Genomic DNA, 116,987 nt, shown 5'->3' on the forward strand with positions numbered 1-116,987 from the left:
GCATGGACGATGTTTACATTTGGAAAGCCTTGTTCCATTTGAGAATGCATCCAATGTGGCATCACAATCAATTAGGCGTGATGTGTTAATTCCATGACAGGACATATGTGATGTTACCTAAAACTAGTTAAACAACCAACATACATTGGTATCGGAATTGGTGGATATCGGAGTCGGAAATGGAGAGTTGGACAATATCAGTATATCGGCTATTATCAAAAAAGCCGATATCAGACATCCCTAAACAGAACAAACTAAAATGTGGATGGGCACTTTCTTTATTTGTATATTTGTGAATTCAAACAAGCATATATTACAGATTCTATTTGTCCTTTCTGTAGCTTCCATCTTTTATCTTCCAGTGATCAGAGGTTTTAAAAAAATACACTCCTTTGGTTTTTGACCGATGTTTGGACAAAACTATTTTCTTGTCACTTTGGGTTCTGAAAGCTGTGAAATTGTATATACTTTTAATCCCTGATGAATGATGTAAGAGCATAATTGTCAGAATATTTCTGAATGGTGGCTCTTTAGCCAGCAATTAGCGTATGCTCACAAGAGTGTTTTGTGCTTGATCGGAAACTATTTGAAAAATGGAATAATCATTTATCATTTTTTTGAATTATCTATCTATCTATTATTTATTATCTAGTCCATAAACTGTAGTTTTCCAGACCTTAAATTAGCAATGTTGCTTTCATTTTTGTGCTTTTATAGTACTTCACAGTGGATGTAAAACAGAAACTGTATGCCCACAATTTCGCATTTGATGGACTGAACTGTTGAATTTTTGTCACATTTTCTAAAAGACAAAGGTAAAATTTCATCGTGCAAGTTTCTAATTTTCTAAACATTTCTTGGGATGTTTTTCTGGAAGTAGCTGCAGTATAAAATTTGGATTTCTTATATAAACAAAGGCCATGTCCCGTTGGTACACTTCTAATCCATCGATTCATTTGTGACTAATTTGATCCAAGTGATCAGCAGGCCGGCCAAACATTTCTTGATAAAGCAAGAATGCTCTTCAACACAAAGTTTCAAGATCTAAATAAAACAGGGGTGAGCAAATGCCTGCATAATATCATTTTAATGTCAAGTTTAATGTCAATCAATTTAAAATATTTGTATTATCTCTAAGTTGTACATGAAAGTATTTCATCTTTTGAACAATCAAAAACAGATAGTTTTTGAGAGATTATATGTACAAATTTAAGCCTCAACGCAGAAACTAAATGCAACAAAAGTAATACATCTGCAAACACTGACCCACAAGTTAATGAACGTGCGATTCCTGAAACTAAATTCAGAACAGGTGTGATTTCCAGTTCGCCGAATAGCATGAAAATTGTTTTAAAATGACCTGTGAACGCTCAAACTTTCTCAGTTTTGAACCTGTCGACTGGGTATAGCTACATGCACATTCTCTGATGAGACGAGATCAAGATAACTATGCAATAAAAATGATATAAAGTATACTGCCAAACTCACACAAGAGTTTCTAAATAGGAGAAAAAAGTAAAAAAAAATAAAGAGAAGGAAAAAAAGCTACTAACTAAAATGTCTCTGAAGAATGACAGAACATCTCTGCAGAAATGTGTGCAAGACTGGAGTCTTCAAATGCTGAGGAGAATTGAGTTTGTCATCAAAAATAAAAGATTTAAATCTCAGTTATGACACGTGTATCGACTTTTGTTGCACTGAGGGGTTTGCATTTTTAAAATAGTAAACCAGAAGATCAAATAACCTACTGTCCAGTTTAGAAGTGATACAGGTATTGTCAGGGGACATGCCTGTGATATGCCTTTTATAGCAGAATTCAAGAAGAGGTGGCCAACACTGTTTTCTGAGGGTGAGGTAAATGCTGACTTCACTCGCATCACTACAGTCATCTTGTTGTCGACCTGTATGTCCCAACTGGATCACTACACGAGTCAACTAATGAGGGTGTTTAAGAAGACCAGAGGAACAGCAGGACGCAACATCAGCATGATCAAGGCGATACAGATCTCGGGAATGTACAGATGTGGAGAAAACAGTTTTAGGAGTCTGCACTGTCTGATATGAGGGAGCAGACTCAACAGATCTACCGGAGAATGTTGGTGTCGTAACCGAAGGAAGCTTTTCATCAGTTTCCAGTTCACAGCCCTGCAGACGCCCACGTAGCTCCTGCAGCCTTTCCTCCAGCTGCCTGTCACTCTCTAGCTCAATCTGCAGCTCAGTCACCTAAAACTCTTCCTCCTCCATCTCCACCTCATTCTTTCTCAGGTACTTCTCTAGCCTCAGGATCTCCTCTATCAGCTTTCCACATTGGGTTGTTTACATTGAAGTAAATTCGATCATTTACTTCCATTGGAGAAAAAAGGATATGTGTTGCTTTTAGTCAGTTAGTGACTAATCTCATATGAAAAACTGACAATTCATTGACTAATTGCCTAATCATTTTTAGTGATGCAGAAATCCGCCGGCATTAGGACCCAGAAACTCCAGCGGAAGAAGAAACCTCACGCCCATCATCATCATCATCACCACCACCATATGACCACCACCATCATCAGCCTCCTCAGCCTCCTCCGGGATCCACCGCTATGATGCTGCAGCTGCTGATCCCTCCATCTGTAATAATGTGTTTTAGTGTGATGGTCGGAGCTCAGTCGGAGGACAGACTGACAGAAAGAGCCTATGTGGTGCTGCAGAAGCAGAATTTAGGTGAGACTTCATGTGACTGATGTGAGGCCTGTCAGTGCAGGAAGTGATGCTGACATCAAGGCTCCTGTTTGGTGTTTCTACTGCAGTCTGGTGCTTTTTCTTTACCCTACAGAGACATTAACCTGCTGATTAAAACAGCAGAATGACCAGCAGTTGATCCATCATGTTGTTTATCTGCTGTCTGTCTGTCCGTTCAGTCACTCTGGGGAGTGTCCTGGCTGTGCTGCTGCTGCTCATGATCATCATGGCTGTCTGCGTCTACAAACCGCTGGCTCGTCGCTGAAACTGTCCCGAAACCGACACCCACAAATATGCCCCGGTGCAAAGAGCCGCCTGCACCGAGGAGCCGAGCCCCGGTACCGGAGCCTCCTGCTGGGGGAAGCATACCGAGGAGAGCTGATCTCTGCCACCTAGCTGCCAGGAAGCCTGCACAGTCTCTGTCAGCTGATTAATCTGTCATGAGCTCAGGTTATTTAAGAGATTTTGTTGTTTAAATGTTGTAGGGAAAAGCTTAAAGGTTCTGAAATACCGATCCAATCATGTGGAGGTGTTGTGTCAAAAAATGATTATCTGCCAAAAAAGAAAAAAAAAGCTGATTGCAATCTACTAAAGCAATTATACTCACGTCTCTCCGTAATTTTATCTTATATATGCGGTATACCAATCAGGTCAGTCCTTTTTACCAGTTAAAATGGCTGCAAAGTACCAGTTAAACTTACATAGTGCTAGACAATACTTTCCATTTCCCAAAAAGTGACTGCAGCACCTACATTGTGAGTGAAATGTTAGTGCATCAAAATGATCTGATCTCATTCAATATTTTCTTTATCAGTTAATCTGCTGGTTATTTTCTAGATTAATTCATCACTTCTTTGGTTTGTAAAATATCAGACAATGGGGGAAAATGTGATTTTGAGTTTACTACAGCTCACTAGAACTTCCCTCTAAGTGTATTTTTGTCCACAGACCAAAGAGATTCAGTTGACTTTAATGAAGAATTAAAAAAAAAAATAGAATGTTCCAATTTGATAAGCTGACATCTGAGAATTGTATTTTTCTCAAATAGTTGGTGATTCATTTAATTGTTGACAAACTGATCAATTATTAATTGCTGTTCTTGTATAATCTTAAATGTCAGGTCTGATTGTGCCTGACAGCAAAAAAAAAAAAAGTCTTTGGTCTCAATTATTCCTTTACAAGAAATGTTAAGGTTTCACAAGACAAACTTTTACTGTCACCACAGGAACAGTTGTTATGTTGTCACAGTTTGATCCAGGTAAAAGCAGCTGTAGATGTAAAACTGACTGGTAATCAGTTTTTGGCACAAAACAGTACTAATTATAATATTAAATGCCTGTACTCAGTACCCATCTCTACTCATGCTTAAATCAACAAACCATGACTGTTAATATGAGAACCATTTGTTTTCATTGAGTCTCTTGCTTGTCATACATATTTGAGCTGTAACAACTTATTGAGATTCTTAATAAATATTTGTTCTTGTATCTTATGTCATAATTTCAGTATTTCATTGTCATTGAAATTAATTGCATTTTGGATTTAAAATCTGCTTTCCTGGGATCTTTCTGAATGGAGTTTGCATGTTCTCTCTGTGCATGCGTGGCTTTTGTCCAGGTTCTCCGGCTTCCTCCCACAGTCCAAAAACATCCTGAAGTTAATTGGTAACTCTAAATTACCTGTAGGTGTGAATGTGAGTGATTGTTTGTCTCTACATGTAGCCCTGCTACAGACTTGCGTTCTGTCCAGGGTGTCTCCTGCCTTCACCCCAAGTCTGCTGGGATAGACTCCAGTCCCGCAGCGATCCTAATGAGAATGAAGTGGTGTAAAGATGATGGATGGAATTTAAAATCTGCCTCATTGTCACTACATACGGCAAAGCAACAAATTTGTTTGACCACTTAAATCAGCAGGGCGAGATCTGTATGAGGAGCAGGAGCAAAAAGCCTCCTCCCACAGTCCAAAGATCTGCTGATGTTAATTCTTTTCCTTTTGGCTTTTCCCTTCAGGGGTCGCCACAGCGAATCAATTGCCTCCATCTAACCCTGTCTGCTGCATCCTCTTCTCTCACACCAACTACCTTCATGTCCTCTTTAAGCACACCTGTTGAGGTTAATTGGTGATTCTAAATTGTCCACAGCTGTGGATATGAGTGTGTTTGGTTTGATTGTCTCTGTGTGTCCCCTGCCTTTGCCTTGAGTCGGTTGGGATAGACTCCAGCCCCCGTTACCCTACAGAGCATTCAGTGGAGTATAGAAAATCAATAGAAAGATAGTTAATGTTGTAGACAACTACTGCTGCCTATACGGAGGTTCCAAAAGTCTGTGCAGGTGTCTGGCAATGTATAGAGGGAAAAGTTAATATTTTTTAAGATCACACTCAGACTAGTTCCTTTTAAGAAAAACTCATCCATCACAGTACATTATAGAACAGCACGTAACAACGTCTCCTTTGTTGTATTTTTATAAATAAAGTACATGAGCCATGTATGTAATCCTCATGGAAATAAAGTGCTTTTATTTTAGACCATTTTGAAACTGACATATTCTCTTAAAATTTTATCATATTAAAAAAACAACAACTTTGCAGCCTGAACGGTGCCTTGCAAAGATTAAACAAAGCTAGCCTTTTCAAAGTTGACTCTTCAGCAGTTTGGCAACTTGGTCGTTACAACTAGTAGTTGTTCAGCTGAAGCTCCAGATGCAGCAACACAGAGACCTTTGATAAGTGGTTGGTTGTCAGTGAAATCAACTATAGTGGTTAATGCATGTTACTCAGCATCACCCTGGTACAGCTGAAAGCTCTTCAGCTTGTTTTTTTTTATTACAAAATTTTTAAAAATCTGTTCGGAAAGTTTAGTCAGAGTGGCACTACAGAACACTGTCACTGCGCCTCCACCCCACCAAGTGTTATCAGAGCAAAGCAATCCTTGGCACATGCTGAAGAAACTAAACCTATATACGGTGGGCATGCTTGATCTTAAAGTCTGTGCTGTCTTTTCTTCTGCTCAGAGGTCTTAAGTTGTCCGTGGCTACAAAAGGCAGACTGTCCTTACGAACTGGAATAATCTCTGCAACACTAGTTGTGTAGCTGCTTCTAAGCTGCATGACAGGTGGAAATCCACAGACACACTGGTCTCTGCTATTGCATGTTTGAACTGAGGTGAAGTTGCTCACTGACAGTTTACAAAAATAAGTCCTTTGTCACCACAAAATCAGAGGAGACGTTAAAAATCAGGTCAGGGAACTTAAAACCTCATCCTTACTGCAGCAAAGCTACATTACCATGCGGCTAATTTGAAGTTTCTCTCACAGCAACATGCTTCTGTTTACCCATCTGTAGAATGTACATTCACAAAGTACGGGAAAATGCCTTTACATATGAACACTTAATGAACCCAATTAAATTATTATTGGTACACTATAGGGTGATATGTATGAGTGGTACCATTTCGTACCAAAACATTTACCAGGTGACAATTTCAGAAAGTTTTACAGTTGATTAACAAATTATTTCCAAAGCAAACGGTGAATCTGTAAAGTTGGAACCCTGAGATTTCTGTCATTCAGTGAACCCATGATTCTCACCAAAGTGACTCTGGAAGATGACTTCACTGTGAAAACACTCAAACCTGAACTTCTAGCTTCACAGTGCCAGTTGCTCTCTGTTGTGCTAGGCTGTTTTCATTCTAGCTTACAAAAAATCAGAAGCAACAAGTACTGAGAAAATAAAAAACAACAGTTTTTTGGACTGCATGTGCTGCATTTGAGTGCCTACTATATAAAGTCACCTTCAGTAGTCAAACTTATTTACAGAACCTTAATTAAACTGATTCAGTCCCATTCTAGACAACAATACTATCAATCCTTGTAGGTTGCTGCTGCGATTCTGAATAGGAAAAGAAACTAAATAAATAAAAAGTAGAATCCCACCAAAATGATCTTAGTCAATGAATCAAGCTTGAAGATGGAGACACACTATGCCAAGATAGAAATATACAAAAGAGTATGCTCTTACCAAAAATACCATTTGGAAAATATTGGATACGGAGAGTTTGATATTGCCTGTGCAAGAATGATCTGCTACAGAAAGAAATCTGCGGTTGCATAGATGACTAGAGTGGTTTGGGGAAGGTAATTTGAGGTGTGGTGGTTGCTTCTGGATCTGGAAAAGTTGTATTAATAAGTATTCCCTCTTGTTCCCTTTACTTCTCGGTGAGCGACAACTGCAATATCCTCTCCAGCTCCTCTTCCTCTTGCTTCCTCATCCTCTCCTCCTCCTCTTGAACTCGTGCAGAGAGCTCCATGGCCAGGCGGAGCTCTGAGTCGGGGCTAGAGGCAGAGGGGGAGCTGGCAGGGCTGGAGGTGTCTCTGTATTCCACTAGCACCCCCTCTGGGATACTCCTAGAAGGACATTAAGGGGAGAAAATGAGATCCAGCTCTGCTCTGTCACTTTCACAAAGCATCCAAGTATTCCAAGAACTACCAAGTAGCAAGAAAACAGGAAACTGCTGTTTTTAATGCATTCAATTAAAGAGCTGCTCTGCAGACAACCTAAACCTGTCCCTACCTGTCACTCTGGCTACTTGGCAAAACATCAGTGAAGTCTGCATCCACATCATCCCAGCTCCCCTCCTACAGCCACACATGCAAGAGGAGCATTTACAGGATGCATTGGGAAAAAAAAATAAACATATGGGAAAATTACAGATTTGTGTGGAGGTGTTTGTTTGTGACGGAGCTGCATTAGGATTGTTCCGACCTGACTTGTGCCTCTGCGAGACTCCAGGAGACTCTGATGGATGGCGTACTGCAAGAGCTCCTCGTCGTTATTGGACATGGGCGTGTGACGGCTGCCCCCTCGGCGGTGGTAACTCACAGGCACCTCAAACACTGCGGGACACACCTGAAACAGAGGCAGTGCTGGGCGGAAAACAAAACACACAAGACAATCAGGTGAGAAATTACAGACGTACATTTAGTATTTTAAAACGCCGTGCAAACTGGCTGCGTTCTTACCCGCTGCTTCTTCATCGTCTCCTGAGGATGTCGGTGTGGCTGCTGCCGTTGTGGGCGCTTCCTCTTCGGTGCTGCATTTATTCACGTTGCCAAATGTAATCCTGGCATTCAGCACATGAAACAGGGGAATTTCTGCAGGAGAAGAACAGCACGAGATGTAAAATAGGCAAGATAAGGGGTCAAAGTGCTTCTACGCGTGGTCTATAAAAAACAAATCAAAGAAATGTCACACACCTATTTTAACAGGAAATCCAGGAGGAAACTTCAAGGTAACAAAGTCTCGCAGCCGTGCAAAATGGGAGCTGGTTCGAGCCATGAGGTCAATAATGGGGGTTACCTGCTCCACCAGCGACAGGGGATGTTCCTCGCTCATCCACAACGTACCTTTGAACCTGAGACAAGAAGACAGAAAATGTTGCAATTTCATCATACAGACAGCATAAAGCAAAAATAAGAAAGAAATGATGAGTGTAATAAACCCTAAAATGTGTCTTACTTCTGTGTTCGAATGCTCAGCTCGATGGGACGGCCGATGTCTCTGTTCCCAAGATCAAAGTCAGGATCAAAATACTCCTCTGGAGTGATTGCAGTGGGATTATTGGCAGTTGCATACTCAAGAGTAAGGTCCTATAAAATGAGGCAGTTGCATGAAATCAGTTGGTGGGTGAGATCAAAATGTATTATTCTTAAATAATTACTGAATGCACATTTTACCCCCTGTGCACTTATGTGCTGCTCCACAGTTCCTAGCAGAGACTCCAGGATGTTCCTTTCACCTTCAAACAAAAAAGTAACTTCAGTACTCCAATTCAGTTATAAGAAAATGTAGTTTAGTTATTATGTGTGAATGTTTTATACATAGAATGCATTAAGAATGTTATGCACTTACTTTTAATCCTGGCTTTCTCCTCGTCTGTGAGATGCTCCGTCCTAGTCCTGATTACCACATTTACATTGTTCACACTGAAAACCTGAGAAAACAATCCGAAACTAATGTCATATAAAATAATAAAAGATTATTTTCAGTGGTAATACACTTTGGATTTAACAGTATGAATGACTTATAAGTTCTGCAAACCTTTGCTTCAAATCCATTGACCATTTCTGTTTTGTCACTTCTCCAGCCCCAAATCCCAGACTTGTTCCTGTAAAAAGTGGTTGTATTTTATAGAACTTGCAGAGAACATCCATCAATCAGTTTGTAATAACTTCCACAACACAGAGAATAGAACAAACAACAATGTCAGTTGTCTATCAGGTAAAACTGTAACCTGTGTTTGAGGTAGTCATCCAGACACTGGGGTGATAATTCATTAACTCGAACCAGCTGCAAAGTGTGTGATTAACACACCAACTTAAAAGTGAGAACAGGCAGCCTGACAATCTTTAAATAAATGTGTTGGTGTAAATATTGGATTTTTGACAATTACATTATACTGTGATACTAGAAATGTCATCTATAGATCAGGGGAAATGATGAATTATAAGTCTAATAGAATTACACAGCAGCCTCACCCAGGAATGAAATTACATTAAAACAAGAATGAAAATGCCAACTCTTAATGGAAAACTGTCACTGCAAAGTTTGATCTTGGCTGATCAAAGGAAGTTAGATAAGTTTACGTTGTGAGGAAAAGGAGAACAAAAAAGATGAGCATCTTGCCTCTCAAAAGCAATATCCTTTGTGTCCAAGTAGGTGTTGACAATAGGAGTAGTCAACCTTTTGGCAACTTCCTGCTCAGCGGGCTGCATTGACTCTAATGTGACGTCCTCCATTTCTTGGGATATATTGAAGCGTTCAGTGTCCACGACTTCATCATCATGGTTCACCTCCATCAACTCTGCACATGAATCTGTCAAAATACAGGCAGGGGAACGCTTACAGTATTTTACAGAAACAGCACCACTCTTGTAAAGAACTCTGGATTTTTATTTTTCTGTGTGAGAGAGCTGAGACACACACCATCTCCTCTGAAGATGTAGCTTCTACGCCCTCTGATCCAGGTCATGTTTTCAAAGCCTAGAAGAGTGGCATCCACTCGCAGGCAAGCGCCACTTTTCCAAATGCGACAAACATCGCTTGGACAAACTCGGGACAGAAGAGGGACTGTGAGGCAACAGCAAATGAATGTCACACAGTGCAAAGAAATGTATCCAAATGAAACAAAAACAAATGCTACACCTACACAGACGCACAAGTATGCAGTTTTTCCTGTACGACCTGATGAAACATCTTGGCTGGAGAACATTTTGAGTTTTGTGAGTATATTTAAACACAAAAAACACATGCAAATGCCTTCCTCTTTTGTATTCAGCCTGTCCTACATGTTACCATGTACACAAACTCTGCTTTGCTTCCTCTATAGATTTACATCTATATACAAACAAACAAAAAACGTACTCCAACTGGTGAATTCCCACTTCATTTCCATGTAGAAGTCTGGAGACTGGAGATGAAAAAAAAGAATATAGTAATTACTTACTTTGGCTGTGAAGTGCCAGGGATTCCAGGCACATGTACGGATGATGACAAGACAACTGGGAGGTATATAAAGTAAAACCTCGCGGATTTTTGACAGCAGCTCAGGCACTCCTCCCAGAGCAGTGGAGGCTTTGAGGTAGTCTCTGCGTTGAAGTACTAACTGGACCATCTCTGGGTCTCCAGTGCTAACGGCCTCCTGCAGCACTACACAGACAGACAAGTATAAACAAACCACTAAACCTTTTAAGGAAACAGCATCTGTTCCCAAGGAGTAGCAATTATCCATTACAAAACCTCAACAATGACGGTAATAACCAAGGAAAGTGGAAGAGTTTTACTGCAATCGCAGGGGTGGATATGCACATTTACCAGAAGCCCCATTAAGAGCAGATGACGTGAAGGTTAAAGAGAGGAAAGGGGAAATGAAACAACCCATAAATTATCAAAAAGTCCTTTGGCAAAACAAAATGAAGGAAACATTTATGTTATTTAGCCAGTTTTAGAACTAACCTGTCCAATTCTTGGCATTTTCTTTTGTCACTTCAGCACCATGTCTCAGGAGGACTCTCACTGACTCTAGGTGGCCGAGAGACACAGCCAGGTGCACGGGTGTCCGGCCTCTGGGATCCACAGCCTCAATGTCATTCTGAAAAAATAAATACAGAACAGTGCGTTTGTGTTTTTAATGTGAACAGGTACCTGTTTAGAGAAAATGCTGCAGGGCCGAAATGATAACCAGTTATATGAGCAGAAGAGCATATTGTGGTGGCCCTGTAACTGAAGGCCGTCATATTATAACTCATACAGTTGTGGTTTTACACCTTCAATTTAGGTCTTGGCTGGTGATAAACTAAAGTATAAAAGTGCATGAGCATCATGTCTGCTCCTCATATGAGTCATGCACATACAGTAAATGTGTTATTGATCATCACTGCTGATCATAGTCAACACACACAAATAGCAATACTTCGATGCAAAACACACAACAAATCTATATATTTCAATTATTGCTATCACTCTATCAAATCTGTGCCATCATCTGTATTCAGAAAATGTACTGTGAGTGATCCAGTGAATTGGTCGGTAGCCTAAATTTAATCTGGAAACAAGCAGTGAATCTGTATTATAATAAATTCTTAAATTAACTTAATTTTTCAAACCTGTTGATCAATGAATAGCTAACTTTTGTCCTCTCACGTATTCAAACGTGATCTGTGTGACTACGGAGCATCTGTCAACACCACCGGCCTACTTTAACTGGCTACGGAGATCCAACTCCTGGCTTCATCAAGCTAGCAGGCATGAATGTGTACGTTAGCAGGATACTCGGCGTTTTTACCCACCTGTGGTAACGTTATCTGCTCTTCCAGTTTCCTGTAATCATTCTCCCACACTGCGGAATGCAAGGGGAACTTCTGTCTGATGTCTTCGCTAACGGTAGCCATGGACATCTTCCTCTCTGGAACCTCTCAGTGCAAAGTTAGCCAGCCTCTAATAATTATTATAGCCATGGGAAAAGCTGCGATAGCTGCACGCCAGTTCTGCTAACATGTACGACAAATACGACCCATGTCCTTAATATGTGACAGCAGCATCGAAATAATATCCAATCCGCTGACCAACTTTTCCCCAAGCCTTCCCTAAATAAAACTTTTGAACAAGGAAGTGCCAGGAGGAGTAACCAGCAACGACAGGGGTGTCCTACATAGAATCACACTCACAATCTAATTATTAACGTCTAATTAGAATTACTTGCCAACCGACTTTAAAACGTTGCTTAATTTATGCATAACTACAACGATAACCGTAACAAATACACGAAAAAGACATGTTTTTAGATAAAACCATTGCGTTTAGAGGAGAGAATAGTCAGTTCCAGTTTGGACGCAGCCATTCTACATGTCCGCATGGGGGTAGCAGAACGCTCGACCCAAGTAAAATCAAGAAATAATTAGATTTTCTGTCAAGCATGATTATGTATGTAATTTCTTATGACTGTAATGCAATTTTATCCCGTAATCATTGACGAAATAAACAGTGCTGGTAATAAATTTTACGTTTTGTCTTTAACGTCGAAATGGGATCTTCCCTGCTTCGAGGGACGTTGAAAATGTGAAATGGCATCGCCAGTGTTCTGCTGTGTAATACGTGAACCTAACGACTCACTGTAGCTTTAAACTGTATTGATATAAAAGAATATTAAATACGCGGTTATGGTTTACTCTGTCGACTCATCTCAATCGTGTTTGGTGCACTTTGCACCTCTGCGAAGGTTTTAGTGAACAAGTCCTCAAGGCGGGGTCACCGACACATTACAATTGATTGCATATTTTCTTGTTATTTTATTCAGAAATTAAAGATAGATATTGATGTGTAATGTGCATTTTTAAAGACTCTCGGTGAATGAAAATTCATCGGACCATTATTCGCTGCAAAACAGAGTAGATTTATACAGTTTCAAAAAAGTGAATATATCAAACTCACCTCCTGCTCTTGAGTAATTAAGTTTAGTTTCCTCAGCTAGGTCTGCCAGGTTGCGCACTGACCAAAGTTGCGGCAAATTTAACCAAAAATATTGCACCATATGGGGGAATTAATCTTAAATGAAATATACGAAGATAAAGAAAGAAATTCACTGAATCAATTTTACAGAGAGGCCTTATAACTGTTATTTTAACAAATTTATATCCTGACAGTCCAAACTGTGGGCGTAGTATCCCCAGTGCAGGTCACAGCGCAGCTGCCTGTAGTGCGGCTTTGAGTGCTGCTACCTATCAGAGGCTCAAATGGGCAGAGGCTAGTTAGCTTGTCAGGTGGGCGCTGGTAAGTCAGCTAACTTGCAGGAAAGCAGCATTGTACTCAGTCCTGTGAGGAAATGGTTGTAACGCAGACGGCAGCCAACACGAAGCGGCTAGCGACAGTCAAGTGAAGTAACGTAGCAGGTCGTTGCTCGGATTGTTTTTTAATTAGCTTGGTTTAGCTAACGCGGAAAGCGTCTGCACACAGTAATCAATGGTTAGCATAACGGACACAATACTGTGCTCATTTTAAAAGGCATTTCTTCCCCAGTAAAGGATGTCTAAACGCCTGCGGAACACTGAGGTGTGCGCAGATTGCAGTGTTCCAGGTAAGTAAATTCATCCCTGCAGTATGTCGCTGTTATTTACCCACTGACGTTTGCTTCTGCAATAGCCAAAGCTGGATTAAATAAGATTATCAGTGCTGCCACACGCTTCTTTCTTCTTTACAGCAAATTAGGCGTGCAGTTTGCTGTTGTTATGGCGGGGGAATTCGTTAACTTAAGAAGCAGCTGTTTGTTTGGGTTTTTCATTACACCGTTGCTTGGTTCAAATTACCAGCCAAGTGTGGGTGATATGTGCCAGTTACATTATTTTAAATTATATTTATTGCACAGTTTTTGTTTGAAGGTTTCTCACAGCATAAGTGGCATGTAGGCTTTTCCAGCAAATTTGAAATGTAATCATCCATTATGAAATGTAATCCGAGAACTGTAGGAATGTGCTCTATAAGCTCCCTGTTAAGTGTGAAGTACAGTTGGGATGACTGCATCATTCATAAAAAGTCAGTGGTCTCCTGGCAGGTTGTCCCATGTTGACAATGTGTGACTGAGCTGAACTAGTGCTAATGAGGAATGACTGCGTGTAGTGGCATGGCTCTCCCTCCACTGATTATTTTCAAAAGTTTGCTGTTGAAAAGTTATCACGCAGCATAAATGTTTACATCTTTAACCCACATCTTTTTGTTAGTTGGTCACAATTCACCACTTAAGATCCGACAGTATCCGCAAAGGTTTATTAGTCCAGATGAGATGACTAAATGTTACTTCTTTTATGTGACATCAGACGAATACCAGCATCTTTGAACAGAAATCTGTCTATTCATAATAGTCTTAGAAGAACAGAATAATGCGATTTTTGGCTTTTACAATCATTTGTGTCTGTGAAAGCCGGAATAAATGTTGCATTTGTGACTGAGACCCTTTCAAAAGTCCCATTTGTATAGCCATGACGTGATATTTTTCAGCAGGCACAGGAAGCAAAACAGGATGCTGAGTGAATTGGCCTCATACTCTCAATGCCGAATAGATTTTTCTTCTGGGGCGTCACTATGTATTGTAAATGTGACATACTGTGAAGATAAAAAACATGTATGTGCGTTTGTTTGTTTTTTTAGAAACTTCTATACTAGTATAGAAGACACTTGTACTGTTAACTTGTTTACTGTTCAGTGGAATTGAGATGAGCAAAAGTATGCCAAATATTACGAACCTTGTCTGTCGTCATGTCATTCAAATTAGTTAACCCTGAGGTCCCCACAGCAGCTGGCCTGGATTGCCCCACCATATGGCTGTTACCAGTTGTTGTGTGTGTGAATATTTTTAGACTTTCAAGATGTGGTCTTATATTTAGCAGCACTTGTTGAGGAAAGGGTAAAAGAGGCATGTCAGCACTAATGCTCAGGTCTAGTTGGGGAGCTGTTAGGAGGAAAACTGGGGACCATCAGCTAGAATCTGACCAGCAACCCCTGCAGCTGTTGCTCCTGCACCTCATTTGCGGTTAAGCCATTTACAGTCTTGAGTGTCTGTCCTGTCACGCTGCCAGTCACTCAATCTGCTGAACAACTCATCGGCTGTAGGAGGGCCGTATGTATTCGCAGTGTTTTTGATCTTGAGATGTTTACTGCCAGAAAGTCTCGGTGCAGATGGAAAACGGTACAACTCTGAGACATTCATAGCAGATGAAGTGTGCTGAATAGGTCAAGGTTAAGTAAACATATTTATTTTGGTCACAGAGTATACGCTAACTTGTAAGCGCTCTCCGTCTCTATTTCTAACACCTGAGTATGCAGCTCTATAATGCTCAGCTATAAAATTCTGTCTTTGTCTGGTGTTGCCTTTACAATGTTTTGAAAGAGGAAGCTGCTCTATTTGGAGGTGCTTCAACCTACAACTGCAAGTTTTCACTTCCTTTTTACACAATGTGTGTGGCTTCACCTAAACATGCACTCACTAAGTCCTTAAATGACAGTTATGGCTCCCCTCATTACTGCCCAGCAGGTTTTGTCTTTTTCCTTTTCGTCCTTTCTTTTGCTTGCATTGTGTTTGTCTGCATGACGTCTGAAACCCTCCTTGCAGCATGTTGTGATAATGAAGAGGTTTAACCATGAATAACTTTTATGTTGCAGTTAACAGTGTAATATGAGTTGTATTTGCTACAATAATGCTTTTACTGATCTTAGATGGTTATTTAGACTCAGTGGTTTCAAAGGAAAAGATGAAGATACAAACATAAAAGATACAAAATATCTCTTTTTGGATTCCTCAGTATTTTCCTGAAACAGTCGGACGCTAGATTTCAGCAGATGTTGCTCAAACAGGAGTACATTTTCAGCTGCTCATGAACACACGTTTAGCGTTCTAGTGAATATTTCTGACTGCAGGATGGTTGATGTGGATGTGACTCGCTGAAGTCTTTGTAATAAATTTTGGAATTGGTCGAGGTATGGATTTTATATCTTGAGTTTGGAGACGGTAACAAAAATGAAGAATATCACCAGCTGTAGCCTGTGAGCACCTACCAGTAGGAGTCGATTTGCAGCTCCATAAGTTGGACGTTCATGGCTCCAGTGTGGTGCTGAGGAAAAAGAAGGATGTTACGAGAAGCACATCCGTGATTTGAATGACTGTGAAGAATATGAAGGAAAAGAGAAATGACTGTCATACATTTTTAACTGCCTCCGCATAGACGACTGACAAAGACAGACAAGTCAGAGCAAATCAAACCCGAGAGCCACCAGATGAAATACTGTACTTTTATCTGATTCTTAACTTTAATCAGTTGACATTTATCAGATCATTCCAAGTGTCGTCTTTTTTTTTTCCTTAACTTTGTGGTTTTCTCTCCTCTCAGAACCTCGCTGGGCCTCGGTGAACAGGGGTGTGTTGATTTGTGATGAGTGCTGCAGTGTTCATCGAAGTCTGGGCAGACACAGCTCCCAAGTCCGCCACCTGACGCACACACCATGGCCTCCCACACAACTGCAGGTAAATACCCCCACACAGAAGTAATGTATATTTATGTTCACCTTTGCCATGCATCTGCAACTTTTGTGTGAAATTGTCGCCTTTTTTGTTGGGTACAGCCTAAACTGCCGCTCCTGAAATGCCTTGAGATCACATTATACTTGCAGACCATCTGAATTACTGCAGTTTTATATTCAGCAGGCCTGTATCTGTGCTCAAGATAAATGTTGACAAGAGCGGGCATCAGATCCGGCTGAGGTGTATTGATTTTGTTCAAAAATAGCCGTTCAGGAAGGGAATTGTTAACAGCCGGTCAGCATTCTGCCGCCTAAATCAATTATTTTGCTGAATGCTTTCTCATTTAACACAGATGGTGCAGACATTATACAGCAATGGTGCAAATTCAATATGGGAGCACTCCCTCCTGGACCCTGCGTCTGTGATGAGTGGAAAACGCAAGGCCAACCCTCAGGACAAACTCCAGTGAGTCATAAATGTTTGCAAATGATTGTGGAGGACTTTTTGTTTGCCAGATAAAGCTGTAATTGTGAAACCTCCAGTGTTGCTATGTGCTGCTTGCTCAATCACAGCCGCTCTCATGTCTGTGTTTCATGTTGCTGCAAAAGCCCAAACAAATCAGAGTTTATAAAAGCCAAATATCAAATGCTGGCGTTTGTCCATCGCATGCCTTGCCGGGAGGATGACAGCTCAACAGCCAAGGACTTGAGCAAGGTGAGGAGAAATGGCTGCTCACAGCGAAACATGTCTTTGCACAAAGCCTTGCTGTTATGCGTTATCTAATCACAGTTGTATGTCTTTGTTTTTTCCCCAGCAACTTCACTCAAGTGTACGCACCGGTAACCTCGAGACTTGTTTGAGGTTGCTGTCTCTGGGAGCACAAGCAAATTTTTTTCACCCTGTAAGACTCGGTATTTCAAGCCAACATTTCCATTTTTGCGTTTACTTTTCAGTTGATTTTTGCTCACAATGGTTTGTTGTCTTAATGCTTCCCCCAGGAAAAAGGAAACACTCCCTTGCATGTAGCTGCAAAGGCCGGACAAGTATCTCAGGCTGAACTATTAACTGTTTATGGGGCAGATCCTGGAGCCCCAGACAGCAACGGCAAAACTCCCGTTGACTATGCAAGGTAAGTCTCCACACATATTCTCAGTGACTTGTTTTGGTGCTTTTGGGAGCTTTAAGTTCTGTATTTTTCTATGTGTCTTTGTAGAGAAGCTGGCCAGCATGACCTGGCAGATAGGCTGGTGGAGATTCAGTATGAGCTGACTGATCGCCTGGCATTTTACTTGTGTGGGAGAAAACCAGGTATGGAATGGCACGACGGTAAAGAAACAGCTTGAGGTCACACAATATGTGCATTAAATTATATGTTTGTGTAGTGGAAAAGGGTAGGTAGTTTTCTGTGATTAGCCAGTTACCTGAAATCTGATGGAACATTTAAACTATGTGACAATAAAAACAAAAGCTCACTATTTAATTTTTCCTATGAATACTGCCTAACAATGCTTTTTTTTTTTTTAAGTTATATTTAATAGAAAATATGCTCATTTCCTGTAAGTATTAACAATGATTTTGGCACTTATCCACAACTGTTTTGTTGTTACTTTCAGATCATAAAAATGGTCAACATTTCATTGTTCCACAAATGGCTGACAGGTAAGAAAGAAGAAGCTGTAAGCCAGCATAGTGTACACTGATCAGCCACAACACAAACAGGAACTGCGTAATACTGTGTTGGTCCTACTCATACTGCCACAATAGCTTTTACCAATCAAGACATGAACTCACAGACCTCTGAAGGTGTCCTGTAATATCAGGCACCAAGATATTAGCAGGCAGGTTCTTAGGTCACTTCACTTGCGAGGTGCAACCTTCATGGATCAAACTTGATTTTCCAGCACATCCTATAGATGCTTGATCGGATCGAAATCTATCAAATTCGGAGGACAAGTCAATGACTTGGGTTGTTTGTTGTGTTCCTCAAGCCATTCGTGAACAATTTTTGCAGTGTGACGGGGAGATTTATCCAGCCAAGAGCGGTCACTATCATCAGGGAATAAGTGTTGCCGTGATGTGCTTGTTGTGCAACAATGTTTGGTAGATATTACATGTCAGAGTAACATCCACATGGATGCCAGCACCCAGCATTTCTCAGCTGAACATTTTCCAGAGCATCAGTCTACCTCTGCAAGCTTTCCTGTCTTTCCATAGTGCATTTTCACAGATAAACGAAATAAACACACCTGGCTTCCACAGGATGTAAAATAAGATGTGATGCATCAGAGAAGGCCACCCTCTTCAACTGGCCAGTTCATTCTGCAGCTATACAACCTCATACACAGCAAGCTGCACTGCATTATGTGCTCTGACACCAGAACCACCCTTTGTGCTGCAGTAGAGCTTCTTTCAGATCAGACCACGTGGGCCAGCCTTCATTCCCCGCATCACTGAGCCTGGGGCGCCCATAACCATGTCGCTGGTTGACTGGCTGTCCTTCCTTGCATCACTTTTATAGTTACTATACTATCTGCATACTGGTAACGCTCACAAGACCTGCTGTGGTCTTGATGCTCTTTGACTTAGTCATCATAATTTGGACCACATTAAAGCGACTCGGTTCTCCACCCTTGCCGATTTTTCAATGTTTGTAAGGCATCCACTTAAAGAAGACACTGGCCACTTGCTGCATAATATGTTTAACACCTTTGCAGGTGACATTGTAACAAGGTAATCAATGCTAATCCCTTTACAAGTCAGTGGTTTTAATGTTATGGCTGATCAGTGTATATCGACTGTTTGTAAATGTGTAAAGTGACTTAGACTCAGCCTACAAAGAGTGCAGTGAAGCAGTTATCTCTGGTTGTAGTTTTGCTCTGAGGCCTGTTCTGACATGCTGTTGAGCTCGCTGTACTATCTATTATCTTTGTTGGAGCACACAGACCCAGTGCAGTAGTTGACATACCCAAGAACTCTGTAATTGCAGCAAATAATTAAAATGATATTCCAGACAACTGTAACTTTTAGCTCTATATACAGATGAGTAGAAAAGCACTGAACAGTCACTGTGCTTTGTCACTTTAAATCATACATGCGATCTCTTTTAATGCTGTCTATTGATGGACCAGGAACGTGTAAGTATTATTTAGAGTATCCATTGTGTTGACTTGCAGTATCAATTCATCATCATTATATGTTCATGAAAGTTGTTTTTTTCTGTTTGTAGCAGTTTAGATTTATCAGAACTGGCAAAAGCAGCAAAGAAGAAACTGCAGTCTGTAAGTATTTTTGTAGTGCTTCATATTTCCAGATTCTGAGCTCTTGCTTCTCTTCTTGCTAAGTGTGATATCATCATTTTCATGCAGCTCAGTAATCATTTATTTGAGGAGCTGGCTATGGATGTGTACGATGAAGTGGACAGACGGGAGACGGATGCAGGTAAAGTGAAGTTAAGCAGTAAAAGCTGTTCTGTCGTGTATCCAGAGAAGACATCTGTAGCGGATTGTCCTTCCTCTTTGAGGCCTCCACTGGTGTCGCAGCAGCACTCGCACTTTTAAACACCTCTGATCTCATTATTTGCAGTGTGGTTGGCTACACAGAATCACAGCACTCTGGTGACAGAGACAACTGTGGTTCCTTTCCTTCCTGTGAATCCAGAGTATTCATCAACGCGAAACCAGGCAAGTCAGCTGCAAACACGTAGTTGCTGTTATTATTTTAACATTACATTGAATACTGCTGATACAGCGCTGTTTTTCATATTTAGGGACGACAGAAACTTGCAAGATTTAATGCACATGAATTTGCTACTCTGGTGATCGACATATTGAGCGACGCAAAGCGCAGACAACAAGGGAATTTAATGGCCAGCCACAAAGGTCAGTATCTTAGTGTTTCATTATTCCAAAATCCTCCTAAAACGTAAGTGGAGTGTGGATATACACTGTTCCGTTCTGCTCCCCTTCATTCTAGACAATGTTGAACTCATCCTGAAGAACGTGGGTGTCAGACATTGTAGTGATAGCCAGGACAACGACCAGCCTGACTACGATAGCGTAGCGTCCGATGAGGATACAGATCAAGAGCTTCCCTCAAGCAAAGGGGATAGGACCAAGGTATTCTGACATAATCTTCACAAATTCCTAAAATCTCTCTTTTGGTTCTCTTCACCTTTTTTTTTTTTGTCTTTTTGACTCCTGTCACCAACAGAGCCTGGACTCTGACCTCTCAGATGGCCCTATTACTATGCAAGAATACATGGATGTGAAAAACGCACTCTCTGTGTCCGAAGCCAAGATCCAGCAGCTCATGAAAGCCAACAGCAACCTGAGTGATGAGCTGAGGCTGATGCAGAAAAAGGTATCCACCGCGCTCCACCAATAAGATCACTAACACCGGGGGCCGGACTGGGAGGGGAGGTTGAGGGGGTGGGAGGGGGGAGGCACAGCGGTCAGCAGAGCTCTTCTCCTGGCCGGTGTGATCGCTTTGTGGCGAGGAGGCCCAGCCTGAGGGTTGCGATGAGGGCCGAGCTACCTCAATAGGCTGCTTCAGGATGAGGCTGCCGTGACGCCCTGCTGGTCCACCTTTTGTTTTGGCCAGCATGTTCCATTTCAAAGCTTGTAAAGTTGAGATTTTTGATATGTTGGTTTGTTTTTTGTGTTGTTTTTAAAAGAAAAAAAAATGCACCCTCGCACCATTTCATAACAAAAAGTTTCACCCTTTTTTTTTTTTTTTTTTTGTAATTTATGAATTTGACTTAAAGCAGTCGTCTAATGTTACTAACAAGCATGTTTTAGGAGAAAGCATGATGTTACTGTGAGCGGTTTTTAATTCCTTTATGATGCATATTGACTAACTGGAATTGTATGTGTGTGCCTTGCTTCATCACGTATACTGTGTTTACTGCATAGAATGTTTTTGGATGATTTACAGCTGTTGTTTTGATAACATCTGTTGTGGAGTCATTGTTTTGCGTATTTACTAAGTGGTTACATTTCATAGGAGTTTCACAGAAAGCCCACGCCTCAGCTTGGAATACTGTTACTGTGATAAACTGAACTGCTGATTTCTAGATGTGACATGTTATGTTTGAGACAAATGTATGTAATACACTTTGACTTAGCAGTTTTTATCTTGCTAAACCCAAACTATTGAGGAAGTTACAGTCTTTGATCAAAAATGTTCTTTTGTTAACATGAACCCCTGACGGTGAAGTTACAGTTTTGTTTTCTTATGTTTACAGTGCTTTAATTTGACTGTTTAGAAGGTAGATGATTTAACCCTGTAGTTATTACTTGTGAACCTTGCTTGCACTCAAGGTTATTCTTTCACTGTTGTATACAGTGTGTTAGCTTACAGTTAAACAGATGATCAACAAAGACCACATTCTGACAGATGCGGTAGAGAAAACAAGCAGGACACACGGCTTGTCATTACGTATTTTGTAGATTTCAAAGGCCAGATGTTTTCCATATTGTCAATACAGCAATTTTAAATATCAGTTCAGAAATGAATCAGTCTTCAAATTTAATTCCACTCAGAGGTTAGCAACCAAACCCCATTACATTCCCACTTTTACTGACCAGCGCACAAAGTCTCTCATTTTCTGTGTATTGAATGCAAGTAATTGCGTTCATTTAATTCTTGAATGCCTGTTTTCAGAATTCTTGAGTCAGTCTGTCTGTACTGTAGCGACATCTTTCACTTGATCTGCAGCTGTTACTTCCCTGTGCAACAGTCTTTTGCTTGCTTATCACTTGCTTTGCGTTTTTAGACCAAGAAAAACTGCTCTCTAAAGCAAAATTCAGGTTATTCCGGTGATGCCAGGTTGTTCAAATGAGACCTTATTTGAGTGTCTCTGACCACTGGATTTTGTCATCAAGAGAATTTACTCTGGAGCTGTTTCAGTAACAATGAAGGATGTTTACGTTTGTGGATTTGGTAGAAAAACAGATTTTTCTTATAGAAAATGTACTGGGTTACAATTTTCTATAAGTGCAGTCATGCTAAGCTAATATGTCTCTGAAGCTTTAGCAAGCACTCTGTTCATAACCACGAGCTTCTCTGAAATTCATTGTTGCGAAGCAGCTTCAGGTTTTGTATATTTGTGGCAGAAAAAGATAGGTTTTCAAATTGCATGATATGATATCCACAGAGTTATTATTCCTGCCAAATTAAAACCGTGGCAGAGTTAAGTGATTTATCATGCTGACAGTAGCAGACTATCAACGTCTAAATATTTAGAGACACAATGGGATAAAAGCTGAAATGGTTTGCTGTAAAAATAGATCAGAACAGGAAACAAAGCTTGCTTTGCTGAGAGCTCCTCTTAGTGTATTGCTGACCGTCTCTTCCAGCTTCACTCTCTGCAAAGCGAGAACTCGTCTCTCAGGCGGCAGGTCACAACCAATATCTATCAGATCCCCAGCGGTACAGACTACCCCGACCCCTCCAGCCCCTCAGCCCTGAAACGCCGGCAGTCTGCGCGGGCCAGTCGGCCCATGTCTATGTATGAGACCGGCTCAGGCCTGAAGCCCTATCTCCCTAAAGGGGAAACTCCCTACCCAGAGGAGGGTATCCCCACCCTGCAACCCTTCCCACCTCATGTAAGTAAGACCTGTTCCCTGCTCTCCTTTGCTATTTCCTCTCCACTGCCCTCTTTCCATGACTCTTCCTCATGTCTTCATCCTGTCTGCAAACATTTCCCTCTGCCTTTTTTGCTTTTTTTTTGTTTCTCATTTGCCATTGGTTATTTATTGCCGCATCAAAGAATAAGTCATCATAAAGCACAATGCCTTGCATATAACACAGACAGTCACAACTCATTTTGACCAATTCAGAAACATCCACATTTGCATGTATCTGTGGTCTACGGGAGTGCTGCTTCTTTGTTAGACGAAACTTAGTTGTACGAGCAAAGGGATGCTGTTGTTTTGATAAACTTTAAAGGTTTGTACTGTGTTTTATGTTGATGAAGCATTAAAACTACCATACAAATACTCTGTGTTTTTGTAGTGCATGATGAATTCACACACTCACTTTAACTTCTCATCTGTTTGGACTCTGTTTGATTCACATGAGACATTTATGGAAGTACATTTGAACCTATGAATCCTATCTTTCTAGTACTTCTCTCTTAGCAAACCAGCTGCCAGCCTCACATGTTTTGTTACACTGATCAGAAATAAAATAGTTTAAAGGTCAGGAAGTAACTGTAGGAGGATGATCTGTAAAAACAACTAATCGCCTTTGAATTGTCTACTGAATATTCTTAAAGAGCAGAATTTTTAAAACCTGAATCTATCACTCATGGTCACAGAAACCGTTTCCATCAACTCCATTCTCATCATACAGCTTCTGATTGAGCTCCACCTGGTTTGAAGAAACGCTGGACGTGGAATCTCCATTCAGCTTTTTATTTAGCCTGTATAAACGCTTCTCTGTTAATTTCAGAAACCTGTGTGCTTAAAATGTGATTTGAACCCTGTCTTTAGACGGAAAGGGGCGCTTTTGTGACCACCTCTTCATCCCTCCCCTCATTTCCATCCACCCTGTCTTGGTCGAAGGACGACAGTGCTCAAAAGGTTAAGTACATCCTCACTCGGTCCACATCTCGTGGGACTCGGCAAACCTCCTCGGAGCCCGTTTCTACCTGTTCCTCCTCCCTCACCTTCCTCTGCTCTCATCTGCCTCGCTGCATGAGCCGTCCCTCCACTGGCTGCCCTCACCATCAAATACCTTCCTTCATCAGCATCATCCCCATTGCGCCGCTAAACAAATGGAATTGTGTGGTTTTGTAAAGGCAAAACCTCTGCCTGACTGCTGAACGTTGAGCAGAAAGTTGTGCTTGTGATGCAGCAGCTGTTAATTATGTCTTTCAGTGCAGCAGAATCTGTGATGTTGAAAACGTTTGGTTGTCCAAGGTTTGTTAATGGTATTTGACTTTAGAAAAAAACAACTTGTATGTAAACACAAAGGAGGCAAATCATTAAATGTATATTCTAGACAGTTTTATTTGTTTCGTTTCGAATACTCTTCGCATCAAGAGGTTCTTTTCACCTCATCTCTAACAAACCTTTGGCTGTTTTTGCACAGTGAGCTTCGATCAGCTTCCTCTCACCTCTGCAACACCTAGATACAGTAGTGATCCAGGAGTGGTTTGCAGCCTGAAAGGATTGATCATCTGTTGAGATGGAACAGAGATTTATCTCTATGTGTGAGCTAATCACATTTCCTAAGGCAAGCCTGGTTGTGCTACGTTGCATTTTGTGCAGCATGCAAGAAGAGGACTTTATTTGGATTCTTGGGCGTAGATCAGCGGGGTATGAAGATGTTGTGCTATAGGCCTGTGTGCACTTGTTTGTCTTTGCTTCCTGTTATTAAATATAGCTATGAGTCAGATGTTGAATCTGCATAAAGTTACAATGAAGCTGATCTTGTGTGAAGATCCTATTGTGTGTAAGATTTAGTTTTGCTTGTGAACTCATCTGAACCCAGACTCGCCATTCAGAAATTATGACCCTCTGGGGTTCTCTTCAGTCTGGAGCATGACTAATGCTTGCGTCATGCTGTCATGATGTTATGTTTCTGGACATTTGTTGCTGATTCTTAGCATTGGCTCTTTGTTTGACACTTTTAAGTGTCACACATGAGTTCACTCTTAGTTCAGGAGCAAAAATAAATGTCACACTCAAGTTAACATTAATCAAACAGACTGGTGATCATTTTCATTTGAATGAAAGCAGATAAGGGTTGTTTTTAAGCAGGTGAGTAATATGCCATGCTGATCTAAATACACAATCTGCATAACATGTTTTACTAATCCTGTGTCGAATTCTTTAAATTGACTGTGCTCTCGCTTCACAGCTTTACTGGCTTGTTCTGCATCACTTTTACTTGTTTATATTCCACTTTGACATTGTACCGTTTCATGTTGGCACACAGAGAGGACTGCATTTGCTAGACAAGTTTTTTTTAGTGATTCATTTGATGTGAAGTATTGAAACTGGGACTTCACCGCAGCTGTTTCTGGTTTGTATCGTCAATAGCATCATCTTACACAGTATGAGTTTAGTTTTTTTGTCATTCCTCTTCCTTCCAGGCCTCAAAGTTTGAGAAGCAAAGCAGCATGCCAGAAAGTGACTATGACAACACGTTCAATGACTCTGAAATGGATGATTCAGGGTAAGTGCATCACCCAGTCCAACAGTTTATACGAACAGAAGAGTGAAGGTCGAAACTGTTTTCTGACTCATCGTTAAGAGGTTTTCAAGTACAGTTAAATTGTTGAACACTTTAAACAGGGGTTTTGGCAGAAAGGCTGATTTCTTTTGATTTTTGTCTCTGCAGTTTTTCCAGGAGAGGGAGGCTGAGGAGTAGCGGCTGGCTGGGAGAAGGCAGCTCCATCCCTGAGCTGGATGACCTGGAGATGGAGTCAGACCCAACACTTCCCAGCACCGAGGACGTCATCCGCAAAACCGAGCAGATCACCAAGAACATCCAAGAGCTGCTGCGAGCTGCTCAGGAGAACAAGCATGACAGGTCAGCACAAAGAAAGAAAGGGAAAAGAAAGAATCTGAACGTTTGCGCTCATTTCCTTGCTTCCATTTTAAACCCTAAGTTCTTTTTATTTTTATCAACGTTCTGTCACAATTAGTTGTGTTTATGTTCTGTCATTTCCCCTTTTTTTGGGCTATTTTCACTCTTTCCCCTCATTCTGTTTCCATTGTGTCTTCACTGTCATGTTGTTTTGGTGTCCCATCCATCACTCCTGTGATCAGACCATGTGAGCGTGAAGGTATCCGTCGGCTCAGGCACAGCCTGGGATGTTTCAGCACTCTGGTGCCCTGGGCTGAGAAGGCTCCCTCTCCCCTTCAGCCCCTCAGCCTCCGGTCCCCTGACCCCACCTCCTGGTACTCTGGCTTCTGTCCCTGCCTCCCAGGCACAGTTTTATTTTCCTCTGCCTGACACAGTTTCTTCTTCTGTCTCTCCTGCTAACACGCCATCTCTTTTTCTGTGATGTGCAACTGCATGAATGAATGTTTTAAAACTTCCCTTCATTCAAGGTTTTCTCTCTTCAAGCACAGACTTTGAGTTCACTTTAGTTAGTTAGAGAAGGTAAGTTTTATCTATGCAGTGACTTCCTTACACAGCTGACAGTGTGTTTGTTTCGTCTGTGTAGCCATAATTATTAAATCTAAAATTGTTTCATAAAATTAATGTGCCTTGTGGTTACGATGCTAAAAATGTCTGTTAAATAGCATGTTTTTTTTTATTTTTATTTTTTTATTGATGTTAACCTGCAGTGGAAGATGATGTTGCATGGTGTGCTTTGGAAAAAAAATAAATGGTACCTTACTCTGTAAATTCACTTGCTAGTGATAGCTATTGGTTTATATACAGTTATTTCAAATACATTGGAAATAATAAATTGCTTAACTATTTTGTAGTTGCATAATTATTATATTTGTATAATTTATAATTGTGAGATTTGTGTGAATTTGACATTAATACAAATCCTGTCTCCTCACAGCTTCATACCCTGCTCAGAAAGAATACATGTGGCTGTGACAGAAATGGCTGCTCTCTTTCCCAAGGTATGAAAGTCCAGAATTATTTTGCCTGAAGAGAATGAATAAATCGGACAGCTATTTACTGTGATGTTTTTGAGCTATTGCAAACACAAATACCAAAGTTTCAAAATAAGCAGCGATATTTTCACTTGTGCCAGTTGCTGATATATTACTTAGTTTTATCCACCAATAAAAATGCAACAACTAGATCATGCATACTTGTATTATTGTATGTTAAATATATACATTTACTCTTAAGTGTTTAAAAAGAAAAGAGAGTATGATTGGTAAATTAAAGAATGTTTCAGTGAGGTTCATACCGAGTCTAGCAGAGGTCGATGTGCTTGTAAATGATGTGCACTAAACTGTACAAACATTTAAACAGACCCTTTCCATTGGTGTTAAGATATTTTAACCTTCCTCTGCAGAAGCCTCGCTCAGAGACTGTTAGAGGCTCTCTGCGCCTGTTGACCTCCAGTGCTTGCCGGCTTCAGGGTGAGTGCCGGAAGGCGGTGCCTTCAGAGGGCGGCCCGGGACCGGACATGCAGCTGGTCACCCAGCAGGTCATCCAATGCGCTTATGACATTGCCAAGGCAGCCAAGCAGCTTGTTACCATCACCACAAAGGAGAATACCAACTAAGAGCACTTACAGGGCTGTAAAAAGCCTTCAGCATCTCAGTTTTGTTTTTATATATATTTTTAATATTTTGTTTTGTATTTGTGGTATATGCATGCATCGTTTTTAATTTATGAATAAGCATTGACAATATTTAAAGCTGACTTTGGGTGAAGAGACAAGGGGAAAGTCTTTACTTGGGTATATCCAGCTATTATAGGAGCACAATTTCTCTCTAACTTCCAGCATGCAGGCTGGGGAATGTCCTGTTTGCAGATTACTCTTTAATAATGAGAGTAAACTCGCTCTTAAATTACAAAATACTTTAAAAAATCCTAATGCCACTACTTTGTATTGAGAGAAGGAATGAAGCACAGTACAGAAAATCCAAATGATGATACCGGTTAATGCGATCAGTCCAAAGCCACACATGGATGCTGAAAAGCCATAAATGTGTCATGAAATCATCGTCATTGAATGCTATTATAAACACTTGTAGCTAAAGGAGCTTCCTCTCACTTATTGCACTGTGTCAACATCCTCATACCATAAAGTTTAATATTTAAAAACAAACTGACCATTTAGTTAACTTCCATGAAATGTTGGGAACGTTGTTTATGCACATTTTGTAGCTCTGCAATGCTAATGTTTGTTGCATTGATAAAACTATTTATATGGTCTGTCCGCTGTCCAAGTGTAATCCAGTCTGCACTGCACTTATTGCAGCTATTTATGTATGCCCATTTGTCAAGTCAATGAATGCAAGTAACAGTTGTTCAGGGGCCAAGTTATAGTCTTCACCAGCACCGAAATGTTGCTGCATTAAGTTATAATGATTTGGTGTGTTTCTAACAGGCTCCACGTTGCACCGTATACTACAGTCTTGTGCGCCATTTCCCTGTTGGTGATGTTGAGATATTTAGAGCTAATAGCCACACTGTATGTGTGTCCATGTGTTTTGGTCTCTGTTCCATTGCTGCTAGTTTTGTATTTAATGTGCAACATATGGGACAGAACTCTAGACGTCTCCTGTCTTACTGTGCAACCCAATGTTCATCCTCATCCAGTGTTTCAGAATTCTTTTTGAAATCTGATCAAAGTTATGTCCCTCTCTGTGCTTAAATGGGGTGCAGGGATGTACGTGATGCAGCCGTTAAGCTGCACTTCGGAAAAATAATTATTTTCTAAATAAACGTAATTTATAATTATAGCCTTTTGTGGTTACTTTTTGTTGCATTAATACAATGTACACAATTAATTTGATTGTAATGTTTTTTTAAAAAAAAAGTCTACAAATTCAGAATAGAAAATACAAACTTCTTGAACAGGTCAAAAAGTGCAAAAAAATCCATCAGTTTTTCTATAAACATGCAAGAAGCCAACTTTAAATTAGCATCATGGCCTGCATATACTACATGAATGTTTTATACTTCCAAAGGCACTGAAAAGGTTCAGCTGTTCAAAATCCATTTTAAAACAGTCAACAACATGCACATATGTTTTAAAAAGCTACTGATTGATGCAGTTGTTCCTGTTCTCCATGCTGACTGTGACACATTTCTTCACAACACAACTCCAGTGTAAGAGATGGGGACAAAATTCACAATTCTTCATCTGTCCAAACATGTATTTTAAACTGTAAAGATAATATGTGGCTTCAGGAGTCTGAGTTTGTCATATACAGTGAGCAGGTCAAGTTCACTTGTCTTACTGTCCCTTCACTGTGGGTCACTAAAAATGCTGCCCAGGAGAACAATCAGGAGAGAAAACAGCGCTTGACTTGGTGAGCTTTGAAATGCTGAGGACGGTGAATTCTTCCCTCCATCTGTCACATTGGCATCATGTCAGGAAGCACATATTCATGGCCAGTATTGATAGGAGGAGCAGTTACACTGATAAAATGGCTGTTATGATTTAGAAAAGAGCATGTGAATATTGTTTTCTGAACCTATTCTTTAAAGCTAATTACATACAGAAAAATCTACATCTCACAATATAGTTGGACTTCAGTCTGGCAGGTTGCTCACGTCCAGGCTGATCGCGGTCTGCTGTGTATCTGAAAGGGACAATTGCAGGAATATTTTCACATTAAAGAACATTTCCGAAACTGGAACTTGAACATGTAAAATCAGTCACCAATAGTCTCCATCTTTTACCTTCTCCTGGTACCCTTTCTTGGCCATCTTCTGCATTTCAAGCCTTAGCTCCTCTTCTTGGATACGCTGGGCCTCCCTCTGCTCCTCCTCCTCCTGCTCCATCCTGCACAGCTCCTCCCACTGCTCCTGGTGTTGCTGCTCCACCTGCATGACGTACACAAACTAATTCAGGTCTGTTCTATTTTTAAAAGCATTTAGTCTCATGCTGTGAGTTCAAATGCCTGACAAAAACAACATGCTTTGAAAACACAAACTACTGCAATTTGTCCAACCTGTGCGCTTATCTCCTGCATCCTAGCTGTCCGACGGACCCCTTCTTCCTCCTTCTCCCGACGCCTGATCTCCCTCTCCAGCTCCAGCTCCTGGATCAGCTCTTCTCGTCTCTTCAGTGACTCCTCCTGAGCCTCGCGGTTCTTCTGCATCTTCAGCTCCAGCTGTTGCTGTCTTTCCACCAGCACCTTTCCAAGGAAGAGGCAGGATTTTTAAAAATTCAGCAATCAAATCACTTAAATTTTACTCAAGACATTTGAAACACATTTACCTCACGCATGAGTCGTTCTCTGGCTTTCCTCTCTTTCTCCCACTGAGCTTCTCGTTTCTCCCACACACGCTGAGCTTCTTCTCTAAAGCAGGAGGAATACATTGGTTTGTGTTTGAGGAGAAGCAGAAGTCTCTTCCTGCATTATTGAATCTGGCCGCTCACCTGTGTAGGATGTCAAACTCAGCCTCCCTCTCCCGCTCCAACTGAAGCTGTTCTTCGATTACACGTTTCATCCAGGCAGCATCAGCGATAGCTCTTTCTCTTCGAGCGGTTTCCATCCTCCTGTCATCCTGCTCTCCTTCAAGCAAGGCTGCCAGGATCTTACGATCGGCCTCCTGGTGGACACACAAGGTTTCAAGGAGAAGGTCAGAATCAAAAAAGATGGATGAAACCTGAAAAAATACTCTGCAGTATCTGCAGGTGACATAGATTTACCAGTTCCTCCTGCACTTGCTGGGCTCTCCTCTTCAGCTGAGCTCGATATTGTCGGATCAAGAAATGTCTGGCGAAACATAAATCCAGTAAGCCCCATATTTTACCTGAATCATGTATCACAACATTTGTGATCCGTTATTAGAACAAAGAGCTTCCCTTACCCCATCTCAGACTTCTTTCTCCTATCCTCCACTTTCTGCCTCTCGTCCTCGATCTTCTCCAGCTCCCACTGCTTGATCAGCAGAGTCTCTTGCTCCTTTTTTAGACGAGTGGCCTGACAGAAAATAAAACATAAATACACTTTAAAAACACATCTGCAAAACTAACCTTACACAGCCGAGATATTGCTGAAGTTCTGAATACCTCTTCCTCTCTCAGCTTCAGTTCTTCCATCTGGTGGCGAAGCTCCTCTGCTCTCTCACGCTCCTCTGCTTTCTTTTTCTCCTCTGCTTGCTTCATCCTCTCCAAAACCTCTTTTCGGGTCCTCTCGTACTCATTTTCAAAGCGTCTCCTCTCCGCCTGTTCTACCACCTCTTTCTGCATGTTTGACAAGATGGGTCACTTACAGTAGGTGTCAAAACTTTCTCAATTATGTACCATGTTGGGAATTAACCAGCTTGCAGATTTGATACTGTGCTCACAGTATACATGAGCAGTGTTTAATTAAAAATGGACTTGTTGCATAAATAATTGGTCATGTAAAAGGATAATGATAAGTTTAACGGCTTGTGGGTCTTAGGTGTCACCACTGGCTCGTGAGAGGTGATACTTCACTGGAGTGATGGGCAGTTTTTTAACAATTTAGTCTGAAAGAATATGAGTATCATCACAAAGGACATACAGGTCAGAAACACAGTTATTAAAACACTAAAGAACGGAACTTGACGAGTTTTGTCCGACAGCTGAAATTATTGTCGTACCTCTTTCTTCTCAGATATCTGCTCCTGCCATTGGCCGACAACATGATCTTTATGTAACGCTGATTCGACCTGCAGACAGATTAAAAGACTGAGTTGTGACATCGCCGACACAGAGATACTGATGAACCTTACCCTTGGTGGAAGGGATACCAGAACATTTTATTCACTTGAGTCAACACTGGACTCAGGTTTACAGAAAGTCATGGAATATCTGCATCACAAGCCTTATAGGTTTCCAGATCAAATGGACTTCTGGACAAAAAAAAAAGTGTCTGTTTTCTCTGCCTGCTGGGCTCTTCAGACATACGGGATGGTCACATGATTCCTGAAGCCATTCATCACTTCATCAGCAGCCAAACTTTAAGATTTGTCACTTTTATTTAAATGTTTTATTTAAACTTGCCTCTCGCAGTTCTGGGTTGTTTTTCTTCCAATGCTCCTTCAGCAGCTCTTGTGCAAGCTAGAGATAACAAATAACAAGGATTATACCCTTCACATGGCAGCAAACCATCATCTCTACTGATAGGAAATCATGCAGCCAATTCAATGCAGCTACCTTTTTTCTTCTTTCCTCTCTTGCCGTACGAAGCTCTTCAGTTTTCTGCACCAGCTGACTTGCCAAAGTGCTCCTGTCAGGGACAACTTCTCGGAGCTCCGCCTCCAGCCGGTCCTGCTCCTCTTGAAGCATGGCCCTGAGCCGAGTCCTGCGCTGCTCCAGGCTGGCCTTCTTCTCTTCCTTCAGTCTCTGTTTATGGTAAGCTGACATACTAAAAAGTGGGAAAAAAATGACTTGGGATGTGTTTCTCTCACATCTTTATCTACTGATGAAACTGATCAACAGGGTGGGGAACTGTACATGAAGATATAGTCCTAAAAGATTATCTATGTACTCAGGGTAGGTTTATTTTTCCACACAAACATCACACCACGCATATTTATGTATGGTTACACCAATTTAAAGGCAAACATACTAATATTTTTACTACATAAGGAAGGAGACACTAAACACTGGAAAAGAGGCAGTGACTTGTACATTACTATTCTCAGCATATTGCTAGTATAAGTTAGCTTTTATTCTAATAATATTTACGATATTACTTTGTGGTAATACAATCAACATTTCTATTTGTGATCATATATTTAGTTGGTGTATACTATGATTATTTCCTTTTTTATCATTAGATAAAAGATGAAATTATTACATTTACTCGGGAGACGTATGTAAAATAACACACATAATAGGCTGCAAAACAACATGAACTTTACATTCAAAAAATGCAAACTGATTTTTGTTGATTGACACTAAAGATCATGACTGCATTAATGAGATTTACTTGGCCAAATCAATAGTTGTAGCTCATGGGAAACATAAGTTTTTCAGAGCGTCCTGTGGAGCCTGTGTTCCCTAAATGAATAATAATTTACTGGCAGAAACAGTTTATGGATCATTGCCTCTTTGAAAGTGTTTAACTGGTTGTTGCTACTTTTATCGTACACAGAATTATACATTGAATAATTACTTACGGAGCCAAGTAACTGAGGGCAAGAAAAGAGAAACAGTATAATAATACTGGAAGCTTATGGCAATCATATTAATTCATAACATAAAAATGAAAAAAAAACAAAACACAGAAAACATCCTCCAATAGAAAGCAATACTTAGTTGTTGTAGTTGGAGTAGTTTAGTGTTCCTCTAAAGTTTTAAGAGCTTCAGCAGTAGACTTCAGTTTTTGTTCATAAAGACATTTCCCCTCCCATCCAAGAAACCTCAAGACTGCGTTATGAATATCTGGTGGTGCTGCAGATCCTATGCTCTGATTGAAGATATAACATGAATGGCTTTTTTCACTCCTTTCTTGAACCATTTGTCTTTAATATCCAGAATGTGAACATTGTCGTCCTCAAAAGAATGGCAGTCATTCTTTAGATGGAGGTGAGTGTTTTTCTGAGTGCGGACTCTCCTGTGTTGTTCCATGCACTCGTAGCAGTGGTTTGGTCTCCCCTATGCATAAGTCTGTGCACTCCTTACTGCATTGGACTGCTTACACAACGTTGCTTCACTTGTGTTTGAATATTTTTTATCCTAATTTTTATCTCAGAGTACTGCTGGGTCTGAAGTGAACCAGGATGTTGTGTCTGGAGAAAATCCTTCTTCATTTCCCAGATACACTAGCTCCATAGAGGATGGCAACATTGTTCCGCCTGTCCTTCTTTTCACTTCTGTTGGATGCTGTGCTGTTTTCACCAGCTCTCTTTGCTGACTTCATAAAGGCCCCAGTTGGGATAGTTGTAGGTTTCAAGTGCTTTCTTATGTGTGTGGTCTTTTTCTTTATCCTCTCTCTTGGCAGGACATTCTCAGCCTGATGCTGTAATGTTCGGATATCTAGGGCTGCTGTGATGAGTCACCACAATCCATTACGTCAACGTGCGAAAATGTGTTGACACCATCGATTTCAATATAGCAAATGTTTTCCTTCAGTATCACTGTGTAATTTTTTGTCAAGACACCAGTCATTTTTGGCTCCAGTCACTGGGCAAGTCTTGGTGGCAGCAGCAGAGTCCAACTCAAATAAAAGCTTCCAAAGACCAAAGGCTTCAAAAGTTTGAGAGTACTTTAAAAGACCACAAAAAGAAAAAGGTGTTTTTACACTGTGAAGAGAAAAGAGAAATGCACAAGAACCTGAAGAGAAAACACACGGAGCTACTTCTGTTTCCGTTGTCAGACAACATAACATCTATAAAATGGGGACTGACAGGCAGCTCATTAAGGCTACATGTTAACTAGCAGTCACTTCCGAGCTTCTGATAAAATCAAAACAATGTGCGACAGATCCGACTATATTTTCATCAAATTCAAACCTATCACCAAAACCAGAGAGCAGCTGAACAGGAAGAAAGGGAGCTGCTTATGCTGCTCTGTGCTTTTTTCGCTTTGTTAAGGGATTTAATAGTAACCTGGATTTCTTTTAGAGTTGCAGCCCTGACTTGAGAAATTACATTCTATATTTTATTTATCTTTAACATGTTGGAGTTTCCAGTTTAATTTTGCAGTTCAGCACTCTATTATGTAAACCTTTGTTTACATTTTACACTGACATGCAATTTGTCAAAATAAAATGAACTTGAAAGAAATTGTAATTTTCCTTTTTGGAGGAAAATAATAATTTAGATTTATTCATAAATTGGTAAAAAAAAAAAAAAAGTGCATAGATTAAAAAAAAACCCTGAAAAACAGTCATTAGTGACACCAAACAAAGGAGGGGGTCTACAACACTACTTATCAGTTACTTGTAAGGCAGTATTGAGTCTTCCCCAGACACTTTCACCACCATTAACAGCTTGAGTCAGCTCTCACTTTGCAGTTTTACAACCAATAACACTGACTGATCAAAGATATGAGTCTTGAGTCTTACATTTACCATTAACCATGTGACTTGGGAAAGAGAACAAATATCTGGTAGTCCCCCCTAGTCAGTTAGAACTGAAGACGACTCATGGATGAGAGCTTAAATGTCTTGAAGAGCAAAAAGACAAGTGGAGTTGTCCTCTGCTGAAGCTGTTAGAATTACTGTGGATGACCTGGATGACTGAGAATATACACCGATCAGGCAAAACATTATGACCACCTGCCAAATATTGTGTTGGTCTCATTTATGCTGCGAAAACTCCTCTTACCTAGTGGAGCATGGACACAGGACCTCTGGGGATGTCCTGAGGCACCAGAATGGTGGCAATGAATTCTGTGAGTCCTGTGGGTTGCAGGGTGAGACCTACCTAGATCAGGCTTATTCTGGCACATCCCACAGATGCCCAGTAACATTTAAATCTGGGGAGTATAGAACCTGCTCTGTCATGTTCCATGGGTCACTCCTGAGCATTTTTTTGTGGTGTGTCGGGGTGCATTGTCCTGCTGAGGGTGGCAACTGGCATCAAGGATTGCTGTTGCCATGGATGGTTGCTTGACCTGCAGTGCTTAGGTGGGTGGTACATGTCAAACACCCACATGAATGTCAGGACTCAAGGTTTCCCAGCAGAACGTTGCAATATGACAAAATGATCGATGTTATTCACTTTACCTGTCAGTAATCAGAATCCTGTGGCTGATCGGTGTATATTCTCATTGTGTTTCAGAGAATTGTGTAGTGTGAAATCGTTTGCTAAACGACTTGGCCCAGCCACGGTGTATGAGGTTACCTCTGCTGGTAGGAGTGACGGGAGCTCCACGCCGCCTGTCTCTGGCTGCGGACATTCTGCTCTCTGAAGTACCGAGCATGCAGCTCCCACTGCTGCCGCCACCGGGCCTCCTGCTCCCGCTGCCGGGCCAGCTGCTCCGCCAGGACTCGGGACCGGCTGGGCACATGGGTCGAGAATGTCGGTAGAGCCATGGACCTGAGTCACAGTAAATAAAAAGAACATTCGTAGTAATTACCTCATCCAAATCCTACCTCACATTTCTTGCTTTTTTAAATAACCGGTTAGTTACTGGTCCAACATAATGCTGCCTTAGCTAAACAGTTTGTGTTAACTGGACGGTGAAGGGACCTCATGCACACAAAACAACAACTAGACGGTTACATTTATATCACTGCTAATGTTTTGGTTATGAAACGTTTCACATTTAGGGTCAAGAAAAAGAGAAAAATCAAACAGCACGAACAAAGCGTTTCCAGCTGTCACTACCAGAAACACTTGAGCACTTAAAACACCTCGTATCCCCACAAACACCCCTCTGAGCTCTTGTTGCCGAGGCAGACTGTCTCCCCCTAATGATTAATAAAATCATTCTGCAGAACTCACCTTTTTCAAAGTCCTTCCAGACTCCTTTATAACGTCTCTGCCTGTATTCAATCTCCAGTTTTCCTTAGTAACCAACCCCTTCCTAGTTACTCCCACGCTACGGGATGAAATAAAGGTCAAAATTACTAGCTGGGTGAAAACGCGAAACGTATTACCTCCTGGTCTTTTTATTTGCCACACAAACCCTACTTATCACTGTGATCAGTAATGCTGTCCGTTTGCTGATATAGGGCGTTTACTTGTAAACTTCAAGGGAAATGATTTCCAGAGAATTCAGCAGTATTGAGTATTTATTGATGATAAATCTGGACATTAATTTGTGGTGTACGTTTCTCTCAGCTCTTTTGCTGTAGCAGACAGGCTACAAATCATTGCAATACCATCAGCATTAACCAAATACTAATGATGATAATACTGAGAATGGTGATGATCATGTGTATATCTGTGTGATCTTATTGTGTAAACAGTGGTCTGATGCTTCCCTCCAGAATAAGATATACTTTAACATTTTGATGTTGCTCTGACTTTAACTCCAATATAATTGTTAGATAACACAAAAAATAAAGAAAACATTTTAGACATTTTTATGTCTATATTGTTATGACCCTACAAACATGTACACAACAAACAAAGGTTTGTCTTTATTTTTAAATTGCACAAATGTTTGTTGCTCTGACTGCAACATAGAGTCCATCTATGTAACACATACAGTATTATTGATTTTTCACAAAACACAAAAATTTGACTTTATCACTGACGTTTAATTTTGCCATATGTAATTAGACAATTGTGGACAAAACTTATCAGAAATCTAACATTAACAATGCTGCATATCCAGAATCATTGATATCCATCAGGTGCTTCTTTTTTCCCAATCAGAGGGATATTTTCCTCAAAATCTCTTAGTCTTACACATTCCATATTGTAGTTATTTTCAGATAATCAAAAACCCTCCACGTGACTCTCATGTAAACAGGGGGGAAAAAAATGTGTTTTCTTAAAAAAACAAAACTTTATTTTTAATGGCAAAATGTTACACCACTATACCTCAAAACCACTTTTTCTTATTTTTCCAGACCATTAAAATGACTTCCATTTCTTTTCAATGATTAACAAGGCCACTATCAACAAAGAAAGACCTGAAATGTAAACTGACTATATCTAGCGGTCAAGTCAAGGTCAAGCCTTTGTGCTTTCCAGTAGAATAATAAACTTTCAGTTACAAATTAACCAAGCTAAATACTGAAGACCCTTCAGTGTTACTCATGATGTGGATTTACCTGAGTAATGGAAATATTTAAAGAAGTTAAAAAAAATACAACTTTACCTTTTACCTCTAAAATAAAACATAAAAATTCAGTAGGCAATTAAATCAGAATGTACTACAGCTTTTATAGTATTAAAACTAAATGTAAAATCTTGAAAAGGAGACCCACATCTTGGGGAAAGATGCCCCTTTTTAGACTTTAAATTTTCACAAATCATTTTGATCCATGCACATTTGTTACTTCAACATAACATAAACTTAATGTTCACATTGGAGTGGATAACACATACGGAAAGTTCTTTATTTATTTGATCATTTTCGACACTATGACTCTACAAACATATTTATGAAAACCAATTTGAGTCCGAAACACACATCTGTAAGCAAATATGATGACCAAATGAGGGAGTAATGTAGGTTTAACCATTGTTCTGATGGTCAAATGAAATGAGCTGAAAGGGCTCATTTATTCTTAAATAAATTAGAGTGGATCCAAATAGCGATATTCCACAAAACTCCATTAGTTGGCAGTAAAGCAGCATTATGAGATTAAGTGCAGAGGAAGGGGAGGGTCAGCTGACAGAAAACATCAGCTGGTTCTCTTGTGTTTGCTTTGGACTTGAGTCCAAGCGCCGTTTGTCGGCCCTTTTACCCGACAGGTGGCGATGATCCGGATCCATCAGAGGAGCTGACGGCTGGAGGCTGCTCCACAGGCGGGTTCAAGGCAGGTGAGACAGGTGTGTGTGTGTGAGAGTGAGAGAGAGAGAGAGACAGAGAGAGAGAGAGCTGTGTGTGTGTTGTGTTGGTTGTGTGTGTTGGTTCTCCTCCTCCTGGTGTCACTGTGAGTCTGCAGCGGAGGGTTGACAGCCTGTTGCTCTCATTTCAGAGGTAAGAGTGTGTCCTGGCTAAAGAGATGGCTCTGCTAATGGAGCACCAGTTCAGACAGCTGCCAGCTGACAGACAGGTGGAAACAAGACCTTTTCTGGAGGCTGTGTCATACCTTCCACCCTTCTTTGGTAAGTGAAGTCTCCACAGTGTGACACAGTAGAGACCGTGCTGCTGCAGCTGAAGTTACGTTAGGAATAAATATGAAAAACACATCAGGAGACGTCAGTGACTGCAGAGAAAAAGAGGGGTTTTCTTCACAAATTTATAGCTGGCTTCTCCCAGGCATCTGCAGATTGATGGCACTGACTCGAGCATGTAGATGTATAAATAATGTACAACCCAAGTTTTGCTGTCTGACTACATTTTTGTGCCTCTTCAAGCACAAACAATGCAAGGTTTTAGTTTCAAAATTAGCCCCATCCAGTGAACCTTTGTCAATTTTTCATGTGGGATTTCTTCGACTTTGATTAGTAAACACAAAAACGTGTAGAGAGGTTAAATCTGTCACAACACTTCCAGGAAGCTTCACCAAACCGCCGCTGCTCTTTCCAAATGATAATCTTTTTTTGGATCAAATTTCTCTCCATCAAGCTGTCCTCAATCGTTTGGCATGCATAATTTAATCCACTGGCCTGGATTTTAAGTTGTGAAAATTGATTAGAACGGTGTTGAGTTCCCCTTGCCCATTCACCAGTGGCATTGTGCGCCAGGGCATCTTTGTGCAACTTCATTCTGTATTAATATGCTAAAGTCCCTCTATTGAATTTGCCATGTGAAACCCTTGAGATGAACCAAGTCTGAAGCTGATATTAAACTCTTTCCTCCTTCTCATCATTGTTTTTCCTGACCTAGAAATTTCCGCGCCAACTTTCCTACAAGCCATTATCATCCTGCACACTCATAGCACATTCACATAGGTGTTTTAAATGACCGTTGCTAATTAGACTTCTTCTGCACAGCGTGTACAGCGCTTGACTTGACTTCACTTCACTCTCCTGTTAGTTCAGTTTCACTTGTCATTTCTTTTTGTGAGTATTCAGTAACTTCAGCAGACTCCCATCATGACCCTGTCCGACAGTCAGGCCTAATTAGGACGTGTTCTTGTTAGAAGTTTATTCATTTCAGTTCGATTAACTGTCCATAGTTTCCACAAGTGCTGCATATTTATTACAAAAGCCTTTGTCCTGTGAAGAGAATGGAAATTACGCAGAGAGCCATACAGGCTGAGGACGTCTCTGAAATAAGATATGATGCCATCATTGTAGCGATGCATCACATTGGCACAATGGAACGGACTTAGTCATGAGTAGTTTCCGCTAACAGCTCAGGAGCTGAAAGCTGCCTGTTGTGTCAGCGGGTCAACCAGGAGCCGTGTGTGGTCAGGCCTCCACATGCGTCATTGTCCACAACCCTACCACCAAACACTCAGGTTCTTTAGCAGCCTAATTAAAGCACACCAAATGATAATACCACAATGCCAGTGAAAAGAGAAAACACTACAGAAGGCCTAATCCAGATGGATCTGCTTCACCTGCCAGGATTGTAGGTTCTGTGTGCTTTTTGTTCCCGTCACATTTTTTCTCAGTGGGGGCTCATTTTTCAATGCAATACAAAGTCCTGCTTCTCAATGGAAAAGAACGACCAGAAGAAGAAGTGGAGAGAATTTAAAAATATCTCTTGTGCAGTATGACAAAGTTCTAATGGCATAAATTATAGAAAAGTAAACAAAAGTTGAATTTCTTTGGTTTTGATTTAATTTGTGCCCAGAGGTGTTATAAATACCTTAAAAAAAAAAGAAAAGTGGATCCACATTTCATAGAAAGCTGCTTTACTACTTACATTTACACAACCTCGAAAAAGGTAGTTGTTTTTCACACTACTTTGCATATCATTGACAGAAAAATATTTCACCATGCTGAATGTATCTTCCAACAGCTTGCTTCTCTGTATGCCATTTTTGAGCCATGCTACATTTATTTTATTTACAAACTATGTTTTTTTCCTCTCAGTCTCGCTCATTTTAGCTTCCTTTCTTGTCTCCTTTGTGCTCTGTATAACCTCAGCCCGTTCAGCTGAAAAAAAATCCCTGAATTTTTGTCATGTGACTGTTGGTCACAGCTGGGAGCTTCTCTGTTGCACTGAGGAGAGCAGAGTTTCCAGTTGCTGTTTTATTCTTTGTTTTGCAGGATCTTATGCAAACCGTTATTTTTTGCAGAATTTTTTAATGTGAATTTGATTGGAAATCATGCTTAGATTTTGTTAGTTTTCCTGGCTGAGCTACACATCACACATGATTTGTTTAAGTACCGTTGGGAAGTTCAGAATCCGATGATTCTTTCTGTTTTCACAGCTTCTGGCTCTGATAAATGGTGTAATTTTGGCAAATTTTAAGATAACATGCTTTCACATCCACTGGTGGGTCTTGGTGTTCAAAAGGCTGAACTGCTCGTTCTCGATAAACCCTTTTCATAATAGATATTTTGAGTTGACAAAAGGTACACAAGTACAAATCAAACAAGCTTAGTTAAAAATGTTTCGGGTCCTGTAGGTGTCCCAGTAAAGCAGCGACAATGAACCAGGCTGCACAACTGTAACACCTAGAAGTAGCTCTCATTAATGGAATTCATTTGTTTTAATTAGCTACAAATCAATCACACTAATGCTTTTCCAACTGGGACAAAATAACAAAACGTCTTCTGTGAATATATTCCACCCAGCAGGGAAGCTGAATGTGAACAAAGGTGAAATAAGCTTGAAACGTTTAACCAGAGAAGGAAACAAACAAAAAAAAACATATTTCCAGCTGGTTGTTGCATTACTCTTTGAAATTTGCCATGTGTGGGCCAGAATTTGCACAAGGTTGACTACATTTCATGTGCAATATTTTCCCATCATCCTGGCTCATCACTTCCTTTAAAGCTGTAACACCCAAAACATAAAATAAATAAAATATTCAGATCCTGAATGCAGTTTAATGACTGCACATTTACATCAGTTTGAAGAATTGTCGTCAGTATGCTCTGTGCATCGATTATATACACATTTTGCATTTTAGCAGTGAATTATTTTGTTTGTATGTAGTGCAACATGAGTATTCAAAGACAAAATAAGCTAACAGCCTACGAGGATGGTCAAGAGCTTGATGTAGGATTTTCAAATATCAAGATAATGTTATTATGATTACTTTAAATATGTTACATGAATGAAAGCTACAGTTACTCAATATATAGCTAACTGAAAAAATTAGCATCTGTCAATGACAAGTTTAAATATTTAGCATTTTTCATTATTGCAAATGTATTAATTTATAAGAGACAGCAGAAATGTATGTATGCAACCTACACTCAAGTCTCTTTAGTTTGTGTGTAATTAATAACAGTTGGTGTTAGCTACTAGAAGCTTTGTCTATTTCCTCATATTTGAAGATTTCTCACATCTTGTGTAAATATTCCTCCTTAGATTGCCTCGGCTCCACTATTTTTGCACCAATCAAGGCTGACATATCTGGTAACATCACAGTAAGTCTAACTATTATCTGACATGAGTTAAATGTGCCCTTTCTCTCTCATATTCATCACTGAAATTATAATACAATATTGTTTTGTCTAACAGAAAATCAAGGCGGTTTATGACACCAACCCTGGACGGTTCAAGACTCTCCAGCAGATTGTGGAGGCAGAGAAGGAAATGCATGGAGGAGAATGGCCTAAAGTTGGAGCAACGTTGGCACTTATGTGGCTAAAAAGGTCTGAGAAACTTAACATTTGGTGGTATAGACTGATAGAAAGGTCCATAATCATGAGGCATGTGTTCTTTTCCATCAGGGGTCTGAGATTTATCCAAGTCTTCCTTCAGAGTCTGGTAGACGGTGAAAAGGATGAAAGCAACCCAAACCTCATTCGAGTCAATGTCACCAAAGCCTATGAAATAGCCCTCAAAAGGTATCACGGCTGGTTGGTGCAACAGCTCTTCAAGGTGAGCATCTTTTGTGGCTGATTTATGATATTAAATGCTGCATAGATTTGTGTGTAATTGCAGCACTATTATTTGCTCTTTTAGGCAGCTCTTTTTGCTGCTCCATATAAGTCCGATTTCCTGAGGGCCCTCTCCAAGGGTCGGGATGTCAAGGAAGAAGAATGCCTTGAAAAAATCCGAAAATTCCTCATCAACTTCACCGCCACTGTGGATGCTATTTATGACATGTACAGTAAGATGAACGCTGATCTTGAGTATACAGTGTGACTGCGGGACATTCCTCTTTTCTTAAGTGAGCCACTCAGTTTACGTTTACATTCTGCAGTCTACATATTGACATTGATCCCTTCAGGTCATCCGACAGCTCACTGGGGAAGCGCTTTTATAATATTACACATAAAATATTTGTGCATTTTTAATCTTCTGTGTGCCTGTCCTGCTTTCTTGGTGCACCTTTTTCTTAAGCAGTTGCCTATTTAAACTGTATTTCTGTATCCTCTATTTGAAAAGCCTTGTCTCCTTATAGGAAAAAACATGCTGTGTTTAAATTCAGAAGTAATGGCAGATATTTATGTTCTTACAGATGGGTGAAAATTACACCAATAATCAAAGTGCAACCAAATCAGCAGCAAGACTGCTAAAAAAAAAAAGCAGTAAGATGTATGATGTGGACAAATTTAATGCGCAAACTATCATGACTGAATATAATGCAAAATATATGTAAGAATTGAGTTTTGACAATGTTAAAGTCCGTCCCACTGACCTGTTTGCAACGATCTGTTACACACAAAAAAGAATGAGCCTACGCTTATTTGTAATAATGCAAAAAAATTAAATCATTTATGGTCATACCCAGTACAGTATTGTGTAGGTGTCCATGGTTTCGTTGGATTTCATTGTTATTTTTACTTTTTATTGCACAATTTTAAGAATCATGACTTTTAATGTTTAATTTCCGTTTTCATTTTTGTGTTTCATGTATTGTTCACAAACACTTTCTAAACTCGTACACGCATTGTTGTAAATTACACACCTGTTTGTGCCTTAAACTGGAGGTACGGCTCATTTAAGTGACCATTTTCTGCCTTTAATCGTTTATATTTTTATACGTCACCTTGTATAAACCAGGCAGGCTAATTGAGAAAAAAAATATATATATTGAGTATTACTGTAGGTCTGGTCTGCCTATAATATACTTATCTGCTATGCAGGACGTCCATACCTTTGCTACCTTTCCAAAGCCATGCTTCACAAGTGTTTTTCAGTCCACTCTGCTCTCAGGTGCTGACTTTATGCTAGACGTGTGTTTTCTTTAAATCTCATTGTCGAGAGAACCTGATGTTTTTCATTACAATATTTTGCTGCCTCTGTCATAGGCAAATCTAAGCTAAATGTCTATGATGTTTGGCCTCTAGACAAAATGCTTGTCTGATGTTTCTTGTGGTATTATGTTGCAGTGTGTGTACAGTGCAAAATAGCAAATCTTGTATTTTGTTCTTGTGTAATAAAAACAATAACAAATAATGCATTTAATGGCTACATTATTATTTTATACTTCTTTTCTCTTATTTTTATCTTCTTTTCCTTATTGTGCATGTGTACATTTTTTCTTTGTTTTCCGCTGCTGAGAAGTATATTTATGTGCTGAAGTGTATTCAGTTTGTGTAGTTTTAGTTTTATTTTCAAATAAATACACGGACCATATTCATACCTCTGCTGTGCAATACAGTTTTGAATACCATGAATATTTAATTTTTGACAAATTATTTCTGCACCACTACATTTTTGATAGCTGTAGGGTCCATGTATATTTTTGGCAATTGGATTTTACGCTTTGCAGGGAGTATTGAAAAACAAAAAATGAATGGTTATTTGATTTTCGTTTGAAAATACAAAAATTAAAATTGAAATACAAGGTGTTTTTTTCATTGTCATGATCAAAATTGGATAATGCGAAATTTTAAAAATGCTTTGATTTTCATTTTACATTTGGAATAACAAAAAACTAAAATCAGTCGTTTTCAGAATAATACGGATTGGATTACCACTGACCCCACTGTGCAGCTTTCTGCTTATGTATGTTCGTGGCATAAAATAATGATTGTTTAACTTTTATTTGCAAATAAACAATTTTTTCTATTTTTGTTATGACCTCAATATTAGAGCTTACATTGAGCTTAATGCTTTCTTACACTTGATGGTAAATATTAATATTTTACAATGATGTGGCTTTAAAGCAATGAAAAACAGAAAGGAAATAAAATGGCTCCTGGATTTGGTCACTATTAGAACATGGATACTTATTTTTCTTTTTTGTGCGGCTCCTATTGTTGTCTTTGACAGCTCCATAACACCCTCATTCCAGGAAATGTTTAAACTTGTGTATTCCACTTCATTGTGTCACTCAGAATAATTGAGAAATGAGTCAGTATTAACTTTTGGTCTCTGTTTTTTTAGTCAGCACACACACGAAGTCCTTTAAGATGAAAAAATTAACACGAGGATCCCTTGACAAATGAGCAAACTTCTCCGGCTGATAGAGGTATAGATAGATAGATAGATAGATAGATAGATAGATAGATAGATAGATAGGTAGATAGATGTATGAAATGATGCTTACAGAAGAAAAAATGAGGAGCAAATAGCTTTATATCTTACAAACCTAAAGAAGCAGTCTTGTCTCTCACTATTACAACTTGCCACTGTTCAGCGTAGTTTTATTTTTTCTATACATTCTAGAAGAAACAACGGCATAAAGTTTGGATGTTAAAAGCAAGTTTTTCTGCCCCTGATATCAGTCAGAGTCATTTAATATTGAGTATCTGCGAATACTGCCAATATTTTTCTAGATAATGCACAATTCAAGTACATTAGGGTTGATAAATCTGTCTAACGTATATGCTTAAATGGTCTTTAAAGTTGATACTAGTCCCCAATATCAAGCTCTGAGGTCAGAGCAGGGCACTCCAGTACAGAATTACATCTAAGCCCGTTTAAGACATGAAGAGAATATTTTAATCGAAAAAAAGAACATCTAAATATGTAACTTCGACACACAAAGATGAGTTTTCAGGGGTTAGATCAATGACTGAGAGGAAGTTCAATAATATCTTATCAGATTAGCTGTAAAATGTCAGAAAGCAGAACACAGGGTTGTTCAGGTGAGCACAGGAAAAATTTATTTTTTGGAGATAGTTGGTTCTCACAGGGGCTGCACAGTGGAGTAGTGGTTAGCACTTTCACCTTGCAGCGAGAAGATCCCTGGTTCAAATCCTGGGGTGGGCCTGGGATCTTTATGCATGGAGTTTGCATGTTCTCCCTGTGCATGTGTGGGTTTTCTCCGGGTACTCCGGCTTCCTCCCACAGTCCAAAAATATGCTGAGGTTAATTGACTATTCTAAATTGCCCATAGGAGTGAATGCGAGTGTGAGTGTTCGTCTGTATATGTAGCCCTGTGACAGACTGGCGACCTGTCCAGGGTGTCCCCTGCCTTCGCCCGAGTCAGCTGGGATAGGCTGCAGCATCCCCCGCGACCCTAGTGAGGATGAAGCGGTGTATACAGAATGAATGGATGCTTCTCACAGAACAGTGACGCTACAAAAATACGAAATTTTTATACAACATGATGCATTCCTATAGATTTTACTATGCAGCAGTCAAAACCTTAATCACATACCGTATAAGATTCAGCATACACAATGCTGCAGCAGTAATATCAGTCCAGAATGTACTATTAAACAGACAGTTTTACTGCAGAAAATTGCTTTAAATTTGCTTATTTGACGTAAATTTTGCTAAATATAACTTATTTTTATTTAAAGACCCACCGAGGAAGATGTTAGCAGAGCCTCGGCACGCACTGTCGCAAACCGTCGTACCCACACAGTGTTTTTGCCACAAAGTTAGTCAACTAAACCAGTCAAACTAATCCCGTAGTCTACTAACCACACATCGCAAGCAACACACACAAAAGATAAAAGAATTGTATCAAACTTACAAAGAGCTAAAGTTACATACCTGTCTAGGAGAAGCACAGCCAGCTCGGCATCTGTTTTGATTCTTTTTTGCTCCCGAAATTCTCTCCACCTCTGAATTGGTATGAGGGGAGGAGAAACATCCTGCTCTAACCATAACGTCTTGTACTGACATATAACTTGTGTTTGTATTTCCAGCAGTGACAGGAAGGCTGCAGAGAAGCTCACTTTAACTTAATGAGTTTATTTGCAGCCTGAGATTTATTTTCCAGACTTCACCCAGCGGCCATTGGTGGTACTGCAGCTTCTATTTCCGCGTTTTGCTCCAACTTCCAGGCAAAGGTACTTGTCACTTTGTCCCACCCAAAATCTGAGAAAGCATCCGTTGTTCTGCTGAACCTGAGCGGCGGTCGGATAGTACAAGAAGCCAGGAAAGAGTTTATTTGAAACATTTCTCATCTGGCTGGACCTGAGGAGGCAGCATAGGGGGCGAGAGGGAAAAAAAGAGTTTGATTTCTTTCAAACTATGGAACAAATCTGTGGAGTTTAGTCATTAGACGGCTACAACAAGGTAAGTAACACCTCGTGCTTTTTTTGGGATGCCTTCTTCAGGAAAGTTTATTTACCAGAGAGATGCTTCACTGTATTAGATTTTGGAAGATTAATAATTAAACTTTTAAAAATGACTTTGAGTGTAGAAATGTCACTTGAATTTAGTTTGTTTTGCACCATTTTTATACTTTATTACTTTAATGTGCTTTTGCAGTTTTAAAAAGTTAGAATCTTGCTTATATTTAATGCTGTTTAATTATTCCCACTTAGAATATCAAGTATTTGTATGTGTATTTGCATTTGTATTGTCAGGGAATTGCCTTTAAAGTTTTTAAAATCACATTTTGTTAAAGCTTAGATTTTTTTTCTTGCACACTTTTGCTCCCAGCAGATGTTTGGCTTCAGGCTGAGCCTCCAGCTTGTCCTGCTCTGGATAATGTCACATCAGCAGTGGCAGAGCAGGAACTCCCACATCTCTGAGGGGACATTAGACTCACATTTAGAAAACTTTCCCAAGTGAATTTCCACATCCTGGCCAAATAAGTGGATAATATGTGAGCTTTGGGGCTACTTTATGATTCCTTTCTGTCACTCTGGCAGTTTTAATGCACAGTGGGCTCCCTCTCCATTAGATAAAGTAATCCTCTGTTCTCACGCTGTTCTAACAATTTATGAAGGGCAGCATGTCTTTGTTTCTGAGTCTTTTCACTATCAAATGCCCGCTGAAGTGTAAAGGCATGATAATCCTTTGTGTCCAACAGGCTGGTGAGTCATTCCTCTCCCTGAGTGGGACCCCAACCCCTCTGTTTATGTTGCTCCTTTTGCAGCAGAGTCCAGTTTAGATAGCACCACGGGCTAACTCAGGAAAGTTTGAAAGGAAGTTCATGTTGTGCAAAATCTGTGTTTCTTTGTGTGTGCAGAGAAGCTGGGAAATGTAGGATTACTCACAACTTGTTTTATTCAGAGTGTCTCTTGCTTTAAACAGGCAGGTGAGGTGGTGTGATTCTGCCTGCTAGAAAAAAACATGCTCCTGACCAATGAGAGTCCACACTCACATTGGTTTTGGCATCAGCTCTCTGTTACATTTTCCATATGTCCCGTCCCCAGTCAGCAGAGCCCTTGTTACAGTATGTCGTTTAGAGCATACAGATTACTTGTCTGTACTTTAATGTTAGTATTTCTTATGCTGGTTACCTTCTCTTTTTTTTTTTTTTGTTCCACAGAGTGTCCACATGCGTCAGCATCATTTCCAGTTTCCCCCGAAGAGGAATTTTGCACATCATTGTGATAAAAGGGATGAATGAGGTACAGAGTGGTTAAATAGCAACTATATTCTTTAAAATCTGCTTTAGACCCTGACTGGGGATTCCCACAGTCACTTTGGTAATTCTATCCTTAACCTAGTTTCTCATTAGTTAAATAGTGTGATCTTTTTATTCAGTTTACTCATTATTTTGGCTAGTGTACAAATTCTGTTCCCTATGAAATCCACCTGTTCTTACATCCTCCAAAAGAATTCATTTTTAAGAAATATAAATTTCATTTACAGTTACAATATAGCATCCTGAAGACTGCAGCTGGATCCCAGATCTCTTATTTGTATACATCCACCTTCCTCATGTGACCTGGAAACTGATCAACAAGTCCACCACATCATCATTAAGAACATCTCAGTTCTCTCTCCATTGTATTGCACATGCATATGTGGAATGAAAACATGGAAGTTTTAGGAATAAGATGCAGCTATTTTAAACAAAAATAATACAGTGATAAATATACCAAAACAAAATATTTCAGCTGACATTTACTGAGTTATGTAACCTGTCTGTTGTAAAAATTTTCCTTTTTCACACTGTCATAATGCCTAAGGGAAATGAAACAACTTTTTCCATTTGAACAAGACCTTCCTGACTGCCTAAAGGGCATGCAGCTCACTCAGAACATTTCCTCTTGATTTCATTCCAGAGCCGATCTGCTCTCCTCAGAAGGTGCCACCTTGTCCTGTCCAAGGCCGACACTCTCGGCTCTGTCCCTGCCAGAGCTGCCCTTTCTGAGGACTCTGGAGATGGAGTCACAGCTCAGCCTGAGAGTGACGCAGCCTTCCCGCTGTCTGAGCTCTCACACCTGTTTGAGAGTGAAGATGGCTCCCCGTCAACTCAGGACACAAGCCAGGACTCAGTCCTGGAGCTGGCCCAGCCCGGCCAGCCGGTGGACAGCAGACAGAACCTGCGGATGAAGTTCCAGGGTGCTTTCAAGAAGGGCATTTCGAACCCAATGGACCTACTTGAATCAACCATATATGAGTCCAATGTGGTTCCAGGCCCCAAGAAAGCACCCATGGACTCACTCTTTGACTACGGTACCTACAGGAACACCAGCAACCAGAAGAGACGCAGGAAGAAGCTCCCAAGAGGGTGAGAAGACCCTCACTGTCTCTAACCTACAGCACCTGCGTCTTTCCAGGATTTACTATGTGTCCTTTTAACATGTTGGTTTAGAGGTTTACTTTTCTGTCTTAACAGTAGTAAACATATACTGGAATTTTTTTCCATGGACACAGGGGCTGGTTTGGAAAAATGTTGTCATAAAAACAAAAACCTCCTACAACTGCTACTCTGTAGACAGAGGTGTGCCACTGGAAGAGGTATGTTCTCACACACACTCAGTGTTGGCCAAGCAGGCCTTCATTCAGCTCTCTGATCTAACAGAGAGCATGTTGTTGGTTCCTCTGCAGCCATTGAGGTAATATTTAGGCGGGTGCCTGTTCCTGGCTGCCCTACCTGCCCCATACACACAGAGGTCCATTTATCAGGGCACTCAGGGGTGTGGAGGATTATTTAAAAGATGGGTTGTGCATCAAACACCTATTTTATTCTTTATTTTCTGACAGTGAAATGTCAAAAGAAATGATGGATTCAAGGAAAATTTCTGCTTTTGTTGGGGTTGCTGTGGTTCAGGTGGTAGAGCTGTTTGTCCACTGATCAGAAGGTTCAGGCCAAGTTTCAGCTCTGCCACCACTGGAGTGTTTGTGTGAATGAGAATCACTGTGTAAAGTGCTTTGGAGAGCCCAGCTGTGGTTAAAAGGTGCCATGTGAGTGTAGACTATAAACTGTTTATCTTACAGTACAATCTGTTCAATGTGTGACGTAACTTAAAGTCATGTTTCTGTGTCGTTGTAGGAAAACTGAGGCTTCTTGTGATGATAGTCAAAGCTCTGACCCCCCAAAAGTCATGAAAATATTCAACCGCTCTCTACTCTTTGAATGTGTGTCACGTGGAGACCCCGAGGCCCTCGAGGGTCTGTTGGAGTATCTGCAAAGTAATGAAAAGAGGTTAACCGATGAGGAGTTCAGAGGTGAGAAACGGAATGTCGGGTTTTTTTCCTTACTCTTTTGTTTTTTTTCTGTGTTCTAAAGAGGAAACGAAAAGCGCTTTATCTTCTGGCTGCTTTACCCCTGAACTTTTGTCTCTGTGCAGTTTTTGTCTCAGAGGATGTGAGAGGGAAAAGGTGGAGTGATGTCAGGGTCTTTGTCCAACTAAAAGCAGGCCTGAGGAAAGCTTCCTGTGTGTGTCTGAGAAGTTTTTTTCAGGCTTATAACAGGGAGGAGTTAGAAATCACAGCAAACTGCAACTTTGTGAGAGAGAGCTAAATAGAGCTTTACAAGTTATTTTTTTAAACTGCGAGACTAATAATAGGAAGGGCTTGATAACTAAACAATGTTGTTGCTTTGAACCCCAAATACTTATTTGTATGGAACAATTGCTAAAGATTTAGCAGTCTTCTTCTATCATTATCATTCTCAGTGCATTTACAGGCACAACACGAAGTGACTTGACAGCAGATCCCCAGCTGCAGTATTTCAGACAGATTGCTAGAGGTAGAGCCCTACTGGTGTATTGGTTTGTCAATATTATCAGCTAATATTGACCTATCGTAGAAATATTGGTATTGCTATATAAGCTGTACAATACGGGCTTTTTTATTCATATGACATAATGCAGGAGAAGATACTTGGTATGACTTAGAAAAGGTTTTGTCTCATAGTTTGTCCAGCACGTCTGGTTTTCAACCAGCAAGAAACAGCACGTTACCCCGCTGTTCAGATCGCTTCGCTGGTTTCCAGTTGCTGCCTGCATAAAATTCAAAACTCTGACGCTTCATTTAAAACTACAATGAAAGCAGCTCCCTCCTACGTGAACTCTCTCATTCAGGTCTTCACTCCCTCCTGGTCACTACGCTCGACCAGCAAAAGGTGCCTGATACAACCACCTCAACAGGGCCGGTCGATAGCTAAACTCTTCTCCTCTGTGGTTCCCCGGTGGTGGAACGAGTCATCAAACTCTGTTGGATCTGCAGAGTCCCTCTCAGTCTTCAGAAAAGACTAAAACCCAGCTCTTCACTGAACACATTTGCACTTGGTGCTACTTCATGACCCAGACAAGCCTCTTTTTCTTGTTCTGATGTCTTTGCAACAGCTTTCTTGCTGCAACTCCACCTGTCAATCCCGCGACTCGAAGTCTTCTCTCCACAAGAAACTGAAACTTGCTCACTACGACCGCTATTAAGCTTTGAATAAGTAAGCTTGAAGCTGGTGTCCTGTGAGCTGCCTATCATGCACGCTGTGATACTTGTCTTCTGATTCTGTTGTAGCTTTGGGTCTGCTAGACCTCTTCCTGTCAGTGATTAAAGTGAACAAAAAAGTGAGAAGCCTGAACAGTTTGTTCAAAGTAGTGAATAAATTGTTGAAATAGATTAGTACTCGTAAATGTTAAACTTATCCAAATGCGGAAATTTAGGTTATACGAGATAAATATAATGAGAATATCCTCTCTTCTATTGGTAGTGTTAAATGAATCACCTGGCAATAAACACTACTGTACCAATGACCAGTAGAGGTCTTTAGTCTTTGTCAACAAAGAGGATTTCAGGCACTTTGATTTTAAATATAAAAATAGTTGAGGAGCTTCTGATTTAATATTTTCTTCACTTTTGAAATGCCAGCTTTATTGTTTCTCACCCCAGTGCAGCACTCCTTATTTCTCCTTCATTACCTCCGCCAGGAGGTTATGTAATCACCGGAGTTTGTTTGTCTGTCCGTCTGTGTGTGTGTCTGTCTGTTTGTCTGTTAACAGCATAACTCAAAAAGTCATGGACGGATTTTCACCAAATTTTTACAGGATGTCCAGAAGAGCACGGAAGAGTGAGAAATGGCCACCAGGCCGCCAGGTGGCCATTTCTCAATTGTCCTTCGACCTTCAAAAAATTCCTGGATCCAGACGGTGATTCGGATCACCTCCAAAATCTAATCGATTCTTACTCGTGCTCTTCCGGACATCCTGTAAAAATTTGGTGAAAATCCGTCCATGACTTTTTGAGTTATGCTGTTAACAGACAAACAGACAGACACACACACAGACGGACAGACAAACGGTATGGCGGAGGTATGCGCTCTCCGAGTGCTTTTCTAGTTATTAATGGGGTGTACTTGAGTCCATCTCATAAGTTGAGGTTTTCCTTAGGGATGTTGGGAAAAATCCCTTAGCACCAAATGGGACTAAATACAGAAACAAGCTGTCATCTCCAAAGAGTTGTGTCTTGATCAAAACATTTTCTTTGTTCTCATTTCATATTTCTACCAGAGCCATTGACGGGAAAGACATGTCTGCCTAAAGCTCTGTTGAATCTTTACGGTGGTCAGAACGGCACCATCCCTCTGCTGGTGGACATCGCAGAGAAGACCGGGAATCTCAGAGAGTTCATAAATACACCCTTCAGGGATGTCTACTACAGAGGTATGAAAACAACCCAAGAAAAACAACATGCAGCAAAGTTAAAGAAGCTTAATTTTCCAGTTTTATGTAAGACTGCGATCCTTCATCTTCCACTGAACTGAAGCCAGCAGAGATAGTTTTTTGTTGAGTGTTACTGTGTGCTGCCAGGCTGTGAGTGAGGCCCAATTACAGGGAAAAGGAATGTATTCACAGCACGTATGTTTACAGCGACTGTTTACAGCCCTGTAAATGAGAACAGCCAGGCATCATTTGTTTGGGTTTCATCCCTCACATTGTTAGCTGTGAAATAGCAGCAAGTCTTTTCACCCTGTAGCACCTTGTAGTACAAAATGTGATTTAACTGTGCATTGTTAACTCACATTTGGCGGTTTATTACATTTTGTACATTTTATATGACAATGTAAAATGTTTAAGGGCACAGTATCTTTGGGTTTTACCTCCATAGAAACATCCTGTATATGAATGTAGTCCTCCATAGCTGTTAGTTATTAGTTCTTTTTTTTCCCTTCCACCTTCAGATTAGTAATTGGCACCAGTTCCTCAAATGAAAACAGCCGCCTTTCTGTTACATAACTCCCTTTTTGTTTCTAGAATCTCTGTCAACATAATTAACTTCGCACACCTCAATTTAGTAATTAGCTCTTGGGAAATAAATTCTTTCTGTTTTCAATTCAGCACAGAAACACAAAGCAGGGATGTGCAGTACTTTCAGTTGTGGTCATGCTTGTGTGTTGTGTTGTGTTGTGTTGTGTTGTCAGGCCAGACGGCGCTGCACATCGCCATCGAACGGCGCTCTAAGCATTATGTGGAGCTGCTGGTGGAGCAGGGAGCCGACGTTCACGCCCAGGCCAGGGGACGCTTCTTCCAGCCCAGAGACGAGGGAGGCTACTTCTACTTTGGTAGTAGTCTACTTTGTCTGCACATACATCTTTTTCAAAACAACAGAGTTCATTGTAACTTTCCATATTTTTGGCACACCTTGTCCTCTCAGTCAGTCAGTTAGTCAGTGACTTCTGGGAAGTTGCTACTGTATTTTCTGCCTCATGTGTCAGTAATGATGTGGTCTGCCTGAGGTTTCCATGATTTCACTGGTCACATTTTCAATTTCCACTCTGACTGCCTTCCTTACAAGTGCCTATTCTGTCTTTTACAGCACAGCATTGACATCAGTGTTTTGTGATGTGTGCTCCAGCAGCTGCCAGGATCAAATAATTAACACATGGTACATTTTTCTCTGGCAGAAATAGACCTCCGTTGCTATGGGGAGATGAAGTGACATTACAGTCCACCCTTTTCTTTACTTTTTTTTTAATGTGGCAGGTTTTGGCAGGACTAATACAGTCAGGATTATTGTTGTGATCCAGTGGTGAACTCCACCTTGTGCCCAGATGTTTTTTGGAGTATCGTATGAGAAACCGTCATCAGTGCTCCGAAAACACGTGAAAAGAACAGCATTATGTCATTCGTACCAGCAGAGAGTCCAGTGAGAGGTGTCTGTGTTCTGCAGCTAAAGAAAAGTAAACATCCTCTGCTGGTGGGAAGCGCCTCAATGACCTTAACACATGGAGGAGAAATAAATCAGAGCTGGTAAACTAAGCCCAACACTGCCCTCTGCTGGCTTCTGTTCAGATTTCACCTCTGCCTTTACAATAAGTGGTACCCAGAAAACACGTTTTTATTTCTGTGCCCTTTGAATCTTGTGATGAGAATTGTAGCATATAATTGATTTAAATTTATTTTACTCTTCTAAAACATGAAAAGAAAGGTAGATTTAAAATGTTATGGGCTCGGTTTTATTTTTTCCCCCAACCTAGAATTTAAGAATTGCTTATTTGATTACAATCAAGCGTCATCTCCTTGCTCATCACAGAGGAGATGATTTCTATTTGCACTTAACATGGTTGTCAATCCCAAATCCCAGCGTGTCCGGGCACAGTGTGAGTAATTTGCTGCGGAGCTTTGCAGTGAGGTGAACACGAACCTGGCAGAGCTGATGGCTAATGGGATTTAGACTCACGCTAACACTCTGCATGCACCCGTGCAAATCCATGAAGAGGAGCGTTTCTATGCGAGGTGACAAAGTAATCTGTCACCCATGGCAACGGCTCATTTTCAGCAGCTGCTTTTGGCACTCTGGCCCCATTGCGCCCCTCCCTCAAACAACTGCTAATTGTGCTGTTTTCATAGCAGGGATTTAAGTCAGATCTTTGATCCATGTTTAGTATGCTTTGCAAAAACATACAGACGCCAGCTACAGTTCTTAATTAACCCTCCTGTTGATTCGCTTATTTTTAATCTGAAACACAGTTCCCTTAATCTCCTGTGATTTCAGAATAAAGTGAGCGCTCTGTCTCTCTCTGTGTGTGCCCAGGTGAGCTGCCTCTCTCACTGGCTGCTTGCACTAACCAGCCCGACATAGTGCACTACCTGACTGAGAATCCACACAAGAAGGCCGACCTGCGGCGCCAGGATTCACGTGGAAACACTGTGCTTCACGCCTTAGTGCGCATTGCAGACAACACCAAGGACAACACACGTTTCCTCACCAAGATGTACGACCTGCTGCTAATCAAGACTGCCAAGCTCTACCCGGACTGCAGCCTGGAGACGATCCTCAACAACGACGGCATGTCACCTCTCATGATGGCCGCCAAACTGGGCAAGATAGGGGTACATGACTTTACATCAGTGCATGTTAAGTATTATTAAGTTCAAATACAAGGTCAGCAGGGCAGCGTCTCCTTTTTGTCCAGGTCTTTCAGCACATTATCCGACGTGAGATCAAAGACGAGGAAGTTCGTCATCTGTCACGTAAGTTTAAGGACTGGGCTTATGGTCCGGTGTACTCCTCTCTGTATGATCTGTCTTCACTGGACACGTGTGGAGAGGAACCATCTGTGCTGGAAATCCTCGTCTACAACAGCCGCAACGAGGTGAATAGATGTCACTTGTCATGGCAACAGCTGAAATTAGTTATTTTTTCCCTATATCAGCCTATTAAGAGCATCAAAACACCACACATGATATGAAAACATCAAAACTTTAAAAGACCTGAAATGTTAACAGTATGTGCATCAAAAACCCGAGTTAAGATTTCTGTATGATATGTTTGTGTATATCATTTTTATTGCATGTGAAAAGTATGAAGTTTCTGGCCCTCCATTTAGAATCGCCACGAGATGTTGGCAGTGGAGCCCATCAATGAGCTGCTGAGGGCCAAATGGCAGAAGTTTGCTGCTGTCACGTTTTACATCAGCGTGGTTTCCTACCTCATCACCATGATCATCTTCACGCTCGTGGCTTATTACCACCCAACACAGGGAACGGTAGGTGTGAAATTTCTAAAGATATGGAATTTTCAAGACACCACCTGAGTATATTTTTCACCATGGCATGTATTTAACTTCATATTCCGGCTTTTCATGGAGGCCACGCGCATGAAGCATAATGCATCGTGGACAACAGTGGCAAATTTGTGTTCCAGATTTGTACCGCTATTGCACAAAGACACCATTTACTGCACTGTGTTTAAAGAGTATTTAATTTTTTTTTTATATTTAAATCCAGCTTTAGATAGCCACTTTATATTGTGCTGTTAACAGTGTGCCAATACTGGATTTATTCATTTTAATTTCTCATCCTTGTACATGTTGTTAATATTACTATTTTATTCTTATTTTATTGTTATTACTGTGTTTATTTCCCCTGGTGTGGGGAGCATTAAGGATTATCTCTTAGCATCGAGGTAGAAGCAGGGAAAAACTCAAAATTGTATGTTATCAACATTTCGAGGCAAACCGCAATACAAAGTGTGACAAATTGTGGTTTTACAGGGGATTACATGCTAATACTAAACTAAGATAACCAGATGCTGGCTCTAGCTCTATTCTGATAGATATTAGGCTGATAGCAATCTTCATATCTAACTCTTGGTCGGCCTTTTTTCCCCTCTAAAATTTCTTTATATGGTGTGTTTTGTGTGTTAATATTTTTTTTATTGCTGAGTTTATTTTCTGTAATAAAATCTTAAATTAATGTAATCGATAGTGTCCTGTCTTGCCTCCCTCCAGCCTCCATATCCCTACACCACGTCCTCTGATTACTTGCGGATGGCAGGAGAGATTGTCACGTTGGCATCAGGAATCTTCTTCTTTCTCACAAATGTAAGTCGGTTCGCTCTGACGTCTTGTTATGGTTTGATTATTGGTTGCTCGCTGCCATCTCTCCAGTAAAAACAGTGTAGAAATGTTTCTCCTGTTCTTCGCAGATTAAGGACGTCTTTCTGAAAAAGTGCCCCGGAGTGAAGTCTTTATTTATTGATGGATCCTTTCAACTACTGTAGTAAGTTTCCATCCTCCGTCCTTGCAGCCTCCTCATCCTCACCTCTGCTACATCTCTTGCTGGTTTTTACTCGAGGCAAATTTTGCATCCTCTTAATTGAGTCATCTAATTAATTTTCCCAGCCTCCTCCCTGGCATGTTTTATAGTTTGAATCTTTAATTAAGCGCATGATCCAAACAAAGAGCAGCGGATGTGGAGCACCTCTCTGAACCGTGTTGATTTAAACCATTAGCTTTGATGTCTACATTCTGTTAAAACGCCAAATAACAGCAATTACATCTTCCAGTCTTCGTGTATTACTTCGGTGTCACAGGCTCGCAGTAGAAGTGATGCATTGACAAACCTCTTCTCTGTCCTCTCCAGTTTCATCTACTCTGTGCTGATTGTCGTCACAGCTGCTCTCTACCTGTCTGGCATTAAGGCCTATGTATCTGTGATGGTGTTTGCACTTGTCCTGGGCTGGATGAACACGCTTTACTTCACCCGAGGCCTGAAGCTCACTGGCACCTATAGTATCATGATACAGAAGGTTAGATACTGAAAACGGACAGAAATGAGATAATATTACCTCAAATGCTTTGGTGAATTTTCAGAATTTGTTGTTGTTTTTGGTTCTCAGATTCTCTTCAAAGATCTTTTCAGGTTTCTGCTGGTGTATGTGCTCTTCATGATTGGATATGCATCAGGTAGGCTTACAGGGTCATTAGTCCCACTGTTCATGTTAGTCGAACTGCAGTCTGGCAGCACAGGTTACAAAACAACTTCTGGTTGTGGTTTATACTGAGCTGTCTGCTGGCTGTAGCTTTGTATTTAATGAACATGAGAGTGATATGAATCATCTCATCTAATTCTCAGCAAGCATGTTGAACTATTCATTTAATTGTTCACAGACATAAGATAGCCTCCTGTGTTTTCACTCCACAGCTCTGGTGTCTCTGCTGACAGTGTGTCCTCCTCCGGGCACACAGTGTGACGGGGAATGTCCCACCTACCCCAACTGCAGGGACCCAGACACCTTTAGTACCTTTCTACTGGACCTTTTCAAGCTGACCATTGGGATGGGAGAACTGGACATGATCCACAGCGCGCAGTATCCAGCGGTCTTTCTGGTCCTCTTAGTCACGTACATCATTCTCACCTTCGTGCTGCTGCTCAACATGTTGATCGCTTTGATGGGAGAGACGGTGGGACAGGTGTCCAAAGAGAGCAAGAAGATCTGGAAGCTTCAGGTGAGCTGGTGATTTATGTTGCATAGAGAAGAAGGTGTCTGCATTCAACCCTCAAATGAAAGATCAAAATGAATTTACACTAGTCTGCACAACTTTAGAAAGATTTTTCATGAAGCTAAATGTATCTTTTAACAACTTGCTTCTCTATATATCATTTTTGAACTGTGTGAACATTTATTTTATTGATCAATTATGTTTTATTTGCATCTCAGTCTCTCTAATGTATCCTCTCTCTGTTGGCTGAAAACATTACCTGCAGTTCTACCAAACATTTACTGTATTTTTGCTACATGATTGTTGGTCACAGCTGAGAAATGCATTTTTTTTTACATTCTACAGTATCTGTTTAGTGCAATGAGATGTGTAGAATTCAGTGATTTTGATTAATATTGATGACAATTTTAGGCTTAGATGTGGTTTTCTTTATGATTTACGGTTCTAATAAATGCTTAAATTTAGGATTTTCTTTTAAAAAAAAAAAGGTAAAATGTATTTCGTATGTTGTATCTATGCTATAAAATTTATGCTAAACTTGTCATGCTAGCAAGCTTACAGATACAATGAAAACCAATGTTTTATTAACAGGTTTGTTTAATATGTTTGTTTAGCATGACAGTATTTGCTAATCAGTCCTAAACACAGACGTTATCTTATTTTTGCTTTTGTCATTGGCCATATATCAAGCTGAAATGTCACGCTTATTATGACACAGGTTTGAGTTCATCCTGTGGGGACGATGAATGTGTGTTGCAATTTCTTTCTATTAATTGTTATGACGGTTCCCCAAAATGCAAAAATGTTAACCTCATGGTGATACCAGAAAGATAGACTCCTTTAGGTATGATGGATGTCTTCCGGATTTCACAACAATCCATTGAGAACTTTCTGAAATTCATTTCAAAAAAGTAAGCAAAGTGTTTTGAGAATTCACCCTGGTTGTTTAAATAATGTGTATTCACAGTGGGCAACGACCATCTTAGACATTGAGCGCTCATTCCCAGTCTGCCTTCGAAAGTCTTTTCGAGCTGGTGAGATGGTGACCGTGGGGAAGAACTGGGATGGCACACCAGACCGACGCTGGTGCTTCAGGTATTTTGCATGAGTAACAATCACTGCTTCTCAGACATGCTGATGCCACTTCAAAGGACTGTTAATGACCGTGGTGTCTTGCTATATCAGGGTGGATGAGGTCAACTGGTGTCACTGGAATCAGAACCTGGCAATAATTAATGAGGATCCAGGAAAGAGTGAGACCAACCAAGTCAACGGGTTGCAGCAGAGCGTCAGAGCCTTGAGGAGAGGTGAGGTGTTCACTTTGTTCTCATGGCTTAAAGGTTCCATGTGGTGAAAATCCTTTGTTTTTTTCATTTTCGTGTGCTAAAATCTTAGAGGTGTAAAACAATAGCTGAAACTGCTTACTACTGCCATTTCTCAAATCCCCTTCAACTAGAAAGCCTCCCAGCCTTACAAGCTAGTCAGCGTTTTATCCAGTTCCTGTGTAGAAATGGAGGATCCAATAGAAGGATATGTATTATCTTGCCAGCTCAAGCCTGCTTCTGAGGTGAGCCCTTCAGAATAAACGACTGCCTCGGAATCTGCCAACTTTATTTATTTTTTAAAGCTACTTCTGGTAACTCTAAAATGTCTCATAGTTTTGTCGGCTGCCGCTCCTGATAAAGGCGTGGACAGCAGCATCTCAGCCACATTTAAAAATGCAAACACTGGAGCAGCTTGTTTAGAACAGGGCGAAGACTGGAATTTATGCATTCATGGTAAAAATCAACCATCTTGGTGATATTTTCCAATGAAAAACTGAGGACTTTCATTAATTTGCAGAAAAAGGGGCACAACATAGGGCCTTTAAAGCAGGAACAAATGTAACGTGTCTTCCTGTTGACGACAGGAATTCATAGAGATTAAAGGAATGTTTTCCTCTTTTTATCCCTCTCAGATCGCTGGTCCACAGTGGTCCCGCGAGTGGTGGAGTTAAGTAAGGGTTCTCGGCCTCAGGATCTGATGATAGAGATGGAGCCGCTGACGTCCAGGCACTGACAAATGGAAAGGACTAGTGCTGTCCTTCTTGCAGGGAGACAACAGAAAGCCATCAGCATCAATGAGATCACACTGCAGGGGACAATTTGGCCAATAAGTGTGCTAATTTGCACACGTCTCATGCGCCTTTTGTTCAGAGGAAGTGTCAGGAATATTACAGCAGCGCTCTCAGTGTAACAGGACAGAGGAGTGAGCAGGAAGAGACACTGGATGTTTGATTTCTTGAACGCTTAGTGATATGAAAACACTAAACGTGGATCAACTACACACCCTGAGATAACAAAAGGAGATAAAGCTGCATTAATTACACTGTAAGCTGTAATTTGTTTTTACTTGTCACAAAAGAATAGAAAACCTGTTATGAAAATGTACTGTATCTCTGCATTTCACACAATAGTAGCAGTGCACTCAGGGATTAAATAGAGTCCAAATATTTCAGCATTTCCAGTGTAAATATATTAGAAAACTGAATCATGGCTTTTATAATAGCTGGCAGGAGCATAATTACTATTATATTGCATTAGCAATGTAGACAAAAACTTTGATAAAAATCTACAGGTATATTCACAATGGGAGGTATTTCTTCAGTAATATATTCCAATAAATATTTATAGACTAGAGGCTTTTATTTGCTTGCGTTACATTTTATGAGCTCCCTATATGATGTGTCTACATGCTGATTCAAATGTTTATTTTCCAGGCAGCAGGGCTTCAGTGTATAGAAACAGAATATATCTTTTTTTTTTTAATGCTGTATATTTTCTTCATATTTTCTGTTGTATTAATTAAATTGTTTCAAAACTTTGAAAGTCTCAGGCTTGGACTGCCGGCTCAGGCAGCACAGCTTTCATTTGAACTGAAACAATGCACTATGCCAATTTCTGATGTGTGCATTATTATATGAATACAAAGACGTTATTCTGAACAAGATGAGCATGATGAGCAGGTTATAGTTGTCAAGCAAATATGCAAATGCAAGACAATAGCCTTCCGTGTTATGGTTTGTCTTTGAATTTCCAGAGTTATTGTTCCTTTGCAGCTGGGGTATTTGCATAATCAACTCTCAGTCCTTGCCATTATGTACTTCCCCCTATTTGCTGCAGTGTTTTCATTGCAATTGGCTCTTTGCCCTATACAGCAGGGTTTTTTTTTTTTTGCGCATCTACGGCATGTAGGCATGTATTTGTGTTATTGTACTACATGACAGAATTTGATTACAAGCGGATAAGGCCAAACAATTCATTTTCTCTCGCTCAATCCTGTTGAAGGTTACAGGTCATTGTTCGCCAGGTTTACATTTATGAGACCATGACCATGAATTTTTATAATGTCTTCTACATTGTTGCACAGAACAACAAACGCTGTCTCCTTTTTATAAACCATACAGCTGTATTTCTTTCAATTCCTGATTCTACATGAGATCTACTTTTGTTGTTGTTGATAATGACGATGCTTTTCAGTCACCCGGTGGATCAAAATCAACTAGTTTGCTATTTTAAAATTAGACTGCAATGACCAATAAGAATATTTGAGGGAAGATGAAATGATGAAAACATTTCTGGAGAAAATGCTGAAAATAAAACCTGCTGTCACTCACAAGAAAGAAAGAATATTTGTTTTCTGTGTTAATCTGAGCAGTGTCTATAATATATGTCTTCATAAGAGGTAGTAACATATTTCGACATTTAAATCTATAAGTTCATTATATAATTAAGCTATTGTCATAACTTTCTATTCTGCATGAAAACAGGCTTTTGTAACACAAAATTCAAGAATTACATTTTTTTGATTTAAAAAAAAAGCATTTATGCGTTTGTGATGGATTTCTTACAAAGAGAACATCACACAACAAATAAAACATTATTCTAAAAAAACTGATTGCAATAATTCTGAGCTCTTGTCAGACTTTGCCTCCATCATTTGCAGTTCCTCTGTTGGCCTGCTGATGGCTGCAGAGGTCTAAACTCCTCAGCTGTGCTGCATGTAGGCATGCCAGCTCAGGAAGACAAGTGTTAGTCCTGTCTGCTGCAGTTACTATAGGACATAAATACATATATTTCAATTATAGCAGTAAATACTGAATTGTCAGTGCTAACTGTTATTAATATAAAAGGTTAACGTCTATCTGAGATATTTTTTCCAGTGGACCCTCAGGTGTAGTCGACCGCTCCGGGTGTCCTCTGACACCTGGCCTGTAATTATGCTCTTTTGGCTTCCTAATGAAACCACAAGCTGGCAACAATTTATGAACTGGTTCATTGCCTTTCACCTTTCATCATTACACTTCACCTGTTCCTTTTTCCTCTTTAAAATGTTGCAGTGGTGATTTTCACTGGTGATAACCGGGGCCTTACCACTCACCTCCTCCCTCTCTCTCTCTCTCTGAGGCCAGCAGCGCTGAAGGACACAGGGAATCTCTCGCCACCTCAGAGAAGAGGCTAATCCTCTTTGCCCCAACTTTAACTGGGCCACTAATCCTCCAGGTTTATCTAAGCAGTGAGCACCTAGCGCTGCTGACAACTTGGCCTGCCCTCTTCCCTGCAGCCTGTTAAGTAGGGCAGGGCTCGGTCCTGCAAGTGTCACTGTCAGCAACTCTGGAACCGCACACTTACACAGGAAGTGTGAGCTGTTAACAAAATGGCTCACTCGCTTGCAGCATGTGTGCGCTCGCTGCCTCAAATGTGTCTCAACAAACCAAGTGACAGCCAAGCAGGATCATGTTGTAACGGCCCTCATTTAGTAACCGCACATAAGGGAAAGTTGACAGTCTCAGCCAGAAGGTCTTAAGCAAACTAACTAGCTTAGATATTGGCAGTACAAATTGTTTAGCTATTGTCCAGCCAGTTAGGCTTTAAGGTGTTTAGGCTGATGAGTCTCAAGCTGATACTAGGCTGGAACTGGGCCAACTCATTCTTTATTCGCTAAACAACACTCCAGACGGTGTGATGGCTTCAAGTACAACATTCATCGTGTGCCTGAGGTCCGGCAGCCTGACACAGAGAGGCAAACTCTTATTGGTCACACTCCCACTAATCATTATTTGCAGGAGAGAAGGAAAACTGATTACTGAAAGATAAAGTCAGGCTCAGACCTAATAGATAACTGCTGGAGCACATTTTCTTACTGCCTGCACTCAGTGCTAATTCTCCTCTTTGAATTAATTCCTTGAAATTCCTTCCATGAGCCCCCAGTGAAATATTTCACCAAGGTGTGGTATTTCTAAATGGAATGAGCAATCACTGGAAGCACTGGGAGATGAGGAGCCACAGACATATTGGTTTGGTGGTGTATGAGATGACCTTTCAGTTCATCTAAGATGAAACGAAGCTGCTGAACCCGAAATGATTCAGAGTGTCTAAACTGACAGGCGAGGGCACGGCCGTGGCAGAGTTTCAGCCTGCTGCCCGGCCTCCATAGGCATCTCTCATGATTTATTGTGAAATTGCCAGGGACTCAATGTGGCGTGCAGGTGAATGAGTTTTGCTAATAAGAGAAGCATTTCTGCTCCACAGAGCTCTTTTTCTGTCTGAGCGAGCATGTATGAAATCAGTGTGCAGTCTCCCAGTACCACACGCTCTGGTGGAGGCGGCTGGCTCATCAGTCTACGGCTTATCTGATGTTTTAGGTGGGTGGAGAGGTTGGGAGTGAGGAGAGAAAGGAGTAGAAAAGTGTCAATATTGAGTTCTTAAAGGTACCTATGTTGTTAAACATTTAGAGTGGGTGTATGTTGGGTTGCTTTCCTTCAGGAAATATGCTGCCAATATCCTACTGAAATGAGACCTGTTCAGCTTAATGCTGTTTCTTCTGATGAGCCGACATTATAGTTTAATATCAGTGATGCAACTTAAAAGTAGCACAAACCAGACCTGAGAAATTAATCATTTTCAAATCACAGTTTGTAACAATGGAATCAGCTAATCGCAAATATGTTATGCGGTGTGTCTGATCCAGGGTTTGAACTGTTGAGTCAAAGGTTTTACAAATTCATGTTGTCCTCCTCGTGTGACACTCCCTCACATGCTTTCAATCTATTAAACAATGAAAATCGAAAAAATCAGGTCCCATGTCTCTCACAATTACACATTTTCCCCAAATCAATCAGCCTCAGTTCAAACTGCAGGAATTTGGTTTCCATTTTTTGTCCATTGTTACAAAGTGCAGGGAGCACAGTGTCACTGTGCTATGATTTGAACAAATTAGCATTAAAAATGGTTATTTGGCACATCTGCTGTTCCATTATAGAACGGCTCTAGTTTCCAGGCTTCACAGGAGGAGCTTTTGTCTTGGCTGCTTTGGTAAATTGCATGTAAACTGACTTAGCTTGACTTTTCCTCTGCTTAAGAGGAATTTCTCCAAACCATTATCCAGAAAAAGTGTCAGTCATTCCCACAGTATAAAATGGTACTGTCCCCTGCTTTTCCTGGTCTAAGATGAGGCTGTTTTCCAGTGATAGCACAAAGGAACACATGCTTCATAAACTGGGAGGTCTTAGTGATGCGTCAACAAACTGTTGTACAGGTGAAAAAGGTCAAGTGAACAACAGGAGTGTAGGGGCCTGGCATGTGGCGGTGATGTGCAAAGTGAATCCTAAGACTAATATGCTTACCTTCATTACAGGAAGGAATAAACCAGAGTCTTAAAATTTGTTTGAGAGGATATTTACAGCAGCAGAGAGCGAGGAAAGAAAGAAAGAAAGAAAGAAAGAAAGAAAGAAAGAAAGAAAGAAAGAAAGAAAGGTCTAACTATGGATGAGTAGAGCAAGAGGACAGGCATAGAAGTCATCTGCTTTATTTACTTATGTCAAACAATAATACATAAGAGAGGAGAGGTCAAATGAAAACCAACCATCTACATTAAAATAAAGAAATTTCAGTCCTGAGTTCGACAAAAAGCAGGGAACAGACAAAATATCTACTGATCCTTGGGATGAAGGAGGGACAGTGGCAGTTTCAGCAAATTGAAGATGATGGTTGTGGGGAGATTAGGGGGAGATTGCAGAACTGGAGAGGGTAAGCAATCACTGGGATGCTTGGCTGTAGGCACATTCAAAAGTTGAAAACCCCACGACTAAAGGATTTTACAGCTTTTTAAAAAATCTTTAAATATTCAGACTTCTTATTTCGAAATCTAAGACTCATATATTACCATTTTCCAAAAAAAAGCAAGGTATTCTTTACATTTTTTCATCCTGAGGAGACAAAATCATTTTTAAACATAAATACAACACTGCAGGGAGAACAATAAGAGAGATGCTTTATAGATTTCCCATTTCCATATATATTATTTTCTCAAGGTTGCGGCACCCTCAGACTTTGGCAGCATTGGTGCATTTGAGATCATTCGGGGAAGAAAAAAAAAACAGCCCTGTTTGTCCACAGGAACATTCGGAGAGCCTCACAAACAGAAAAAGGAATCAGGAAGAAAAAAAGCAAAATCCCCAGACTTTTGAGTTTAGATTAGATACAGCGTTATACCCACCGCATACACTAGATGAATAGTTGGAGGCCATAAGCTTTTTCAGCTGAACATACATAGATGTGACGCTGAGGAAATAAAATACCGTAAGCTCCTTGAATTACGCCCTGCTGCATTGCCTGTCAGAAAAATGCTCCAGGGCTGTGCCTTTGGGAAAAAGATCCTGATTTATTTTGTCATCTGTGCTGATTTTTAACTTGCAGTGCATTTAATAAATGCTGAAAAAATGATGTTTATACGGTGCTCACATGTGACCCATCCAGTTTTAGCACTAAAGATATTGTGCAATAAGCTATAAGGCTGGTGGGTTAACTATACAAGCCTACTCAGGACAATCTGAATTATTGATTAAAATATTTTCTTGCTAGGTAGGAGCCAAATGGAGAGGACAGGCCTCGTGAATTTATCTTAGATGTTAAGGGGGGATGCTGGGAAGAATTCTGAGATGAGAGCCCCAGGGGCCCAAGGGCAGCCAGGGGACATGACTGAGGTTGACCAAAGCGTTGTGGAGGGGACGTTCCCCCCCCCCAACAATCATCTGTAGGTTAGAGAAGCAGCGCCAAGACTCTACAGAGTGAGCAGCTGCTCTCATTTTTCCTAACCCTCCCTTCCCTCTGTTCTGAGAGTGAAAGAGCTGACCCTGCTTTGAGTGGCCCGTCCCCTCTCCTTCCTTCTCAGCAGTATTTAAGGTGCATAATATGTGACTAGACCTTTGCACTGGGTAAAGGTCTTCATGGACTTATTGGGATTTACTAAGGGATTTTAACAACCAGCATAAGTCAATTCCCCTCCACTTTGCCCTCAGGCCATCCTCACGAGCGTCTCATTGCCCTTGAAAACGTGTTAACAGTCGATAGCGGTCGGTAGCCACAGAGATAAGTTGTAGATCTCAAATGTCCTCATTCAGATGGTGGGATGATTTAGCATTTCCCGGGCAGCACACTTTAAATTGAATTCCAAAGTATTAAAAAGTTCATTACAAACGAAGATTTCACTCACTATAATTTAGTAAATCGAGGCACAATAAGTCGTTCATCAGAGAGGTGATTTCTTCAGAGCTACAATCTGAATATGATACTGCAGAGCCAGAGAGGGGAGGCTGAAAACAGCACCAGGAACACGGCAATTATCCTGATTACTGATGCTTCGAGGCTTCTCTGACCCCAAAATCCCTCCCTGTATCTTTCTGTCTTTCTTTCTTTTCTTTTTTTTCCCCTCTTGCTGAGATCTGTCACATTGCACAGGGCCCCTCAGCCAGGCAGGGAGCAACCATGTATAATCCAACAGAAAACAAATCCCCTCGATCAAACACAGCCCAGCTTTTAAAGCAGGCCTCTGAGCCCAGGCGCCATGGTGCGGTGCTGAGGCCCTCTGAGACGCTGTGGAGGCTGTGATTTAGCAACACCCCCCCCCCCCCCCCCCTCCCTCTCCTCCACCCAAACCCTGCTGTCCTCCCCTTCAACGCCAGCCAGCCAGTCCTAACCTTCAGTTTGTTTAAGCACTGCTGAACCCTGTTGGCCCCGGACAGGGGGAGGGTGGGCTTAGATAATGACATGCCATATGCCACTCTGCCTCTGCAGCTGAGTGAGCCGTGGCTGGATCAGCTCAGGCACAAATCTATTTGAAATTTAATTCTATTATCCTAATATGGGCTAAGCGTCCATTGTCCAAATCAGGAATAGTAGAATGGGCCGGAGTTGCGTGGCTAAGATGCATCCCTTCAATAGGAGCTCATTAATGTGTGTAAAGGACCGGGGGGACAGACAGATTGGAGCCTGTACGTAGGACAAAGTGGCCACAACGATGCTGAACCACCTCATATTTGATAAAACTGCTTTGAAATGAACATTTCTGCTAAATAATGAATTATTTTGTTTGCGTTTTGTTCGGCTGAATGTAGCACAAAACAACCAGATTCCTCTCACTATCTAATACGAAATCCCTTGCTATTTGAAAAGGGTTTGATTTCAACCCTTTGACTGAATGAATACTCTCCACTGGCAGTGTCCAGTAGCCAGACGTCACCCAATATTCCCATTAGCAGAGAGGCCTGGTGCCTCAGACCTCCAGTGGTGGGAAAGGCCAGACACCAGAAACTCCAGCGCCTCAAGTGTCTCCTCTTCACTTCAACATCATGTGACAGGGTTTAATGCTTGGATGCAGAAGCCAAACGGAAGGGATTTAGGGACGGGATGTATCTGTAAATCTGTCAAAATATTTCTACAAGACAGAAAATATGCTGGAATCAGACTGTGGCTGGGGCATTAAGCTGTTGAAACAACATGAAAAAATTTCTCTGGAATGTTAAGGAGGCTTACTGTGCAAATTTAAGCCAAGGGGCTTGGTATTCTTTAGACTGAAATCTCTGTCAGCCTTCAAAGACAGTGACATGTCTACAAACACCATTAGCTCAAAATTTAAGGCTCATAGTTAAGATAAAGCAAGGGTTATCTTAAGGGAGAAAAGGTCTATTTGTGGAGTGCAAATCATCAAAGAAACATAAAATCCTGCTTCTTGTTTTCCTTTTTTACTCTCGTATTTTTTGAATTCAATGCATTTTTATGGGTAAATCATTTCGTTTCCAGCCCTGCCCTTTATCTTGGGATGGCCACAGCTTAAGCATTTAAAAGATGGTCAATTAAATGCACCAGGTTTTCTCAGTGGTGGAGGTTTTATCCACTCTGGATCTCACAGAGCTGCTGAAACGAGGGCCCAACTCCCCACTCTGACGTCTAGAGGACATATGTTGAAAATAATCACAGACTTCAAAGCCAAGATGTGGCTTCTGAATATATTCTTAAAGAAATTTATTTTACACCTCAAAACAAAACAAAAAAAAAATGTGTAAGGATTAGGGATGTGGTACATTGGGAATGTATTGACAACTGTAGTTTACATTTTTTGGTGTAAGCTCAGAGAAAAAATGTTAATACAGTCATAATAATTGCACTTCATAAATCTAGACTGATGCCAGTATTTCCCCACAACAAAGCTCTGGTTCGCTCTCTTTCTCTCCAGTTAATAAATTCAATTTACCACTGAAATTTGACTGACAAAGAAATGCTAATTTAAGACCAGAGGACTGCTGCACTGATCCAATTTTTCTCTTTCACTTGAGTCCCACAAGGCAATAAAACATCGCAGTAATTTAAGTGCAGTACATTCAAGGGAATCTCACAGTCATAATAAATATTTCACTGCTCTGAATCATCAAGTTAAGACCGGCCTGGGCTAAATGCATCCCAACCAGGGGCTGAAATGGACAAGGAAAAGCAGTGAGCTTAGTCTCCTTTCATCTGACGCCAGAGGACAGGGCATGATTGTTTTCATTTTGTTTTTGTTTGCAGGATTAGGGGTGAACAGTGCACCCAAAAACACGATCTCCATTTGTTTCCACCGCTTTCTGTCATTATGATCACACCTGACAGATGAAGAGGCTGCAGCGCTGCAACTACACTTACAAAGGAGTCATGTGAGAACTTGATCTCAACTCGAGCTCCACAGAAAATCTAAAGCCTCCGATAAAAAAGAGCAAGATTTTCAAGGTCTCCTGTACATTATACTCAGATATAATGTGTATGGGACTGGTGAGTCAGTCTTTCAGTCTTGGTGGTAGAAATCTTGTAATGATACAGTAAAAAAAAAAAAAAAGTCTGAGGATTTTGAGGAACACAAACGAAAATGGACACACGCGCATGCACTCATCCACATACACGCATTAACATACATGTAAGGTTATGCAGATAACCTCCCAATCACATTCTTCATTGTAACATTTCTTTTTCTTGTAATTTCTTTTTTTTGCAACATTTTCTTTTTAAATAAGTATTTCAAGATTTATTGTAGATTCCAGTGTTGGTTAGGAAAAAAGAGCTCTCTGATCGGGTTCTTACAGAACCAAAGCAGCGACTATGCCTCACACCAGGACATAAGGAACTGCACATCAGCTTGAGGAGGAATTATTAAATCATAAAAACAAAAGTGGAAAATAATAAAATTAAAAAAAGCATTTGAGACACTTTTCCCCATAGCAGCCAATACATATAATATACCTACAAATATATCAAACAACAAAAAATAGGTTCAAGTTTTTCAAGTTTCTTAAATATATCATATCCAAACTACCCAATTCCAAACTTCAAAGTTAACAAAATTCAAGCAGTGCAATTTATGTATCAATTATAACAGCAATAATAACTAATATCGTACTATCCTTTTAATTCAACCTCATGATCCTTGTACATAATACCCGAGTACTGCCTATGATCTTACTCATCTCACTTGTCAGTACATTGTTGTATGTGTTTCTGTGTGTACTGTTACAGAGTTTTGGATTTTGAGAGCAGCCCTAAACTTTAGGCCCTTTAGGACCTTTTCAGTGACAACCTACACAGTAGCTTCAACCTTAGTATCTGGAAGGGGGATACAAGTGGCGTATGCACTTCATGTCAAGCTATGATTCTCGTCAAAACAAGTTCAGGCAAGTAAAACAACAAAAAAAAAAAAAAGGAAGAAAAACATAAATCAATCCAAAAATCCTATTGGCAAACCACACAATGGAACATCAGGAGAATCTTGAAATCCCTTTTCTTTCCCACTGGCAGACACTACCACCTTTTGTATTTGGGATTCCCACAGCCTGCCTTGAAAACCACCAAACCTAGGGTCACACAGCACAACAACTGCTCCTCTCTAAGCTCCCACACTAGTTAAAGCAGTGGCACTCGCAACAACTCGTTACCCCAACAAACGTGTGTGTTCTTTAAATTTGATTTTCGTCACAAATTCACAACACTTGATTCTTTTCCTCCTCTTCTTGCCCCTCTATCTGTAAACAGGGAGGCGGATGTGTGCATGCTGGTGGTCTAACAGACGTGGCACAGACACAGTCTCGTAGCCTTTGCCAAGCATCTGCTCCTTGATGCAGGGTGGGTGGATGTCGTTGATCAGGTACTCCAGAGACTGCAAGCTGCTGCTCAGCACTGATGTGTTGCACAGGCTCTTACTGGGCAGACTGCAGCACATACCTCCCCCGCTGTCAATAGCAGGGTGGTGGTGATGATGGTGGTGATAGTGGTGATGGTGGTGAGGGTAGCCCATCTCTCTGTGCCCCGTGGCTGGCCCTCCTGTGGAGGTGCCCAAAAGCTCCTGGGGGTTGTAGCAGTCACTGTCAGGTGTCACCAGCACACTGTTCCACGGCGGTGCAAAGTACTGACCCACTGAGAAATTTCCATGCATACCCACGCAGTTCAAAGGGGAAGAGCTGACTTTGTCCATCCCGCCTCCTCCGCTGGCACTCGCTGTAAGGTGGTAAGGTCTAGAAGAAGAGGAGGACACTTGGGCCGCCATAATCCCTCCTCCTGGAACACAAGTTTCAGGGGACTTACTGATGGCGCCCCCTCCTCCACTGCCTCCACTGTACATGCGAAGCACGGCCTGTTGTTGTTGTTGTTGTTGCTGCTGCTGCTGTTGCTGCTGCTGCTGTTTCTGCCAAAGAATATAGTCCATACCGTCTGCGTACACGCCGGTCTTCATCGCCTCTGCATTTTGAGCTGGCAGCCCCGGCCCTGTGTACACCATGTTAGCCTGGGGACCCATTCCGACCACATAGCCTCCACCTGAAGAGCTAGAAGACACCCCCATGACAGTCGTGCCCTGCTTGGAGGGGCTGGAATTCGATGGTCCGGTGGTAGCCCCTTGACACACCTGCTGCAGAGCCTGAGCCTGGCAATGCTGGTTGATCTGATAGATGATGCTCTGGATAGAGGGGAGGTTGGACTGTGCGGGCAGGGCCAGGCCTCGGCCCCCAGTTACAGGAATCACTGAGCCAGCTACAGTGACATTTGGGGGAACTGACAGCCCGGGGCCTTCTGGAGGCTTTGATGGCCCAGTGTGGTATACCATTTGGCCATGACCACTGGCTAAAGTGCTACTACTAGAAGGTGGGTATGGGGCAACAGCTATATGGGCAGGAGAGAGCTTAGTCCGTCTGCCTTCTGAGTTCTTGAGAACGCCTTTTGAAGGGACGAAGGTGGATGTTGATGACGATGATGATGAGGAGGCCTTAACGATAGCGAGGAGGCCCTGGTAGCCCCCCGTGTGGAGATGTGGGTAGGGACTATAACGCTGCCCTGTGGTGTCATATCCATTTACAGTCCGGTTAAGGTGCTTGTGTTGGGGAACCCTGATGTTGGTGGGGAAGATCTTGATGGACAGCGGGCTGTTGGCCGTCTTCTGAGCGTAGGCATCAAGTTCTGCCGCAGTAGGGTAACGTGGAGAATGTGTGGGCACCACCAGTTCACCTGCAAGACAAACAGAGAGAAAAGTATGAGTGAAATGACCGAATGAGAATTAAAAAAAAAACAAAACACATAAATGGCTGCACGTAGTAGAACAGAACAGCAGACCTGGGGTTTCATTGTCAGTAATGTCCAAGAAGCTGACAGCAATGGTAGTCACACATTCGGATCAATCAATCAATTGCAAAAACCACTATTCTACTATAATAGTAAAATCTGGTAGCTGTACTGTGACTACATCCACAGGAGGCTGGAATATGTCAGGGCTCCAAGAGCTGGTGAACAAAAACCAGATGCAAAGAGCAGACACACTTCAGAAAAATCCAAAACAGAGTCTGAAAAGTGTAAATGAGGACTGTCATTCATTTATGTGCCATCACTCCCCTCCTCCATTTGAGCTTTCTTTCCATCTCATTTTCACACTCTCCTGTGGAAGTTCATCCCTAGACAAATGGATCTTTTTAAAAACTCATTCTGTCAAAGCCTGGTACCTTAGGCGCTGTTAAATCAGTGCATTGTGAAATTAATTCGGACTCTCTTTAGCATTGAATTGGGTTAGCCTTGGATACCAGGCAAGGAGGGATGAAGGGGAGGGGATAAAAGCTTGTTTAATTGCAGTGGCACATTTGAGATTTATAAGTGGTATCACTTACTGGGTCTTACCCTTGGCCACAGAATTTCTACATTTATTCAGTCCAGGAGTATGTGGAGAGGCCCTCGCAAAAACCAATTAAATATCCACGGGGAATTACTAGCCTGGTTAAGGTGAACTACATCAGAACAGAGCCAAGTCAAGAATGCTTGAGCGCTTTTATTTGCAAACTTGGTCAAGGATAAAACTGAAAACTTGGCCTTGCAATGAATATGTGCTGAAAAGCATTAAAAAACACACAGAAGCACAACATGAGACATAACAGCGATTCACTTTTGTGTGACTGTGGAATATTTCACGGATGAGCACAGAAAAGCAAAAACTTAGCCTTTGTGTGCTTGTAATATAGGCTGTCATCACATGTCTCCCTTTGAAACGTGTGAAATAACACACGATGGGACAGACGGCAGGATAGTTTGCAGAGACTTTGCTATAAACGTACATGTAAATGCTCTGTACTGTTTGCCATATGAAACCACTCTCAACTCCAAAATTGAATTCACCAGTGAAGGTGGTGAGCGAGACTGGCAATGGGCCTCGCTCAATGAACCAAGGCTTGGCCATTGTGAATTGAGGTGGCAAACAGGAAAAATGCAATTTCTAAAAACCCCACCATGTGTCATTGTTTGGGGGCTGGGCATGGAGGTGAGGGGCCGCGGTGAGATTGGATTTAAACGACATTATTCAGGCAATTTCATGGCTACTTAGCTCAGTGCAACAAAAAGGGTGGGGGGTTGGGAAAAGAACTCAATTTACAAGCAATATATCAGCTGCCACAAATGACTTGCAACCCCTTCAAAAATGACATTTTTATGCAAAAGCTAACAAAACGCACAAAAATTAACTGCCATAACTGTGCCGTCAGCAAATGTCCTGGCGACCTAAGGAGTCTGCAGGGTGCAGGCTGTGACTAGGACTCACTCCATTTCCTTTTCGATTGCAAAATCATTTTAAAGAGACTCCACAGCCAAGTAGTCACAATTCTCATTTCTTTGCTCCCATTACAGATAGCATGGGGAGTTCATTTCAACAACCCTATGGGTCTCCAACTGTGAAAATGATTAAATCTACAAGATCCATATCATAAAAGAAATAAATTGGGAATTTAACAGCGGAGGGGAGATACTGTGAATATCCCAAGACAAATTTAGTGCCAGGCCTATTTCAGTCAGGTCGGTTCATCCCACAGACAGCATGCTTTCTAAATCAGAAACACTATGCTTCAAATTAGGATGTAAATTTGTAAAAATACGCAGGAATTAATGACTTCAGAGGTAGGGTGCCATCCTAATGTCTAGTGTGAGTGTGCCAGGCCAGCCTATCTAAGATCTAACCAACCTTACTGAGCCCTGCATCCCTGGTGACAGCAATGCCATTTGCTTTGATGTTCTGACTTGCAGTGGAAAACTGACAGAAGACTTATTTCATTTGCTCAGAAGAGAAAAACATGCTCATTTCAAAGCACATTGCTGGTCCACATGCAAATGGAATGGCAGCATTTTTTCTGATCTTCTTTACATGAGGGCAAAAAAAACATCTTTGATCATCACATGGTCTAAATGAGGAAAGATAGTTGGCTTTCAGGCATATCAAGGGCCTGTGCCCTGCCGCCCCTACAAGCCCCCAGCTGCAATATGCCCATCATTCCACCTAATTACTGCCAAATGAGGAAAAAAACTATAAAAACAGCCAGGAAATTCATTAAAGGGTGGCTAATTCTATTCCTTCTCACTGACTGAGCCCATATTTTCCATGCCTGAGCCTGCATTTCTTCTGAGAGAGGAGAAAGCCCTCTCCCTCCGTCTTTTCCCAGCTTGGCCTTGTTTGTCAATAGGCAGAGCCTTTGGCACACCAACCTGGCATCAAAGGGTTTCACACTTCACAGGCCACAGGGATTAGAGGCCTTTCAGGCCTACAAAACCCATCTCAGCTCCACAAAGGCTTCCGGTTATTAGAACCCACAGGCATAAAGGAAGAAGAGGAGGAGGAGGAGGCAAATGAGCATCTGGATGCTTCTGATTCCAGTTTCCTCTTTAAAAAGTTCCATGGTATAAATTTTATAGCAAAGTTGATTACAGTAAGTATGGCCACAAACCAGAGCATATTTCACTCTCAAGCGCACGTCGTTATACACACTGTGTGTTTGATGTGCAGGGTCTCCACATCTCTCTCTTCCAGAGCAGTAAGTCTATAAGTGAGGACATGGAGGTTAAAGGAGAGAGTCTCTTTTTAGGCTGGCGCTCTGTGACTTATTGGTTTAGGCTGCAGTAGATCATAGCTATGAGCAGCAGCATACAGATGCTTCTGGCTGATAAACACCCTCTGAGGCAGCCAGCACCGACTCCTTTGTGCGAACCATCACCTCCTCATAAGGTAGGGGGTTTCCTGCACCTGTGCACACTCTCTGGAGTGGTCGTGCATGCAAACATAATGCACAAAAACAGAAAAAAAAACCCCGAAAACATGTGCATACATACACACCCACGCACATACACAACCCTGCATCTGCAGTTGTGTGTCTCATTTGCCATCAGTGGAGCATGTTGTTATCCTCTGCTCAGCGCTCTCTCATGAAATGTAGGGCAGGGACAACAACAGGTGCCTGTGCGGGCGACAGCCTGCAATGCCTCCTGGGCTAAATGCTTCACACTCGCTTCATTTCAACATGCGACAGCCTTGTAAGGATTAATTATTTCCCCTGGGGATGGAAGAATATGCTTTTTCCCTTCCTGAGAGCAGGAGGCTATGTGCACTCACAAGCACATGAAACAGCTTACAGTAAATGAACTGGGAAACCTGGGCTAGTGCTGCTTTTACAATAAGTCAGGAAAAAAAACTTGCACATGAAAGGAATGTAAACAAACCAAGCATATGATTGAACTGCATTGGAGATTAGATAAAAGCTCAGGCAAACACATGCATTAGTTCTGAGAGATCACGCGCCAGGGAGCGGAGATGGCAGGGAGGCAATTAATGGGCTGACCTTCGTCCTTAATCACCCACTGCCTGGCACACAATGCCCATGTGTCAGAGCAGCACATCTCTAAATGCCACCCCTCATTAGCACGATGCACGCGGTGAGAGAGGCTATCTGTGCAGTGTTACACTCTCCAGCGGTCAGACAGAGATAGCAAGGCAGGGATTGGATAACATGGCAGCACAGAGCCGGACTGAGCTGCAATAGGCCATGATATGATCTAGAAATCCCATTTCACTTGGAGGATGGGCTCTCTCCTTTCTCTCCATTTTTGATTGGCATGAAACTCCCCAAGCGCAACGTCCTTGGTGTACCCGGTACTGTCACTGTGATTGCATGTGTGCTTGTGTGTATGCACGCATGTGTGTGTGTCTGTGTGCATTTGGTGAAGGGGGTACCCAATTCTGAACACTCAATTAACACTCCTTTAATTAGCCAGCAGTACATTTTGAATTCTGATGAACTAATTTTCTTGGTGTTAGGGTGGAGGAGGCGGTGGAGGGGGGGAGGCCTGGTAAAGATGAGGTCCACTGGGTACAAAACAGCAATAAAGAGGGAACTGGTTAGATTACACTGTAAAAAATCCATTAAATTCTGTGCGCTTCTTCCAAGTGAGAGGTCAAATTGTGTTGATCACAAGAAGCAAAGGCAGACAGAGAGTATGAGAGCAGGGAGTTAGGTGAGGTGGAAAGAGGAGGGGTGTAGCAGGGGAGTGGAGAAAGAAAGGAGAGGAGATGGGGAGTCAGAGGCTGTGCGAGAGTGCAGCACCAAATCCAGAGGACCATGAGAATGCTTTGCATTTTAATTAGAGGTTTAAATGAATAAGCAGAGGAAAAAGTCTGAGAGAGTCCGCCTGAAATGCCCTTGCTCCCATTTATTAGTGTTCCAAGTGTTCTAAAATTATGAGCAGGTTGGAGAAGTTTCTTCTTATTAGTGGAGAAAATGCTCCAACACATCAAAAAGCCCTCAGCGTTTTCTCACTCACTCCTGGAAGCCTGCATCCCTTCTTAACACACGCTTTGATCCCCTCTGACCATGTACACTGGTGAGCAGGCGAGAGGAGTGCTTGTTTAGATGAAGGGAGAGGACCGTTTGGTTGAACCGCAATTAAGTTTTTACAGAACAACGAATGCGCCATACGCATTAACTTTGACCAAACAAACAGAGCAGCCTGTGATGAGGTTAGGGCAAACAACAGGAGCAGGAGAGATTACCAGAAAGATGAAAGGAAACAAGGGGTCAGTTTCCGTGCAGCATCGACAACACTCACTGGGAGCCATTTAACTTGAGAAAGACAGTCGCTGTTAAATCAGTCTTTGTCATGTATCCATTTGTCTCTCTTTTTGTTTTTGGAAATTATATGCAAAGGATCCATAAAGGATTCTAACTGTGGATTCTTTAGTTATGTGCTGTGTGTTTTAGACCGCTGGGCCAGCAGGATGCCCCTTTATCCACAGTGTAGCACATTCCACCACGAATAGACAGTTTGCCCTTAACCTCACAATAATGAATTTATTCCTATTAATAATTCATGGCTGAAACATAATTCAAATCCTGCACATCAGCTTGGAAACAAGTTTGACCTGTTAAGAAAGGGGCAGATTGAACAGCACTGTTGACCCTTGACCTCTGCCTATTGTCCGGCTCTTAGCAGATAGGATCTGAGTCCATGACATCCTCTTCCCTCCTCCGTGAGCCTGCTGTTAAAGGATGGGCAGGCATGGGGAAGCCAGAGGCAGCTTCGCGTCCTGAACAATACCTGCCTTGTGCTAATGGAGGTGTCATCTGGCACAGGGCTGATTAGTCAGCGATTACAGCCAGGCCTCAATTGCCGTGACAACTGCTGCAAACACAATGGGCCCTGATAGAGCCAGCTGTTTGGTCCTCTGCAATTAACCCTGCATCCCACTCGTCTCCGGCAGTGCGCTGCTTCTAATTGACTATCGGGCACACAAAGCAGGGGCTGTCGGCCAGACCCCCTGGACATAGCCCCCCGCCCCTCTGCCGAGGTAGAGATGATAATAATAGAGGCGTCCTGTGGACTCAGCCTCCAGTCAATCAAAGCCTCAGTGCCCCACAGGAGCTTCCTGAGGAGAGAGAGAGCAAAGGAAGCACATGTATGAGCCAGTGATCAACAGGGTAGAGCAGCCTCGCAGGGGGCAGACATGTTGAATATGCCCTCAGCCAAAGTACTAATCAATTCAAGTGCACGTGAGGGGAAAGGAAACCCTGCTGCTTGCTTGATATCAGAAAAGCCATTTTTAGGAACACTCATCTCCCTCTGTTCATCTCAAGGTTGATTTTCTGTGCAACAACACAGGGAGGGAAAAAAAATCAAGGCAATTATTTGTCAGGCCTTTGCTATCTATAATTGCAAAGATAAAAATCAAACTGCAATGATTTCTCTGAGGATAGAGCTGTCTGAATTCAGCGGCTGCTTGTGTCATCATAATCATCAAAGAAATGCATATTGTAAGACGGTGGAAACACAAATGCGCTCACCGCACAGCTCTGTCTTCTCTAAATTCTTCACGAGTTCCTGACATTTTTTTAATATAACTTAAAATCTGCATTCTACAACATAGGAATTTATATTTCACAATTACTGTTACTTTTGAGAAAACATTAGACACGAGATTACAAAAAAATTAGGAATGTGATCAAATGAATTACTCTGTACATAAAGGCAGTAGTTGGGAACCATTTTTCAACAGGGGGTGCCATACTGCATCACATATTGGGCTTTTAACCTGCCAACATGTTTCCCAAATAGCAAAGAGGATAACGAGAATGTTAAAGCAATCTGCACACTGATCCTTCACAGGCAAGCAGACATGGCACAATGTCAAAAATGGATTTAATCATTAAAATAGTTTTCTTTTTTTCAAATTTGGACAAAACTGCCAAATCTAATCTTTCATTTCATTAAAGCCGATCTCATCCAAGATTAATCTATCTATTTTCTGCGCAAGCAGATGGAAGACATACCAAACGGAGAGCCTAATTTGGGCTTCCTCTTCACAGAGACTGCAGCATGAGGTCATTTAGTTAGCCTGCAGTGAAGCATTACACGTGTGCGGTTAATACAGTACACTGAGACAGAGATAAGGTCCACAGGTACAGATAACAGTAGGAAGCAGCGGCGGCAAAACAAGATCTGTTCTCGCTTTTAGCACAAATTGTTTGTCTGGTAACATTACAATACTACAGCAGGCTCACATATGTGAATAATGTGACGGTGGACAATGTGCCCAATCAAAGCTGCTAATTAGGTTTCTATTATAAAGGTTTTCTACCCAAGAAATGTGAAATATTATACCATCAGGACACTGTCATGTTTACATTTTCTCGTTAGAATTTATCTCCAAAGCCAGATGTTACTGAATCAGCTATGAAAATTAATTAGCTGGTTTGATGTGGCAGCCTCATGCTCCTTCCAGACAGACCTGGCTTTTATGGGCTGTAGGGGAAATTACTGAGAACTGATTGATCCTGAAGGACTCCTCTGTACACATGGCCTGGCAGACTCACACACTCACAGATCCTGCTACCAGCTAATTCAAACATTTTACCCTCCTGATGAACCTGACATTCTTCTTCTTTTAATAATATCAATAACAATTTGTCAATATCCATAAATCAGAATACACTGTATACAGAAACAGATGTGATATATCCTTAAAATCAGCCATAGTAAAAATGGCAAATCTCAGTTTTCTGACCTGTAAAATCCACCGCTCTCAGAAACAACAATGGCCACCTCTGACCCATGAAGCATTGAAATTACAAACGGTTGAATCTCCCTCTACATGTCTCTGGACCTTTTCTCGCTGTCTCTCTTATTCATCCTCTTTGCCTCCCGTCCACATTTCTTTGTACTCTTCTCCAGCTTTGCTCTCTCTCCGTTTCCTCACCCCCTCTCCGTCTCTCCATCCCCCCTCTCCGTCTCTTCTGTCTCCCTCTCCGTCTCTTCTGTCTCCCTCTCTGAGTAAGTGAGTTTCATCTGGGGTGCTTGCCGGGCAAAATCACCTCAGGGCGAACACTTTATTATCTGTAGTCAAAGCGTCACCACAAATACCATTCTACACACACAAGTGTCACTTTCCATTTGTCTGCACTCTGGCTGCATTAGCAGAGCCGAGCCAGCCCAGAGCCTCATCTCAAACGCACCCGGCAGAAGAAAACCAACAGCGTGGGAAAGCACTCGTCCTGCATTCCTGCCCCATTAACACCACTGGCAGCACCAGAGCAGACCTACTGCCTCTCAGAGGAATTAAAACATTATTATCAGCACTGGGCTTTGTATAGAAACCTTATGAAATGGCAAAAACCAGAGACCTATTAATGCAGACATCTTCTAGTCTTTTATGTTAAGATTAGGGCAAGAAATCCTAACATGCACCAAAGAGGACTAAATAGAGGATCCCCCTTTAACTTAGAGGAGATCACTGTGCGTGTTAATTACTGATGATCTAGCGGTGTGTCTGGCAAACACAACACCAGTGGGTAGTTTATGTCCGCTTTGAGCCACAAAGGAATGCAGGCCAGCAACAGCCATGTCAGGCCTTTTGTAGGACACCCGTGCACCAAACAAACACAGAAACTGGGGCAACATGTTTACCTCACACTATACACTGCACTTCATAAACAAAACGGCCAAACAAAAGGAACGAGCTTCATGTTTGTTCCCATGACGATCAACAACAAAAAAAGGGCATTTCAATAGAAAAACATCAATCCTGAATATTTTACTGACTCCTCACAGCCACGACCTCATTTCAGGCATGAGCTTCACCAGGCTCTTTCCATTTGCAATAATTTATAGGCCTGGATGGCCAACATAATAGATTATAAATGGAAAAAATAACTATTTTCATCACAAAATTGCCCCCTGTTTAATAATCAAGCCCTGCCAAAGGGCTTAGTGGAGCGCATAGTTGTGTATAGATGGGGGGACCTAGCCCCTGGTTTGTGTCTGTGATGAGCCAGCCCTCAGGCCTGCCTGGGCCACCCTCATTGTGCATAGAGCATGGTCTAGAAAGCAGAGCTTTATCAGCAAATACCCCGAGTCAGCACAAGCAGCAGGGTGGTTATGCGTTGCGACTGGCACACCAGCCGATATTGTCATGTGCGATTAGGCCTGTGCTCATGAGCCTGTGAACTCATTCCTATGGCATCAAAGTCAACCCCACCTCCTACTCTCCTCCATTTATATCCCTGCCTCACTGCTGCCCTCTCCTCCTTCCCCGGGTTCTTCCATTTTACATTCAGCCCTGCCACTCCACAATGTGCCCTCAGTGAACCCTGTGAAAGGCTGTCCACTGCTGAAAACAGATAGAGAGTGAAAATAAAACAACAGGTTAGACTGGTTTGATTTCCAAAACAAATCTCTGCAGCTTAATTAACTCCATCTAGAAGGGTCGTCTACAAGTTAGAGCTTGCAGGAGCAATAGAGAAGCGGCCCGGTGCCGGTTGTTTTGTCTTGGTACACCTCTCCAGATGACAAGGCTGATAGCGAGGAACAAAGCGAGGCTCACAGAAGAAAGAAAGACAAACTGTGAGGCCAGTTATGGGGAAACATCAGGAAGAGGAAACAGATTAAACCATTCAGTGATGAGGCAGAGAGCAACACAGGACACAAAGCCAAGGAGAAGAAAAAAATACAACAAGCTAAAATCCTGACTTGAAAGATTTATGTCAGGCCCTCCTTGTTCTGTCTTTAAGAGAATATGCCACATTGTGACACTATTTTCTCAAAGGGCTACATGTACAGCCAAGAGCCAGCAGCATTCACAGTCATGCACAAACTCAAATGGACAGCAACAACGCAAACACACACACACACAGGTTTGGAGTAAAAGACCCCAGAGGTAGAGATTGTAAACGCATACAAAGATAAGAAAAGGAACCAGTGCGGAGAGCAGAGAAGGAGGGGAAAATAGGGAGAGAGTGGGGGAGAGAGGGAGAGATGAGGGGAGGCTGGAGGCGCCTGGGCAGGCCTGTCAGACCGGAGGAAGTGCTGGTGCGCAGGCCTGCAGGTAAATGGAAGAAGAAAGGCGCCTGCAGGCTGCCTGAGGCAAGCCTGGGCCCTTCTGTTCTATCATTTAGGAGACAAGTCCTCCACTGATTCCCAATTAATATTTAACACTGCACAGACAACAAGGCACTCCGCTGCAGTACACATGCCAAACGAAAGGAGAGGAGAGGAAAGAGGAGAGGAGAGGAGAGGAGAGGAGAGGAGAGGAGAGGAGAGGAGAGGAGAGGAGAGGAGAGGAGAGGAGAGGAGAGGAGAGAGGAGAGAGGAGAGAGGAGAGAGGAGAGGAAAGAGGAGAGGAGGAAAAATGAAACAAGATTTAGAAAGATCAATGCATTTCTGAGGTAGGGATTCAACAGAAGCAATGTGTTGTATGCTTAACTAGTGATTAAAGCTGAAATCTGTAATATTTCTTAATTAATATGCTGTCATTTTATCTTCCAATGTGTTTTTGGTGAAGTGTAATAATAATTTATTTATTTTGGAGATCTGTTTTTTAGCTCTGCCGCTGAAACGTTTCCGATGTTCATCTTCTGTTACAGAACCACCACACTTTTCCTCATTTCATTTAGTAAAACTGTTATCTTCATGCTGCCAGGTAGGTCAATAACATTTCCACTGCCTCACAACAAGAAAAAAGGTTAAAAACAGCTTTACAACTTTGCTTTATGATGGAGTTCACAGATAGAAGCCTGGGTTTGTAGGCTTTCCTTTAGGGTTATGGTTGGGGTTAGTGAAAATTGATTGTTGGGAATTTGTTGAAAGGCTTTGACCACCAGCGGAAATGGGTTGCAACTTGTAGCCGGAGGTCAGCATAAAAACATTTTAGAACCCTCCCTAACCCCAATGCTAAACCTAAAAGCAGCAAGCTCATGAAACGATGATGCACCAATGCATGTAAAGATGGCCTCATGAGCCTGAAGAGCAAACCACAGAAACTGCAGTTAAATGTCCCTCAGGAGCAATGATTTCAACAGTGTGCTGTGGTCAGTTTGCACTCCCATGTTGTCTCTGCCAAACCCTCTACACTATTAGAGCAGATTAAAGAAATCAAAGCCAGGAATGGTATTAAGAGTTCACTACTGGCTCAAACCAAAACACCACACTCTGCTGCTGTTGGCTCTTCATTTGTAATTTGCTCGCACACAATTTTATGTGCGGTTTTGCAATCATATTTGCACTCCATACAGAGGAGCAACAACACACTGATCAATAGTTACCTTCTGTGAATTACAATCATGGCTGAAAGGTTAAAAATGTGTGGGCCAATTTACTAAAATGGAAATTCACTGATACAGTTATGGTACGTGTGATTTATGTAAGCAAGAAAAAAAAAAGCCAAAGGCCGTAACTCACTGAGCACACAGTAAATGTTGCTGAATGAATCAAGCCAGACTTTTTTGCATACTTAGGAAATATCACAACACTACAGCATATCTGTTTTGTTGGTTAGATATATTGAAAGTTTGATTTAAAGTTTAAAATGTGCTGCACCTTCTTGATGATTTGGACGGTATGAGTGGACAAAAATAGAATAATTAAAGTCTGGAAAGCTTGTTGAAAAACATAATGAAGCCTTTTTTCCAACTAGCACACTTCATTGGTCCAAAGGTTTGACTGAAGCTGCATTTTTATTTTGAGTTTTTGTGAGTTTTATCCTGCCAGGGAGCTTGAAACGTCTCCTGAATGCCTCTCAAAGTCAGACTGTGGTGGCTTAGCCCTGTGAAGACGCGATCTACGTATCATTTCCTGTGGGACAGTGAGGGACTGCAGACGCTCTCTGTAGCTTCACCCACATCCTCCAACCCACCCCCACTCTGGCAGGCGAAGACAGAGGGTGTCGATGCCTTGCACCTGGGATGCCCAAATGCCAGCTCGGAGGCTTTGGAACAAGGAACCTGTTTTTGAACCCAAGTCCTGCTGTGACCAAAACTACAGCAGAGTCCCTCTTCCTCAAGCTCACCTCTCAAGGCAATAAGATTGCTTCGCCCCCCGTGTTCACAGCAGAAGGCAGAGGGCAGAGGGAAGGCATGGCTCTGTGGGACGCCACCAGCCGGAAATGATTCTCTGTGTGCCAGCACTGAGACGCCAACACGACAGAAGAGGCAGTGGTATGCATGAGGCACTGGACTAGTCCAACCAATATCACTTGGTTGTCTCTCTGAAATAAACTGCAGCTCTAATACTCTGGATTTTGCAATGTAGCAATGGGATGAAAGTGTGAATGACTGATTCCATGTGACTATGCAAACCCAGCAATCCTCTCAAAATGAAACCGCATAAGCAGGCATCCAGGAGGAGGAGGTGTGGAGGCCGCAGACAGCTGTCAATCACCTTTCACCATGAAAAATACCTCATGACCTCTGCTTCCCTGCCTCAGACTGTGGAATAATGACAGTCTCTGTGGGCCCTCTGTGGAATTCCAAATGGGAGTTAGAAATGAGGTAGTTCAATCAGTGGGAAAAGGTCAAGTGCATGCAGATTCGCTCTCCCTCGCTGTCTCCATTCCTTTTCCCCCAGTTCCACTTCGTGCCCCCCACCTCCAGGGTACTGAGGCAATCAGGGTAAAGGTTGTTATTTCTGCTGTTGCCACCGCCGCCGCCGCCACTGCTGCTGGTGACCATATTTAAATATTCAGCTGAAAAATGCTCTCCCTCTTTTTTCCTAGATAGAAGTTGTTGAAGTATTGTGCTGCAATTTGATATGGACAGCTAATTCCACTGTTATGTCTCGCACTGGCTCAGACAACAGTGCAGGAGAGGTGGCTGGAGGTCATTACCTGAGCATATTCCCACTCAATGGCGATGCGGTTTAGGCAGAGAAGCAGCTAAAAGCAAAGCAAACTAATGGCTCTGGCAGCTCTGCCTGCAGAGGCACAGGGCTATTAGGAAAACTACAATCCCCAGGTGAACCTCTATGTCATGTCCTAAGGCTGTGTGTGACAAGGCCAGGTTGTCTCTGTCGATCAAGCTGGAAGAGGGCTGAACCCGGCCTGACATGGCACGAACCTGGGATATCAGGCCTCCTGGGAATTTTTCATCTACACCTGGCTGATTGGCACCCTGGGCCTCCTGCGTGGTGTCACAGAGGGTTATGGCTGCAGGTGTGCTTGTGTATATGTGTGTGTACATGTCTGTGCCACAAGGCAGATTTAGAGACAAATTCTAGTCTGCACACTGGTTGATTGGAGACTGGATTTAACCATGGATAAAACCATTTTTCTGTGTTTGACTTGACTGCAGTTCTAGCAGTCACAATGTTAAATAGTTTCTGTGTTGATTACGGTGACAGGAGTCATTGCAGTGTAACCAAAAGTATGCTAAATCACTGCATGTGTGTCTATAAGTTCCTGTCAGGCCGGCTTGGGTTAGAGACATACGGCAACACCCATGTTTGGCCCAAAGTCTGATCCAATCACAGGACAAATATGGGAGCGGCAGTGAGATGTGTGGTTAACAAGTGCAGTACTAACAGTTAAGTGTGCCTGGATAAAATGTGCAAATGTGCACACCCAGTGTGACAATTCTTAGAAAATGTCATACTGGCACAAATGCAACTGCTAAGTAATGAAACAAATGAAAACGTGCTGAAATTTGAAAATATGTTATTTTGGAAAATAGCTAGGCAGAAATATCCCCATCAAGCAGTCAATTGACGGATTCTGGACCTGTTATTCTTTAGCTGACATGTGGCAGAGTAATTGCTGTCTGGTTCAGGGAGGAGGCGGGGTGGTAGTGGGGGCTGCTGGGCTTGCTGTCCAGCCATCTCAGTGTTACTCATCACTGGACTGGTGCACCTCCGTCTGCCCTCCAGGAGCAGCGCTTTAACGCTCACCCCTGCTCCCCGGACCTTACAACCCACAGCGAAAGGACGACGATCAAGGAGAGGGATGGGTCGAGAGGGATGTCGCCACTGGCCGGGGATGGCTGGGGTCAGTGGCATCCATTCACCCCTCTCCCGCTGCAGGGCCTTTCTCTCTCATCTGTCTGGATGGGTGCCCTCTCTCTGGGGCACAACACGATGAGAGGCCCTGGCTCCGCTGCCGTCTCTGCCTTTCATGTCTCCATCTAGGGCAGTGGTAGAGAGACGTGGAGGGGAGGACGAAGGAGGGGGCAAGCTACAAATGTCACCCATAAGGGGGGATTTAATTAAAAATGACAGGGGCTGGCGCTGGAGAGTGCAGCCACATATGTGCGGAATTTGGGCGCAGTGAAAGCAAGTGCCTATGATTTATAATTCAAGTAATGCTCCGCACTCCTTTTAATTCTACGGCCAAAGAAAAAAATATCAAAAGGCTGCCCCTGTGAGGCTAATCCAATATGATATTTTTAAGGGCAGGCGGTCAATAGCTTTTTGAAAAGCCAGCTTCTCTGTCTCCCTTTCTGTTTTCTCTCCCTTCTCCACTTGTCTGTCTTTCCCCATCTCCCTCTGCTGCTCCCTCCTTTCTCTCCCCTGCACTATAGTGCCTCACCCCACCCTCCCATGCCCAGACACAGAGCGGGCTGTGATAATGGAAACATCCCGCTCTCCGCCTCCCGTTTCTCCTGCTAAGCTCTGTGCGCTTGGGGGAAATTGATTGTCTGGCGAGCCGATCTGAACGCTTCCAGCTGATGGTAGAGCCAGTTAAGTCCTTTTTTATTGAGGGTATGAGGGATTTTTAATGGGAGTCGCATCAATGAACTGTGCAGCCACTCGGCATCTGCATGCAGGGGCTTTTTCTAAAACCCTCCTTGCCCTCTCATCCCAACTGCTTTGCCATCCCAGTCCTCACACACACACACACACACACACACACACACACACACACACACACACACACACACACACACACACACACACACACACACACACACACACACACACACACACACACACACACACACACACACACACACACAATCACAGCGTTTGTGTAAAGGACAGCAGATGCAAATGGCACCGCTCACCTCCACCTCACGGCCAGGTAATCCCCCTCCTGTGCTCTCACTCCCTCTGTCTATTTGAGGGGTGTATTCTTGTATTCAGCCTCCTGTTGGGAGCCCAGGTCACCTTACCCACAAGCCCCTTCCATTTTGGCACAAACTGGGCCACAACCAATCAGTCATGGGGACCTGCTCAGCATGGTGACCTGAGTGTGCCCACTTCTGCATCCAGACCCTCTGTCTGCTTTTCTGCACCCCTCCTGGCCCTGGACGAACAATCGCCTTATTGAGGCCAAGTGCTGCACAGTGGTGGAAATCCAACACTTGCTCCCCCCCTCCCATCCAAGGACAGAAAGGAGGCTATTATGTTCAAACATCCTCATTATGAACCTCAAGTCAGTCGCTGTGGTAGTCCTTCAATCAAAGGGTTTAACAGGTGGAGAAAGAGAGAGCGAAGCAGAGATGGAGAGAGGGAGAGTTAGACAGAGAGGGTCAGTAAGAGGGAGGGCAAAGGGAAGACTGGAGACTGTTCTTTTTCTCTATTGATTTAAGTCCTGACTCCCACTGGCTGCTCCTCAATAAAGGACCTTGAGAGGAAGTGGGCTAATCCGGCAAAATTGGAAGTAGGGAATCGATTAAGAAGACTGTTGAGGACTCCCTCCATTTCTCTCCCTTTCTCTCCATCTTTACCTTCACTAATTTTATTTTGCACAGTTTCTCTTTCCCCCCTCCTTTCACTTCACCTCGCTCTGAAACCTCATTAGGCAGCACGGTTGAACCTCGCTCAGCTAAAGAGCTACCTCCTCCAAATGCACGCAGAGCTCTGCTTGTCTTTTTCTGGTCCCCTCTCTGTTTCACACGCGCCTTAACAACCACATATGAAACACCCCGGCAAAAACAGCTCCAGATCTGAGGACAGAGGCAGCACACTGTCACCTTAGGGTGAGAAAAAAGGCACCAAAAAAAATCATTGTTGGTGACTCTCTCCTCTGTGGGAGGCAACTGGAGTGTAATGTTGAGCTGAGAAGCAGCTAAGTGGCCACTGAGAAGCTGAAAAACAACGCAGACAGTGGTTCATTTCTTAACTCAGAGCTAATCAGGGTCTAAAACCTTTCACTGGACCAGTTAGAGGCCATGTACTAGGTTCCACTGATGAAGAAGCACAGACCCTGCTATTTCCACTAAGCCCCTGTAAGCTTAGGTAAAAACTGCTAGGTTAGTGCTCCCTGCTCTCCGTCCGCCAACCTTTTCAATCAGCTTGAGGTAGCTTGTAGTCCTGCCATGTAAACAAAGGCCACTAAAGACTCTTGGAGCATTCAATAAGAAGGAAAGACCTTTCTTTCCCTTGTCAAAAAAGGCTAATCGAAAGCTCTGACAAAGTTAGGCAGAAATTCACCTTCCAGACGCCTTACTGCCGCAGCCCTCTATAATCCCGAACTGGTTAGAGCTAGTTTTGCCAGCTCTGTAACAGTTTTCAACCCTCGCTCATCTCGGTCCTTTTACACCATTTTGTGAGTGGACAGAGGGTGGTGCTCGGGGAGCAAACAGAGCAACTGTCACGCTTTACATGCGGTCGGCACGGCCAGGGCCAGACACTGTAAATGTTTACAGACCCTCAGGGTCACCCAGGGCCAGTGAGGCACGTTAAACACTGTCTGTTCAGCCCCGTTGCCACGACTGCACAATCAGCACAGCTAAACAGTCTCCCTCACAATGAGTAGCCAAACAACATGGCAATCCAAGGTTTAAGTGCAAAGTGAATGAAAGTGTTCAGAATTCCTCAGAGTGGAGAGGGAGCACAGTGACAACAGAAACAGAAAAGTTTATTTTCCTGCAGTTCACAGTCAGGGTCCGTTTCCAGTGATGGCCAGCAGCATCGCTTCAAGTAGCATCACTACTAGCTTAACTGCGTTCTTGTCGCTGTTTTCTGAATCACATTGCTTTTCAGCAGCAAAGCGTGTTTATTGATTAAGTGGTGCAGGAACATCCACACAACCTACATTTTCTTTAACATTTCTGAAGCTGAAGCACAAAGGAGCTTTCAGCAGGTCTGAAATAAAACTACAGATCAGTATGTAACACCAACCGCCAAACCAGATGCACATGTGTAGCCAGCAGAAGCACTTCCTTATGATGGAGACATCACCTACCAATCCTTGAGCTGATGCCTACAACAGGAAAGTACGGGACACACCACTTTGAATTTAATAGATGGAAAGACGGCAGAATAAACTTGCAACGTTGAGGCTGGAGGTGAACAAACCCAGGCAGCATCGGCCTGGGTCGTATTTAGAGGAACACCAGCCTAACTGAAACAACGAGGAAAAATTATGTGTTGGGTGCCCATTGTGCAAACACAAGAAGGTACTGTTCTTGGCTTTAAAGATATAGAACACAAATTTTAGAACACGCTTTTAGTTGATTCCTAATTAAAACAGCACAACCACCACCAAACAAGCTCATCATCACAAATTAAGAGCAGTCTGCAAACACCAGATAGCAACTTAGGAAGAATTTACTAACTGTAAGTTTGTGCTTTTTACTGTTTTAAGCAGAAAATGAAAACAACTAAGCATTAATGAAAGTGCAAACCATGCCAATAAATAAAAACAGTACATATATGAGAGAAGAAATGTTAAAAAAAAGTTTTAAAAAAGTTACCATCACTCTGAAATGTTACTTTGCATTTTTTAACTTGACCAGTAGCATTGAAAAAGCAAATACAGAGGTCAGTCAAAATGATTTGCTTTATATTTATATAGGTATAGCTACTAGTACAGGGTAGGCCTGACAGAAATACTTAGATGGAGTGAGTACTTTATTAATCGCAGAGGGGAAGTTCACATGTTAAAGCGATCTCTGTACATAAATCAAAACACAAAAACAACTGTATAGGAAAAAGAGACAATGTTTTTTTTCTGAGTTTTTTTCTGTTTGTTGTTGTTGCCAGATTGATTTTGGAGTAGTGAGAGCACAGATACCAGAGCTGAACATTTTTGGCCTGCCTGTCTGCATCACAGTTTTATTGATCACTGAGACAACACTGACTTGGCAAAGCGTTGGTTCAATTAAAAAAAAAAAAAACAGATTCCGATTCTACTCTTTTAATGTTTAATATATGTTAGTGTGGAGAAACGGGTAGCTTGTGGAAGGTAAAGTCGTAGCCCAATACGGCCAATTTCCATCATTCACTGTGTCCAATAGATTAAATACAAACGACAAACACAGGCCTCTCTCATTCCTTAGCTTCAGGCCAGTTGAACTCCTGACCTCCATCGCTCCCGCACTTAGTTAACTTACATTTCCGTCCAAGGGCTTGCGGTGGCTCCAGGGTCTTGCTGGCACACACTGGGTGCTGGGGTGGAGGGTTTTGCCTCCTCTGCAGACAGGCCAGCATGGCTAGGTGGGCACAGTACTACAGCCGGGGGAGTTCTGCGGCCAACCTGGAGCAGAGACAGAGCAAGAAAGAGAGAAAAAGAGGAACATTGCAGTGAGTTAAGCAGGATGATTCGAGGTCAAAGCTCCGTAGCTGCGTCTGGTAAGCCGGCAGGAGCTGGCTCTGGGCTAGATGGGCTAAGTTTCTCACCCCGGATTTAATTGGTAAAGTATGCCTACAGCTGCCTGCCCCTCAGCTCTGTGCGCTGAATGATAAACACACACCTGCACTGGGGCAGCACGGTTGACATGGGTTCAGAGCACAGTCCAGGCCAGTCACTCTGCAGCTTCAAACAGCACATCCACACAGCCATTCAACCGCATCTCCTGTCTATGAAACCATCCTCAAAACAAACACACAGGCACACACAGAAAGTAGCAATACTCAGGCACACTGAGGCACATTCTTTCCAGGGCAGTGTGTATGTGGTGATTGATGGCGTTATCTATGGACAGCAAAAAAAAAAAAGGTAATGCTGAGAAAACAGCAGTCTGTCTGCTACAACTTAACATGCAACAGCTCTGGGGGACTGTCAGGAAAGGCCTGAGGGACTGAGTGGTGTCTGGATGTATGTGTAGCTGTGTGTTGAACCGTATGGTTGCGTATGTGTGTGTGTGAGCAAATGCGATGAGTTGGGAGGGAGAGACTGCCAGCCGTACATCAGGGCCAGTGACGGCACTAATCAATCTCCCTCTAGGCCATAAATCTCCAGCTCTACACTCCCCCTTTTCCCCCACAGCCACCTTCACTCAGGAACAGGCAGGCAGTTGCTGCTAGTTTCTTCTCAAAAAGCCCATCACAATCCCAGTGGAAACACAGGACAAAGTTATATATATATATATATATATATATATATATATATATATATATAAAGAAAACCTATAGCTCCCTGAGTAAGAACCCTCAACAATCGAGTAGCATGGAGGGTATCATTCATCAGCAACATACCAGTGTCACATAGCAGAATGATGACTGATTACAAAGTCTTCTACTTGGATTATGTGCTAGATGAGAACAGCAAAAGGAAACCATTTAGGTCCAGAGAGTGTTTTTATATGATAAGCATCGAGATTCACTCCTGTATTGTTTACTCAACGGATATTGCTAGTTTCCAGGAACCGCATGTTCCCCTTGTATTGAACCCTGCAGTAGCACAGCCTCACCTTCAATGGATAATGGGCGTGTCTGTGAAAAGGATTGTAGTTCTGCACATATTTGAGCCTCTTGTCCAAAATGCATCAATATGAAACGCTATTGTTTCCATCTGGGCTGGTCTCCTCCCATATTAAAACAAAGAACAGAGGCAAATATTTCATCTATGCTGTCAGCGCCAGCGTCTCCTGCCATGATGCGTGGCAGATTATTGAAAAATGATTTCTCATGCGCCTGTCACAGGCTTGTCCCCTGTTATTTATTTTCTCAGTGAATCACTAAATGAACATTTAGCCACCTGCCATCAGTCCATTACTTAGTTTTATAGATTATCATTTTAATATGAAAGAAAGCAATTACAATGATTACGAGATAAATTAATGGCAGTCCATAAAGCGCTGGCTCCTGCTCTCACTCATTTAAGGAAGAAAGCAAAATATAGACTACCAGAGAAAATCATCAAAATGTGAAGCCGCTCATTGAAACACTCAATCAAACCGACCTTTACGGCAAAATATCCCTGCAATATCTGACCAAGATGGAAATCCATGATTCAAAAGTGAGGTAAGTTAAATATTTCATTGATTCAATGTATTTTTCTGTCAGTGGTGAACATGAGAGTCAAACTATTCACATCTATTCAAGATGAGGTTTCATGAATTGAATTTATTGCCTACATTTCTGAAAATCATCTTACTTTAAAATTAAACATCTCCTGAAAACGCAAAACAATACCGCCTTTGATTTGAGAGGAAGAGTGAAATTATTTTTTAAATTTCTTCACATGAATTGATATTCAGCAACCACTCCCTGTACAGACTAATAAAAATGTAGATAGTACCATTTTAAATCTATTTTTGAATCAAAACTGTCTGGATTTTCATTAAAAGGTGCATTAAACTTCTCCTTAGAAAGATTCTGCTTTATTAAAAGGAGACAAGAGCAGAGGATCCACATGTACTACCAGCGCTCAGCTTTTCTTATGATTGATGGATTAGCAAATGTAGGAAGGAAGTATGATACACAAATACATGTCGCTGCCTATAATTACCGTTGAATGACTTTCCCACTTTGAATGGTTTAAGATCAGAACCAGGTGTTAGAGAAATGCATCCTCCCTGCAAAGAATTCCATCTTCCATCCATGTAAAGTGTTTTTTAATAAAACAGTTCTCTCAAGACATTACATTCGACCTCAGACCCCGAGGCTTGTATAATGCACTTAACACTCTAAGTCACATGTGTATTTTTAAAACCTGTCAGAAGCAGCATAAAACAACACTTTTAGCACAAATCTGACAGTGTGAAAAGCGTGTTCGCTAAGAATGCATTTCCCTAATAAATATAGGGAAATTAAATCTTTACACTACACAGTTCACCCTCTCTCTCACACACGCACACACAAACGCTAACACACAAACACACACACTGCAGATGGAAGAGAGGGGCCACTCTATGTCTCGCCAGGTGCTTGAGCAAAAAAAGGTCGCTTGCAGTGCCATTTCCTCTCGCACACAGGCAGGCCTGGCCCAAACACACTGGCACTTTGAGCTCATTACTGGCTATTCACATAATCCTTTCTCTGTGTCCTCTCTGTGAGGATACTAATTTCACAACGAGCCCATCCTCACAGTCCATTTGTTCAAAGATAGTGGCTGAGAGAGAGGAAGGGGCGCATGGTGTAGATTGAGACTAAAAGCTAGTCTTAACGGGGGATACCGCCACAGTTTTCCCCTCTCTGAAATGAAAGACAATCGTGTAACTACCCTCCATTTTTCTCCATTTGCTGCTCACCAAATGTATTCGGAGGCATTATACTTCGCTGAAAGAGACCCGCTTTTTTTCAATTCAATTTCAAGAACCAATTTTCTCCTATTATTGCCTTTAAGAGCGAGGCAGAAGGAGCAAGTCTTCGGCTTGTTTGTCATGTCCCCCCTTTCCCCTCATCTCCTCCTATTAGGTTATTGTACTACTTAGTAGATGTCTATCAGCGGCAGGGAATTATCTCCGAACCAAAACCCTGTGACCCATCATGCAGCTGCCCTAAAACAGCCTGTGCAGCAGAGGTCAGTCCCTCTGAAGGTGCTGGAGAATGTGTGTGAACACACACACCTACTGCCCGACACGCTGTTAAAAAAAAAACACCTACACTTCACTCACTCATCAAATCCACTCACAGGTCTCCTATTACACCAGTGCAGGGATATCTCAAAAGCCAGGATGTCTATCGGCTCTTTCCCGTTCTGCTAACGCTGCTGCAGGGTTTGCAATGGGGGCGGAAGATCAGTCCCATGAGATGAGGGAATAAGCCGGAATCAAGAGGCGGTGGGCTTGGCAGAGGGCTATTTCTTAGTTAAAAGGTTCTTAAACTGCAGAGGAGATCAGAGGAGATGGCTCCCCGCGCCCAAAGCTGTCTGCTCAGATAAGCATCCTGCCAAGTGCGGGGTGTAACAGGGTGGTCATGGGTGAATAAACGGAGTGTGTGTGTTTTGAGCTACACATGTTTCAGGTGAAAGAATGAGTGAGGCAGCTGATACTCAAGGCTGAGTATTAAACCCCAGTACTTTATTGGTACTGGTGGAAACGTGTCAAAAATGTTAAGAACGAAAATATATCATTAAATCTTTGGTCAGACTCAAAGTTTTTTTTTATCTTCTTCTTGAACCAAATGGATCTTGACTAGAATTTTACCAGTTTTGCATATGGGTAACAGAGCTGTACAGCTGCTGGTGTTTGGACTCCATCTAACATTTCTGAATTTTGAGTGATGTTACCAACTTAAAATGAGGTTTTCTAGAAAATTGCAGGCATATAAGTGAATCTGCCTCTTTCAATTTGCATATAGCAGCAACATTCAGTGCTATTCCAGAGAGTATGTGATGCCCCATAATCAGTGAGGCAGGAAGCTGAGGTGAGGAGGTGGAGGCTGGGGTGGTAGAAGGGCATGTGCTGTTGACTTAAACCTGCATTATACTTCCTGATAGATGGACAGCTGTGAACACCGTGGACTTAAAGTTCTTTTAACCCCTTGACGCCTATTGTGGCAAATTTGCAACAAATCACTTTCATTCAGACTGCAGCCGAGATAGCGCATCCATTCCCCCAATGCCGGTTTGTGCATATTCAGTACATACCTTAGAACCTTTTACACACACTGGCTTCTCGTAGGGCTGGTTAGAGTGGGACCTAATTATTATATTTCTGTTATTGTTATATATCTGTTCTATGCGTAATAGACAAATTAACAATCTCCACTTATTTTAGCATCAGCTGGAAAGCAAAAACATGCAAAAGTTATTTTTAAAATTTAATTGTAAATAAATTTAGGCGTCAAGAGGGTCAAATGATACTGCTTTCTGGTATGCTTGGAGGACTTGTTCCATACATGCAAAATAGAGTGGCGCCTATCTATTTCATGCATGCATGTTACTGTCAAGCATGTGCACTGATGCTACTTGTAGCATGTTGGCACACCACTAATTTTAGGCTGCATGCAGACGTCCACAAAGGGGTCCATGTGGACTCTCCCAGACTTTAACGGATGATGAAATTAATGCCACGCGGACTGCAGCAGACTTGTAGATGTGTCAAGTACAAGGCCTTGATTATACTCCCTCACAGACATGGACAGCTGCGGACAACACGGACACATAGTTGGTATACTTTCTAGTCCAATAGGAGGACTGTTCCATGTGTGTGCAGCCGCTCGGCATCTACCTATTCCACCCTTGATGTACGAATGTTAAGCAGAACACTATTGCTCTTGCCAAGTAATTGCCGCACAATCTCAAATATCAGACTGCATGTGGAGATTCGCGGACAGGTCCACCCGGTGTCCTGCAGATTCAGGGAGACCTCAAAATGCACATAAGAGGACCCTAGTGGAAATGGAATGGGGATTTTAACAGAAATTATAACACTGGCCTTATACTTTCCACCTCCCTGAGAGTCCATGAGGACCCCTCCTTACAGGTCCAAGCTCAGCCCAAAATTTGTGTCCAGACATGCAGTCTTCATCCTCATGGTGACAGCCCTACAGTAGTACGCACGAGTGCAAAATCTAGGCTTGTTGTGCAAAAGCTAAAACAGCAGCAAAAATGTCATAATTGTTGTAACCCAACATTTGGTGGAATCATCCAAAATGATTGTTCTTGTGTGCCAACAAGGCTGTTATAAACAAGGCAATATTTGAAAAAGAAACCGATGCCAAGTATTGTATTAACATTAGCAAGAAAAAAATATATGTTATTTTATTTTTTAACGAGAACCAATTATCAAGCTTCTTTACTGTAGACAGTCTTAGATAAAGTGTCTCCAGTGAAACCCCCCCTCAGTGCAGGACCAGCAGAGGTTCAGGAGCCTGGCAGACAGCCTCCACAATGAGCAGGGGCGGGGCTTCAACCTAATTGAATGGTGACCCTGCCGTCTCACTATGGGACGCCCCATGCAGTGCTTTTAACAAGCTGCTGTGTCTCCCCTCTTAATAAGCCCAAACAAGTTAATCCAATCGACACACTCAAACCCTTTCTTTTTCTTTAACAAGGCACTGCCTCTACCCTGTTAATCCCTGGCTCCCCCTTCTCCGTCACCATACCGTCACATGAATGGAGGGAGAGTGAAAGGCTCCATTAGGAAGGACTGGCAGTAAACCCCTTTCGGCTCGGCACTTTCCCCACACCAGCACTAAATAATTTGCACTCATACTGTATATTCAAAACACCCACACACTAATGCTCGCATGTGCCTGATATAAAACTGGTCTATTTGGACGTGGCACACAATGGCGGGGTTATGTTCGCCGACCCTGATCCACATACACACACCAGCAACAAAACCACACACAAACAAAAATTCTGAGGGGACGTTTGCCGACAGGCACGCACTCTGGGACATAAAAAAGGCATTGTTAACAAACCCTCCCAGCTCCACAAACAAGAGCCACTGATTCCCTAACAATACAAGCCCCTGGATGCACTCACCCACCAGCTCTGCACAACCTCACACCAGCACAATAAATAACCTGCACAACAAAAGGCCATTGTGTGTAAAAGCCTACAGTTTGGGCATTATTGCCATGATATACAGTGTTGGAATAACATATTGGCAGCTGAGCCGTATATATATGACGCTGCATGTCACTGTTATTGGGGCTTATACAGCCTCGTATGCCGAGCAGTTGTATTTATAAGAGTTTTCTCTGCAGATGAAGGGCATCTTGGCAAAAACACTCAGCTGTTAGCTTTCCATATTCCAGTCAGCTTCAATAGCTTCACCCATGGGATGAAGGGTGAGGAATGTCTGGCAGTCCAATAGCAGCGAGTCGTCTGTCATCTCTAATCAAAACACGCATGCCTAGACTAATGTCAACCCTGTAATAGCAATGAGGACTAATTGACTTCACAGCCAACTGCTTGCATCTTTGCGCTGGGCTAGGTTTCATTAATGCTAAATAACAGGCTCATAAAGCATTGAGCAATTATGAGGCAACCAGAGTCAAAATTTTGAAAATCCAAAAGGCTGAAGGTCAGAAAATATGATATTTAGATTAATACAGAAAGAGTTGAGTTTAATCTTGTATCAAAACGAGGTTGGGATTGATGTGTTACTAAGACTTTGATGAGGACTGAAGGAAAATTTTCTTTTTTACTCTACCTGAGCTGCAAATTGAGCATGAAATTTGAAGGAGGCTGTGGTTAGCCTGTCAGGTAGTGCCATTCAAAACACACCAGCCTACAGGTGGTAACTGTTGCTGGGTTTAACGTCACCCCTGCAGCCCAGCTCACCTGGTGTTGCTCGCTCTTTGCACCTGCCCCTGCACCTACTCCTAGGATTCATTGCATCCGGTGCTTCTTTGTATGGTTCTAAAATAAAAATAAAACATGTCCCCACATATTTAAACCTTTATTAGCCCACGCTAGTGAGGAAAACAACAAATCCGTTGTGCTCTTAAGTCCTAAGAGACAATCAACTGCCAATTCTCTTAAGTATTACATGTGCAGCTTTCAGTAGGATTTACCAAAGCATTAGTTATGCAAGCCTGAACATACTGCTCTTTTTACACCTACACCATACGTACAGGGGTTACAGTAGATTAAGCCTGATCAGCTTGACCTCCAATCAGTTGATCCTATCTGACATTTACATTCAAGTGCTTTAAGCATCAGTGCAAGGATACTGCTGACAACTGAGTTTTACTAACAAACGGAAAGATCATCTTGGCTTTCAATAAACTCGAGAGCTAACTCAGAGGCCACAGTAACACTTGATGACTACTTTCACAAAACAGATTGTCTGAGAAACACTGTTGTACTATAAAACTAACAGCACACACAACAAATTAGATATGACATTTTTTTTAAAAAGTCCACAATCAGTTTAAATTGAAATAGACTATAAAGTCATTAAGCTAAAAATCTGCAACACTGTACATTAAAAGACAACATGACAAGAGTGTAAATGCGTATTTTTGGATTAATAGCTTTAAAGAGAAGATAAAGTAGGAAAGATGTGACGTAAATACAACTATCACACTAAACAGAATAGGATTATGGCCTTTATATTTCAATTCTGGATTTAGAAAAATGTCCTCTGCTCTCGCAAACACTGTGAAACCTAACACATGCTTGCGATCCCACGCTGGGGAGAGTCCCCTCAGTAAAAGCTGTTCATTTCCAACACAGTACAGCCAAGGTGCTCTTACAAGATGACTGAGTCTCAGCGCTCCTGCTCATGCCAGCAAGGGAGTTTGAGCAATGAGAGCGTGGCTTAAGATTGTCAGACAAACCACAGGGGAAACACATCCTCCTCTCCTCTTATTGCCTCAGCCTTGTATTGTTGTATTGTTTTACAGGGTAGCAGCATCGGTTGTCAGCTAATACCACTTTCACACAGAAACCCTATGAATGTTTTGACTCGATGCGGATGTCGGCTGCTGAGTTTGTACCGAACTGTTGATTAGAGACACCTCAGACAACTGCAGCGCAGAAAAAAAGGGCTTGGAAAGGATTATAATTTTAGTTGACTGATTAAATTAATTAGATTAATTAATTACAACTCTCCATTAAAATTACACCTCATTCTAAAAAAGACAAAACAAACAATTATTTTTAATGATTTTCGGTGTAGATTCAGCCTCGCCAGGAAGGACTTCCAAACATAAATCACAAAGCTTCCACACAAACTTCAGCCAGATGTGAAAAATGAGCTGCGCTTTCTGGTTTTCATGCTGGGATTTATATTTTCCTCCGTAAACCTTATTACACACCATTTGTAAAGCATTGTTGATATTGCAAAATTTCTTATCCCAATGTGACACAATCCTTTATTGTCCCAGACAGGTCCATTCATGGCTTAACACAACAACAATAAAACAAGGGTTCCTTTTTTTCCCTCTAACCATCCTATGGTGGCTCACTTGAATATTCAAACAGTGTTCATTGTCTTTCTTGTGTTTTGTTCATTGTTTGTTGTGCTGTCATTCCTCAGCTTGGCTCCTGAACTTCAAAGAAAGGCTTATGTCAATTTATGATGAAATGGAGTGAGCAGGCGACAGAAAAGAGGGAGAGAGAGAGAGAGAGAGAGCCTTCATGCAAAATGGCCCTGCCTCGAAATGTATGCTTATTAATGGGTGTTCAATAAATCAATGGAATATAATTAAATTCAAACAATGTGATTTCTTCTTTCACTTGCTGAAGCCTGACTCCAAACATCGCTCTCTGCAGGGCCTAAGGTGACCCCAATTCCCATGGTCCAAAGGACAACTCCGCTGTCTTTCACTGGAGGGTGTCACAGATCCAATAGTCAGTCATGCATAACATTAGTGTGTTGTGAAGCCCACAAGGCAATCAAATAGTGCACCGTTGAAATGTTGACACTGATCTCATTTGATATATCTCAAGTGTGACAAAGCCATTTTTGCTCTGCTGGATATTAAGGACTCTAAAAGAGACGATGACACAAGTGCTCACAGCTAAGCTAGCCGAGAAAGGAAACAGGCATTTTTCCTCCACATATTTTCTCCTTACTGCAGTTTCCACTACAGAGACTCAGCAGCCTCTCCCTTTACTCCATAATGTGTGCTATCCAGCTGTTGTCATCCTTCCCCCTCTCGGAGCTGGCCTTAACCATGCCAGCAAAGGGAATCCAATTGGACAGAGTGGGAGGTGAGCCTGCGGTTGGTAATCACCTGCTGGCTAAAGGCACAGATGGCGCAAACATCAGCAAGATGTTCGTGCAGCAGCGATCCAAGAAGTCTTTCTGACAGGCTGACAGACAAATACAGAGACCTGAGAAACCCACAGCAAGCAGAGGAATTACCGCATGCAGATTTGATGCAAGGGGCCCGGCAAACCTGGCAGTGAGTGAGCTACCTGAAACAGTTAAAGCACTGATCCCCATGTTGTCTTTAAAGGCAAAGTGTTTGATGTCGGGGCTCGAGGAACGGGGGGAAAGCAGGCAGGTTGTAATGATTTAAAATGGTAGATGCTTTCCATGACAAAAGAAACCCGATAAGGCCTCGTGTTATCGGCAAGTCTGACCAGCCACGGAGAGAATGGAGAGGCGAGGTCATCGCGGAGATAACGGCATATGCACAGACTGATTATCTTCCTTCTCAAGGATTTTTGATACATTTCATTGGTCCTGTGATTTATTTGCTAGACCAAAGTCTAGCTTTGAGGTTTCAGAACTGCACATCTGAACACGGCTGTCGTAGCCTTCATCTGTTAAGATTTATTCTTGAGCTCCCGTGACTTCTCCTGACACAGCGCAGACAGCCAATCTAAGTTTTCACCAGGATTATATGCTGATATATTTAACGTTTAGCCTTTCAGAAGGCTGTTTGCTTTTCTCTCTCAGCTCTGGATGAAGGAAGTTGGACGAAGTCATTTAGTTTATTGATGTTGCTGGCAGAGATTTTTTATGGTAGTCAAGGCTCCCAACACATCAAACATATCAGAGTAAAAAGGCCCCGGAGACATCCTTCTTCTTGAAGACTCCCCAGCAGATGAGCCCCTTCTGCTCTGTGTGCTACTGCTTGGTGCCTTGGTTTGTCCTTCACAAGAGACAGGTAACACTGCCAAGACCCAGTAATTAGTGCAGATGGAGACTGTAATGCTCTCTTCCCCTCCCTGCAGAAATGCCAAGGGAGGCAATCTATAAATTCCTGCATATTAATGCAATTTAAAACCACTCCAGACACCTTGCTGGAGGCAGGTGATAAAAAGGTGAAAGGCAGACTACCTAGCACACAGCTGCTGATATGTTGGTGACATCAGCCCTGTCTCAGCAACTTTCTGACCCAACACACACACACACCAAAATAACTTCATAATCGGTTTCCTCTCTCAGAAAATGCTCTCCAAATCCTGACCTTAGGCCTTACAACTGGGTCTCTATCAATAATTAAATGGTAATCTAAAAACCCATTTTAGTTGGGTCATCTTTCAGCACCATTGTCCCCGCTTCTCTTCTTCCTCCGTCTATTTTTTCCTCTTTCTGTAAGATCTAGTTAGAGATTCCATTAGCATGAGAAAGCAGGCTGGTAATTGTCTTCACCCTACTGAGTGATCCCTGGATAGAGGATTAGGCAGAGAGAAAGCCCTATTTCAACTCGGAGCACAGATGCTGCCCGCAGCCACGCACTCCAGATTAGATTAGACTGCAGAGGGACGAAACCAACTGGTAACTTCAAGCAACATTAAGCATAAAGCGTGGACAGGAGGTTAAAACCCAAACTTTTGTTCACCTTTCAGCACCAGCTGTGACCCCTTTTTTCCATTTTTTCTCTGCTTTTTGGAAATTTTCTTTTTAATCTACTAATATGCTTTTCTGTTGAAAATAGGGATTGGGGAAGGCAGCTTATAGTTTCTCTCGCTCTGATATACACAGAGTATTTAGAGCTGAATCTCCCTAAATCATCCCCCTGGGCCACCCTGTCTGTCACTAATCTGCCCGCCACCGCCCACTCATAAGGAGGTGTCACATTTCTGGCACTCCTCCATGGGATAAGCACTTCAAACACCAGAGCTTCTCCACTTGACCTTTCCACGGAGATGATCGATTAAGCCCATTGGATTTATTCCATAAACAGGCAACCATTACATCAAAAAGGCAAGGAATTTACCTCTGAGGCAAAACTTAAAATCCATATAAGCTTCATGAGGATTCCAATTTTTATTGGCTTCTTCAATCCATTTCTTGCAGCACATTAATAACCACAGAGCCTTTTCAGAGGCTGCTATGGTATGTGAATCAGTCCAGTTTTCTACCTGTAATTACTGGAGCAAATCACAATGACAAAAGAGTTAAATTCAGCTGCTATCTGTGTTCCATGAAACTGGTGGTGCAGAAAAACTGTCCAGTTCACCTCCCTGCCAGGGCAGTATAAAGTGAAGTCCAAAATGACTGAAAAGTCAGTCCTGAAAAGTTAAATGGCGCAAATACAGCTGCTTTGTTAAAAAACAGAACAGACACTGTGGAAAGTCAGACAGGGACGTCTTTACTCTGCTTCTCACCTGTTCAGGAAGCTCTGTGGGGTAAGCCAGGGAGAACCGAGGCCAGTAAAAGGTCTACTTCTCGCTTGCAGCATGAGCCATTAAGTTACAACACTGCAGGCTTCCTGTTTTCATGCTTGAACACCTTCTACATGCTTTCAGCAAGGACAAGAAACAATCTCGAGTGAAACAACAGGGAGGAGAAACCCAACAAGACAAAGGGTATTTCAACGACAGAGTGCTTTAAACCACAACAAATCACATGTCACTTCGGATCCCATTTGTGAAAGTTAAGACAGGAAATCTAAACCCAGTTTCACTTCAACAGAAAGAGGGGAGATCACCCTCTGAGGAGCTCGACTAGACTCCTCCTGTTCATGATCACAGTGGCCAGCGAGCTCTGCTTCAGCTCTGAGGGACTCCTGCTCTATGGTAATCATATCCTATTTGAATAATGAGGCAATACCGCCACTCCTGCTGCCCATTCTCCCTGCATCCTTGACTGGAGTCTTTGATAGACACTAATTCTAGCTCCATCTATAAAGCTCCTCTCATGCATTTTTAATAGAATCTATTACTTTAGGATTAAATTATAAAAGACTGTCCTCCTTAAATTTTTAATAGTTTGCATAATTGGTATCAGGGCCTGAATGCGAACCATAAAAACCCAGTTTGTACAGGACTGAGCTGCAGAGCAAGTCAGGCAAAACCACACAACACTGTTGCACATAAATGACACCAGTGGCAATATGACTATCACATACAGGCACACATCTGCACAAGCTCACGCACGCACATACGAGCACGGCCATTATAGCTTTGGTTTCACTGTCATGGGGAATAAGGTGGTGTGAGCTCTGAATGAAGGGGACAATAAGGTCAGGGAGCATGAGAGTTGCTTTTGGCTGCTGAGTCTCTAAAGGAGCCTGAGGCAGGAGGAGTCACCTGATGGAAACAGGAGACATGAACCAGGTGTCCACAGACACCTGCTGCCACTGATGTCAACCTGCGAGCACAACACTCACCAGGGCAAACAGCAAAAACTACTTAGCGGGTTTACAGCCTCCCTTTGTCCCCGCAGTCACTGATAACAGTGTTCAGTCAGCTTAAATGGAAATGTATTTCCCCCCTCTCTGTTCCTGGTTCCAGGCAGATCAGCCATGAGTTAAATGTCATCTGCACTCTCTCGCTCTCACTCTCTGCATCTTCCAGCTCGGCTCTTTCCAATAACAGACAGAGCATACAGGAGAGCAAATGTGTCTGAGGCATCTCCTTTAAACTAGAGCCCCCTTAGAAATCTATGCACGTCACCATCCCCCAAATTAGCACCGCAGGGACACCCTCCTCACCGCCCCCGCCTGCTGGCGGCAGCTCTTTGGCATATCTGTACCGGGGAAAATATTTCACACTGTATGAATTATTAAGTGCGGGGCCAGTGCTAAGCAGTGTGGAGATAGACCAGTTATTCACAGCTCTATTGGGACGGATGCGTTGGAAACCCGGGCCGCTCGCCTATCAGATCGTTTGTCACGAGCAATAGACAATTTACAATGAGAGAATTTTTCAATTTATTCATTCTGCTGTCACTGCAGTTTTCCACCTCCACTCATTTCACTCAACAACCCCTCCTCCTTTAACTCTGTCTCATCTGGTGAGGGGGCTCCATCCCCGAACCAGCCGCCTTCTTCTCGGTCTTATACTGTTGCTCACTTTTGCTGAGTCTTTTCTAAGCCCGAGGAGCAAGGTGGGGGTGAAACACGTGTACAAGGGACCTGAGGAGAGCGATTCTGCTACTTTAATCATCTTAACTGGGGTAAAGGTGTGTTGGGGACATCCTGTGACAGCTGAGGGGTTCAGGCCCCGGTGATGAAGCAGGCGGCTGTGGCTCTGTGATAAAGGAGACGTACAGAAAACCAGGGATGAAGGTGCTCAGTTGTGCCTCTTCAGAACTAAGCTCCTGGCAAGAGTCATATCCCCCATTAGATACAAACAAAAGAAAGAGTTAACTGAATTAAACTGCAGTTGACTTATTTACGCTGTTAAAAGCAGGTCAGGGCATAAGAAAGACAAAAGCTTATAGCAGCCTATATGCAGCTGTCTGGATCTGTACTGCAATAAAATAATGCATTTTCAAAAACAAAATCACCCCAACTGCAGGTTTTTTAGCTGATGGGAATTTTATTCCACAGAAAGAAAAGGATCCCAGAGGGCAGGATCCTGCTTATTTTCACTTAAGAGGAAATGCCAAATAACAACTCCCACGCAGATAGACAGAGGACCTCAGCACAAATGTCTGGCAGACTGCAATTTCAACATTAATTACTGAAGGTGAACCAGCTGTCAAAACAGCCACAGATTTCATTTTTGCTCACAAATACCTTCTGTTAAAGAGGACGAACCACAGAACAGACCAGCCTCAAAAGCAGCGCTCCACCGTCATTTCAAGAGAACTCAAATTCATGAGAGACAAAGCACAGATAATGTTTTCAAAGGTCCTTTATTTTCCTTTTCTAAGCTGAATATATAAGAGAAATAGAAAACGACATCAGCAGCTTTGTTGGTCTAAACGCTCAGTGAGAGCAGTTTGACCTGTAAAGCAGCCCAGAGTGTTTCTCTATCTATGATGTCCTTTGAAAGCCTGACGCAGACGGGTTGCACAGAATAGGTCTTGATGTGAAAGGCAGAGATGTTAGATAAATGTCCTCACAGCCAAGGCCTCTGCCCTCGTCCTGATGATGCATTCTTATACTCAAATACCCACTCCCCCTTTACACGCACACACACACAGAAACGCAGACTCGCAGTGCCAACAATCCCACTGAGGGCAGCATTTGTTTAGGGACAAGGTGACCCTGTTGCCTAGGGGCCTGTGAACAGGCACAATGAAGGCCTCTCATCCTGCACACACCCAGCCGGCTGTGTTGGGCTGTGATGGGTGGAGGGTGGGGTGTGAGAGGCATCACAACACCCTTCCACTGCAGTTTTAAAACCCTATTCAGGAAGCCCCCTGAGATAGCTCCATTCACACCCCACACAGACGGAGCAAAATCCCCGCTTGTAACCCAGAGTCACGCAGTCAACAGATGGAGCGGCTATTGAGTAAAGGATCGCGCCGGCAGAGGCGGCTCCCCATCCATCCCCGCTGGAAACAATGGGGCAGCAGGTCAAGAGTGCTGTCTCCAGGAGGAGGGTTCAGGGAGGAGGGGCGTGCTTTGACACAGTCGAGCTATGCGAGCACTTTGAAAAGCGGCGGAACTAAGAGAATCTTTTTTGGATGACAGGCGGGTGGGGAAGAGGAGGAGGCTCGTGGCTGCATGCGAGGCGCTCGGGCTGGTTGCCGGGGATCAGACTCAGGTGGAGGGGGATTGTGTGTGAATGTGGGACAGCAGTGTTTGTGTTTAACCTACAAACAAGAATAAAAAGACATCCCTGCACACACACACACACATTTGCACGTTCGGAGAACATACACAGACTGAGTTTAATGCACATTTCAAGGACCAACTGTGACAGACAAGCATGCGTCTTTGTGCAAATAAAAAAACTGCACATAAAGCACACGCAACTTCGTTGTTGATAAAAGCACACGCAACTTCGTTGTTGATAAAAGCACTAGAATGAGGCTACACAGACAGAAAGGAGAGGAAACCTTTACCACTGAGAAACAGCTGCACTGCCCTGAGGACATTTTTTTTCATGAAATACTAAAGTAGATACACTTAAAACTATTACAAAACTAGGCCACAATTCTTTCTAGTTTTTGAAGCACATAATTACTAAACAAATGCTTCATTTGAATGATTCCTCACTTTTCAGACTCTCAATATTCTCCCAGAAGCATCACATGAGATCAAAGGACAGTGCCAATGTTGTTAAATTGTTCAGGATTTGTTATTAAGGGATTGATTTGTGAGTTTTTAAAGTGGAGGAGCAACTGCGAGCCACAGGAAGGATAGCTATGAATAGTTACATGCTCAGTGGCTTACGTGTGTTTGTGCATGCACAGATGCGTGACCACACAGATGATCACAAAGCAGACATAGCTTGCTGTAGGGGAAAGTATATCCATTTCCATTGACCAGCAGTCTTGCTATCATGTGGCTCTGACCTGAGAGTCAATTAGTCATCTAGGTTGCCCTGCTTCACTGGGTTTCCATGGCCAGAAAGGAGACAAAGATATGAGGAAAGATACGCAGCGATCCCTTGACTTTAGTATCTTCATAAGGCATAAACATTCCTGCAACTGAGACGCCAAATAGTGCCGCCACATGTTCGTCATTCTTGAAAGGTTCAGTTTATAGGGCTATTTTGCACAGGAAGGCACTCATTACAAAGCAGAGGGTGTCAGGAGCATTGCAGCAATTCTCCATTAACAACCACTTGACAAGAAAGTACAGAGACTCAAAAAAGACTTCCTACCACTTGGGAAATGTTCACAAATCACACCTAATTAAACACAAAAGCCTAGTCCACGAAATCAGCGCAGAAAGCCTCTTTAAGATGGAGGTGAGAGAGTGTTTTCCTGGATTGTTAGAAACATGTTGCAAGGACAGCCTTATTTCACTCACATCTGAGTCTCCTTCAAACAGATTTCCATCTGAGTACAGTGGGACAAAGGCTCGAGCTGTTATTCTACCTTATAGGTCACATCACAATACATCAGTGGTTCGCCATTTCAGAATATGCTGCCGTTATGCTATTTGAGCCCACAACTGAAAAAAATTAAACCTATTCCAACCACACTGAAAGGGATCAATACAAAGAAAATGGCCATAAACACAACAGAGGCTTTTATTCAGAGCACCTTGATGCAGATGAAAGCACAGAATGCACCTGGAGGGCAAAGCTGAGACAACAGAGCCCACAGAGTTATCAAGTGGGTCCAGAGAGTGCTAGCTATACACAGACCTCAGCATCATCTAGCTCCACAGCAGCTATTAGATTTCTAATATTGTTGGTTTTAAGGAGGCTCGGCTTTCCTGCCACAATGAGACAGCTTCAGCCCCAGTTGCCCCCTTTTCCTCTCCAGTGTGGTCCCACTAGGTCCTCTTGGTTTTCTGCAAACAATACTGCTGGGCTGCGGCCCTTATTTAAAAGATTAATAGGATGCTGTCTTGGCAAAGAAGCAATCAGTGAGGTTTCTGTGACAGCAGAAAATGTGTGAAAACAAGGCAAAGAGGAGAGACCATTGTCACGGTTACCAACTGGCTGCCGCAGCTCAATTGAGATAGCTGTGGCTTTCAAGCCCAGCTGTCAATCACAGCAGCAAGCATCAATGGGGTAAATTTGAATGATAAAACGATAAGTCATGAGCAGGCGATTTTGCTGTCATCGGGACAGGGGCTGTTTGAGAGTAACTGAGATTTCACTGCAGCCATATGGAATTTGGTTTTGCATGGAGTTTGCTGGCTTCACCCCTCAATCATGACAGAATGTGTAATCACCAAATGTCTTCCTCTCAATCCCTGTTACAATTGGCAGCACAGTGCTGCCACTAGAGATGGGGGAACAAAATGGAAAGCTGACTAAAAGACAAGCTTTAAGTGACACTTAATTTGAGATACCCAGCCATTCTCTCAGCTCCAGTAAACAGGATCCATCAAACTTCGCCCACAGCCTGTATGACTCTGCAGCTGTCTGTGGGGAGAAGCACAGTACGCCTGAGAGGCCCTCAGTTATCAGGAGGTCTGATAAAGAAATCAAGCCCTTTAATAGTTCCTAAAAAACATCCAAGAAGCAGCACAGGAATGATTACAGCAGACAGATTTCATGTCATCCATGTCTACAGCAAGACAAGCCCATCAAAAAACACAGAGAGCTCAGCAGTCTAACGGTTAAATCCACGGCTCAACGACCAGTCGGGGTCCCTCGTTACATGTCATTTCCCTCTCTCCTTCCACATTTCCTCTCTGTATCTCAACTGCTATCACATGAAGGCAAATATTGCCCCAAAAAAATAATCTTTAAAAAAAAGCACGACAGAAGCTAATGACAGCCTCGGAGAAGATGACAGAGCGGAGAAAAACACAAGTGAGCCGGTGAAGGAGTGAGAGAAAAACACTAAACAGCTGCTTTCTCCCTTCTTCCCTTTGCTCATCCCAGGAGAGAGTCCCATGCGATCTCCCTGATCCTAGTTTGTGGCTGACAGAGGGGACCGCAGCTCTGTTCATCTCCCGAATCACATGGTTGTGCGCCCCCCCGCCGCCCGCCTCACCGTCGCTCTGCTGCCAGGAGGGAAAGATGGCAGGGAGGAGGGAGCAGGAGTGGGGGGCTACATCAAGGAGAGACTCTCCCAGTGGGTTCTCGTCAGTTCCAGGCCATTGCACCTTGCTCGCTGGGATTTTGTTTACACACACGTGCGCACACACACACCCATGCACTCATATCCACGCAGAGGCAGATGACTATTAATGGATACGATAATGTGTTGTGGTTATTTGGCTACACGATCACATGTTTTGTTTTTAGGAACTGTTGTGACAATATGAATCGCTTCAGTGACAGATCACTGGAAACCAACGACAGAAAATAAGAGTTTGATGCCTCGCAGGGCTTATTTAAGTGGCACAGGAGCAGATAACGTTCAATCAAAACCCAGCGATACGGTTGATGTGGTCAGTGGTAATGTGGAGCCAAAAGGCCTGACACACTTCCACAGTCCATGGGGACGAGCAGAGAACGGCAGGCTGCCCTTGTGCGCTCAGTCTCTACAGATGCTGCCTTGGAGAGCGGCTGACTGGCTGGCTGCGGTGACAGCTGGACAGCTGTTCCTATAGACGCAGCCACAGAAGCATGCCACAGAGATGGGGGAGCGGGATAGTGATGTATGTTTAGTTTATCTGTATGGAGTTCCCAGGACGTGCAAAGCTGTCAATTTTAGCAATGGTGCATGAGCCTGGATAAGGAAAGATGGCACTGAACAGGATACGGGGAGAGAGCACAGATGGGCAAATATCAGACACGGCTGATGTTTTTTAAAGAAGCTCCAATAACAAAACAGATTTTTTTTTTTTTTTTGAAAGCTGTAATTGTAATTTGTCAATCCAAAAAAACGAACAAATGCACCACCAACTGGCAACACAAGCGTGAGTCGAAACATTTAATTTGATCCACAAGGTCTGTTTGAGCAGCAGCGACTTTTTATCATCATAAACAAGTAAAAGTTTAATATGAACTTCACAGGGAATTTCAAATTAATTTTTTTTACTTCTTCATAAAAAGAGGCAAGGAAAAAAATCTATTTTCAAAAGCAGAGAGGATAATTGGCTGAGCATTAAAACGACTCTGGACTTTGTGCCAACATCAGTGGCTGCTGGTGATGAAAGGCAGTTTAAATTGGGGTCATGTTCAGATATTATACCTTTTTTCTGCCACTTACAAATACAGCTACCCGAATTTATCTAGACCTGCGAGAGGACAGTGCAGATAACAGTTTACAGAGCAGCATCCTTGCTGAGCGCGAAGACAGAAACTGCTGAAAAAGAGCTGAATTGTTGGAAAACACTCAGCAGTATTAAATGTTGTCACCTGCTGAATAAACACACTGCAAATCATGAGTTAAACAGCTTGGATTGATTCCAGTCACTTCTGCCAGAACTCGAATTTGTCGTAAGCAGGCCGGGCTATTCATTATGCCAAAAAAAGGTCAGCAATTTGTTCAACTCAATAAAAATGTTAATAAAACTAGGAGCTCACAAGAAGCAGCGCTCATAGCCTCTGGTCGCCCATCAAAAAACATGAATATATGAATGTGTGTGTTTGCGCCATGAATCTATTTGAGCACGATGTTGCAACTGCAGCATTACACAGGTCAAAGGGCATGTAGCAGCAGCTATCTAGCGGGAAATATAGCTTTGGCCTAGTCGTAATCCTGGTCAAACTCTAGCAGCAAAGTGGATATAAACACTTTCTGACTGTCACACACACACACAAGCACAATTCTGCTTCCTACAAAAGCGAGGCGTTGATAAGCACCGCCACACAAAAAAATCTCCAATTCCAGCACGCACCCTCATCCCACTCTGCTAAATAAATGAAAAGACCCATTATAATTACATATGAAATCTTTTAGAGGAAAAAAAGTGATTACTGAGGATGCAAGTCTAGAAAGTGGGTGGGGGTGGGTCATTGCTAAGCAACCAGTCATTATCCTCCAGAGTGGAGCGAGGTGACCGGCCATCCGTCTAACTCCGGTGGCTCGCCTGGCTCCTGTGCAAAAGAAGAAGAAGAAAAAAACCCTCCCTCCTTTCCTCCGCCACTCTTTCTCTCTCCCTCACTCCCTCGCTCTCTCCGCCGTCTCCCCGTCCGAATACAAACAGAGATAAAGAACGCTGCAATCGCTCTTGACACACAAATAGGTTAACACAATAAAGCCGGCTTTGCCTGGCTCACTCGAGGGAGGAAAGCAATTCCAGCAGCAGGCAGGAGGTAATAAAACAGGGCTACGAGTGTGTGTGTGTGTGTGTGTGTGTGTCTGTGAGTGTGTGTGTCCATACATGTCCTCATGTCAATGTTCCTATGTTTTTGTATGTGAGTGGAAGCAGGCACAGAGAAGCTCTTCGGCCTCAGGGCCTAATATCCCAAGGATTTTCAACCCTTTCTTGACACAAATAATAACATGGGAGAAAATGACGGAAATTCCAGTGCACTCCTCCATTTAGATTAAGGAAATGGTGGCTTTATATTAACCATACGCCTGACCTGCACTGGCCCTATACAAACATATAAACATTTCCCTGTGGGTCATACGCTGGCTCTCTTGTAAATGGTCTCCGGCTTGGTTTAAAATTCAACAAGTAAATTGAATGAGTTTTATCTGTGCAAGCCTCAGCTTACTCTCCCTGATGCGGCTGCCAGGCCTGGCAATAAATGATAAAAATCTCCAGAGTTTTATTAAATCGTGTTGCATTCACACTGAACTCAGGAAAATGGCGAGGTGGCTTCTGCAATTACAGTCCAGACCAGACAACATTGTTTTCTCCAGTCAGTGGAAATTTCATTACCTTACAGCAACCGCCTTAGAATCGGGTAATAGCCTCTTTTTGTCACAGACACAAACCGTCTGAGGGAGGTGTGACACCCCATAAGTGTTATCTATTTTCAACAATATGCATGGAGCCACTCACAGTCTGTATGCCGGTCAGCATAATGTGCAGCATTATTAGTGATATGGAGGAAGTGAATGGGCAAAATAGCAGTCAATAGCTAATTCCTGAAATGACTGTAGTGTAATCAAAAGCATTGAACCTTGATACATCCATGCAGCCGACGTATCTCTCCTCAGGCTACACATGCCCCTTTCTCCCACTTGTCAATAAACAGAGAGGGGCCCTGCCCATTTGCCTGTGGAAAGATTGAACTGTGAAGAAACCCCAATTAAGCTTCTGGGAAAGTTTCACGTTTGGGTCATACAGGACCGTCATTTGTACACGTCCATCAATTCCCCTGCTTTTACCCGCTGTTCCCTCAACCAGGTAATCAAACAGCACAGATGTAAAGCGGTGGCTATTGTCAACAGGGAATAAATTACCAAAGCATGAAGAGAAAACATCTTATCTGTCTGATGTATTTCCTGCTTCTGCAGAAAGCTACAAAGCCCAAGGGAGAGCAGTCAACCAAAATGCAGGGAGATGGAGATTAGCATGATGTGCAGTTCCTTGTTCCATTAAAGTTTGATCTTCCTCAATAGCCGAGGAGAATCAGATATCTCCCATTCAAGATTAAAGCCGACCAGCATAGAGGGAGAGATTAATCAGAGGCCTGCATGAGATAAAAACAGCCTAGCTTCTGGCATGGAAAACAGTGGCAATAAAGAGTTCAGCTGATAATGTGAAACATGGTGAGGCACAATAGCAAATCAAACAGCATGTACGGGCCTCCAAAACAAATCAAAGTGCCGACCAGACTGCGATACAGTGGCTGAAGAAGTACGGTAGAGGCTGATCTGATAGTAACCAAGGCCTTCATTTTATTACTGGTTAAGGTTGGAGAGGGCACGCTGAGGATTTTCCCATGTTGCTCTCTGTCGCCAGGCTCCCATTCCCTCTCCTCCTCTTCTCCTTGAGATCAATGGCGCTGTGGTGATTTCACAGCAGCCTGCACTGTCACCCAGAACAAATCAATGTGACCATGAGGAAGGCAAGAGCGGCATTGTTTTTAAGGAGAGCAAATTCGCTGTTGGAGAGCTTGTCAGATTTGCTTTATTCTCTTTCTTTCCCCAAGAACTCTTTGGAAGGAGCATGCCTCCCCTCACTTTTCAGCCTGGGTTATGGAGCAAACTATAAACTGCACAGCACTCAGGCCCTCCAAACTAGTGTACTCATTAACCGCATATAAACTGCACAGTTCCTGCTGACTATATTTTACATGTGCAGGAGCATTTTCAAAGAAGGAAAAAAAAAAAAAAGGACCGGCTGCCCCCTAACCTTTCCAAATGAAAGACTATACATTAACCTCAAGGCCTGGTGAGACGTGACTTCCACTCAGGCCGACAGGGGGTGAGAGGGGAGTAGAGGGAGGAGGTCGGGGGATCGCTGCTGTCCGTCATGCACTAAGTGGCTGCAGATAACCCTGATGAGGAGCTGCCAAGGTTTCATGAGGAGAGCAGTGGTCAGGTAAACCTTTGACTACAGTCAGACATACCTGGAAAATCATCAGTGGAGTGTTAGTCTCTAGCACTGCAGGAGAGCATGTATGCAATCACATAGTCAAAAAAAAAACGCACTTGAATTTAACCTCATGTCAGTAAATGTAAAGATGTTGTATCCATTTGTGCGATACAAATCTAATAAGAGGAATCTGGCATCATCTGTGTCACACCAGAGGAATTAAATATACGCTGCATGATTTAATCAATTTTCATAAGGTTGGAATCATAAACAGTCATTTCTCATAAAATGCTGAAACTTGGAAACCAGTCTTTGGCCAGGATAGAACCTGAATTATTGACAAGTTTGTGTCTTGAGTATTTGACCGTGACATGGTGGAACATCAACAGACTGGATAGAAAACGAGAGATGCTCATCTGACTCTGCCAGTAGAGTTAATAAGACTAGGGTTCAATCATTCTGTGCCAAAAGAGTAACAGTGACGGTGTGTAGTTTATCAGTAGCCACAAAACCAGGCAACAAGCAAAGCAGTAAGCGTTGCTTGGTGCTACCTGCAGATGCTGATGCCAAAATACACAGAACAGAACCATTCCGGCTAATTCTGCCCGTCTGATCCCATCAACTCCGCTGGAAAGTGAACATCGCTTTATACCTGTGTTCATTCACACTGGCTGGCTGAAGGGTGTGTTTGTTTCTCTACAGTCGTTTGCTTTTGTTTTATGTTCCTCTTTTCATGCTCCGTTGCCACATCTCCGGCACTGATGTGCGCGACAAATCTCGGCACAAGGACAACAGGCTTTATATCAAATCATGTAAAATTGCAAAGTACAAGAAAGGGCATGTCTCTTTTGTTTAGCGGCACATGAAAAGTGTTAAAACAAGGACAGTTATAGACTTTTCCTGATATGAAGCACTTTGATCAGGTACCTAATGAGCTGCTGTTGACATGACTTTGAGAGAGAAAAAAACGCTGCCGTTCCTTTAAGTGTCCGATGATATTTCCAGGTAGCTTTGTAGCTTTTCTATGATATCAGCTAATGTAGGAATTCTTGTATTTTCTTTTGACAGGAGACAAATACGTTTTCCTTTTTATTTTCATCTACAATATATCATTCTATAAATGGTGTCTGCGGACAGCAAATCTTTTTTTTAAAAAATCATTTCGTTTGTATGAAAAAAAAAAGCTGAACTTTCAGTAATAAATCCACACGGGGAATGCAGGCTTACAGGGGTTGATCTTGACTGACACACACACACACACACACACACACACACACACACACACACACACACACACACACACACACACACACAACACAACACAACACACACACACCACACACACACACACACACACACACACCACACACACACACCTCTATCTACTATTTTAGTCATCTTAAGTGCCAAAATGAGTTTTGCTGCCTCTGGGTAGGTGTTGAGACAATCAAACCATGCAGGGATTAAAAAGATTAATACACAGCACAGGAAATTAAACTTCAGCGACTTTAACGATATTCATGAGTGGAGCTCACTTATTCACTTCAGGCAGGGACTTTAATAAGCAAAGAATACAGTAAGGAACCCAAATGCTATCAATCAATCAAAGTGATATGCAATTTGAGTTGCAAATTGATAAAATGCCAGCCCTCTCTAAGCATATTACTTTTTTAATGTGTTACTAAAATATGTTCTCACCATCCAACTGTTGGCAGCTTAAATGAACGCAGCAGATTAGATTTTACTTCAGTAATTTAGGTGTTCTTAATTTCATCAGTGAGCAAAGACGAGAGGAAGAAATTTGCTGGTGTGATGAGCATTTGGATGACACTGTACAAGAAGTTTCAAAGCATCTTTTTTTTTGGTGGAATGAGAGCAGAGATCGAGACGGTGAAAGTGAAAGGTGTGAAATGTGAGTAAAGTCTTGCAGCAGCGGTCCAGTGTTACAAACATAAAAAAAAATAAAGAAGATCTAACAGCAAGGCAAAGAAAAAAAATAAATTAGAAGGCAAAACAAGAACTACAAACTCCAAAAGGTAATTCAGTGACCTAGATATTAAAGCTTTTCTGCCATTCTGCTCTCCCCTGCCTTGTCCAACCATCATGTTGAGTTAAGGCAAGCATTATGCTGGGAAGACTATTTGTTTAGGTGAGGAGCAGCCACAGAGCTAATATGAGCACAATTTGCTCAGCAGGTCATAGGCGCAGAGTGGAGGAAGTAAATGAGGCAGTTCTGCCCCCTCGGGTGCAGCTCTTGCCTCATACATCACTGGATGTTTTATTCAATACAGCCAGGAAGGCTCTATGGCAGGTGCCCTGACTGTGGGGCGCCTGCCCTGCTGTAGGGCCCATATTACATTCTGTGAGCTGCCTATCTGCGGGGCTGCTGGAGGAGAGAATGACTGGAGCCAGTGAGGGAGATAAATTTGAGGATGCTTGTAGTCTAATGATAAAACATACTGTGTGCAGCTTCTTCCCCCCATTGCACAGTCAGCATAATGTGGAGGCTCATTTATGTGCAATGTGAGCAATGAGGCTAAATATTGCAAAGCAAACCTCAGCAACCCGTGAGGCTCAAAGTTCACAGCCTAAACTTTTACCAGCAGCACACTCAAAATAAAACAGGGATTTTTAAATTATAACGTGCACGGTCATTAGACTCTTCTGGCTGCCTTTGGAGGCTGCAGAGGACACATTTGCTGGAGAATTCACAGGACAATGACAAATTGTTTCCAGAGCTCAATGCAGCAGAGAGCAGTGACCATGTCAGCGAGCATAAAGTGAAAAGTTTTACAGTGTTACGCACACATCTCCATGGATTTATGAGTTCCTCGATAAAAGCCTGTCACACTATACAGGCACACTATAAAAAAGATTGTATATCATTAACACTCGAGGTGAAAAATCACTAATTGCAGCAGACACTATAGTCACCCTCCCCACACGCAGTGACGCACGGGGGCGTACAGATGAGAAATTCGCACCTTTTGCTCTGAGCCGCAACTCCTCTAGTGCCATATCTCCAGTCTGTGGAGCCTGCGGTGCATCGCCCTCCACAATACACTTAATTGCTACCATACTGAAAAGACCAGTATTACACATCAAAGCAATTCCTAAAGCCATTCGGCTCTCTAACAAGTCGATTTTTACAACGCTTCCTTTATTGTGGGTCACGCATGGAAGCAGCGGTTTAAACCCGACACATCGCTCTGTGAGCAGCATCCCCGCAAACAGGGGCATTTTACAAACATTCATTATTGTCCTGTCCTTCCTGTTTTCCATCCACAAACACAAACTACGCTGATGGTTGACCCGAAACATTCAGAATCAGCGAGAGCCAGAGAAGCAGAAATGTGAGATATATTTACCATAAATTGCTCCGTACTGCAGACTAGAACTCCATGCAGATTGAAGCATTCACTGAGCAATCTGCCTCATACTTCTGTGGTCCAAATTAAAAGGATTCATTCTGTTCCCCCCAAATCCAGCTGCTGCTTTGTCGATGTCAAATGTTGATTAAGTTTATCCTCGTCTTCCGATGGTATGCAAATACACCGGTAACCCTGCAAATTAGATTCCACACTCTAGCCTCTAGCATGCAAAGTTAATAAGCTTTGCCTTTTTTCTCGACTCGGTTGCCAATTTTTTTCTTCTTTTATTTTCGTCGAGGGCAAAAGCGCAGGTCGGCAATTTCAGGAGCGTCCTCCGTAGGATTGCGCACCAAGTGCGCTTCGGGTTTTCACCGTTAGCCTCCGAAACAAAGTGAGCGGTCCTGGCGGCTCTGCTTCTCGCTTGAAGATATCTCCAGATAACAGAACTCTTAATGGAAAGATGGGTGGTTGATCGGCTACGCAGTATTCCAAAATCCCCCGCTGTTACGCACGGGTTTAAAGTGGTCCGCCTGCTCACTACAGACGACCTGCCGAGAGATGTATCATGCAAATGTTAGTAATATTATCTAGGCAATATTGTGTGAAGGTCCCCTGAAAAAAAATCAAGGCTGGGCCAAAGTAGCTGCCTGAAAATATCCTAAACTGATGCGATGCGATGTAAAATCCCGGTGAGCAGGCTCTGCTCCGTCCGTCACTTTCTCCGTGGTGTCGGCAGCCTCTCTCAGATGTCTTGCCTCCCGATTCAGACTCAGATTTCCAGCTGAGGTTGTGGACTAACCTCGACAGCGAAGCTCCGACAAGCTCTCTTTGTATATTCACCAAATAAGAAAAGGTTACGTCTGAATAAAGAGCTAGCTGCTTCGGGCAGCTCCGGGATGCGGTCCTGCCCTTCTGCCGAGCTGCCGAGACTGACAATAACCCGGAACGCTGCAGACTGTCAGGCGGCTCAGACCGCCCACCGACCAATCAGTGCACTCAGGGAATAGAAACATTCCCACGGGCTGGCCAATCATCGGTAATTGAGGACTGTTACCATAGAGATGCTCGGCGTCTCAGCGTCTGAAACCACGTTGTTTATTCGCAGAATAAGAAAAAGACGTTTGATTTAAATCGGCATGGCAGAACGCAGATTGGGATCTTTAGTCACCTTTTTATC

General features: G+C 42.3%; 6 protein-coding genes and 1 long non-coding RNA gene across 18 annotated transcripts; 4 read left to right on the plus strand and 3 right to left on the minus strand.

Moving 5' to 3' along the window:
* Nucleotides 1-2,383: 2,383 nt before the first annotated feature.
* On the plus strand, nucleotides 2,384-4,216 carry LOC110953508 (uncharacterized). Its single transcript, XR_002595857.2, has 2 exons — nucleotides 2,384-2,706; nucleotides 2,904-4,216. It is a non-coding gene; the product is annotated as an uncharacterized LOC110953508 (long non-coding RNA).
* A 997-nt stretch (nucleotides 4,217-5,213) lies between these two features.
* On the minus strand, nucleotides 5,214-12,161 carry ankrd13a (ankyrin repeat domain 13A). 2 transcript variants are annotated; one of them, XM_022198498.2, is made up of 15 exons: nucleotides 11,568-12,161; nucleotides 10,735-10,870; nucleotides 10,304-10,428; nucleotides 10,144-10,189; nucleotides 9,706-9,849; nucleotides 9,406-9,595; nucleotides 8,821-8,887; nucleotides 8,632-8,713; nucleotides 8,457-8,518; nucleotides 8,239-8,369; nucleotides 7,977-8,134; nucleotides 7,743-7,874; nucleotides 7,486-7,646; nucleotides 7,294-7,358; nucleotides 5,214-7,127 (listed from the first exon to the last, which is right to left on the minus strand). In XM_022198498.2, the coding sequence occupies exons 1-15, from the start codon at nucleotides 11,673-11,675 to the stop codon at nucleotides 6,929-6,931; spliced, it is 1,806 nt and encodes a 601-aa protein (XP_022054190.1). In that variant the 5' UTR covers nucleotides 11,676-12,161; the 3' UTR covers nucleotides 5,214-6,928. The 2 variants fall into 2 exon arrangements, with proteins under 2 accessions (XP_022054190.1, XP_022054182.1); XM_022198490.2 differs by having other exon boundaries at nucleotides 10,144-10,428; nucleotides 11,568-12,154.
* An 810-nt stretch (nucleotides 12,162-12,971) lies between these two features.
* git2a (G protein-coupled receptor kinase interacting ArfGAP 2a) lies at nucleotides 12,972-28,683 on the plus strand. 5 transcript variants are annotated; one of them, XM_051950290.1, is made up of 21 exons: nucleotides 12,972-13,351; nucleotides 16,155-16,288; nucleotides 16,638-16,750; nucleotides 16,894-16,999; nucleotides 17,100-17,186; nucleotides 17,284-17,414; nucleotides 17,499-17,593; nucleotides 17,899-17,943; nucleotides 19,404-19,419; nucleotides 19,512-19,563; nucleotides 19,651-19,723; nucleotides 19,868-19,965; nucleotides 20,052-20,163; nucleotides 20,258-20,400; nucleotides 20,495-20,644; nucleotides 22,642-22,890; nucleotides 23,779-23,868; nucleotides 25,386-25,468; nucleotides 25,634-25,825; nucleotides 26,817-26,880; nucleotides 27,285-28,683. In XM_051950290.1, the coding sequence occupies exons 1-21, from the start codon at nucleotides 13,300-13,302 to the stop codon at nucleotides 27,495-27,497; spliced, it is 2,298 nt and encodes a 765-aa protein (XP_051806250.1). In that variant the 5' UTR covers nucleotides 12,972-13,299; the 3' UTR covers nucleotides 27,498-28,683. The 5 variants fall into 5 exon arrangements, with proteins under 5 accessions (XP_051806250.1, XP_051806252.1, XP_022054128.1 ...); XM_051950292.1 differs by lacking the exon at nucleotides 22,642-22,890; XM_022198436.2 differs by lacking the exon at nucleotides 19,404-19,419 and having other exon boundaries at nucleotides 12,973-13,351; nucleotides 17,899-17,944.
* Nucleotides 28,684-28,731: 48 nt separating this feature from the next.
* Nucleotides 28,732-36,433, minus strand: tchp (trichoplein, keratin filament binding). The gene is made up of 13 exons (XM_022198511.2): nucleotides 36,323-36,433; nucleotides 35,720-35,914; nucleotides 32,082-32,292; nucleotides 31,929-31,985; nucleotides 31,526-31,594; nucleotides 30,969-31,142; nucleotides 30,767-30,879; nucleotides 30,606-30,672; nucleotides 30,333-30,505; nucleotides 30,171-30,252; nucleotides 29,902-30,087; nucleotides 29,630-29,773; nucleotides 28,732-29,529 (listed from the first exon to the last, which is right to left on the minus strand). Exons 2-13 carry the CDS (start codon nucleotides 35,908-35,910, stop codon nucleotides 29,497-29,499), a joined length of 1,500 nt encoding a protein of 499 aa, XP_022054203.1. The 5' UTR covers nucleotides 35,911-35,914; nucleotides 36,323-36,433; the 3' UTR covers nucleotides 28,732-29,496.
* Nucleotides 35,812-43,980, plus strand: gltpa (glycolipid transfer protein a). Of its 6 annotated transcripts, none has more exons than XM_051950295.1 (7): nucleotides 35,812-35,924; nucleotides 38,249-38,326; nucleotides 38,476-38,605; nucleotides 41,937-41,995; nucleotides 42,090-42,223; nucleotides 42,302-42,452; nucleotides 42,537-43,980. In XM_051950295.1, the coding sequence occupies exons 3-7, from the start codon at nucleotides 38,503-38,505 to the stop codon at nucleotides 42,717-42,719; spliced, it is 630 nt and encodes a 209-aa protein (XP_051806255.1). In that variant the 5' UTR covers nucleotides 35,812-35,924; nucleotides 38,249-38,326; nucleotides 38,476-38,502; the 3' UTR covers nucleotides 42,720-43,980. The 6 variants fall into 6 exon arrangements, with proteins under 6 accessions (XP_051806255.1, XP_022054223.1, XP_051806254.1 ...); XM_022198531.2 differs by having other exon boundaries at nucleotides 38,249-38,317; XM_051950294.1 differs by having other exon boundaries at nucleotides 35,822-35,946.
* Nucleotides 43,981-46,745: 2,765 nt separating this feature from the next.
* trpv4 (transient receptor potential cation channel, subfamily V, member 4) lies at nucleotides 46,746-61,854 on the plus strand. 2 transcript variants are annotated; one of them, XM_051951168.1, is made up of 18 exons: nucleotides 46,746-46,997; nucleotides 48,202-48,283; nucleotides 48,944-49,392; nucleotides 50,158-50,333; nucleotides 52,619-52,771; nucleotides 53,530-53,670; nucleotides 55,143-55,441; nucleotides 55,525-55,704; nucleotides 55,939-56,097; nucleotides 56,842-56,934; nucleotides 57,039-57,112; nucleotides 57,476-57,641; nucleotides 57,732-57,798; nucleotides 58,037-58,341; nucleotides 59,303-59,430; nucleotides 59,521-59,642; nucleotides 59,792-59,902; nucleotides 60,293-60,404. In XM_051951168.1, the coding sequence occupies exons 2-17, from the start codon at nucleotides 48,275-48,277 to the stop codon at nucleotides 59,899-59,901; spliced, it is 2,631 nt and encodes an 876-aa protein (XP_051807128.1). In that variant the 5' UTR covers nucleotides 46,746-46,997; nucleotides 48,202-48,274; the 3' UTR covers nucleotide 59,902; nucleotides 60,293-60,404. The 2 variants fall into 2 exon arrangements, with proteins under 2 accessions (XP_051807128.1, XP_022054098.1); XM_022198406.2 differs by lacking the exon at nucleotides 59,792-59,902 and having other exon boundaries at nucleotides 46,749-46,997; nucleotides 60,293-61,854.
* Nucleotides 61,855-68,660: 6,806 nt separating this feature from the next.
* Nucleotides 68,661-116,750, minus strand: fam222aa (family with sequence similarity 222 member Aa). Its single transcript, XM_022198393.2, has 3 exons — nucleotides 115,808-116,750; nucleotides 90,053-90,195; nucleotides 68,661-72,170 (listed from the first exon to the last, which is right to left on the minus strand). Exons 2-3 carry the CDS (start codon nucleotides 90,147-90,149, stop codon nucleotides 70,693-70,695), a joined length of 1,575 nt encoding a protein of 524 aa, XP_022054085.1. The 5' UTR covers nucleotides 90,150-90,195; nucleotides 115,808-116,750; the 3' UTR covers nucleotides 68,661-70,692.
* Nucleotides 116,751-116,987: the final 237 nt, after the last annotated feature.

The sequence above is a fragment of the Acanthochromis polyacanthus genome, chromosome 7 (assembly GCF_021347895.1).
Source record: "Acanthochromis polyacanthus isolate Apoly-LR-REF ecotype Palm Island chromosome 7, KAUST_Apoly_ChrSc, whole genome shotgun sequence".
Lineage (NCBI taxonomy): Eukaryota > Metazoa > Chordata > Actinopteri > Pomacentridae > Acanthochromis > Acanthochromis polyacanthus.

Excerpts from the sequence above, each read along its gene's own strand:
- git2a (XM_051950290.1), top strand. The coding sequence starts at position 13,300 with ATGTCTAAACGCCTGCGGAACACTGAGGTGTGCGCAGATTGCAGTGTT. Across the intron at positions 19,966-20,051 it reads ATTCATCAACGCGAAACCAG|GGACGACAGAAACTTGCAAG; the intron begins GCAAGTCAGCTG and ends TTTCATATTTAG. Across the intron at positions 25,469-25,633 it reads TCTGAAATGGATGATTCAGG|TTTTTCCAGGAGAGGGAGGC; the intron begins GTAAGTGCATCA and ends TTGTCTCTGCAG.
- tchp (XM_022198511.2), bottom strand. The coding sequence starts at position 35,910 with ATGGCTCTACCGACATTCTCGACCCATGTGCCCAGCCGGTCCCGAGTC. Across the intron at positions 30,253-30,332 it reads GAGTTTGACATCCTACACAG|AGAAGAAGCTCAGCGTGTGT; the intron begins GTGAGCGGCCAG and ends CTCCTGCTTTAG. Across the intron at positions 30,088-30,170 it reads GAGAACGACTCATGCGTGAG|GTGCTGGTGGAAAGACAGCA; the intron begins GTAAATGTGTTT and ends TTCCTTGGAAAG.
- fam222aa (XM_022198393.2), bottom strand. The coding sequence starts at position 90,149 with ATGCTGGCCTGTCTGCAGAGGAGGCAAAACCCTCCACCCCAGCACCCA. Across the intron at positions 72,171-90,052 it reads GCAAGCCCTTGGACGGAAAT|GTGAACTGGTGGTGCCCACA; the intron begins GTAAGTTAACTA and ends TTTGTCTTGCAG.
- trpv4 (XM_051951168.1), top strand. Across the intron at positions 55,442-55,524 it reads CCAAACTGGGCAAGATAGGG|GTCTTTCAGCACATTATCCG; the intron begins GTACATGACTTT and ends CTTTTTGTCCAG. Across the intron at positions 59,643-59,791 it reads CGTCAGAGCCTTGAGGAGAG|AAAGCCTCCCAGCCTTACAA; the intron begins GTGAGGTGTTCA and ends CCCTTCAACTAG.
- gltpa (XM_051950295.1), top strand. The coding sequence starts at position 38,503 with ATGGCTCTGCTAATGGAGCACCAGTTCAGACAGCTGCCAGCTGACAGA. Across the intron at positions 41,996-42,089 it reads ACATATCTGGTAACATCACA|AAAATCAAGGCGGTTTATGA; the intron begins GTAAGTCTAACT and ends TTTGTCTAACAG. Across the intron at positions 42,224-42,301 it reads GCACTTATGTGGCTAAAAAG|GGGTCTGAGATTTATCCAAG; the intron begins GTCTGAGAAACT and ends CTTTTCCATCAG.
- ankrd13a (XM_022198490.2), bottom strand. The coding sequence starts at position 11,675 with ATGTCCATGGCTACCGTTAGCGAAGACATCAGACAGAAGTTCCCCTTG. Across the intron at positions 10,871-11,567 it reads AGCAGATAACGTTACCACAG|AATGACATTGAGGCTGTGGA; the intron begins GTGGGTAAAAAC and ends TTATTTTTTCAG. Across the intron at positions 7,128-7,293 it reads CCAAGTAGCCAGAGTGACAG|GAGTATCCCAGAGGGGGTGC; the intron begins GTAGGGACAGGT and ends ATGTCCTTCTAG.